General features: G+C 23.5%; 2 protein-coding genes across 2 annotated transcripts; one reads left to right on the top strand and one right to left on the bottom strand.

Annotated features, from left to right (window-relative positions):
* Positions 1-3,275: 3,275 nt before the first annotated feature.
* On the top strand, positions 3,276-7,617 carry LOC105359628 (adult-specific cuticular protein ACP-20-like). Its single transcript, XM_011496257.1, has 2 exons — positions 3,276-3,518; positions 7,400-7,617. The coding sequence occupies exons 1-2, from the start codon at positions 3,299-3,301 to the stop codon at positions 7,546-7,548; spliced, it is 369 nt and encodes a 122-aa protein (XP_011494559.1). The 5' UTR covers positions 3,276-3,298; the 3' UTR covers positions 7,549-7,617.
* Positions 7,618-84,643: 77,026 nt separating this feature from the next.
* LOC105359627 (peroxidasin homolog) lies at positions 84,644-135,909 on the bottom strand. The gene is made up of 5 exons (XM_011496256.1): positions 135,085-135,909; positions 114,292-114,500; positions 95,396-95,624; positions 93,056-93,355; positions 84,644-85,007 (listed from the first exon to the last, which is right to left on the bottom strand). Exons 1-5 carry the CDS (start codon positions 135,143-135,145, stop codon positions 84,907-84,909), a joined length of 900 nt encoding a protein of 299 aa, XP_011494558.1. The 5' UTR covers positions 135,146-135,909; the 3' UTR covers positions 84,644-84,906.
* Positions 135,910-144,179: the final 8,270 nt, after the last annotated feature.

Below are 144,179 nucleotides of genomic sequence, written 5' to 3'. Positions count from 1 at the left end.
GAATAACAGTAGAAGGCTTTGCGTTTTTTTTTTTGTCGATCTATAAAAGAGACACCTAAGCTGGCTGAATTGTTCAGTTTTAAGGTGCCTAGTAGCTGCGGTAGAGTAAAGTATACGATAAGAAGACTACGTGGAGAAATAAGAGACATAGAGACAGAGTAAAACAGAGAAGGAGAGTGACACAGAAAGAGAGAGAGAGAGAGAGAGAGAGAGAAAGAGAGAGAGAGAGAGAGCGAAGGAGAAGGAAGGAGACCTAAGAAAGTAATCGGATGAAATGGCTGTTAAAGTGAGTGGCTCCGTGCAGTGAAAGAAATGAGCGTGCAAAATACACTTTATGAACGATGTGATAATAGATAACGCGAAGCAGTCTGTTGATAGTAATTGGCCGTTTCATTTTATCGTATAGTATTTAATCGATTCTTGGTATTTTTTTCTCTCGGTACTTTATTCGGTTTTTCTCCAAAACAAGGAGAATTTACATCGATATACAGTAGATGAGCATAACTTTCATTCCCAAATTTTATTAGTTTTTTTTTTTTTTATTCTAATACTCTTATTTTCAGATTTCTTTTTCTTATTATAGGAAAAAAATTGCAATAATTGAATAATTGAGTTATGATAGGCTCTACAAAATAATTAATATAATTGCTGATGCTTATTAATGCGTTGCTACAAGTACAATTTATGATTTAGAAACAACTTATTAACAAGCTATTATATCCGAAAATAAAAAACAAATATTTATTAATTTTCAGTAATTATTAAAATTTAAATAATTCTTTATAAATTTTGTAAATATATCGAGCATTAATAGAAAAATATTAATTAATAAATGAATACGTTTATGTGATGTTATTGATAAATTGTAATTACATTATATTAAAATTTTCTACTTTTTCTTAGCTATATAATGCAAAATATTAACGCAAAATATAATTTTTCCCTATATTATTAAGGAAAAGAAAATATTTTTATCATGCATGTAAAGAACAAAAATTTGTTTAGTAATTGATAAAAAATCATTTCTTAAATTTTTAATGAATGTATGCAAAGTAATTTGAAAGATCAAACAAAGCCGCATATTGAAAATCTTATTTGTAATATTTTAATTATTTAAATTCTCCAATGTTAAGTAAATTGCAAATTTCCTATCCATGCGGTAAACTTTTAAAAGCTATATTGCGGTAGAAAATGGTGAAAGTACGAGTTTACATATAGACCATTTCCTGATATTCCATTTCGACCTTTTAAGTACTTTGGAAAACACTAAATACGGATTTCCTCAAAATTAAATAACTTTATATAATACTGTCATTATTATTATTATTATTATTATTATTATTTTATTTTTTATTTTTTAATTAATACGTACTCATAGAAATTATTACGTTATTTCTTGCTACGAAATTTCGAAAACTAGTTAAATAGGTTTATATAATACCTAGTGTGTCAAAAAGCGTCATTATATTTTATTTTAAACATAATTTTCTTAAAGAAAAATTACTCGTGGTTTGAAACATTTAATTGTAATATATAAATACATAAATAAATAAATCAAAACTTTTCGAAAATACGTAAAAATTTAAAATGGTAAAACTTTTAAAAAACCTCATCGTATATTCTTTGATTTAAACATGTGCAGTTTTAGAAGAACTTAAAAAACTTCACTCCGCACGTATACTAAAAAAAAAAATATAAGCCAAGAGGAATGAGCTTCACCTATTTTCAAAATATATACCATCATGAATTTACTTTACAAACAAATAAACAATAAAGTAAAGTAAGTTTATTATATTTTTTTGAAAAACTGAGTAGTATATATTTTGCTGCTTATGAACTATATTGGGAAAGGTCTACAGTGTAACTTTTTTTACTATAAAATTACCTATTTTACAGATCACAGAGTATTCTATTTGTAAGACGATAACTTTTATTTTAAAATTCTTGAGTATATTCTGGAAGTTTTATGTTATTTTCGTATGCATATAATACGTCATAGGACCATATAGTACTATATAGTACTATGATGTATATACTACATGATAACATTATGCAGCTGTGTGATCTATATACTATATTATACGAGAATAGCTCGAGAAGATTTGCTGTAAGAAAATCTAGTTCAGAAGTTATTACTTCAAAAAAAAAAAAAAAAAAAAAAAAAAAAAAAAAAAACATTTAAGATTTAATGTGAAACATTTGTTTTGAAAAAGCATATTTACTCTGCAATAGGTATTTGATAAATAATTTCTTATCTATTGTTTCAATAGGAGTATTGAATTTGATAAATTTTTGCTCTATTATAACGTTATTGTCACTATAACAGTTATAGTTAGAGTCGTTAAAATTAAAAAAGTTTTATCGCGTAGATTTCAATATATATTTGATAGTTCGATTTCGTTTTTTAGTTTTCATAATTTGTATAGATTTATATTAAATGACTAAGTATTTAAATTATTTTACGAGAAAAATTGTTTCTCTACTGTATCGTGATTTCGTAAAAAACTTCATTTTTCCATGTAAATATAAAAAAAAAAATTGCTAAAGTAGAATGTATTGGCACTGTGTACAAAATATAATATAATAATGGAAATATGAAATCAAATCGTCTATAAATAATTCGCATATATTAGAGATTAATTAATTAATAAGTATCAGGACAAGAAACTTACAAGAATATATTCTATCAGTATCATACGCATGAGATAAATTTATGGAAATTTTAATAAATTTTTTATTGTTTCTTCAAAAAAAAAAAAAAAAAAAAAAAAAAATCAATTGAATCGAAATAATTAAATAAAAAATATAATATTTTACAATCATATCATTAATTAATCTGGACTATTTCTCAAAATTGCAATAACTGCATTAATTATATTTTAAACATTTTGAAATTATATATTCAGATACTCAGATACTTCAGATATCGTAGAAAACTTGAAGAAGCACTTTTAAATCATCTTAAAATATCCACTTGGTTACGTAAATGTCTGATAACTAGGTCATATACTATCTACATCATTTATATAATTTATAGGTCTTGCGAGGATAAATAAAGCCATCCTGCTCATATTTCTTATTACGATCAATAGAATTAAGACACCATAGAACTTAAAAATTTTAAAACGTTAACTTTTCATCTAAATTTTATTAATTTTTCCCCAATACAATAATTGTAATAATAATTTGTATCTATCGATTGGGATATCGATAGATTTAAATATACTCTGAATGGATTCTGACTGTAAATGTCCTTGGCAAACCTTCACAGGTCTGTCCACTGCTTGTATTTCTAGCGATGTTGTTCGGTGCGGTGATCGCCGAAGTTAGGGCTGGTCTGGCCCATTCCTTTCAGCATTTTCACGGGCCAGTAGAGGGAGATGACAAGGAGGTAGCTTGGGTAGACAAGCATGGTAAACATCATCAGGACTTTGCAGCCCCAGCTCATTACGAGTTCGCTTACGGCGTAGAGGATCGACGTACCGGCGACTATCACGGCCAGAAGGAACATAGAGATGGTAAGCGTTGCCTGGCGAAGGCTTTCTCAAATTTTCCGCGCTCTTAGGCTTGCGACTTTCGACAATGCTGTTCACTATTCGTCCTGGTACTTTTGATCTTTCGGGTACAAAGGACATTCCCCAATGTAGAAAGAAATTCAGAGCAAATTCTTGAATGCAGGCCTTAATTGCAATTTTTGAACTATCAACTTTTTAATCGTTCGAGAAAGTAGGAAGTATTTGTTGAACACGATAAGGTTAAAACATGTTGAATATGCACTTAAAAGATTGAAATTAGATAATAATTTGGTTAAATTTAATTAAGATTACAAATATTATCAGTTTTTATTATTTTATATGTTTATCTTAACTTTACAGTACAAAAATATATTTATATGGTCATCTTGTTAATATTGTTTAACATAAATAATCGTTGAATAAATATTTCACTTAATTACCATAAAAAAATTTCATAAAGAAATTTTTTTGTTTAATAATTGGCCTTATGAGAAATTCCAAGTAGTAAATTAGAAAATTTAATATTAACGTTTTCATTTAAATAAATTCTTCTAATATTTTCGTCATTAATTATTATATTCTTATGTAATTATTCTTATGAAACACTGTACTGTATTTTTCACCACATTAGTTAATTATTATTACAAATGATTATCCAATATTTATTATTAAAATCGATCAATAGCATAGGAAATTCGTTATTGGTGTAATGTAATGCAAATTATTTTTATAAAAATTTCTACTAAAGAATCATCATTAAAGCAATTATTTTTTTTATTATTTATTGCAATCGATAGAACGATTATTGTTGTAAAAGTCATTGGTATAAAAGTTTAATAAAAATGTAATATATGATAATTGTATCACACATTCTTATGTAAGAATATTTACGTTTATATACATTTTATATTGAAGTTTATTTAAACATTTAAATAATTAATCAAGATTTTCATTATTATGCATTTAAAATATAATTAAAAAAAAAATCTGTGAATTTGTATGCATTTTCCAATCATGGAATATAATTTAAATATTACCTGATTAATTATACCATCCTGTACTTTACTAGTTATTCTGATAAGAAAAATCAATAAAAAAATTTACCTTGAATTTAATGAAATGTATCTTATATTTTACTCTCTTGCTAGAATATTCACCATTCAAATTTATATATGTAAACAAATGAATAAATATTCATTAGATACTTTTCAAAATTACAAATTAGCAAGTATCATTAGCTTCTGTATGGAGTATCGACGCATCTGAAACATTATTAATATAATATTTTCCATCCTATACGTTTTCTTTGTAAATACCGTTGTATTATTACCAAGTACCCATAAAAGTATCACACATATATGTATTTGCGCACTACACGCTCCTTTGGCCCAGTTAAACACATGCATGGCTGGTTAGACTTAATGGTGCTAGACTTAACCATATTGCGCATAGGATAAGCCTTAGTGCTCAGTCAAGCGTCTTTATAATTTTTTAAAGGAATATTTTTATATATACGTAAGTAATAACGGGGACAATTTTACTTTTAAAATTATGAGGAAAAAATGTCTATTTTGCTAACTGGCCAAACATACGTAAACGAAAGTAAAAATTTAAAACTCTATAATTGTAGGAATTTTAATCAGTTTGCATTATCAAGTATATTAATCGTGGGTTTAAAATATGTAATGCTAAAACGTGCCCATTGCGTTTATTAACACTAGCTAACAAATAATTTTCGGTCTCGAGGAGGTAGAGCAGATCGATTTTCAATTATCTTCGACCACAATGCCGCGGTTAATTTTCATTTTCATGAAATTCGAACGATAATAATGAAAGTAATTTCTGCTTTTGTTACAAAGCTTGTCCGATCAAACATTTTATATTAAAATACAAGTAAACAAAGTTAAAAATAAGATTACTGTATATGATCTCTATAAGATATTAGGCTTAATTGAAGTGTTGTCACTGTCAACTCTTGTAATCCCTCAACTTGAATTTTTTCTTTTATTTTATCGGTGCAATTTATTTTGTTTGCAGGCATACTCAGGGATATATATATATATATATATATATATATATACATATATATATATAAATGTTATATTAATAACATTAAGAATTTTAATGATCCTTTTAGGCAATGATTAAAATTATTTTGATATAATTGTATATTCGTTTAGATTATGTGTTTTGTATTAATTAAGCTTCGTCTATAGCTTATTTATTTTAAGGCTATGAAAACTATAACAGTTTATATTGAGTATGTACAGTAAAAAGTTTTATAGGTTAATAAATCGAATGCAGAACAAAGGAGAACAATGGAAAAATTTATTACACACTTTTATTATGATTTTATAAATAATTTTGATTTATTATCTATATTAGTTGCTGAGATATGCAACCTATATTGATTAATATTTGTTTATATAAAATGAATGCTATCATTAGATTAATATTGCTGAATAAATATTGTTATACGTGTAATTCTTAAAATAAATGAAAATAACATGTAATTTGAATTTTATAATTCGAATGAAAACTCTTAAATAATAATTTATCTGATCACACTATAATCAGTCTATATTTAATCAACATTATTACTGTTTTATCGAAGAATTTTCAAAATAATTTAAAACCAACAATAATGATATTTGTTCTTACTAATAAATAATATTAATTATTATAATGTTATATAACAATGGATTTATTAAATATTAAAAACGGATTTATTAAAATATAATAATAACTGCTAAGGATAAATTACTATCCTTAAGTACTAATAAAACATTGATTGTTTTTTTTTTTTTTTTTTAATTTTATCTGCTACACAATTCGATTATTTGCAATTATATTATAACGTATTATTATACAATACTATTTATTTATGAAATGCCGTCTTAGCTTTTCTTTTTTATCTTGCTGCATTCAAAATATTATATATAAACTGCTGAATATACAAAAATTCGTATATTAAAACCAATTAAATTATTTGAGCAGTAAAGAGTATTTGGAAAGTTTCTTTACTACAAGTTTATACAAAAAGTCAATATTTAAAATTAATTTATAGCTTATATAAATATATACATACTTAAAAACTTTAATTCATCCATTTAAATGCATTTTTAATAATGACGATTAAATATTATTTCTCATTCAATAAATTTGTTTCTTACTAAAACTTACTTGGTTGTTTATAATTACTTATAATTAAAAAATTTGTATTATTATTATTAAAAAACGTGTAAGTATTTTATAATACAATAACAATTTTCAAATTTGAAATATTATAAATTATCTACTCATTTACGAAATTATCATTATATTATACAAATAAAAAAATTAAAAAAAAATTAATGTAATACTAAATTCGAAGTTTTATTGATGTTACGTAGAATATCAAGTTTCAAGTTATTGCATAAAGAATAATTTAATTTTACATAAGATTAATTTCTTCGATGTTAACCATTTAATACAAATTTTATGCAGATTTTACGTATATTTGTAGAAGTTTATAATTGTATGATAAATTATATTTTAATTATGTAAAATTGTAATTATCTATTCCAAATAAACTAGATATATGATGTGTTTGGGTCTAATGTTGAACGGGAAATTAGGTAATGGAAATTATAATTATCAATTTTCATTTGCCAATATACATGATAATTCTTAAAATAATATCACAATTTAATTACGGATCCTTAAATTATAATGATAGTTTAAATATTAATCCAGCAACGATGGATGAGTACACATAGTTAATAATATCTCACTGACTCTACATATAATTTTAATCACACAAACAAATAATATCAAAGGATATCCTATCGAGATAATCCAATGAGATCAAATGAGAATCTTATGCAATCCGATTAATATCACAGGTAAAGCAGTCTCGGGCGAATATACAGTTAAGGAGCCCGACGGCAATATCAGAACCGTCAAATATCACGCCGATGAAGATGGTTTCCACGCTACTGTATACAATAGCCACGGAAACAATCATGAAGGTAGTGATGACGATGAACGCTGAACACGCAAGCGAGCCATGGATGGTTCGGGGTGGCTCTCTTGTACCTTGTCACTTCCATAGATAATCGATGCCCGATTGTTATTGCGCATATCGAAGAGGCTGGTGCGTAATGTCGTCTCTTTAACTTTATGTTCGAGTGGAATAACACGTCTCGTGATATCATATAATTCTGTAAAAGAATACAATATATGTCCTGTCTTCCTTTATTTTAGTTACAATAATATATTGCTCGAGGAAACTTTGTATTGTGATAAGATTCGAAAATATTACTTTATATTCTCACATTCGATCATATTTCATTTTTATATTGAAAGGAATAAGCATTGTGCATAATTTATGAAGAAACAACTGTTGATGATCAAACTATGTTTTTAATTGAAAATTGTGATTTCTCTTTTGAAATTTAGAATTTACTTTAACATAATAAGGTATTTTTATAAGGTTTAACACAATAACATTGATATATCATCAATGGATTTGAAAAATAACTTGAAATGTAAAGGGAAATATAATTTCGAATTTGCAATTGTCGCAATTATACACAAGATCAGAATTACAATTATATTTCAACTATCTATATTTATATTAGCACTGCTACTTGTTATCGCTGATTCTGTGAAAGAGCAATTTTTCCATTATAATTAGGTAAAATTTATTGTTATTTCATGTTTCATTATTATTTATTGGCGAACGAACTATACATATTTTATTTAGATCATTGAATGTATGTATATGCTGAATGTTATCATTAAACCACGATTAAATATTTTGATAATTATCTATTATTTTATGAAGTATTTTATTAAAACTTATGCTAATTACTATTTTGTTATTTCTTTTATGAGATTATGAATTTTCTACATTAACCATATAATATTTTATTTAGCTACACACACACACACACACACACACACACACACACACACACATATATATATATTTGGACTGCAGGTAATATTTACGTTAATATAATATAATAAATAGCTTTAATAAATAGTTTGAGTTTTTATAATATTTGAATTAAAATTAAATGTGAAACTAGATTTAATTCTTTTTATTAATGTTTTTTACAATTACATAGGAATTTTTAGCCAGTTGATTTATATATATTTTATATGTATTTTATATAATTTAAATTTATGACTATTTTTAGTAAAGGTATTTATTATCAATTGGAATCATTTTTTTGATATTTTAATTTTTTTTTAATATATATACTAAATAATAAAATGTGGAATGACAATTATTTCCTGAGAGTACTACATTATTAGGAAACTTATTCGAAGTTTCAAATTTTTATATTTTACAAAAAACTATTTCGTTGAAAAAAGTTACTCATACATTATTTCTTTGATTATACAAACATAATACTATAAAATAGAAAAATTAAAAATGAAACGAATAAAATGAAGTAATATATATTTTTTCAATTCAATTTTGGAATAATAGAATAATAAATTATATATTTTTAAAGTACGTTAAATTATAATATATTAATTGAGCTTTATTATCAATCAAAATTATAATTACTTAAAAAAAAAATATATATATATATATATATATATTATGCATATTTTATATTTCAAGCATTCTTCACCTAACTTATCAAACTTTCATTTTAAAAGTTTTTATTAAACTTCTGATAAGATTATTATTACAAATATTAAACCATGAGACAATCTTTTTATGTTATCCAAAAAACATTTTAATTTAAAATTCATAAGTGCTTCTTACGAAAGTTTACCTATATTTTCGAACAAAGTGGAGTAATTATAAAACATAGACAAAAATGAAAATACAGTTATTTTTATTTAAAAAATGGAAGTAAATTATATATCCATTAGACATATTTTTGTAATATATTCGGCATTCAAATGTGAATGATTGTACGTGAATAAAACGATAAATTAAATGAATTTGAGTTGTGTAATAAAATCTTACGAATTTAAAAAGCTATCATTTGTAATAAATTTTTATTTGGTATAATTTTATACGAAAGATAATGTAATTTACTATTTGATATATAAATATAAAATTCTATAATACAAACATTGTTTTTTAATTTATATAAAATTATTAATAATTAATTTTAATTGGTTATAGAAATACAAATTTTAATGTTTTTTTTTTTTTAAATTTTATACAAATCAAATAATGTAAATGAAATTATTCTTTTAATTTAAGTTTCAATAATCTTTTTATATTACTTGGAACTAATCATTTGTAGAAATTGTTTTTATTTTTCATTAAAATTCGTTGAAACGATATTATCGACCGTATAAGTATTTATTCTTTGCTTTTTTTTTTTAAGATGTGACAATATTGTCATGAAATAAAGAAATACGATTGATCCATAAAACTAAGTGCTCATATAATTTTAATCGAACTTCGCTTGGTTACTCTATTCATTTCTACGATTGAATCGGCCACTTACGGAATAAGGAAATGAATTTAGGTAAGTAAACCTTTTAGTTTCAGCATAACCTCAAAATTCGGTGATATATAGCCATACGAAAAAAGAAAAAATTATAATTTTACTTATATTAGAATATTTAATATGAAAATGAAAATATAACAAATTGCTAACAGTTTCAGATGATTTGTAAAATCTCTTTTTATTCTGATCAATAGTGGCACTAGAATAATTTATCACATTTAAACAAAATTATATTTAAACTAAACATATAATTGAAATATATAAAAACGTTACAAAAATTTAAAAAAAGATAGAATAATTTTGTATTACTACTATTCTTACATAGATATACCACACTATTGAGTCAATTGTAATTAAGTAAATGGCATATTATTCAAGATATAATATTATTACAAAAGAATTTCAACAAACTAGTGCTTTTATTCAATTAATGTAATTGGGTAAGGTGTTATTTTATACAAGGACTAAAACACGATTGACCTCTTTGTCTATTTCGGTAATATAAGGTAACGGACCAACAATCTAACTCTCTTCTCATAGGTCAATACCCGCAAGTGCCTATAAGCTTTTATTGAGATACATGCAAACATTGTCATTTCTTGAGTTATGATGTTACGTTCAAATTACTCGATGTTCATGTTCTAAGTCTACTTAAGGAGATATGGAATTTAGCAAGAACATAGGGTATTATTATCTGAAAAAATTGTTGAAGTTACAATTTGTGCTTAAATTAATATATTCATTAACGAAAAATGTAAGAAATTTGAAATATACGTATTTAAATAATAAAAATATATTAACAAATTAATTTTTAATATAATTTAAATTTCCATTACTTACATTTTCCTTTGAAAGCAAATATGTATATGAAACAGAAGTATTGTATTTTCACAATATAATGGCACAATATCTATGCAATATTAAGATCATATATATTTATAATATATTACTATAATACCGTGTAATTGTTGTTATTATTAAAAGTATCTGCCGAATAATGAAATTGAAGAGTCATACGATATTTATTGTTCACCATTGTTGACAATGTTGATTATTGTTTTAAAAGTGATATCAGACATTATATGAGGATCTCGCGACAATATCGATCATTAAAATTGTTTGAGCTGCAGGAATCCCGTTGAAATTGAGACAGAAGTATTTTTCAAGTATATGCTCAACAACAACGTAGATTTTATTCCCTTTAGTTTCCAGGACATTACTTGAACAGCGAGATACGTTTGCAGAGTTGACGAATGCGTTGCCATTTTATTGTTCAACCTACTCAGCCACTCTTAGGCAGTGAACATGTTTCACAAATTGCTCTATTTTTTTCATGTTTGGGTAACAACAGTAAAAGAATCGAGTTTCCGTCGCTCACAGCTGCTTTTTCCCGCTGACCTCAATAAATTCTCGTTTTTCAATTGTTTTTAGTTAAATTTAATATTAACATTACAAGTGTAACCTTTATTTTAATAGATCGTTTCAAGGATTATCTATCTATTTAGAAAATTAAATGAAAAATTTATTTATTAATAACAATGTATAAAGTAACATTGTTCCTCGTAATTCCTTTTGTGAAATCGTCTAATCATATAAATGTCATCAAATTAAATTAGAATCTTTGAGCATTTTTTTTAACAATTACTTTTGAGCTAAGAAACTCAAGAAAAAGGAAAAAAGAAAAAATTGATATGGAAAAACTAATGTAATGGAAATTTATTAATCTTATTTAATTATTTAATTATGATATAGTTGCTAATGATAAGTAATAATAATAATAATAATAATAATAATAATAATAATAATAATAATATTAACGGTAATAATAATAATAATAATGTAAATTATAGTAATCGATTTTTATTTAAAAAAAAATAATTATATCAATACATTATAAGTAGATTTTAGAAGAAAAAAAAAATGTATTTATATATATATATATATATATATATATATAAATATATTTTATTGTATAATTTACCGCATATAAAATCTGAATCAAAAGTAGGTATAATTTCTTTCTATATTTTTGAAATGTATAATGTCATGGCATTGTCGATTGTATCTCTTAAAAGATATTACGCTCTAAAGAAAGGTAAAACTTAAATGAAATTTGTTACAGTATTCCTTTTGACACAAAAAATAAATAGGTAAAGTTTTAAAATATGTTCTCTTATCACGTTTAAGATAAGTAAAGTTATCTATTTATTCTCTGTTTTCAGGAATATAAATTAAGTTGAATAAATATCTCTATACGCATGATTATTAAAATCGGTAATCCATAATATTGATGAAGGATTTCATTTATTCTGTCATGTATTTCCTATTAGCATTACACATCATTGTAGGCTGTTATGTTTTTTTTTCTTTTTTTTCTTTTTTATATTATTACATAGTGTTACATATTACGAATAACTAAAAAAATTATTAATATCATTTAAAAGAGATTATTTATATATTAGTTACTTTATATACTCCGATGAGGATATAAAGATCTGTAGATGTGGAAACTAATTGAACAAAATATATTATTATGTATTGATTCTCAGTATACGTTTTAACTGTAAATTCTGAACAACAAACATTGATTATTACAACCTCAGTTTCTTCTTTTGTTCGAGCCTTTTATCTTCAGAAAGTCTACTAATTCTTCAAGCTATATGATGGATCCAGTTACACATTTTTGTCTGCAAAAATTCCCAATCGGCAAAGGTAATAAATCATAACTGAAACTCCGTACCAGTTTTGAATTTTCTTCTCTGTTTGCAATTGAATTATTTTATCTTTTTATTTAAACATTAATCGAGTCTGCTCATAAAAATCAAAGCAGAAACAATTATACATAAAAATTCAAATTCTATATAATTGTATATAATTATTTTCAGAAAATTTGATGTATACCTAAAATAAGAAAATTTCGAGAAAAAAAATTGATGGAATTACTGATACTAAAAAAGAAATCAATTAGAATAAGGGAAAAGATATCTGAAATGAGATAATGACAGCGGTAATTAATATTTTCCATAATTTGTAATTGGATTTTCATATTAAATTTTTCTTTAAACTTACCAGTATTGAGTTAAAAAATCAGATTTGAGAAAAATAATAAAAACTATTCCTATGGAATCTGCTACTATTGCCGTTAAATAAAATTTACAATTTTAAAATATTTTTATCATTCTGATTAATTCAGTTCTTATTATGTAATGCTTGATTTATAATTATTTTTTGCTTCTTAAATTTTAATTATTAAGCAGTTATTAAAATATTCCAGTAGTAGCAATATTACAGTTATTAAAAAAATGTTTAAATTTTATATATATATATATATATATATATATATATATATCTGAAATACTTGTTAATATTTTGAAAATGAAAGCATTAGTAAAACAAGATTATTAATAAGTAGTGTAAATGATTTAAAATCATATAAAAACCAAAATGAATGTATGCAAGTAAATAAATTTAAAAGTTTCCATGAATAAAGATATGATATGCAAAAAGAAAAAAGAAGGGTAATTATTCAATATGAAATGAAATCAGCAAGTAGAATCAAAGGTGGAAATGAATATTTCAAGAATGCATTTAAGAAATGATGCTTCACTTCGTTTTTCCAAAAGCTTCGAAATTATCTACATTACTTAATTTCATTATCATATTATATTATTATTAAAAATTATTATATAAATGTGTATATATATATATATATATACATATATATATATATATATATATATATTGTGGCTCATTAAAAAAAAAAAAATATATATATAAGTTAAAAAAATTTAATTAATTAAATACCAGTGATAAAAACTTTCTTATTTAAAATATATGAGAATTTTGTAGGTTACTTTATAAGATTGAAAAATATATTATTTTATACAAAATTTTGAAGTATTATTTTATTTTAATCTAATGTATTTGAAATAAATTATTAAATTCTAATAAATTTTCTGCGTATCGTAATTAGACCGTTGAAAGAAAAATACTTTATATGTAAATTTAATGTAAATCATATTTAAATTAAAGTTTGTACGAAAGTAAATGGTCAATCGAAACTTATGTATTACAGTTATACGAGATATGATAATTAGAAATTAATATTGAATAAAGATTTGAGTTTAATACAGTTGACGTATACTGACTTCGATGTATATTATGAGGCCTAGAAGAACTCACTTCAACATAATAACTGTTATTTTTATAGTCGGTTGTGGAAATCATTTATAATACACAGTTGGTCGGGTTGGCTATTTGGTGGATGAATTTCCGTACTGTTTTCTATTTGTTCGCATACAATGACTCTTTCTATATATATATATATATATATATATATGTGTACGCACACACGCACACGCGCGCGAATTCCAACATTTTCGACCTTTCTGATGTTTTTCTCCTCTGATAATACTTTTTTCGTATATTTGGTAGGCGCACTTTCAGTTCTCAAGAACTTCGTACTCCGCTTGAACTTTGATGTCTTTTTCGTATCCTGTTTAAGAAAATTTCGGAAATCCTGACCAGCTTATAGAGATGTGTTGTTTCCCACTTTCAATTCATTTTCCAATGTCATCATTTTTACATGAAATTACGTGCACGCAAATTTTTTCTATCATTAATTAGTAAAGTTCGCTTATTTTATTCTATCGTGAAATTATAATCTGATGGACGAGTTGTTGCACAACTATGCCTTATGTAATCCTTTTTTGTCTATATTCCAACATTTCACAAATTATAATGCGTCAAACATTAAGTATTTCTCATTAAGTTCAATTTAGTATCACGGAATCCTATATACACAAACTTTGGTTTTTAAATTTGGTCTTATATCGAACGAGCATAAATCTTTAAGTTAAAAGTCGTTATTCGTATGCGTTAAATTCGATTAATGTCAAGCATCAGGCGGGGCGAAGAATTTCCGTGAAAGAGATGACAGCAAACACAAAGTTTTCTCAGCCATATATAAACTAATACGTATTAATTTCTTTGTGTCGTTGAAAACTTTCATCCGAAGTTTATATGTTAATATTGAATTTATTTTGTAAGAAAAATAATTAGAAATGTGTTTCCAGAAATATAAATAAATAAAAATTAATGCAAATAGTATCATACTAAATTATAAACTATTACGGTTAATTAGTAGCTAACTCAGTATTATTAAATCAAATCATACAATTTCGGATATTTTGTAACTAAAATGCTTACCTATAATCTGTTGTGTTTTGTGTACACACACATATTAATTCAATAACTCGTGCATTCATCTATAAAACGAAGAGTAGCGCTTATCTAATAAATATTTTATCGTCTTACTTCAATGGTAATTAATTAAATATTAGTATATATTTTAGTTAGGATATAGACAATAAAACTATTAGACATAAAATTTAATTTGGAAATATTAAAAAAAAAGTCAATATTGCGTAATTTATTCATAAATAATACTGTTAAATACTTTAAAAATAAACGTTTTCAATAAACATCAAACATAAAATAAATGAATTTCATGTAAAATATTTTTGAATTAGTTATAATATAACAATTTGCGAATAAATGTAAGTTACAATAGTTTTTGAAATAGTTAATTTATACTTACCAAATACGATAGACTTGCGATATTTGTATTACAAACAATTCTTTGTAATTTAAAACGAAAATGATATTTACAATATATTCAAGCTTATAATCTAATATTTTATTATATTATTTATGGTTTAATATATTTATTATAAATTCTCAGAGTATAATATAAAAGCAATAAATCTTAAGTTTCTTATTCATAATAAAATTTTATATCGGTCAATTGATAAAAATTGTGGGATCAATAACATTTCTTAAATCTCAATTATACGATCAGTTTTTTTCTTCACTTAGCATACTTTCAACTGTTACTTTCATACATTTTTAACGAGGAAAAATGGAAAATTGAAAATTCATCGCTAGGAGGAGATTTATTTCATCAAACAGTTCCTTCAACCGCCAGATTTTCACAAACTCTAGTAAGTATAAAGCGTATTGATTTTTTATAGCTCGCTACACTATGTATCCGGACGTAAATATAGTGAAATCTAGAAAATATAATCGGAAATATAGAAAAATCAGATGACAGAAAAATGCAATTTCCGATATCCTGGCGAAGCTCGTTCAAGAATAAAAAAAATGTAAGAAAGAGAGGGGGTAGTTGGTGGCAGTGGCAAAGGCTATGGTAGACTAAAGAAGGTTGAGACATGAAAAATAGAGAATTTTATAGGGTATTTGGCGATGGCGGGGGGAGTCGCCCTGTAAATTATTCTCGACGAAGCTTCACTTTCGCGCGTCCACGTGGCACGTGATCAGACTTGAAATCGGCATCTGGTTCTCATAAGTACCACAAAGGTATGAGAGTCACAGAATAGCGATAGCAGCTGAATGTAAGGCATTGTACAGTGTCTTATCGTGAAAAACTAGTTCCACATGCTCATCCAAAACGCAATGTATGACATTTACCAAAATACAAAGCTTATCTTTATTTTCAAGTATACACCAGCTTTCATTCAAATTTACTTTCCAGGATTAAATGGCTTTTTAACCATCATTTACTTATGTTTCTCAATTTCTATGGCTTAAAACTTATTGGAAAATATTAACATCATTCAATAGAACATATTTTGGAAAAACATTAAATTTCATTTTTATAAGGTATCATCACATTTTCGCAAATAATGCTTGATGTTATACTTCAGATTATAAATTTAAATCTTATTACTTTACGTAAAATGTATGTTTAAAATTAGAAAACTCTTTTGCAAAAGATTTTAATGTAAATATTTAAATAATATCAAAATCTTTTATAATCTAATAATCTGAATTACTTTTGTAGCAATAATAATATTATTACTCAGTTTTTCGAGAATATGTTTTACTAAAAAAAGGTCAGACTTAATGAATATATAAATATTTATTTAACTCAGATTTTAAATTCCTTAAAAAAAAAAAGGTAACGTTATATATGTATAGTTTATACAAAAAATTATATTTTAATGTTTTCTAAACATTTTCTCTGCTACTTCATTTAATTCTAAAAAAAATATTAAAATACAAGATTAATGTTAAATCAATGACAATTACAAATAAATCTGTCATAAATTTATTTTAAAAATTTTATATGTACAATTTTTATAATATTTGTAATATTTAAATAAATATGTCAACAAATATCCATATATAACAATATATATTTAAAAATAAATATATCAATAAATACTTTTTTCTTTAAAAGCATTATAATTATTCTTTAATTTGACCTGAAAATTCTATACAGAATATAAATTTAATATATTTTAGACTATCATTTAACAATGTAGACAAAAAATGAAATAATTTTAATACAAATTATAAAATAAATTAAATATTACTTTACAAGTTTGTAAATAATATTATTTTTTATTAAAAACGCTAAATGCTTAAGTTTACTATTTAAATATGCAAAATGTAAATTGTAAATAAATAAATTAATATATATATATATATATATATATATATAACGATTGAATTACTGAATAGATAAGTAGAATTATATATTTGTTTAAATTGATTTTTTTATAAGCATATTAATCTTTTTTTTATTTACTCTTCGCCATAGAAAAATAAATTACAATACTTATATTTATTTTCATTCCTCATAAAAAAATTCTATTGATTAAATTGTAAAATTAAAATTTTATTTTTCAATTAATTTTTCAAAAAATAGAATTTTTAAACGGTTACATATCTTTTAGAGTAATTATAATGGTATATAAAGAACGAGTACTTATACGAGTACTATAAAATTAGTTTCATAATTAAATTTCACAAACACATTTCAATTTGCGTAGAGACTATTTATGAAAAAGAAATTCTGTAAAAAAAGTCAATGAAATTTTTCTTTGATAAAACTTTTTTATATTGTAACTTACCATAGATAGGCGAAGGTAAATATTTTAATGTACAAACAATAATAATAGCATAAAAATTTATTAGATTGGTGCGAAGTATTATACGAGAAGTTTTATTAGAAATGACAAATAGTGATTAATAAGATTTGCCATTAAACTGTAATTATTTGTGAAAAATAATTATCAAGATTGTAAAAAAATAGTAATAAATATTTGTGATTTTAATAAGTCTCAATACAATTATTCTTGATTTGAGATAGAGTTACTGTTATTCAAAATTTTTAAATTACAATATAAAATATTAGAATTTATAAAAAGTATTCTAATATGCTTATAAATTGAGGATTATATGTGTATTATTAAACATTTTATTTTCATTTATTATTCTAAAAATATATTTATATGGGTATTCAATAAAATCAAAAGAATGATCTTTTATTATAAAAACTTTTAGACAGATATGCTTTTTCCATTCTTTTCACGATTTCAAAATGAATAAAGCCAATGTATTTCAGATTTACTTAAAAAAATATTGCATCACAAATCATTCGAGGAAAGATCATAGTGATACAAAAATTATTTAAAACATAAAGAATTAACTACTGTGCAATGTTTAGTTATAATAATCTAAGTTAATGTAAGTTTAGGTATAAATTATCTAGTGGGTTCAAATAAATTTTAATTATTAAATTGAATAATTTGTTTCATTTTTTAGCAAATAAATTAATATAATTAAAAAATAATTTATTCTAAATAAAACACTGACAATTGGCAGTTGGTTTTATTTTTTTAATAATAAAGTATTTAATAATATTAAATTAAGTTTCTACTTCATCCATTGTAAATCTATCAATATATGTTTTATAATAGCAGAGGCAAAATCAATAAATATTACGTAAAATTTCAGATATATTTGATTTTTTTTAATTCTTAGGTCTCCATCTATGTATTAAATGGTTTTTGACAATTTTTGAAACTTCTAACGTATTATAAAACGTAATTTTATAACACTTGATATAGAATATTATGAGAGAGAGAGAGAGAGAGAGAGAGAGAGAGAGAGAGAGAGAGAGAGAGTAGGTGAGTGTTAGTCATTAATCGAGGATTAAAGAACATTGCAAATAAATGGATATATAATAACTTACAAGAGAATAATGACATTTATGATAGTATTATCATTTTACTTTTATTTTTTGCGAATATAAATCATATAATCTTGAGGGTTTCTTTGAGATCTGATTTTAAGTATGAGTGAAACGAAGACTAGTATAAAGGGAAGGTGTAATGTAAGAAGAAAAAGGATTGGAAAGCTGACTGTAACAAAAGAAAAATAATAATGGTGACACTATCAAATGCTGAAAAATAATTAATATTCAAAACGACAGACGCATCTGGAGAAGGTAAGTGTGCAATTAATGGACCAAGATGAACTTAATGGAGTGACTTAATACTGTTCGGCTGGATAATGAGATAAAGATTAGGAAGATATTGTAAACTAGTAAAGACGAACGACAAAGCGCCATGTAAAGTTCTCTGTGGTAATGACGAGATAATAAAAGCTTTTATAATCTTTTATGAGTAAAGGTTGCGCGGAATGAGCGAGTAGGAAAAGATAATAATCAAGGCAAAAGAAAATACGTGATAGAGGGAGAATGGCGTCAAAGACAAGTATACATAGTAATTAAAAATTAATATACTCCACGTTTAAAATGTATTTTCATAAATGAAAAATCTGTTGCAAAGATAATAATTGCAATATACAAAAATCTTCATTTTAATATATTTTATTAATATTAATACCTAGAAATTTATTTGTCTCTATATTAATGTTAATAGATTGAAAAATAAGTAATATAAATCTACGTTGAAGAATGATTTTTATTATAGAACTAAATATTTAGTACATCTGTATAAAATCTTGCTTTTAATCGCTTTGTACTACTTATTGTATAGTTTTTATTACTTTAAAATTATTTGTTGATATTGGTATTGTACAGAGAAGTGCCCTAGTATAGACAAATGGTGAGGATTTTTTATTATCGAATGAAGATGTTTCGTGGTTTTTAGTCCGTTCTAATCGATTCGCTAATAAAGTTTTCCCTCATACGTTAACGACAATTAAGTATTCCCTCTTATCTATAAATATTTACATTAACAGACATTTTTCAATATATTAGTTGAAGGTGCAATATATAACGAGGTAGTCAAGTTCCCTAATGGTCATTTCCACTTTACTCCTTTTACAAGATTGTACAACACCTCTTCTCATGTCTACATTTAATTCTGCAATTAAATATCTGCATATAATTTATATAATTTGTAAATAAGACATGTTTTTACAGATTTATTAATGCAATATAAATCAGAATAAATTTAAAAAATTAATTCAGGCTTTCATGACTTGCTTCTATTAATATTCTCTACATGGAAAGAAGAAACATAGTAACAAAAGAGAATTTTAATTTATTAAATTTTGCAATAACATAAAATGCAGAAAATTGCTTTTCTCCCATTATAGATTACTAGAAAATGAAATTTTATGTACAATATTTGTATTATTTGATAAAGAGTGAACGTGAAAATCGAACAAAAAAAAAATTAAGCCGATAGAATTCATAATATGTTGCATATTTTTTGTTTATATTTTTTTATTTTCATAAATAAGTGGTCTTTACTACGTGACTGAATATCTACAGAAAAACCCTTTTATTCACTATACTGCAATTTCCGATTCTTATCGATTGCAACTCGATAAGAGAGGGGGTATCTACCACCACCAAGGAACATTTTACCTATATATTGCGATATATATATCACAATATTTTATATTCTTTATTATTCTTAGAGTCTCTACATCTCCTTGGAATAGATATTATTCTTTTCATTTCTCTTCTTTTCTCATATTTTAGATTCACGAAGATTCGATGCGAATTCAGTACCAATCGAAAGAAATCTTCAAAAGAATAAGATAAGAATATTGTCATAAGTATTTCTCACTTAATCATTAAAAATTAATTATATGAATCTTGGATATAAATGTAAATGATAAATATTAATTATGTTAATTTTCTAATCATTCGTTATGAAAATTCATAGGGATTAGTTGAAATTTTAATAATTATACAGAGTTCATAATTCAATTATTATATACTCGAGTAAAGTAATACGTTTTCGTTAGAAAAAATTGCAATTTAAACATTTCAACAATGACTTTTAATTTCAAAATATTAAAGGATTTTTAATTTTATTTCACTTATATATTATTGAAAACATTATTATATATAATTACATTAATTGTCATATATGAAAAATTGATACTTTTTCATTTATAGGGTTTATTAATAATATTAATAATTATCATATAGCTCATTTCGTTTTAATTTATATTTAGTAAAGTTCAGTCACAATCTTCATGATCATATGTTACAAATTATTCATTCTCAAATGTCATTATTATTATTATCATCATTATTATTATTATTATTATTATTATTATTATTATTATTATTATTATTATTATTGTTATAGTTATTGTTGTTGTTAAATAGATACTAAAACAAAATTCAACCAATCTCAGTCCCTTAGAGTATAAAGTTAAATTGGTCGTATAACATTGTTCAACAGTAACCAGTGAACTTTATTATCCTTTTGTACTTCATCCGTATATTAGTGTATTGTTTTATCTAACATAAATAACTTTTTCTAAATAAGATTGATTTTTTAAAGCAAAATAGACGAATGGAAACGAGTGCTTTTTATATAATAGTATTAATGCAAAAAAAAAAAATCATCAAAATTAAATTGGCATGGTAAAAAAATCTTTTGAAATAATGAGTATTCTAGAGCTATCGTGCAGATTAATTTTTTTTCAACATTTATTTACTCGAATTCTAAGCTTTTAGGACTCGATCAAATAAACAGGACGAAATAGCTCCTACACGATGATATCATCCTCTCCGGATTTTTTAACATTCTAGAGCTCGTAACACTGCATTTTCATTCGTAATTTTTGAACGTCCGAAACATAGGGTAGTAAATACTTTAGAAATAATTAGGCTCTGGAAAAAAAGCCTTTATGAATCATTATTCGCTCTGATGCAACTTTGTTATAGGCATTAAAGGATACTTAATTCTAGCTATGTGGTTAAAGAATCAAGTGCGTTGGTTCGCTCGCTTATTTTCCAATTTTCCATTCTTCCTTTGTAGCTGCATAGTTCTATTTAGCTGATGCAATTATCTTGTACATCTCTCTTTTGTGTCATTTAAAGTTGAGTGGATTCAAGATATTTCTTAAAGTTTTTATATGATATTCGTGTATCTCTCGAATAAGTTTTAAGATCTTCAAAAATTATTGAAGCGTAATATTGCAATGCACAAACTTTTATGAGCATAACAATATAATAATTATCCAAAATAATTACAATGAAATTTAATATCAACAATTTTTAAGACTTTTTATATATTGTTAGGTGTGTAGAATATGAGATTCTAATTAGGTTATATGAAGTATTAATTTTAATACGCAAAAAACGTCACATTAACTATATTTTTTATATATTTTTTATTTCGAAAATATCATATTTATCAATGTAGGTTATATTAATATACTATTACATTAGACTTTTTTGTATCTCTATTAACACAATGAAAAATGTTATACTTTTTTATAGACATGTTGGTAAATGTACGCAGTGGTCGCTAATTTAGATGCCAAAAGGATATGTAAAGGATCGTCTTATAGTGACCATCCTAAAGTCATCTTTTAAAAGAATAATTAATTAGTGACAAGATAGCGAATAACGAGTCTCATATATTATTAAATTTACTTTTGCAATAATGTATAATTTATTATGATCGTACTTCTATTTTCATTAAAGTGATCCTATAATTACATAATACAACGATATTTGTATGCACATATTCGAGCTAAACTTTATGATTAGCTTATAGCTTAAATCATTAAAAATAATAGATTATAAAATACTTTATTTTAATTCATGAATATATGTTTTTAGAGATTATTTGGATTTGAAATTATTATTTCCAACAAAATCATTAACTTCAAGTTACTTTAATATTAAGATTATTATATTGTATATGTAACAATTTAATTTTATCGATCCTTTAATATACATAAATTGATCTAAATAGTGGTAATAATTTTTAGAAATAATTACATTTTATAAGATTTTTCAATTTTACCTATATAATAATAAAATCTTAGCATTAATTTGATAGTATTATAAATTATTTATCTAAACAATTGTTTAAAGAATTTTATTTTATTTATTGAATAGAGAAAGCGTAATAATATTCCTTTATGAAAGTAGTTTTTAAACATAAATAATATTCATACTATCGTTTCGCTTTTCGTAGAATTATTAAAATATAAATGTTCTATTAAACTAAAACAGATGCTCAGCTGTACAAAGTGCAGAACTTTTTTAACATTTTATTTAAATTTGTGTCTAATTGATTTATACTAGTCATTTATGTCAATGTGGTTTCATTTAACTGAAACTTAGAATATTTCACTAATATTTATATTGTGATAAACTAAAATTTTATAAATATAAATTTAATGTTAAAATAATGAATTTGGTGAATGATTTTGTTTAAATTATTGAATTATTTATTAAATAGTAAATTTCAAATTAGAAAAATCGACTTATAATTGAGTAAAAGGCAACCGTTAAATTTATCAATGGTACGTGTCATTCCTTATAATTTATAATATAAATTAATGTTTTCAGTCTATTATTTAGTACTTATATTCTTCTATTTATTATTATTTATAATTACGCTTGTCATTTTCATTATAACAGTAAATATTTTACACATCTTAAATCAGTTTGATATCAATTTGATATTTACATATATAGTATTTATATTTCACAATTAATTTCGCAAATTTAATTGGTCTGAATTTTTCAGTGTAAAAGCTTCGGTTACAAAATTTTTCACTATTTTATTATATTTGCAGAAATTTGTTGAGTAAATTCGATCAAGTAAATTTCTACAAATGCTCATGACACGGTGGTGATAACACACTGATATTTGATGAGCTTTTTTTCACAAATCGAAAGGAGCAAGAAGTTTTTCATCTCTGTTTCGTCAGTTACTTAAACCTCGACTTCTCTATCTAATGTACTCGAAAGGATATTGGATCGAGTTCGATTTGAGATTTTCTGTTCTCCTGCCCGAGTTCACCCACACAGACGTCACGACACTCACATTTACACTTGCACTTACACTTACACATACACACGCGCGCATACACATTCTTGTATGTACATGATTTTAAAGAAAGAGTGCGCTACAGTCAGATCGCATAGCGGAGTGAAAAGTAAAAAGTATAAAGGACGAACTAAAAGCTCCTACAGAACTGCTACACATATACCTTTACTAAACCTGTGTGTAGCTGTGAAAGTCGACAAGAGATAGCTAGAGAAATCTACTTTAGAGGACCGCTCATTTTTCCCTGTAGAGATTACGTCCTTTCTCTTGTGGCGACTGCTTGCGAATCATTCATTAACGTCTGATTTGGTGAAAAATGAGAGAAACTGTAAGTATAAAAGTCTATTTATAAATATGGGAATGCCAATCTTAGGGAAAATTTACGATTCGAAAAAATTATGTGTAACTCATCATTCATCATATAATAATAATTCATCATAATTATAAAAATCTTAACCATTATTATCGACAAATTAAATATTATTATAGATTTTGTCATTTTATTCAACGAAAATTAACGTTTCTAGTAATAATTTATACACATAAATATGTGTACACGTAGATATATATTAGAAAATTTGAATTTGTATAAAGTATTATTATGTAGAATAAATGCATCAAATTTGAAAAAATTATTGTAAAATAATTCAAATACTGTTTTTCAATTTATTAATTCAATAGTGGTTTAGTTGATACATTTTGAACAATTTTATTATTTATTTTAACTTCATTTCATTAGAATAAAAATAAAAATACTAAAAAAATATTGCATTATAAAGTGTTGATCATAGAATATTGTAATTGATTTAATTCAATGTAACTATATTTTAAAAGTTTTATATTTCAAAATATTTATAACTATTTATAATTCAACCATTCAAAATATTTATAAAATATTTCTATATCTATGGATACTGTAAGAAAAAAAAATACATAAAGATGTGCGTGTGCGCGTGTGTGTAGAAATATTTATAAGAACATAAATAACACAATACTTTCATACCAAAAGGTTAATTCAAATAATCAGAGGATAAATTTACTATGAATATATAAATTGTTGTATATAAAGTTTTACTAGATTTTAATCCTATAAGTTCTTTAAGAATTAAAAGGAACAAATTACTTTCTAACTAACACTGACACGGCATTCATTTATCTTTCAGTCTACTAATGGTTCATAAAGAAATTTGTGAGAAACACATGCGAAAGTATTTTGAGCTCTGTGTATTTCAGATTAATTATTCAGGAAAATATATTGTTATAATATATTAAATTATATTCTCTTTAAAATTGTTTAAATTAAATTCTTCTATGCCATAGTAATAATAAAGTTTTTATTTTGGAACAATGCAATAATAACTTTTTTCAAATAATAAAATTTTCTATAATTTATCCTGTATCCTTAAAGAGCATTTGTTTTATCGGTATTTAAAATAAATGAAATTTATTATTTGATAAATACATTGTTATTTGCAATTTATGCAACAATATAAAGGTATATTATCTAGAAATTTATATTAATAACAATATTTATTATACTGAGATTTAAATTAAATAAATGATTTAATATTTTTATAAGGTAAAATATTCTTCTATAAAAAATTTATCCTCAAAAATTAATTTATTATACTATAGATACTTTTAAAGAATTTATTGGATTACTCTACAATTTATTTATAAATCTATGTGAATATTCATTCATATAATATAATATTATTAAAAATTTTTTTTAACTTCATATCATTATGTATATATATATATATATATATATTAATCAATTTTATTATATAATGTATATTTTATTTGTTTAATATAAGAAAAATTAAGTGAATCATATTATCAAAGTAGTAAGTTTTATATATTATTTTTTTTTTATATATATATTATAGATGTTGAAGATGTAATTATGTTTTTACTGCAATACATAATTTAAAAATCAGCTGCATACTTAAGAGTAAGTTATTTTAAATATTATAAATATTATTAATATTAAAATATAAAATGTAATTAGTTTTTAATGCATCGTAGAGTATATTGTTTGAATTTTTATCCAAGACAGTAACAGAAATTTTAGAAAAATTAGTATAATTTACATGAAATATAGGCTTACTATTTATAATATCTATTTAATTTCTTAAGAGAAAAATAAATTCCTTATAAGAAAGTTTGATTTTGTTGAAGAAAATCTATTAAAAAAAAAAAAAAAAAAAAAAAAAAAAAAAAAAAAAAAAAAAATAGAATATTATACCATTACTATCAATACTTTTGCGTAGGAATTGGCACAACTTTAATCGCATATTTTATCGAAATATACATTTTGTTAAAAGGAAGAAAATAAATAACATCTCATTGAAAGTTTAAATACTGAAATGTCTGGAGGTTTTATGGCTATGCGGACCATTGCTTTAAGGTATGAAGTACAATGGAGATTTCATGCTCGTAAGGAAAATTTTTATTTTAGCACCATGAGATGATCAGCCAAGTGCAACTCAATTCTGTCATTTAACGTATCAACGGATTTCCGCGATGATGCGTGAAGAACGTTGAGTTCATCTTTTGACTTCTACTTAAGAATTTCTATATTTAATGTCCACAATGTACTAAACTGTGAAAATAGCAGAAGAATTATAAGAACGCTGAGGTGGAATCAATACTATAAGTATCAGTTATTTTACGAATATTACTAACTTAGTAATAATTTCTCAATAAAATAATACTTTCAAATTATTCGATTATTAATAAATGATGCACTAGTTAAAATTAAGTATAACTTTAAATTCAAAGTTCTTTGTTATATAATATTAATAGAGTCGATGCTGAAATTTAGAAATTTTATTTTCCGTGCTCAACAAGTACTTGTGTATATAATATTTTCTGAATAAATTTATTACCTTATTAAAATTATATAATCATTAATTATATAATCACTAATTTTTCAATTAAAAACTCCAAACATAACTTTGAATTTCATATTTATAGTTAATGTCTTAGAATCTATGAAATTTTATTATATACGTATCGACGGTTTTACATAAGTAAATACGTATTGATTGTGTAATACATTTCATATTCATTAATAAGAAGCAAATTAAATGAAAATGATTAATTTTCTTGTTGAAATTTTGCACTTTAACAATCGATTACAATTTTAAGTATTAATAAAATTTATCGTATTTTCATTTTGTATTCTAAAAAACGAAAGCAAATATTCGTTTTTACATTTTTCATTTTTATCCATTTTTTATTTATAAATTCCACGTAAATACAAAATTATATCAATTTGGTCTATAATCTTTATGACGAGAGTAATATGATAAATAACCAGTTTTGAATACGTGATTTTTCCAATTTCCTCATATTTTACATATTACATTATCTTTTTTTGTTGAAAATCGCAATATTCATATATGGATATTTTTAATTTTTAATTACATTAGGCTAATATATGTATGAATAAATGTTTCAAAATAATAAACATTACATGTTTGAGAAAAAATCAAGGTACATTTATGTTGAATTCACAAAATTAATGATTTTTAATAAAAAATATTCTTAAATTATGTATGTGACTAACAATAAAAATTAAATTGAAAAAAATACAATAATTAAAATTATTAAATAAATGACAAAATGCTTTTTTTTTGTAGAAATTATTATTATTTTATATCTAGAAAATATTTTATTATTTCGTATATCTCGAATGTGCAGAAACTTCATGTAATATCATTACACTTTACACATCAAAATAAAAATAATAAGATTCATATGGAAATCAGTAAAGTATGCGTATTATATTAGAACAAAGTAAAGAAAGATTAAAAGGTAATAAATTTATAATGGCACTTAAGTATTTTTAATTAATCTTATATTTTTGAAAGATTTTGATCATAAATAATAAAATAACGTAGGGAATATCATAACTTTATAAGATTAAATGAGATTATAAAGCAGATTATAAGTATAATGATCAGAATCGTTGTACATAATCTTTTAAAAGAATATTTTATAATAAGAATAAAAATAAACTTTAAATATCCAATAACAATTTTATATATCTTTAGATTTATGTATTTATATTTATATTTATATCTGTATTAATATTTTATTTTTAGATATTTATATAGTGTTAGAAAATCTTATTCTTTTTTTCTTTTAGAGAATGGTACATGTAAAAGCCATTGTATTTACTAACTTCTCTCAGCTAATTACTAATTACAGTATTATAGTATAAAAATTATATAAATATAAACTAGTATCAAATGTCAAACAAATAGCATGAAATTATTGCTGTTTATTCCGGAACACGTGATCGTTTTAATTTTCTACGTGTCTCAAATATATTTGATATTATATTTGATAACAATTAGCTATTGGTTTCGTAATTCCTATGATTTCTTTTTTCTTTAATTGCCTAATCGATAAATTATTTTTATAGATCATATAATTCCGAACTTAATCCTTATCTTAATCCTTTCATTTATCATAGTTTACTATTTTATAGAATTCGTTTATAATATAATTTCCTTAAATATTTGAGTATAAAATTTGGCTATTCTTACGTTTACCCTAACCGACCAATTGCAGATATTTTTAAAGTCTTTATAATTTTTATCAGGAGCCGAAATCAATCAAAGTCAAATAGATAGTTTCAGTGCACAAAATCTCAGACTACTAAATTATCTAGAAGCAGCTATGCTGATGAATATCCGACCAATTGCGACCTCCCCAAAATATCGATATCTATGGCATATATATATATATATATATATATATACATATGTATAAGGTATAGTATGTATACACTGTGAAAATAAATACGAACACGCGAACTTACGAGTCTGTCGGACGCTTGCATAATTTATCCGGATGGTATTGGCTGCATTTTATTAGGTACGCGTTTAATCGTTCCTACATGATGACGGCTTGCACTTGCCAATTGTCACGCGCGTAACATTATCACCTCGGATTGGGGGGCGGGGGAGGGGGGGGGGGGTTAAAACTTGGGAACGAGCGCGTCGGCAGGCTCATTATGCTAATGCAGCGGGTGTGCGAGTGTGTATGTCGGTGCATGCTTACTTTCATGTCGAATAAGCGGGGCTCGTTAACGCAACGATTTTCAAACTGAAATTGCAAAAAAAGAGATAAGATAGGGAGCTAACTTGCACCAAGATTTTCGGTTTAAGACACACATTTTCTCTTAATTGTTGTTTATAGTCTAAAACAGTAACATAGGTTTAATATTAGTAAAATATTGTATAACTATTGAGATAAATTTGCTTTATTAAGCATTAATACTTCTTCAAAAACTCCATTCATTACTTATTACCATATAAGAAATTAAAATTATATGTTTAAAATAAAAATCTGATGTATTATAGAAAATAATTTATATTTTCATCCAATAATAATTAGTGGAAAGTGATAGGGTATATATTACCAGCAAATCAATTGATATTAAAAGGTAAAATAATAAGGGTGGCAAAGTTTTATTTTACTCAAAATTTCAATTATAAGATAGTAAAAAATTTTTTAAATTGTAAAAAAAATTGGAGGTTAGTCTATAATTGTATGGATAAAAAAAATTACATTACCTCGTAATATTAAAATTAATATGTAGAAAATCGAATGATCTACATTCATCGATGTAATTTATTTTTTCATTTTATATAGTACAATGATTAAATTTATATATTATATATTTTACATATTACACATTTTATATATTACAATGATTGTGCGATATATTAAAAAAAAAAAAAAAAATTATATATATAAATGTATAATACCTTTTTCTTATTTTTTGTTACTCGTTGTTAGATCTGTGTTAGTTATAGAATGAGCACATATCATTCCTTTTTATTAATTCTGATATTTTATTTAATGCCTGCGTTGAATAAATATACAACGGTTAATAAATTTTATAGCAATAAATTATAGTCAACTAGAACTTTTGATAAATACGTACCCAATATATTTTTCTTTAATATAAATATTCATCGCATATTAAACATGTGCAATTAAAAATATACTTTTGTATGATGATAAATATGATGATAAAATTAAAATTATCATTGACAAAAAAATAATTGTATAGCTAAGTAATTAGAATAGATATTTAGTTATTCAATTACAAACGAAAAGTAATTTCTAATATGTCTCCATACATCTTAGTTTTTTTCATAAATATATTTATAATTTTCAACATATTACATTTTATTCGAGTATTTAGATATTCATATTTCAGTTTTAAACATTCAAATGAATAATGACAATAAAAAAGTTCATAAATTCAATTTCTTTAATAATGTTTAGTGCACTTTCGACTAAATATTGGTTAAAATGATATAATTTTCTATAGAGACATAAGTAATGTATGAAATTAATTATAATAATTGTAGTAAAAGTATATAAGTACAATAATTACTAATGCGAATATCGTTTATCTTTAGCGATTTCAAGTATTATATTGGTTTTCAAATAAAACTGAAAAATAGCGAATTCTAAGTTTAGTTCTTATCTATAACTTAAAATTTTTTTTCTTCTTTGGATCCATTCCTTAGATTTTTTTTATGACCTTTTGCATAAATTGATTTTAAACTTTGGAAACGTTTTTTATTCCTCTTTGATGAATGCAGTAATAAAATTGAATAGTCATATCGTGACTTATAAAATATTATGTTGCATTTTTATCACTCATTTTTATGGACTTACAAAATATGAAATTATTAAAAATAGAATAGAATGGACATTCTAATCTATTTTAATTCCTCTATAAAAGAGAGTTTAAATACTGAAATAAAATAAAAATCATAAATTATATTTTGCGACTTATATTTTGAAAAATAATTCCACAATTTATCGTTTTATACCGATTGCTTAAAATAATAATGTAGTTTAATGTAAATAAACAATATTTAATTATTAAATTATTGAAAATAAAATAAAATTTCGTGTAACAATTTTTATTTAATGGAAGAATTTAATTTAAATTAATATATAGATATATTAATTAATTATATAATACATTGACGTTATTCAATTTCTAAAAGTTTATACAACATTTTATATACAATTTTAAAGCGTAAATTTTTATTACAAATTCTATATATTGATTCTAAATATTCTTGGAATTCTATTGTGCAATCAATATTGAATTTGAATAAACGGCATTGTAACAATAATTCAAATATAAAAGTAAATAAAGCATTATTGATCTTGAAGGTGTTGAAAAATAAATGTAAATTATTCAATAATTTTTGTTTTAAATTTTATTACTGGCCTCTTTTACCTATTTGCTACGTCATAAAATTTCTACTTGTGTGTCAATCAGACTAAAGTGTGAAAGATCATAATCAATCTTTAATATCCTGCCTTCGTTGAACTTTAAAGTTCAATCACAAATTCAACTCAGAATGGGGATAATAATGCAATTGTAAGAATATTCTGAGACATTACTTAGATTACTCATTCAAGCACGGATATTAGAAACGTAGTTGTTAAAAAAATGTCTAAAGTATAATAAAAATTTATGTCATATTTAAAAAATGATATGAATTTCCTTTGATCCAAACTGAAATCTAGTTCAAATATATTGAACGTAAATAAATAACAACATGCTTGTGTTAAAAACTTTTTGCAGAAATTCATTGCATAACGTTATATCAATAATATCATTTAAAAAATCTTTATTATATAATGTTATTATAATATCATTCGAGCCTATTTTATCACATTTATGGTTATTTATGTCGGATTGACTTAAAGTTACAAACTTGTTTTTTTCTTATAAATAGTTAACTCAATATATATGCATAAATAGAGACAGATATACGTGACAATAGAAAATAGCGTAGACACAGATACTAGATTACTAAAGTTTTCATAAAATATTGCAAGTATTTCCGATAATCTTTGTAAAAATACGGTGATTATTATAAGAAATATTTTTATATGTATCTTTTCATAGTCCACAAGTAGAATATATAATTTTGTTTTTAATATTAAATTATGTATAATAATAGTCTACGCAATGTTTTCACAATTGATATATGAATATAATATTGCTATTAAGAATATTGAAGTCGTAAATATTAATGAATAATTTAAATTATTTCTCATGTATTCAATGTACATTTAATGCAATTAATGTTATTACATACTAGTATATAATATAATACTGTAAAGAATTTGGACGTAAAATGATAAGTTATGAGCCAATTAATAAAACTAGTTATATTATTGTAGTGTGCTATATATTGTTACATACTTTTATAAAAATTATATACCATGCTAATTACCATAATTATGTAGTTTTATTACTATTAATTTCAAAATTCATATAAATTATAAACTATATATATATATATATATATATATATATATATATATATATATATATATTACGACTATGTATTATAATTATATAGAATACCATAATAATATAGAATACGAATATGTTTCATAATTAAATTAATAGTTTAATTAAATAAAACTTAAATCAATTCTATATCAATGAAAATCAAAAATTCATACTGAATTGAAATATTTATTATAAAATAAGTTATAATTTTTTCAAATTAATGTACTGAACAAATTAAGTTCCATAGATTAAAAATCAAATACAATGTTAAAAATAAATTCACAAAACTATTAAAACTTAAAAATTTGACATTTCAATTAATTTCTTTCTATATGCTCAAGAATGGTACCTTCGACAAACTTACAACGTAATAAAAAACAATAGTTGTATAATTATTAAAAACAAGTTCTATGAAAAGGACATTGTGATTAGGAAAAATTTCATTTGGTTATAATACGAGAACTTTCAGGATAATAAGGATAATAATTATCATCACACACAATTAACAGAAACGGTATTTACTTAACTATATCGTATAATAATTATTAATATAATAATCGTAATATATTATATTACAATTATAATAATTGTAATTATTTAATATAATGTTAAATTTTGAAATATAACAAACCCTCATGAAAATGATTATTAAAATTTAACGATGATTTAATAAATAAAATGTATATTATATATTCTTTATGTATATATAAATGAAACTTTCTTGAAATTTGTCTTAAACGAAATGTGCAGCTCATTTATTTTTATTGATTTGTCTTTTAATATATCCATTTAAGCTATTAATTTAATAATAATTATTAATTTTTATAAAGAATTAATAATTTATTAAATGCATGTAATTTAAAAAAAAAATAAAAAAAAATAACGCACAATTATATTTTAAGAGCCATCTATTTCAATGTTTAGTATATTCTTGGTAATATTATATAATGAGCAAAAAAAAAAAAAAGAAATAGAATGGGAATTTAATTTAATAATGGGTAATAATAATGATATAGAAATTTTCAACGTCGAATATTAAATCAGCTAAAATCACAACTGGAGATAAAAATAAAAAATAACGTCATAATCAACATTAAACACGAACTTCATTAATTTTTAATTATTTCACACGTACTATTTATTACTGAAATTTATACTTCGTAAAAATCAATGAAAGCTCAGACGCGTACGCCGTAAAAATTTTGTCGAGTACAAACGTGTCTTCGGGATCTCCGTGCCGTTAACGCAACCAACCCATCCGCTCGAATCGTAATGTCTTTCTATTTTAACCATTACCTCGCGCAAAGTACATACAATATGCGACGGCACCGATATAAAGTACCACGACGCTTATATTGCCGGAACGATGAATGAATAACAAAAGACGCTTTGCGTTGTTCTTACCGTATAAGCTCAGCTACCGATTTGCATTAAAGCAACCGCACTCTATTTATTCTTACGTATCTATGGATATGCGTAAAAAGAAATGCTTCAGCGAATTTCATTTTCCATCCTTTTACTCCGGGAATAAATAAATAAATCTATGTGTGTGTGTATATATATATATATATATATATACACACACATATATCCATATGTTCAATAAATAAAAGCACATTATTTTATAATTTTTCACTTTATTTTTCTACTTTAATAAAAAAAAAATATTACAAATGCCTCAACCTTCTCGATGAACTAAAGTATATAACAAATATACTAACGGAAAAGAATAACAATGAATGTCTCAATTTTTTTTTTATGTCATTTATTATAGCAACGTTGAATTTAACAACGCACAAGAGAGAAAGTCAGATTGAAACTTAATTGGTTGTAATAAGTTTACGCAATTTTTACATAAAGTTATATTATTATTATTGTAAGTTGTAAGTATTTATGAATCGTAAAAATGATATTCGTATTACAGGAGACTCTATATAATCTTTTATTACCTATAGAGTAGAAAAAAACTTATGACAAGAAATTATGTTAAATTATAGACTACATAAAGTTTTTGCAAAAGGTACGTTTAAAATTGTGAAAGTCACTTACTTAATTATTAGAGAGAAAAAAAATAGATCGAATGAAATTATTTGTTTTTAATCAAATTACAGGCTTTTAAAACGGTTCCATTGATTTATTTTATATTTAAGCTTTATAAATTGAAGCGATGAAATTAAATATGCATTACAAATTTTTGTTTATTATTTTCCCTATTGAATACTTGTATGGGCATATATATTAACATACTTATTAAAATCAAAGTTCGCGCCTCTACGTATGAGTATATATATATATATATATGAAATAAAAGATTTCATTAATTAAAGTTTACGTACTGTATTATAATTATAATTTTATTTATTTTAAATAAAAGTAGATTAAAAATATATCCGAGTAGTTATACAAAATAGCCGAATACATCATTTTAATAAAGTATTCAAACATGTTAATTTTATAACTAAATAGGGCTATAGAAGTTCAAAATCAATATTTCAAATTAAATGTAATTCTATAGAGGAACGATAATCTACCTATAAAGAAAAATAACAAAAATATAGAAAGTTAATGGTGCCTGTCGTGACAGTTTTTCAGGCGATCTTAATAATTTGTTTGATTTGTGAATTTAAGCTTATATTATTCATTGTGGAAGAAAAAGTAAAGTTTGAAGTACTATAATAAATAATTTTGTGTATTTTAATCCTGAGTTAGTGAGTAATTGTTCTTACTGTAAGAACAAAAATTTTAATGGAAATCAATTTAAAGGCAAATTTTCTATAAAAGTAGAAAACTCAGATAGAGAACTTTGTTAGCATTTTCATGTTAAAAAAAAAAATTCATCATAAATTCATATAAAAGCTTTGGTGGGTTACATAATTTTTACTTACGGAAGAACGTATTCATAATTCGGCGAGTTGATATAATATTTTTCGAAGTTTCAAGACTGTGGAATTCATTAGAATCGATCATGCGTTTAATATTTCATCTACAAATATTTATCAGTTTTCTCAAGTTTTCAATAGATTTGAAGTTGAAATAATTAGTTTCAAAATTGTACACATTGAATATTAATGAATCTTAGATAGATACTTAGGATATAATTTTATATTGAAAAAAATAATTATTAGAAAAAAATATATTACAAATTAAAATTAACTAATTTTCATTATCATTCATACATTTCATTTAATTTAGAAATATATATTTTATTAAAAACTTTCTTGTAATTAATTTTTCTTTTCTCGTTTCAATAATAAAAAATCTACCGTAATAATAATTTTAATTCTATAATAATATCAAAGATATTTTTTATTATAATATAACAAATACTTCCAAAAAATTAATCAAGATATTGTGTGAAAACAAATATAAGTGATAACTATGATTGCAAACATTATAATAATTTCAGATAATGTATATTTAATCGATTAGGAACTACTTAAATTTTTTATACATTTTCATTAACGTTTCTATCCGAAAATATAGAGATCCCTCATGAAATAACTGCTAATAATAATAAATAAATATTTCATTTAGGAATAACCGACACTTTGTCTTTTATATAATGGATATTTTATTGAGTTCGTAATCATGAGAAAATGTCATAAATTTAATGTCTGCGAGAAGATATAAAAAATTAAATGTATATATTATTACACAAATGCATTTATTCTTAAATAATTGTAATTGAAAAATGCCTTTAGGCTAAAGTAATCAACATTTATTTAGCAGCATCGTGCATATATATTAGTTAGAGTATATATTTCTTTTTATCATGCATATTAATTTATATTCTACAATGTATTACATTAATTTATTACCTTATCGTTTATATTAAATACATATATAATTTTTTATTCAGCTTAATATATATCAAAGTATTACTATTTAAATTTACTATATCAAATAGTAAATTTTTCGATGATAATAAATTGAGATAAATAAATACGATGGAAAACAGACAAAGAGTACACATATTGTTGTGTATACATCTATACACACTTATTGTGTGTTAATAGTATGGAGTGACATATATTTCAGTAATTACTTCATAATTTCGTAAATTGTATTTCTGTATTGCGTTAAAGATTTTTTTTTTTTTCAAAAATCATATTATGTGCTATAAATCGTATTACATGCAGAAATTATACATACAGTACGTGAGATATATTATATAGATAGTTTATTCAATTATTGTTATACTTACTTATAAGTAAGATAATTATCATAATTCTATCTGAAATTTTTATTATGAGATAATATCAATTTTAATGATAAGTCTATTCATGGAAGTTTAGTTTATACTTATTCATTTTTTATTTTGCATGCCCACACATTGGAATAATTATATATATTTTTTATTTTTCTATTTCCGTCAATTTTATTTCGAGCATATTATATATTTTAATCTAATCTTCCTAATTAGAATGGTCAAGTAACGACAGCTTATTCATAATTACAACTTCAGTCTAAATTGAATTACATATAAAATTACGTTTATTGTTTATTATAATTAATAAAATAACTTATGAATAAATCGAAGTAGTAGAATATTTATTTGATTAATAAATTTTATATAAGCTCCTAACATGTGCTTTTTAGTTTTAAATTATGAGGAATATTTAAATATGTGTGTAAATCTACAAATATTATATTTTATTTCTTTACTTCCATTTACATTCATTATGAGACCTTACATTATGACACCTTAAAAGATGATTTAAATATTTTCTCATATATTCTCATAAAAGAGAATTTGAATAAATTCAATTAGCCTATGTGTATTAATATAAGTATTTAATATTTTTAAAAATACTTAATAATATAAAGGTGAATGAAGATAATTGTTTTGTTACATTATTTTGTAATCTTACATTTATTTTACTGATAATATTAAAATAATAAGTAGACAAACAAATAATTCAAACAAATAATGTTAATATTTTCATGATTTAATTTTCTTTCGTAATTTATAATTTAAATATGCTGAATAAAAGTAAATTTAAAACAAAATACGCATGTATTCATTTATTTAAAGGTCAGTTTTATAAACGACTTCTAAGAAATTTCAATAAATCTAGTAAGTAGTAGGTAATGACTGTAAAATTATTTTTTGTAGTTGTGTGAATCAAAAATATACTAAATTTGGAAAATATAGGAGAGGTTAGAATATCAGATTTTCTACAATTTTGAAAAATTAAAATTATATAAAATTCATTACTTTCAATGATTTAATGATATCATTTTATAAAACCGTGAAATCAGAGCTAAATCAGATAAAAATGTAATGAGATACAGTAAGTAATATGATAGTCTGCTAGAAAATCGCAAATTTATGAGAAAATGACAAAAGTAAAATTGATGTGTATATGAGAAGAAGAAGAAAAAGATGAAGAAGAAGAAGAAGAAGAAGAAGAAGAAGAAGAAGAAGAAGAAGAAGAAGAAGAAGAAGAAGAAGAAGAAGAAGAAGAAGAAGAAGAAGAAGAAGAAGAAGAAGAAGAAGAAGAAGAAGAAGAAGAAGAAGAAGAAGAAGAAGAAGAAGAAGAAGAAGAAGAAGAAGAAGAAGAAGAAGAAGAAGAAGAAGAAGAAGAAGAAGAAGAAGAAGAAGAAGAAGAAGAAGAAGAAGAAGAAGAAGAAGAAGAAGAAGAAGAAGAAGAAGAAGAAGAAGAAGAAGAAGAAGAAGAAGAAGAAGAAGAAGAAGAAGAAGAAGAAGAAGAAGAAGAAGAAGAAGAAGAAGAAGAAGAAGAAGAAGAAGAAGAAGAAGAAGAAGAAGAAGAAGAAGAAGAAGAAGAAGAAGAAGAAGAAGAAGAAGAAGAAGAAGAAGAAGAAGAAGAAGAAGAAGAAGAAGAAGAAGAAGAAGAAGAAGAAGAAGAAGAAGAAGAAGAAGAAGAAGAAGAAGAAGAAGAAGAAGAAGAAGAAGAAGAAGATGATGAAGTAGAATGAAAGAGAAGGTGCGAGTGTGAGAGGGAGAAAGAGTGGGTGGTGTGCGAACGAATAAATTTAATTGCAACAGATTACCCGGAAAAATTATTCCGTAAAAATTTCAAACTGATAACATCTCACTACAGTATAGATACTAGAAACGATGGAACATATATTATAAAGATAAAAATCTTTCGTAGAATTTCATTTATAAAAATATAAGTAATATATAATTGTAGAACAAATAATTAAATATATTTGTGTAAGTAAATATTATTATTGCATAACTGTTTTATTTAATATATTAAATAAAGCGATACAGAGGTGTAGTAGGTAATGTTCGGAAATTTCTGATAAAAATCTTTTTAAATATTATATTTTAAACATTATTTTATTTTAAACGTATATATAATTTAATCTCTTTTATTCATGAGATTATTTGTAGTTATCCAATTAGATAGAAAAGAATAGAGAATTAATGGAGATACATATTATTTTCAGTTTCTAATAATGATGGTGTAGTGAAATTATTTTTCATATTGTGTATGCAAGCGCTTTCTTTCAATTGTATTATTATATTAGTTTGTAATAAATATGATTTATATGAAAGAATATGTATTGCAATTTAATTTAATGATTTTTATTAAATAAAATATTGTAGAAAAATTGCAGAAATATACAAATGATTTAGTATAGTATATATATATATATATATATATATATATATATATATATAAATTACTATTTGCAGCTTTGTAAATTCAGGATTATTCGTAAAATATATTATTATTAAGTGATTAATACAACAATAAATCAAAATATAAATTTATTTTGACAAAGATTAAAATTTCTAGATAAATGAATTTTACCTTAGAAATGGTAAAGAAAAAAAATTTTTTCCACTTATTTTTTTATTTGTATTTTGCCAGTTAAATAATTTTTTTTGAATACAAGTAAATCGACTTTAGATTGATAACTTATAAATATAATTAGTATTAATAATGAAACAATTAATTTATTAATAATTAATCCTAAATTTTTCAATTGTTTTACAAATTTTTATCGATGAATTGTAATGTTTACAATAATTATATATAATATTGAAGAATTTAAATTTTAATCAACTATTTTGAAATATCAATAATTTATTCATAATAAAGAAAATGATAAGTTTTTTTCTCATTACTTTACAATATTATAGAAGATAACGTAATTTTACTTTAGAATTTAAATTAATACTATTTTTGCAATCATTTTTATAACTAAGAGCAAATAACTATGGTTTTTCTCTATCTTTCTTTTATTCTCTGAATATCTCTTATTAATTTTCATTTTCTCTAATTACCAATCAATTTACTGTTTGTAAGTCAAAGTATGAGGATTATTGAAGGCTTACTTATACATGAACATGTGTAATTGAAAAATGTACTTTTTAAGTATTTCAAAGATGATTATTTAATAATTATTTGATTATAACTTAAAATGAAGGAAATGTATCGATCATAATATTATGGCAAATATCTTTATGTATATATATATATATATATATATATATATATATATAGAAAATAAAAAATGTACAGTGTTACATGCTCATGGATTTGAGCAATGGGCAAAAGTCGATGTCGAAGATGCGAAATCAACCAGAGGGAAGCCGGTGAATTCCTTCATCGAGTTGCTAAAGGACGAAGTAGAATCAATGAAGTCGAGTTCAAGAAAACTCACTGAATCGGAAAGATAAAAATGGAAGTGTACAGTGAGTTCTTGATTGCGGAAACGTTTCGATATATCATTACTTTGTCCACAAGCAAATGAATATTTCCGTGCGTTGTGACCTACCAGATGCATAAATATACATACTTTTTCCTCCCACCTCATTGTTTTCTTACTTGAGTAAATTTATTAATAAATTTTCTTATATTAAATATTATAATTTCATAATTGCTTATTGATTTCTAGATACTTGTGATACTCAGTATCTTGATTGATATAAGATCACCATACGTAGGCAGGGGCGCTCACGCACACACACAAACGCACACACACACACGCGCACACACACACACACACACACACACACACATATATATATATATATAAACAAACACACACGCAAACACACGTACACAGAGACATAAAATTTTGGGGGTTACAAGGGCTACAGGGATTATACATAATGGGGTTATTGACTTTTTTCTTATTGTTATGTAAATATTGGAATTGTATTGGATTTTTAATGTATTAAAATTATTTTTTAAAGCAAAGAAATTTATTATTTATAAATATTTAAATGAAATAGCGATTGTGAGCACTATAAATTGTTTAAAACTATAATATTTAAATGCTTTATAGGTTCCTTTTATTTATTTGAGAAATTAGTCATATTAAAAACTATATACATTCATTTAATAATAATCATAGTATTTGTCCCACTTTCATCATCATATTATTTGAATTTTCTATATTTTGAAAATTGATCGACTCTTATGGTTATGTATCTATGGAATTGGTAAAAGACTACAGGCATTCCTTTTTCAGTCAAAAAACTCTAAGACATCATATTTTTAAAGCTTTTTGAATAATTAATAACATTAATAGAAAATAATATTGTTTGGTTTTCAGACGAAAATTTTAGGTTCATTAAGCCTTTTTATACTCTTATTTCAAATTTCAAGCTTTTTTCAATTCCTTCTCTTTTTTTACTTGCGTTTCTTCATTTCCATTGGATTTGTCTATCTGTCTTTACAATATCAGATTATTGTCTAATAGAATGAAATGTAGTGAATGATAACAATAGTTTTTGAGAATAATATCTTCTACTATATTAAAATTATCAATTTTAAAATAGAACAAATTCAAATACGAATAAAAATTTTATGCAAACTATAAATTTACATGTTTATAAATGAGATTTATTGAAATTTCAGATTCTATCATGAAATATTTTTATTGGCTATTCTTTTCGTGATAGGCACTTTTTGTTTCTTCAATAATTCTTGAATAAATGTTTGTTTATACTTAGACATTACAATTCATATATTTGTATATTTCTTGATGTCCTACTTCCTTTTACTAATGCATAATAATTATATTATAAGTTTTTATAGATTTATATTAATTCATTAGACTATCAAATAACTCCAAATACAGTTAAATGGATTTGCAGAAGTTTGTTTTATAAAATACTTTAAGCATAAAAATATATATACAATGTATGGAAATAAATAATAGTAAAGTCGAAGCTCTAGTAAAATCCTTAAACTTTAAGTTTTATTTGGTCTTAAAATAAATACAAAAACAACAGGTGTTTTTTTGTATCTAAATTCAATACCTTTGTTAATTATTATATTCTCTGTAATGTTTTCGTGATAAAAATTCTATTTACTAACAATTATTAACAATATTTATTAACGAAAATATATATAATTATATGGTTGTTCATTCCTTTTAAAATAAAATAGATATTTTATTATACATATTTGTTGATATAAATATAGGCTATTGTTAATTATTGTTCAGGTATAATTATCAATTGACAAAAATGTAAGCACTGTTATATAAAACAAGTACGTTTAGAACGAACGTAATTAAATTAAGAATTTATAAGGACATATAGGAAATACATGAAAAGTAGGAGAATGAGGGAAAGAAGAATAAAAAAGCATATCCCTCGTATATGTTACAAGAGCATATAAATATACTATAGATTATATACTATATTATATTATATTATATAATATAGTATATTATATAATATACTATAGATATTAATTCGGAAATAATATAAGTGCGTTATATTTGTTAGCGATTGTGCCAGAAGGAATTCAATTTTGCTTTACTACTAGTCCAAAAATACCTATAAGGTCACACACTTCACGAAAAATGTAATCACAATAATATTAGTGAGTAGTATTATTCAAAATAATTGAGGCCATTTTGTTTTTATTAGTTTTTTTCTTCTGTAGATCCTATAAATTTAAAGTTAAAGTAAAGATATAGTATATAAAATATAATGACTGATAAATATATCATTCGTGTTTTTTATAATCAAATCATTGGATAATAAAATAAATTACATAAATCTATTTTATTCGAGTATTTAAAGACTTTTACTAATCTTTTAATGCATATCTTTTTAATACAGATTTTGAATTTTATGGACTAAGCACGATACACATATATAAACACGTATTCAATACGGAATTTATAAAATATTTATGTATATATATATATATATATATATACGCATTTCAATATATATCTATTATTATTACGTCTATAAGTTTTATAAAATTTTTCGTTCGAAAGTGTATGTTTCAAATTAAATTATGATTACTAAAAAATGATCTACACAAACACAATAAATTATTTATTATACGTATATTATAATCATGAAATTATATTAAATAATCGAATAGTAAATTTTATTTTATATACATCAGTAAAATCAGTGACATAATAAAGAAAGGTTCTAATTAAAAAGCAGATGTTCAATTCGTTTTAAAAGAACACTAGAAAATAAGAAATGCGTAACTGAGTAATGAAAATGTGTAGAAATTATTTAGTTTTTGTACAATATACTTATTGTATTGTAAAAAAATGAAGATAAATAAGTATAGAATTAATACAGTTTCCATTAAAACTCATATAATATACACCATTGTTTAAATAAAGTAGGTTTAGTTGAAACGTTTTGTTAATCCCAAAAAATATACAGAGTAGATGCAAGGAAAAAGTTATAAAATATCGAGTGAATGTATAATAGACAATTATTTATAAATTTTAACTTCCTTTCGAATATAAACGTCGAATTTGTATTCATCTACTTGGTAAACGATTTCTCAAGAATAATATCTTACAATGTAATTCCATTACGAAAAATAATATTCTATATGATAGATTATTGATTTAAAAAAAAAAAAAAAAAAAAAAAAAAAAAACTATTAAAAAATTCGTAATTCTCAATGTATTATTCGTATAAAGATTTCATAGGTATACATTGTTTTTCAAAATATAAAATATAAATTATGATATGTTAAGAGGAAAGCAATTACTTATATATTAAAACATATAATTTCAAAATATAAATTTACATATGTTGTCACTAATTATCGATAAATTTTCAACCATTGTTGTATTAAAATTGGACAGATTACGGGCAAATTATTTTCATGCGAGACATTGCTTATGATTTATTATGCTAATGCATTTAAAAATATGACAAGTATATTATTTATCACTAAATTATTCTTAATCTTATTAGAACAATACTAGTTCTAATAATACCAAGAATTTTTACAAAATATTATTTTCCATCGGAGCAGGGATTCCATGTCTTTACATAAACAATACAATTTTATAAATATTCAAATTAAAATATTCAAGCAATTATTTTTATCTACGGACATCGATTGAAATGCTCAATTGAAATTACATTAGTTTTTTCTTTTTTTCTTTTGATAATAGTTATTAGTAATATTAATAGAAAATTATTAAAATATTAGCTAGATATAGTTATATTATTAATAGAAAAGTGATGAAGAATAAGCAAAGAAAGCCCGGGAGTTTTAAATTACTCTATGATGCACTGAAAAAACAAAAATGAGAAATGTGACATGGAAAAAAAAAAAAAGAATTAATGCAATGGTTCGATCGTTTTCTAGTCCCATTAATCCTCTATTGCATCCAAAACTTACCTTACTCGGAGTTCGGCTGCCATAAATTACGAATTCCAACGATAAAGTTCGGTCGCTTGTGGTGGTCGACTGTAATTGCTTGAGTGCTCGTAAAGTATTCACGTGCTACGCGGTTGTAATGTGTCTTGGCTTTTCTTTTTTCAAAATTTTTTATACTAGCTAATACATTTTCACCAATCATCTGGGGAGGTGAATTTTAAGCCTTTTTCAATTAGAAATTTCTAAAGCTGCTTGTTGAGGGTTTTCAGAAGGCAAATTTTATCAATTATTGTAGTTTCCAAATACATATTTGAACGTTTACCAATGTTCTCGGTTACTTCTCCTTCTTCTCGTATCTTTCCTTTGTGAAATTAGTCAACATTATATAGAGTTTTCCATTAGAAAATCATGTAATATAATGAAGAGTATTTAAAATAAATTTAATGGAAATAGTAAAAGTTTCAAATGTGACGGTTAAGACTAGAAGAATGTAGATAATTTTTTATCAATGATGAATAAATCTGCGATAAAAATGATTCATACGTAGTAATAGTAAATCCGAGATGGTATATGGGGTTTCTTTATGTTTACGAAATAAATAAATTTGAATGAGAAATAAAGTAAATAACAATCTTCATAAATTCTTAAATGGTGTAAATTAGCTTTTAAAGGTGAATGTTATAAATGAATTTTATTAATGCTTATTTAATTATTGTAGAATAATACACTTAATTAATTAATTTCGTTATAATATCTTTTATTTATCAAATATCATTTATTTTATTTTATTCCATTATTATTAATTACAATTTCTTTTATAAAAACTGCATTTAATTCTTCGTAACTCCATAATCTTATAGTAATTAATATTCTACTATTATAATATACTATATTTATATCAAGGTTAATGCTATTTCGAAATTTATATAATAAAATTAAAGTAATCACTATAATATAAATTTTTTAATTAATTATAAAAGGTTGTTTTTAACATCTAATGAAACAACAATTATAAAGTATTTGAAATATTAATTATTCCATGGTAAATTCATAGTAGTTTCAACGAATTATTAATTTTTGGCCATAGATTTGTTTTGTTATTGCATAGAATCCCATATAATATTCTATCATGATGTAGATAGATAAAATTTGGAAAGAAATATACATTAAAATAGAATTTTTCAATTCAGTAGAAAATTTATAGTATTTTAACACAAAATTCAATCGTTAATCTGAAGTAATATCACCTAAGTTTGGAACTTAACTTAATAGTTCATATAATTATTGAAAGAAAATAAATAGTTGATTATTATGAATAAAGAGTAAAAAAAAAAAAAAAAAAAAAAGAATGCTTCTTAATTTAAGTAATATAACTATAAATAAAATTCTTACAATTAAATTTCTACAATTTGGTTAAATTCAATAGAATAGTATGCAGTAGAGAAACAATTGTATATATCTAATGCTATTCACTTATATTTTTCAATTAATTGTAATTTATAACTTTATTCATAAATATTTCATTTATTATTAAGATTCGTTAGAAAAATGTTACTATACTTTTTCGCTGCAATTCCGAACATGGAATTATATTTAAATGATAAATATTAATTGTATTTGTTTTATATATGTAGAACGTTTCCGCAATGATTAAGCCAACCCGTTTCTATTTAATGAATATTAATATATTAAAAATATATTAACATTAATGCTATTATATTTAATTTCATAAACTTTTTTCGTATGAGCTTTTAATTTCATACTAAAACTAATTAATATTTCTATAGTTGAAGATGTACAACTTATGAAAAGATATTTATAAGAAAGTATGTTTGATAAACGTAGAAAGGCAAATTTTTACAATAATATCTCTTGAATTTTCATCTATAAAGGACGAAGTATGTAGATGCTTTAATATGGTAATTGAATAGAATTTTAGCTTGTTTTAGTAAAATTATCTTAATATGCAAAGTATTTTAAAGCACATTATATTTTCAAATAATATAGAATGTCCAAAAATTTTTTATTCTATAAACTCAAGCCGTTTATAAGTTTGAAATTACGTTTCGAGCTTATAATAGTCAACTGTCAACACAATGTCATTTTTCATACCTTTACACACGGCCCATTTAAGATCCACGCGTATCCAGTGGTTCGTTGTTGTTGAAGCTCGTAATCCATTTGTCGCTTTCCATGGTTTTACTCTGTCTCGCTTTTGCTATTTCTCTATCTCTCGACATTTCGCGACTTTCTGCCTGCACTTTGCACTCCCTGCGAATCAAATAAAACAAATCGCATTTTCGACGATATTAACGGACTTTTCCCAAGTATTTTACTTTGCCAGGTTAACTCTTTTATTATTTTACACACTTAAAAAGCACTTTATTTGAAGAGGTGAAGCGTAAGTATACAACGTTAGGTCACCTCTGTAATTTAATTATTTTTTGCTTTGTTCTTGGTATTTGGAAGATAAAGTTTTCTTCTCATTCTATTTTAATTGGGAAAACTTTCTGAATAGTAATTAGAAATTATTGTATGTCTTATTATTTTATGTTTCCTTATTAATTGACCTTTCAAATCAAAGTATTAATTATTTTAATCGATTAACATTGTTGTTAAAATAATTTACATCAGTCAATTGTTAAAATTATATCATATACATTTACAAATAAGCAATTTTCAAATTAGCTGAAAAATATTATTAGATAAATATTATTCACACGTTTTACTGAATTAATTAATTAATTTGTATATTTTTTTGTTTATCTATTAAAACTCAGAAAATTCGAAGCAATTTTAGAATTAAATTGAAGCCGAAATAAATCTACATTTGTAACAAAGGCAATGATCATTCAACACTCATTTTTTTCGTGATTGAATATTATAATTCTAATTCTTATTAGAAAGATGATTAATAGTTTGTATACTTTTATTTGCTATTTTGTCTGTCTAATTACTGTTGCTAATGGAATAATTTGAAAGTGTCAACAAGATAAAAAAAATCAAAAATGCTTCAATATAAGAGAAATTATTTCCACAAAATTTTAATTAAAAAATTGCAAAATACTTGAAGATAATATTCTTTAAATATTATTGTTATAATATTTTCGTTGCTTGGGGTGATTTTATTTCAAAATCGTACAATACATAAGAATTATGAATATATACTTTAAATATATGTACGGGGAAATTTTTTAAATAGAAATATCAGCGGTTTTGTTATATCATAAACATTTTATTTAGCAATTATTATGACATCATACGATAAAATATAATATTTTCAAATTTATCAATTTTATAAGATTTTATGAATCGAATTTCTTTATGTTAATCCCGAATTGTAATTTATATAAGTCGATAAAAAAATTATATAATAAAATCCCTTCGAGTTTTCGTTCATATTAGAAAGATTACGTGTTCCACTTCAATTTTTCGCTGCCAAATCAACAATTTTAAGAATTTTGCCATAAACTGAACTAGCATTATAGTAGAAAATAGTTTTTATTTCTAAAAGTATAATAAAAAAGTCAACTTTATGACACTTTAGTCCCCTTATTTTATAGTAATAGCAATTTTCCTATTTAAGAAACTGTTTCTTATTATTTATTATGCATTAAAACTTTATTTCAATGTTTCCAATCGCCTCTAAATGTGAATAAATTAAATTTAGTTATAAATTTTGTGATCGTTAAAAAATGTATGAATGGAGAAAAATGTTTCTAGTTTAATGAAAATTGTAGAGGTGTATTAAATTATTTTCTGAAATTTGTAATTTACTTTCTATTTAATTGATTCTATCACATTAAATACAATTTTTATTATAAATTGCTTCAAACGAAATTGTATCAATTATATATCAATTTCATTAGACGTTTAATACAGACCTTTTGGTTTTCGAGGGAAAGTAAAAAATATTAATATCAATACAATCATCTCATGTCTATATTATCATATAAATTAGGGTATAAAGATAGTAGATTGCATAAGGATAGGGTAAGTACGATAATGTCATGTTTACATTAATAATAGAAGTAAAAAAATAATTTAGCATATAGAGATTGATATTTACAAATTTGTATTGAAAAAATTTGAATTTCAAAAACCAATGTTGAAATTTAATATATAAAATGTATAAACAGTAATTAATTTTCATTTTCAAAAAATAAATAATTGATCTTCTCGAACTTAATCCCGAAAATATATGTTTATTTATTTTACGATGATATAATTCTGTACGTAAGTACACTTTATACATCTTTCTTATTACCTGAAATAGCTATTGAAACTTTCCACAATTGCGAAATAAGGCGTACTCTTTTAAATATTAAGAAAGTTAAAATGAGACTATGAGTCATAAATAATAAGAGAAACAGAATTATTGATATTATTAAAATTTATTATTATTTATAGCTCAATTTTTTATTATTTTAAAATTAATTAGAAATTATGTTTAAAATTTTTAAATTTTTAAATGAACAATATTACTATATGATAAATAAGTATAAATTGAATTGATCACTCTTGTAGTTTAATCTTCTACTTAAAGAAAACTAATGTATTTTTTTTAATTTTTATTTTTTGTCATAAATTGAAGAGTATGAAATTACTGTCAATAATTATCAAAATTTTATATTTATTATATGAAATTCGTATAGTGATAAATTATCTGTTCATTTTGAATTTGAATAGTCTTATTTCATTTTACAATCATTCTATTTTGCAAAATTTAATAAATATTTTTATTAAAAGTATGAACTTTCTTATTTAGAAATTAATTTACAATTTGAAGAGTATCAACTAGAGAGAAAAGAATTCAGAATATAATGTTGTTAATATGTCATTGTAAAAGCCAATATAATACTTTTAAATATTGAAATTATAAAAATTAACGATTTCATCAAGCAGTATTGAATTTTTTAAATATTAAAAAATTTGAAGTAATAAAAAGTTCGAAATACCAAAAATATTTTTTTAATTATTGTCCTAATAGATTTTTTTATTTAAGTTTATGAATAATTAACAAAAATTATCTGTTTTTAAAGAAAAACTTAAATTCTACTTTGCTAAATTTAATTTGATTATTGCGACAATCGATTTGAGCAAAACTTTAATATAGATTTGTAAATAACTTTCTATGGTTTTTAAAATTAAAATTTTTTTTAACTTTAACCTGATCTTAAATTTCCATAAATTCGCTACATAATTATACTACAGTAATAGTTTTATTTATATATTTATATGGATTTATTGAATTTATTATAATAAGTATTGTGCATAGGTAGGAAGAGAGTAAGGGAAAAAAAATCAGATAGATAGATATGTACATATATGGATAGATAAACAAAAAGTTTAAAGATAAAATTTGCTACACGTAATTAATTTAAATATGTTTTTGTCTGAAAGCGTGTTTACAATTATTTGAGCATCAATTTATTTATGGGCCAGAATAAAATTATTTTCAAACAAACGAAGAAAGGATTTAATTTAATAAATGCACACATAATACAAATCTCGAATTAAATTTTTTTTAGTATCGCTTGAAAGCGCATTTGCTCCAAAAGGTTAAAATTTTAGTATCCATTTTCATTTGTGCAGTAAGAATTTTTTTTCAAAATAGTAAAAATTTTTAGAAAACAGTACAAAGCTTTATTTTGTATTATAAAATCTGTTAATACTATCATGTGAAAATAAAATTACTAAACCATTTTATCAATTTCCTATCGTTATATCTACTTTGGTCAAATTCTATCAATTTTACTACAACTCTGCACGTTGGATTTCATATCGTATTCATTGGCACATGCATGTGCGGATCGACTTTCCGTAATTAAAAATATCTATTAAGTTAAAAGCTTTTACATTTAATGCGATTTGTTGTTCTTCTTTAAATCATAAAAACGTATTATAAAACGTATTATAAAAAGTATAATTAAATGTCATTAGCATTAGTTTAGTTAGTTCATGATTTAATTTGACATATATATTATTAATTTTGCATTTTCTGCTTTATTTACGATCGATTCTGACAAACATTGACATTTAAGTTAGTGATGATTTTCGACAAATGAAAATTGAATATAATTCCAGGTTTTATAGAAATATATAAATGTTTTTAAAATATTATATAATTCGAGGAACGTCAATTTCATTACTAACAGTTATAAAAATATAAGAAAGTCTTACAAATTATTTTTAAATAATATTGTCTTTATGATGTTCAAATTCAAAAAATTGCGTTTGTTTAAATAAACGTTAAATCAATAATTCATAACAATTTATATAATCTATTTTCAATGACCTAAATATGTGAATGTTGATTTAATAAAAAATGTAGTTACATCAATTCAAGTTAATATAATATATTATATTAATTTATTAGTTTTAGATTGCGATGACATTAAAGTAAAAATATTAAAATCTTTAATACCATTATATTGTCTATTTAATAGATATCTTGATAAGCACCTGTCAAGATAGATTTACAATTACAGAATAGCTTATAATATTTACAATATTGTTCAATTATTTTATCATGAAAATGATTAAAATCCGTAGTAAGATCGAAATACAAAATTTTTCAAATTAACATTAAAAGGTAATGATTATTTTTTATTCGTCAATATTTTAGTTATATCGGCTATTTCTATTTATACGGGACAACGGTGAGTTAATGAATTGTAATTAAATAAACTAAAATGTCATTTAATTTTATTTCTACTCTTAATATGCTAATTTATGTGCTTTATTTTCTATATTATCGAGCCATTAATTTATATAATTTCAAATACATTTATTATGCCTTCATTCGCTCAATGTACAAATGAAATCTAATGTTCAGAATTTTCTAACCGGAAATTATATGTATGCTGTAGGTGCCAGGATGACTCGTTGTTTGGTTACCCTTTTCACGGCAGGACTGCGGAAGTGACGTCGTGAATTAGTTTGCAGGTAAATACCGGTCGATCTCTAAAGGGTTGATACAAATCATTAATTAGAAATGCTTATCGACATTTGGCCATGCTAGCTCAACAGCCTATGAGAACATGACCGAATAAATGCAACTATAGCCGATTCGTAGTGTGTGTACGTAATCATAGTATTCTCGATGACATAGAAGCTGCCAGTGCATGTAGTAAATACTTCATCGTTCTAACTCATTAGCACCTCGTTAAATCATGCGAGACATTGAAGATTGAAAAATAGTTGTAGTTAAAAAAATTTTCTTTTGTAATTTTTATGCTTCCGTAAATATATGTTTACACGTATAAATGTATGTTTATTAGTTTTGCATTAAATATGAGAAAAAAATAAAGAAAAAAATAAAAACGTAGTTTTTATAAGTAAGTTTGAGAAATGCTCATCGGCCAATAGATTTCAATATTCTTATTTTTCGTTTCTTTTGTAAAATAAAATAAAATTATAATGAAAAAACACAAACCAAATAAAATTATATTGTTATAATTTGGCTTTATTTAATATAATAGTTTGGCGCTTCATCAGCATTAAGCGATTATTCAGCTTTTAGTTTTGAGAAAATATATATGATACATCATGATATACACATTGTTAGATAACTAAGATGATTTCTTAGCTTTGTGAATGGCAAGAAAATGCGGAAGTCGCTAGATATTCTTCTTGCGAAGGATTGGTTGGGTCTGAATAAACTATTCCTTATCGCTTTAAGAAATGCGGATTTAGGCTTGTTTTCTTATCGCTTTGAAAAGGACTGATGATGCGTGACGAAGTGTCTTTTCTCTCATCTTAAAAGAAGGGCGAATGAACGAACGTTTATTTTCGTTGGTTTTAAAAAGGCAGCTGATTACGACGGTGTTACTTCTACTTTGCCCTGAAAAGAGCGAATTATGGGTAAGCTGTGGGGGAGGACAGCGGACTCTCGCTGACATCTTTATCGTGACTGTTTCTCGATTCAAGAGCCGAGTGGTTTGTGTGCTCGTGTTCTTAGTTCGATGAATATCGGATGGATTATATATTAAAATACTCATTTGGCATATTACTATTATCATTATTATTATTCAATCAGCTTTCACTTGTTACTGACTATAAAACAATTATTTTTCTTTTTTTCCTCTCATCTGTTTACGTATCTATAGCTCGGATTGGAAGGAAGATAAATTATATCAGATTTAAATTCCCCTCGTACAAATTAGCGAGGTGTTGATGAAAAAATAAATAAAAATATATAGAGTTTCGACAAACTTGTAGTAGTTAAATTAAATTCATGAGCTTTGGATGAAAAACAAATATGAATGTTTAGAATTTATGCGAGAAGAATATATATATATATAATTAATTATTATAACATGAAATAAAACTTGAATAACTTAGTTATGGGCATCTTCGTGAAATTAATAACAATATTTAATATATATATATATATATATGTAAATATTTATATAATTGGGACAACGATTGTACGTACTATTAGTAAAGCAGTTGGCTTATTTGCACATAAGAGGAAAAGATCACTTGATACGTATTAATACGTTCAATAATTTTTTTTATAAGCGTTTTATGATACTCAGGATTTGACATAAAAAATTTTATTTCTATGAAAAACTTTTCAATTATTTATATACTTTCAAATTATTTATTATTATTTTAATTATATAATTATTATATATTTTGAACAATGTGTGTTATAAATAAATTAATAGTATATTTCTTTATCACGAATAATTAAATTTGATAAGATTATAAAATTATTTAACAATTTTATCAATTATATTATTGTTTAAGCTAAACTATTCTCCAGTGAGTAATTTAATATTATTTGAATTCATCATGGAATCAAACAAGTGAATATTTTAAACGTGAAAGTAATTTGAGGCATAAGTTATAAACTTCAAATGAAAAATTATAAATACATGTATGGTGAAAGCAAAACTTAAAATTTTACTTTATTATAATTTTTGCAACAATTGTTCAGTAATGAATAATCATTTACTCGCCTTTGATTTTTTTATCAAAAGATTATTAAATATATCATATTTGATAGCTTCGAGGTCGATTTTATATATTATTTAATTTTATTTAGTTTAAAATTAAACATTTTTTAATAACTTAAAAATAACTGCTTTAATCATTACACAATTATAAATGGTAAAAATAGTAATTGTTATATATAATAAACGTATTAGAATTATTAATAAGTGTTATTATTATAGTTCAAATCATATAAACAATCTGGGCGGTAAAATTCGAAAAAAATAATTCAATAAATTGCAAATTCGTATGAATATTATAGGTTAAATTAAATATTTTTATATGAAATAATATTTCATACGTGATCACAACATATGAAAATAATTGAACCATTAACATACTCAATCTTAATGAATAATAAAATTATGTTTCCTTCTGGCAATGCATAATGCTAAAAATATTTCTTTATTTATTTATTAGCCGAGAGTAATGATAGTCTAAACTTTCTCTTTATTATTTTTAAAAATGTATTTAAAAATTGATTTCAGTACACTATTGCACATATATATTATTACTAAGGTAAATTTTAAATTAAGTCCCTTGTGAAGCACAACCAAATCTTCTACTATTGTACGTATTCTTTTACCGACTTATTGAGGGTTCTAATAGCTTTACTTCAATAACCTCGTTATTGTATACTTGAATAACTCATTGAAACAACGAATTTCATGTGGATGAAGTTCAGTAACACTATTCTCTACAACTAGCACCTATAAGCGGTTTAGCAACTTCCTGGCTAATTATAGAACTGTAACCCTGAGGTCAACCACAGACTACAGGGAAACAGGATGTTCACTCACAGACTTGATTGGAAAAAAGCCAAGATTCAAAAGGAAAGCCATAAATGAACAGATATTTAAAATTTTGATAAGAATTATAAGTTTTTTTCTCTTAAGTTTATTAACAACAATCATTGCAGAAATATTCGCCAATAATATTCATTATTAATATTGAATGTTAATTGGAATAAATATATTGACATCTTGTTTATAATATTAATTTTACTTCTTTCAATAAATAAATAGTCCATTATGATTAGACTATAAACTAAAGTCTTTTATAAATCGTATATATTTTTGGAGAAACAAAGGTTAAATAAGTCCAATTACAGTTAAATTGGATTATTTTATACAAATAACATTTCAAAGCATTTATTTGTACCAATGAATTAAAATTATATCCACGTTGTTAAAATGATTGATGATGGTATTGATGATGTTTGTAACGGAAATCGTACAGAAAATAAATGAAATATTAAAATATATAGGTACTTATGAAAAATTAAAAATATTTGGTTAAAGCTTTTATTATATCAAACTTAAAAATGTGTATTCTTACTTTGAATTGGAAAAGATTATACTTGCATTGAAAATTACTTATATATATATATATAAATATTTTTAATAATGGAATATGTTTAATAATGTAAAAAATTTATTATACACATTTATCCAATAGTGGAAATATAATATATCATTTATATATTCAAAACAAATAGCAAGTCAAGTATATTAATGTGAAAAATACTTTTTCTCAATTGTCTTATCAGTTCTTATTAATTAATAATTATCTTATCAGTTTTTTCTAATTTTATCTATTTCTTAAATGTGAAGAACATATATCCTAATAAAAAGACACATAATATTTTTGTAAAATTATGTTAAATTACTTTGGTGTTATATTATGAAAAAAGAATATTTTTTCATTTAATTAAAAATATTAAATTTTTAGTATTTTTTATATATCAAAGTGGCATATTTTTATTTATATGATCTTCTTAGTTCAGTCATACGAATTATGATCATTCAAAAATGCAATAAATATATTTTTTGATGATAATTTCCTATTATATGAATTATTTCGTAAAAAAACTAATTTATTTTAATTATTTATATCTCATGAATAATTCTAGTAAATGGTTAATCAGTGTTAGTGTTATGCGTTTTATTTATTCGCTACGCATCTGTAAGGATTCATACAAATTTCAAAGCAATGTATATTAAAATAAGTAATAACTAAACAAATAATATCGTTTTATAAAGTAAATTTAAAGAATGTAATGTAATTTATCCATAATAAAGTGCTTAGATTTTATTTTACATAACTAATTACATAAAATACATAATTGTTTTACATTAACAATATAATATACTGAATTTAAAAGTTTATTTTAATTTAAAAATTTTTTTCAGAGAATATATTAAAAAATTTTATTTAATTAACACACGTTGAATATGGAGTGCTGATGTGTTTATAAACATAGAGAATTGAGGAGATTAAATTGAACGAATATGAAATAATATGCATTTTTGCCATTTGGAAAAGATTGAATAACAAATAGAAATAAATATCTTTCAGCTTAAAATAATATTCACATGTATTGGTAAACAGCATTGTAAATTTTGATTAAAATGTTTTTGCCATTTATCGGTTCGTTTGAAAAATTAAACACTTATCTGGCAATAAATATTAAAGTTTTCAAAAAATTCAGCAAAAATTTCTTCCAAGAAAAAGTTATTTTTATTATTTTGTACCTACACTTCCTCATTCTCACCCATTCATCTTTACGGTATATTTTTCTACCTAGTTCATCCTTAGCATTCTTCTTCCTTTTCTCTTTATTTTCTTTCGAGCTCCGCAGCTCAAGCCTGCGGCATATCTTTTATATTTCGCTACAAGTACATTCCCGAGCATCCAGCTAAAACTATAAAATGTGGTGCCATGAACCTCGTATGTCCTGGACCATCAAAGAGCACAGTCCATGTACAAACGTGTCACTTTATAATAGCGCTAGGAGCCCCGGAGATGCTCCTTTATCTTCTTACTTTTTACTACTAACCGTCTCGGACGTATCGGTCCGCTCTCTCTCACTCTCTCTTTCACTCTCTCTCTCTCTCTCTCTCTCGCTCTTCATCCCTCAGCATCGATATCTCTCATGCCCGCACTTATACACACATACTTTCTCTCATTTCACTTCTATCATCTCGTCCGTCTTCATTTACTGCATCCTTCGCTTTTCTCCTTTGTTATTGCTCTTCTGCCGTTTCAACCACCCTCCGAGTCTGGTCATCGCACATGGGAGCCATAAAGTCCGAAGCACAAATGGCGAGATATTCGAGGCATGCACGACGTGGCTGCTGTTGCTCCTCGGCACACAGCTGCTGAGCTGAATTTGTAGTTAACCCCAAATCTAGATCACGCCTTCCTTTTTTCCACCTTATTCTTACTTTCTTTTCCCATTTGTATGCTCCTCCTTAGGTAGACATTTTATGTCTTATACATTACGTTTATTTATACAACTTTTTTTTTTCCTACGTAATATTATTATTATGCGATTATAAAAATCACGACGACAAGGGAAATATAGAGATTTGAATAAAAGATCGAGATTTAAAATGAATGCGTATCAAATATGTAGGACTACAATAAGAAAATAAATATTGTATATGTGTGTAAATTAAATAAGTTATATATTTTACCGTAGACTGGAGTCAGTTATTTATAATATCCTAGTCAGAGTTCATGAAGCTAATTTATAAGAAATACTCCATTTTTTTTTTATACATTTTTAATGCGCTCTTCAGATTCTAAGATGCAAAGTGAAACTTTTACGTATTTGTAAAAACGATCTGTACTATACTGTCGATACGTACGAACTGTTGTTACTCTAAGAATTTTTGTCACTTTGTACTTGGGGATTTATTCAATTTAACCGGGGAACTATGAGAATGTAACTCACTAGTTTTATGGGCGAGTGCAGTTGCTTTGTTGAAAATGAAAAAGTTTTTCTAATAGATATAAGACTAAAATATTAAAGCTCCTATTTTTTACAAAGCTATTATAATATTTATCATTTGAAATATATATATATATATATATATATATAGTTTCAAATTATATAATTTTCCTATGTAATAACAGTTCATAATTCATCATTAGCATTGTCGTTTAAAATAGTAATTTATAATAAATATTTATTTTAAATTGATGAGAAATTTTAATCAATGAGTGACACTTTTTAAATAAATTATTTAATATATTAAATAAATTATAATTACAGAATTATAACTAATAATTAGTCATATTTTTTCTTATTTTTAACAACAGTGTTTTTATAATTATTATATATGGATATATAACTTGAGATAAGTAATTTAATATTTTGCGTATCTGTTAAAATGTATGGCATATTGCATCTTGCGGCTTATTACGAAAATATATGATATTCCACCTCTTTAATAATTTCTATATCATTTAAAATAGGTAGAATATAAATTAAAAATTTAATTTTTTTATAACTATTGTGACAATATATGAAGTATTAGAAGTTATATATTAGATTAATGTATAAATAATAGTTTATTTTTTAATTGAAAATTTCAACTGTATTCATTTGTAATTAAATAACTAAATCAACTAGTAATTACAGGAAAAATATAATTTTACACCAGTAGAAATTCCGAATTATTTTTCGTTTTACTAATCCAAGTATTTAGTAAAGAATATTAACAAGATAAATAGTTATTAATACTTTAATGCAAATTATTGCAATAACTATAAAATTGTTTTAATTAGTTATTTTTACAAGACTTTTGTAAGAAAAATGTAGTGCCAGCTTAAATGAATCCTTATTATTATTAATTTAAGGTCTGCATATTGATTTCGATTGTTTATATTTCAATTGTATATTTATAAAAAATCTCTAATATATCGTTTTAAATATTTTTTTACTTTATACAGAAGATCCTGTACCTTTTTTTAAAAATTTTTATAAAAATTTGATAATAGTATTTATGAGTTTTATTAAGTATTTCCGAAAACCAAATACTCTAATCAACTATTAAATATAAATGTGTAAATATATTTATTTATCAAGGTATCAAATTTATTGGAAAAATCTCGAAAGATTTATTTAATTATTTATTATAATATGAATATTCCATATATATATATATATATATATATTACATAGCTTATACTTAAACAATAAGCACCAACTTCTTTTCGCTTTATCTAGAATTATTTCATATTAATTTTCCAAATCATTTCTATTATACACACGTTTTTATGTGCTCATAATTGTTTTTTCCTCTATAAAGATTATAAGGACTAAATAATTGCGTTAGGGATATCAAAAGGAAAAAAACGGAAATTTTGTCGTAAATAAAAGATAGTCTTGTCCATTTTTAAAAATTAAAGTAAATACTGCTCTCTTGAAATACATTTTTATCATCGTTAGTTTTTATCTTTACGTAAAAGAATGATATAAGATTTAAAGTTTTGAAAAATATGCAAACATTGACATTATGTACTTTGACAATATACTTGAAAAGAAAATGTATTTATAAAGAGTCATTACTATTATACATGTTTGATATTTTGTTATACTCTATTAAAAATAATAATATAAGTATAATTGTATGTTTTAATCAAAATAATTAGTAAATTGTATATTTTTATGAAAAAATTGATAAAATACGTTTATATCATTATAAGCTTCTCGTCTAAAAATATTTGAACAATATAAACATTAAAAAATCTAAAATCCTAAAAATCAATTAAAAAATGTCTATAATTTCAAAATAAATCTAAAAATCTAAAAATGTGATAATAATATACATGTCTCGTTTTCATAAATTGATACTATTTTAAAAACTATTATATATTGTATGTATGAAAAAATTCATGCAAAAATAAATTATGACTTTTGAGAATACATTTTTAACATATATTTATGGTGTGCAAATTTAATACAATGAAAATTCTATAATTTAAATATAATTAACGATAAGAAATTGAATAATTTAGTAAATAAGTCAAACAACCTATTCAGATTGTTGTTATTTTACTCTAAAATATTATTCGTTACTATTTTAAAACTTATTAATTTATTATGGCAGTGGTCATTTCATCACGTACACGTTTTATTATAGCTTTTGTAATTTTACTAGCTATCATAGAATAATTAAATATAATATTAAATATAAAAGATAAATAGAAAGATAAATGTCTATGTTTCAAAAATATAATTTAAATTTAAATGCTTGTAAATGTACATTGAATTTTATCAACATTCATAAATTTAATTAAAAACACTATATTATTTAGAGAAATATTATTGTTGAAAAAGTAGTAACAATGTATTATAAAATAAATGTAAAATATTGGCATAATTTTGAAAATAATTCATGATATATGTATCATTATACTAATGAGAACATGTTTGAATAATTAAATTACAGTTGTTTTGTGTAAGAAAAATAAAAACATTAATTTTCTACTTCATAGTGAAATCCATTTGTTTTTTAAATTACTTTAGATTTTTTATATTTTTAAATATAATAGATCATATTGGTATTTCCTTAATTAATTTTACTATTTGGAAAAATATGCCTTACTATGTAATTATTACATAATTTCACATTGTAATTTGATAGAATTTACTAATTTCACTATATATATATATATATATATATATATATATATATTGTAAGTGAGAAATAGCAAATAGTGCATGTATAGGTATTGGATTTTGTATGATAATATATAGTATATATATATATATATATATATATATATATATAATATATAGAGTATTTACATTAGAGAACAAATATTTTAATAACAAATGCCTGTATATATTGAATATTTATTATACGTATTGTGCTCATTATATATAATATTATCGATTATACGCAATTTTTAATTATATGTAATTATTTAAAAAAAATATTAACAGGGCATCTTTCATATTCCATTAAATTTATACAAAATTACATCTATTTGTACTAAAATTTGTTTACTTAAATATTCTTCGTATTTTATTCCATAAGAATACATGGAATAAAGTCTTTATTATTTTTTAATATAATAATATTTCTTAAGATGTTATAAACATGATTAAAATTTTATATATTAGAAGAAAATGCAATATATTAACTACATCTATATGTCTTTATTCAACTTTTTTTGCATTTAAAAGTATTTTTATTCAAAAGTATTTTTTATTTAAATAAGTTATGATAAAATACGTTTCTTATTTTCTTCGTACATCAATTATTGAAGCTGAAATATTTTGTCTAAAGGATACTTATTTTGTTATATATTTTTTTTTTAAAAGAGTACTATATTATTTTTTTTATACCGCTAGTATAAATAAAAGTGTCTTCATTTTTTCTTAAAAAATTATTTTGAAATATAGTCTTCTGATAAATAAATAAATAAATAAATAAATAAATTATTACAATATTTAAATTAAAATATACACAGTCAGTATTATTAATTTAAATATAAAATGTTAAAATATTTTAATTTAAAAATAAAGAAATAATAACTATAAATTTACCTGTAATTCAAGTTAACACATTAATTTTAAAAAGAAGATTTATTGTGTACGTAGTGCCCGAACGAAATTACTTGAAACTAAAATATTAAATAATTTAAATGTTTGCTAAAAGTTTAATTACTTTTGGCTTCTCTTTAGTCTTCTTTTGGATTATCGAAAAATTATTTTAAATGTACACTTGGAGCATCAAATTCGTTTCTTCGGGTATTTACTTCGAAAAGTAAAGCGGCGTTCCACTTAGCTTGAATTCACCCTTCTTTCTTTCCGATTTGTGCAGTCTGCCACTATACATTCACCTCTTAGTGTAATACTCCTTTCCTTTTTGTCTCCTTTCTTTACTATTATCTTTCATGTCATTCTTTTCCCCGTTCCTTTTTACTTGGTAGCTCAAGGAACATCGCCCCATTCTACACGTTGGTTTTATAAAAGTTTTGGGTCTACAGTTTTTTTATGCTTTGCAGACATCTTTGAAAAAGTATTTTATCTTGCATATTAATGTCTTAGTAGACAAGCTTCATAGAAACATAAAATTTTAAATTAAATAATAAATGAAACATTCAGGGAGTACATAATATACAACAGGTAGAAAATGATTTCAAACATAATTTCAGAGATATTTAGAAAATAATATTTTAAAAATAATTATATAGATTTCAATTAAAAGTGAATTTATCAATTATAATAGCAGACAAAACGAGTAATATTTAAAATTATATATATCATATGCATATTTATATACAAATTTAATTTTTGAAAATACAACTCGTGTAATTACAATTCCACTTTAATATAAGCACGTTCATAGTTTTATAACTTTTAGAATTTTTTTTTAATTAAAAATTTTTCAATTGTTATTTAAAACATCATTTTGTTCTTAATAAAAATTGCAAATATCTACTGTTATATTAATAAAAGCATTAGAAAAATATTGAATTCTTAAATTCTATTTTTATAGTAGTATATGAATTTCAGTATATAATGAATTTGGACGTATCTTAATTTATAAAATTCGATTTTTAAATTTAGGTTCTACACATATATTTGATCTGCAATATTATTGTTTATAAGTATAAGTTAATATTAATAAAGTTTTAGTAAAAATATGTATTTACTGATAATATTTGTTCCAAATAATTTTCTAAACAATAAATATAAGTATTTAATAATAAATAGTAGATTTAGTGGTAAGGCAAAAATTATCATAAATTATAATGGAAATCCTGTAAATTATACTTTCTAATGCAAATTACGAAAGCTATAGAGAAGTAAGGAAGGAAAAGAGATATATTCTGAACTTATTTTATATTGCAGTATTAAGACTCCAACACATAAAAATGTTGCCATTGAACGAACGAAATGGGACCATAGAAATCTTCTATAATCTTTTGATGGTCATAAAAAATACTTTGTTGTAACATAATACAAAAAGAAATCGCGCAAGGCGCGTGGACATTTTATAAATTAACTGTTCAATTGGAGTAATATAGGGTGGCGGAGGGGTCGATTGGTAAGAAAGGGAAAATTTGCGTGGGGAAGGGAAAAACTTATGTCAACAATGAAATAGCCAATTGATACACGAAGGAGGATTTTTTGTTTCACGAAATGAGCTGATCGTTCAGTTATTTAAGTTTTTTTTATCTTATTAGGGGAAATTTATTACTTCGTGACCGGAGTGGGGCTGTTTGACTAAGCTTGGTGAAGGTTGATTTATAAAAAGTTGAAAAGATGTTGATTTCGATCCATAAATTTTTAAACGAATTCACGAGCCATTTTTGCCGGATTTGGCTTCACGAGCCATTTGTCAAATATGATTCCATGTTAGAGGAGGGTGCGTGCGTATTATTTCATGCTAGGTATAAAATCTAAAATGTCGATATTATTTAGCGCGTATAAAATGTTTACATTGTAGCTTTATGTATAAAAATTTAGATCTCTTCAAAGTTAAGATGTAATAGATCGCCAAACATTGTGAGCTTCATGATTAACAATCTTACATATTTTAAATATAATTGATTACTAAACTGTTATTCCAATGTTGTATACAAAATATGATTAACTGGATGCTAACATATATATTAACATGATAAAAGTTAATATTAAATAATAATGAATTTTATTTAATAAAATTAAATGCTAATACAATTTACTTGTAGTTAATAAATTTATTATTAGTTAAAGTTTACACTTGATATAATTCGTAAATAATATATAATTAAATATATAGTTTAATTCAAATACTATAATAAGAATTTCAATTCCTATAATTTAATATATTATATTATATTTTAAAAAGCTCATTATATTATAATGATGAGAGCAATTTTGTAATTATATGAATTATTCTACAATATAAGATAATCAGGGATATAAGAAAAGAGCGCAAAATCAAGGTGTAGTTTCTAAAACTTTGAATTTTCGCCTATAAATAATTGAAATATGATAGAAAACCAGGTCAACTGATTTGCTATCCTTTATTTATAAAGGAATTTCTACTATAGTAATTTTCATTAATCTCATTAAGTGTTTATGAATCGTTACATTTGCACTTTCACCATAGCTTTTCGAGAATTATTGAAATTATTTAATCAATAAATTAATACAGACGGCTTAAATGTATGCAAATGTTTAATATATTATTTTCACTTTTATTTTAACATTGTATAAAGATTTTTTTTTTTTTTTTTTTTTTTTTTTTTTAATATATCTATATCAGAATCGTTCAAATGTTAAATATATATTTGTACTTTCTTATTACTGGCGACTAGATAATTTTAAAATAATTCAAATCAGGCATTTATTTCTGTTTTTATATAATATATATACATATATATACATATGTATATATATATATATATATATATATATATATATATATATATATATATATATATATATATGTTATATTTTTCTTTTTTCCTCTTTTTTCTTTTATTTAACTTAACTAAGAGAATGTGAGATAGTAACGGATCTCTAAGAGATAAAACAAATGAGAGGGGGAAAAGACGACAGAAAGAGATGAGTACTATATCCTTTGAATTTACGTGAAACTCGCGGAAAAGTTTTGTGTATAAAGTTAGGACATTTCTAGGACAGACGAGACTTCGAATCGAATTTCAAGTGAAAATCCAATTCTAACTCAGTCCATCCAATGGCAAATGAATGAAATTCAAGTTCGTTAACGTCCTCCTGTCGCGCCTGCTTTCGCACATTCTCCATGCTTTTCTTATTCGAATTTTGAGACAAAAAACGTGTTAATTTAAAAATGTCATTTTTTATTAATTAAACTCATTAATATGCTATATTCCTATTTTTTTAATTTGCTGCTACATCATTTTTGTAGCTATATGATTGCCTCTTAGCTTCGTAGTCCTATTCATTTATTTCATATTTAATTCATTATTGCATAGATGAGATTTAATATAAAGTTGCCAATACAATTTACAAAAGCATTCCACAGTTTAATTCCTGAAGTAAGAGAAATTTCAAAATTTCATTACAGCTATCGTTAACTGTCTCTTCCATGGATACATTTTCAACTATATTTTAAATATTTGTATAGAGTATTAACATTGTTGTTTTTTTTTTAATTTCATTTAATGAATTTCTTATCGTTCAAAATATTATATTCAATAATAAAAATATATATTTATTTTACTACGTGAAAAAAACAATAAATACCATAATTCAGTATCATTGGTTTATCATACTCGTATTACGTAATTAAAGTTTAGCTAAATTAGTTGGAAAATTTTTAAATATTCATTACTTTAATGCAATAGGAATAATTGTAAGATTTTATCTGATAATTTTAATTTGATTTGAAGTGTCTCTTTAATTGTCTCTCTACTACTTTCTTCCAGTATATTGAAAAATCTTAATTATAAAAAATGACTACGTTCTCTTCTCTCTGTTTCTATCTTTTTTTATTCTTTATTACTTAATCCGCTTTAGCTCGCTCGTAACGGAAATTTCTGCCACTTCTTCGATAGATTTCTCGGTTCGCAAATAAAAACGTCCTTGTGGTTAGCTGATAAAAAAGAGCTGAGCCTCGCAAGATGGACAGAAATTGTTCTCTTCGTTTTTTTTTTTCACTTTCTTTTATCAAGACCACTGAACGCTCGCGCACTGATTGAGCTCGACGAAAATGTCGAGTCCCTGCTTTTATGTCGAACCCAGTTTCCTCGCCTTCTGACAAAAGAGTTTGCATACGAAGACAAGAATTTGTCGTTTTGAAGAAAACTATTTTTATTTAACTGAATAGAGTAAAATTTTTATGCAATCTTGCTTTTTATGATATGTTGAGTTTAATTTTGTGAAAATATAATAAATAAATAAGATTTATATAAATAAACGTCTAATTGTCATTACAATATATAATTAGAAAATTATGAAACTTTGAAGTATCATTAATTTTCAACATTATTACGAGCATTATAACAAAAAGTAATAAATGGTATGGTTAATCATTTAATTTCCGAACAGTGTTAAATCAACGAATATTTTACCAATTTTACGAAATATTCATTTAAAATCATAAAACAAAAATATGAAATTATTCTTTATCAAATATAAAAAGCTTTAATACATAAAAATTTCTTTCATGTATAATTAAACATTCATAAATAAATAAATTTGAGTATGTTATATATATATATATATATATATATATATATGAGTTTAATTTAAATTCAAGGTTATCAAAGTATTTTTTCTGATATATAAAATCTAGAATATTTTGCTCTAAAAACAATTTAAATCATCCAAGTATTAATATTTTTGCTGATTAGTTTTATAAATGAATATAAATGAACATTTATAAGCAAGATTTGACATTGAGCAATAGTATAAATTTATTAAATTTCTATCAAATGCTATCAATATTTTATATTATTGAAGCTTTACTTTATTAGAAAGAAATTGAAACCAATTTCACTTAATTATCTACTATAAGATTATTGAAACAACTACAAAAATAAGAAGATTATATAATGAAATTTATAATAAGACTTTCTTCCTCGAGATACAAAATATTAACTTTTTATTAACTTTATATAGCAGGTTTAATTTACTTAAAAACAAAAATATTTGACGAAGTAATAATGCAACGATTAATAAAATCAATTTGATACGTGGGTTTTTTTATCTAAAAAGCATTCGGTTATACCTACGTTATTCTGAATGTATATAGTGAAGCTTCGTGCAGTAATACTTTAGCTAGTTTTTTGTGATAAGTAAAAATGAAAAAATTGTTAAATATAAGTTTACATTACTTACGCCTGTGTTTTTTCCTTTCTTTTTGCACAATTACTTTAGTTAAATGAGCCTATCTTATTTTCATCGCTTTTTACATTCATCTCATATCTCATTTTTACCATTACATAATTGAATAATACCAATACATAATACTTGACTTTACCGAAACAGTTAGTTTTTTGCGTTTAGCAACAATCACAATTTACGACACAAAATAAGAGAGACAATGTGAAGTTTTTATGGATGTTGAATTTCGTCACCCATGTTATATTTGATTTATCCGTAACGGCACCAGTCTGTGCTCATTAAACGTATTTTTCTTATACGACGAAAGGAATTAAATATAAAATACCAAGATTTATTAAGACAATGAATTTAATACTCTAGTTGATAATAGTAAGTAAAAAAAAATATATAAAAAGCCCATGAATCATGTTGATCTGTTCTAAATGTGTTTACTTAATGTATTTATTGGAAAATGTATTGAATAATTAATCTATTCATTAACTATAAATTTGAAACAAGTAAACTTAATTAAATAAATAGATATCTTGAATTTATTGTTTTTCTTTATAATGGAAGTGTATATAATCATTGTGTATAATCAGGAACAATAGGAAATTAGAAATATATAGTTAATGTATAATATAAGCGAAACTGTTTTTATAATTTAATAGAATTTTTTAGACTTTTTGAAATATATTGTACCATTATATGTTAGACTACTACTATCCATATTTTTAATTCAATCAATATGTTTATACAAGACCTTTGAAAATGTATAATTTTATATGAATTTTACATTTATATATATATATATATATATATATATATATATATATATATATATATATATATATATATATAATAATAATAATAATAAGTAAAATAAAAAATAATTTATGTGAAATAATTTAATCTACTAAAAATTTAATAAAAAGTTTCAAAATATATTGCCAAATAAATATGATCGTAATTCAATATGAAATTAATCATTTTTTAAAAATTTTATAATAATTGGTTATGTTTACTAAGTTTATGGCAAATAGAATCAATTGTGTATAGTACAAAGTGTAAAATAAAATGTATAGTTTTCCCTTGATATATATATATATATATATATATATGTAGCTAGATAATTACATTAGATATATATCTATCTCTATCTCTCTATGTAAGTGGAGGATCATAATCTATATCGCAAAAAGTACGAGGCCGGCGACATTACTCAAATGGAAGAAGAGTTGTTAATTATTCTCACGTGACTAGACGTTCTCGTTTGTTTTATCAGTTTCCCATCGATTGGTAGATAGAGAGAGGAATGATTCTATCAAATAGTTAGAAGTGTTAAATTTTAGGAGATTAACAATCAAATAAATTCGTACTTCAACTATTTAAATCTTAATTGAAAATTGTATATTAAAATTTTTATAATAAATTAATTCATTTACAATTTAATATTCACAATTTCCTATTAAAACAAATAATATATTATAAATTTGTCCCGAACTCTTTTAATAAATTTAAACAAAGGAAAATATTAAATATTTTTCCATAAAAAATTTTGTTTAAAAAATTGTAACATAAATGTGTTAAATAATATGTAAAAATATGTAATATGTAAATTATGTAAAATAATTTTACATACAACAATATGTAAAAATGTTATGGTTTTATTATATATAAAATTGTTGTACCTTAGATAATTGAAAATGTCTTCTAACTGGAAAGTTTCTATCAACATGAATTTGAAATTGTATTATTTTGTTCTTCGCGGAGATCTCAACTTATTAAATGATATTGAATATTTGTCTTATTATCTTTCTTTTAATAATATCGCAATAATTTATTAGCTATTAAGATATTTTTAAAAAGAAAATACAAAAAATGAACTATTCGAAGTTATAAAATCGTTTTTCTTTTTTTTTTCAATTAGTATAATAATGCAAAGAAATTATAAACTTGAATCATTAGAGTACAAAAGTTTTATTTTGAAGTAGTACAATCCTTTTAATAATTATTCATAGGAACAATGAAAGTTTGATAATAGAATATAATAAGATTGAAATAAATTTTATAAAATTATATAATTTATTGTATATAAAAGTAATGTAAAATTATTTAATTATATATTCGAATGGAAATATTTATTAGTAGATACAGTGGTAAATTCAAATAATATTCATTAATTGTATTTTCGAAAATGTATTAAAATTAAAAACTAAAATGTTAAAAAAGGTATACCATGTTATATTATCAAAATGTTTAAACTCGTTCGAATCCTTTAACGACGACATATAAATAAACATTAGAACGATCACACGTTTTGCTGAATTGATATTGTTTTCTATTGATTTTCAAAAACACTAACAGTGAATGTTTTGTACTTTAAAAACTTTAAAAACCATTTTTCTATTTCCCAATGGTTGTTGGACAATAAAGAGTTTATCTATTTTAATTCAAATAAAAGCTGTTTTGCAAGAAAGAAACAAACTGTAAGTACTTGTCGGTCAAATAAATGTCGGCAAATTACTCGATAATATATCTATTTTTATATCTATTTTTATATAATAATTATTTTTCCAATTATACAATAATTAATTACAATGAGTTTTAATTATATGTATTAGATATTTTTATGATATAACTTTAGTTCTCAAATTTTATAGCATTTTATTGTAACTTTAGCCCTTAACTTTCATTGCATTGTTTCGTGTGCTACTTCATAAAGTATATAATTACTTGTAGTACTCCTGGTACTTAACAATTTGTACTTGATGAAGTAAAATTTAGTTTAGAAAATATAATAATTCAATCATTAGAGATAATAAAATATTTAATGTAATTTCAGAGATAGATAAATAAAAATAAAAAATCATTATGACTTGTTATTAAAAGAAGCTTAAAATTTTAATATATCGAAACAATATATCCCTCTGCATTCTTAATCTTTTAATTTAAATAAAAACTATAGACATAATACTTAAATTTTGCAAAAACCACTTTTATTCTATTTCCTTTTATTTGCAAATGTATGTATTTTCAAATATTTTTCTATTTGCTATTACATTAATTTTATATTATTTTTTGTATATTGTTTCTTTCCTTTTTTTTTTTTTTTTGTACTTGAGTTAGTAAATAAAAATATTTTTTTATTAAAATTTATCGTCTTTTATTTTATTTCATTTTTTCTACTACAGTAGTGATTTGAAAATCTTTTTCGTAATGTATATTATTTCCAATTTAATTATAAAAATCTTTCATATTAAAAGAAAAAAATATTATATTATAAGTTTCTGATTATTGTGGTTAGAAATTGAACGGAAAGAAAATTTGTCATTAGATTTTTTAATAAGGAGCAACGATGATAAATGTAAAATACAGCTAAATTAGTTTTTATAAACTTTTGTAGTAAAATAATGTCATGTAGTAAAAGAAAAATGTGCAGGAAACACACACGCGTATGATGTTTAAATAATGAGAATGAATGAAGAATAGCGGAAAGTTAATAGCATCCAATGAAGAAATAAGCAAAACATAAAACCTCATTTTATAGAATTTTTTTCTTTAAAATAAAGCGTTAATTCATAATTTTTTAAACAGATTTTTTATATTAAGCATCTATTATTATAATGTATGTTAATTGAATTAATCAAGCATAATTATAATGTGTATAACTAATTTTACCAAGGATAGTGCTTAGTTATCCGAGTTGTTAGCCTCAGACTTTTGGTGCAATTGAGTAACATAGAGTCGCATTTATTTCATGTGAGAATGTATCTTGAGAAGGATGGATTACGTTTTTTACAGTAGAAAGAAAAATTTGAACAAAAGAGGTTTCCAAATAAGTTTCACGATTTTTATTTAGTAGTAACCAATAATGGCCGGGAGTCTTCCGTGAGCGAAGGAAGTTAAAGAGAGAGGAGAAAAATAGGGATGTAATGAGTATCGAGGTTGGCGATAATCTTGACCCTTCCTTTTTCTGACCATGACGGAGTAGGAGTTAGAAAATTTCTTGCAGGTGTCAGCATATCTACCGTTATTGATGATATGATCAACTTTTTCATTACTTTGTAAATGAAAATCACGCCACTTTCGTAGTTTGCTGTCTTGCTTTTGGTTCAAGATATTCGATGACAATTGCTATTTAACTTGATGTATTTTTTTAATTTGGTCGAGTAATGCGGAAATATAGAAATCCAAAATTGAAAAAGTTCAGACATTTTATTGAATAATACCGCCTTTACAATGTTCATGATTACAATATACCAAACATGTATTTACTCTCCATTTTTATAAATATATTTAACAATGGCATATTTAATCATCGTTATGAAAAATACTAAAGCCAAATAGCTTTAATTGTATTAAAATTATTATTATAATTATGACATGATAATTTATAGATAATATCAACAATCGATAAGTAATTATTTTTCAACCGATTAATATAGCAATAAATATGATAAAATTGAAGATTTTATATTCTTGATGATATATAATTGTAATTAATCATTGAAAGAAATGAATACTTTAACACAAGGTCAAATAATTTTTTTATTGTAAAAATTTCGCATAATCAATTTTTAATGACATAAATATATATATTCCCATGAAATAAATATTAGATAATACCAAAAGAGATAAATTAAATATAGAAAGGTATATAAGGATTCAACTTTTTATATGCAAATTAATTTCACCTATATTAGTTTTTTCAAAAAATTTAAATCTATTTGAATAATATGAAATCAGCGTGAAATTATATTTTTACTAGTAAATAATTATTAATTTTTATACTATCGATTATAATGGCTGATTAAAATTCAATTTGAATCGAAAGTACATATTTCAAATAATCAATGTGTTACAAAATATAATACAAAATGTTATAATAAATTACATTATTACATTGAAATTTATATATACAGTTTTTAATTGCTAACGAGACGCTTGTATGTTTTTGTTTTTTTTTTGTTTTTTGAATCTAATAAGAAAAACTTTTGAGAACTTTAAAACTTCATGATTAGACTTTTAGATTAGTATCACGAAAAAATATTATAACGAGTCAAAAGCTACAATTTTCAAATAGAAAATACTTAAATTAATAAGTAAATTAATAGAAAGTTTAGGGTAACGAAAAAATGTTATAATATTTTTATAATTATAAATTTATCGATTTCAGTTCTTCTGTACATTAACATATTTTTTATTCTCAGTAATAAATAGATTTTTCGATTGAATTAAGCTGCTATTGTCTTTTCTACTTAAATAAATACGATTTCACTAAAAGTATATAAAATAAAATTACAGTAACGTAAAGCCGGAATAATTAAATGTTTATTATCATTATTTACAGTAATCCTTTATAAAGCAATTTATTTTTCAATGTAAAATTAAGCTTCACGTCGGATTGAACGCACGGCCTGAAAATTTGGTGACGCGTAATAATGAATTTTTCAGTGAAAAATCACGTGCACATCCGTACGCATTTTGCTTCGAAAGGGAGCTAACGGAAATGCCTGTAAAAATGATAATAAAGTTATTGCTGCATTTCCGTAATGCCGGAGAGCGAGAGCGCGACTCGGAAGTTAGCGAGCGCGTACTCTGCGAATTTCCAAGCTTGCTGCATTGCAGCGTCATTCGTAATTTTGCCTGTGTCGTTGGCCAAAATGCACATTACTACGAATGCAAAGTGTTTGCTCCTGTAATGTTTTAAATTAATACGGTTTGAAGAGAAGGATGCGCCGGTAAAGCCAGACGCAGAAGGAAAAAGTGCCGCATTGCCTGTCTTCCCGCAATTTGCCCTTACGATTGACGATAAAAATTGTGTAATTTGCCCGTAGATAAAGCGAATTAAATATCAAGATTACCTTCCAACGAGTCTTTCTATCATTTGAGAAAGTTTCTGTCTAATAGCTTTGCGAATTAACCTGCTGTTTTTACCGAAATTTATTATGCATATAATAAAACTTTACTTTCTTCGTTAGCATACAAGTATCAGCATTAAGAATATTACGAAAATATACAAAATCTAATAAATTTTCAATTAATTAATTCAATTGATATTCAATTAAAAGAATTCAGACAAAAAAAAAACACAGTAAGTTGTTAATTTTTTTTCTTTTATATACGAATTTATTTATATTCATACAAGTTTTGATATTTTTGCTCTGTAATTATGGTAAATTATCATAGCAATAAATTTTTATATTCAGATTTTATATTCGGAACTAGTTTAAAATAGATATGTTATTGTTTACTTTAAACTATTAAATTCATATCTTTGGGGTTTTATCAAGTCATAATTGTAATATTTTTTAAGTTTTATTAAGTTTTAAAATCTTTTTAAAAAAAGTTTTCTGATAAAACGATGTATAACTCTTAAAAGCTTCATTCTGTTCGTGTTTAGTGCTTGCTTTATGTTCGTGATGTTTGATGCAATAATAAAACGGATTCAAAATTTTATTTAAAAACCAAATTTAAATAAATAGAATATATATTATAATTATGAGAATTGTAATGGAAATAATAATTAAAAAAATCATTGCACTTTATATTGAACTGTAAATTTAGGTTATAAATTTACAAAAAAATGTCTTTGCCTTAACTTTCATATAATAAAACTTTTTATTGACATACAATTATGAAAATTTATACGCATTACTATGTGTAGCTATTCATAAAAACATTATATTTAATTTTTTAATACTTTAAAAATTAATTATTACAATTAAATAATACCAAAGAATTTGTTTATACGAAGTATTTATATAAAATTTTCAGTTACTTCAATCACAATTAAAAATTTAATGGGTACAAATATAAATAATATAAACTATTATAATATTGCAAGTTGAAATATAATTACATAGAATATTAAGTCAGAAGTACTTTCAATGATAAAGTCTACCTAAATATACAAAAAGAATGAAAAATGATCTTTGTTTTTCTCCATAATAATTAATAGGAAAATAGAAATACTTGCTATAGTGAATATTAATGTTATCTACTCTTTTCATAGGATAATTGAATGAAACCTAGGCTGGAGTAATTAAATGTTGTATTTGCCAGAGTATTGAGTGAATCTTTATTAAGAGTACTAAGGGCTCATTTTCGTTTTACACATTTAAAGAGAAATAGACTAAAAACGATTGATTCGTCTCTCAAGAAATTTAGGGACACTCTTACTTCATCACACGCACACTACACTAAACTACACACATATACACACACACGTTTTATGATAAAATGTACATATCCGTATTAAATATGAGTGTGGCAAAAAGGTACACAATCTTGACCCTTTTACGAGTCATGTCACGCGTTAACCCAGATCGTGACTACGCGACGATGAAAGCCCTATTACTCTTTTTTATTTTTATTCCATGATTCGTGAGTGGAGTGAACAATTATACACGAGGACGCGTCTTTTATTCCAATCGATTATACTGTCTTTTGAACACATATACTTGGTATAATTATACACACAGACACACAGACACACAGACACACAGACACACACACACACACAGACACACACACACTCACAGACACACTCACAGACACACACACACACAGAGAGAGAGAGAGAGAGAGATATACATATATATATATATATATATATATATATAATTCTACCAAACAATAAAGCACATGTATATAATGATATTGGAAGTTTAGTACTTAATAATGTATCATTTAAGTAATATGCGGTACAATCACTTATATAAATAGATAAAATAAAATTAAGTACTCAATGTAAAAGAAATGTAATACTGTAAGTAAATAAATTATCTTGTACTTATAAAATTGTTATATTGAATATCTATTACTTCCTACTTTATAAAAATTTTCCATTTTGCTTATTACAGAAGATTTAAACACTAAAGTATAAAAGAATTTTATCTTAACTTTTGGAAATAAAATCTTTGCAATAGAGTTCATAAACTCATTGTATTATTAAGAAGTTGTGCATTTAATCGACTTTAACTTTCTACTTAAATAATGGCATTCTTGTTACATTTCGATGAAAACTATTATAATTAATATAAAATTTTCTTATTATGCTAGGATATTCATTCAAGTATAAAATAACTATGACTAAAATTATTCGATAATTATAGAAAATTCATTCGGCTATTTAAATTTTATTAAAGAATTTCTTCTGTTTATTAATAGATATTAATAAAGTAAGATATATCTTAATACACTATATTATATAATTGACATTTATCTCAAATTTGAGCATTTCAAATTCTTAAGTATTGCATGATTTTAATATCGTCGAAATATTTTTATAAAATTCTATTAAACTAGAATATGGCAGTTTTATTATATAGCTAACGTAAGGGATCTTTTCCTCATCTCTTAGAATAATCACAATAATTAAAACAATTAAATTTGAATAGAAAATTTTCAGAAAAAAATTAATATTAACATATTATAAACATTGATTTTTCAATTGTATATAAATAATATAATACAGTTTTTTTTTTTACGAAATATTAATAAACGTAGAATACTTCTAAAGACGATGCTAATTGAAGGAAAAAAAATTGAAAGAAAATTTAATAGAAAAATAAGCTTTACTTAATGTTTCATTGTAAAAATTTCTTTAGAGAGCGCATTACTAACTGGACTATTGACAAGTTGATTCTTCCTTTTATCGATCTGATTTAGTGATTCCCGAGGGAGTACTTACAGAGCTTTAGAAGCATGTGCTAGAATCAGAAGTTGTTAACTTATTGGCACCTCTGTGAGAAATAAATAGAAAAATTGAGTGACCGAAAGGAGTGGCGTACGGAATGATAACGATAGCGGGATAAGTAAGTGGATAGATAAGTAAATCTATAAATAAATACTTAAGTATACAAATAAAGAAATAGATAAATGGAAACAATGACATGCACAAAGTGATATATGTGTTCAGATGACTGGATAGATCTGTAAAGAAAGAGATAGAGGAACAAAGAAGCTAGGAGGCAAAGTGATAGAATGGGTACGACACACAGAGAGAGAGAGAGAGAGAGAGAGAGTGAGAGAGGGGAATAAGAAAAGACAAGTAAGCAGATAGATAGAGAAAAATTGTGGATATTTATTTTCATTCCAGCATCTATATGGATCTTTCTAATTTTTGAAATTAATATTGTTTTTATTTTTTAATCTAAATATAAAATTCTTGAATAATGTATTGTTGTACATAAATTCAATACAATTATTAATACTTTCATAGTTTAATTCAAGTTAAAGATAATTGTCTAAAATTATTAAACGATTTAAATTGAGGGAAAAGTCGTATAAGCTCGTAAATAATATAAAGTTTCCTAAAATTATTGGAACGATGTAGTTATCATAAAATTATATAAACGGTATAGTTATATAAAGTTCTATAAATAACAATATATTGATACATACATTTAAAACAAAAACAAAAAACAAAAAAAACAAAAATATGTATATATATATATATATATATATATGTTTGTGTAAAATTGTATGCTTATGTAAATATGTATGTGCCTGAATACATAGTTATTGAATATTAAAGTGAATAAAGTTATAAAATTAGTAGTAGTAATGGAGAATATTTGGGAGGGTGGAAGGTACAAGGGCATATTCCACGCTCAAACGAGTTTTATTACTTATAATCCTCCTTTCATATTAACTTGTAATTGTAGTTTCATATTCTGTATTATAGTTTACCAATCTTAGATTCTGGGTACTTGACTGATGGAGCTTAATATAGAGTTAGACAGTATCGACTTAAACATGTTAGGCTTGAAAAGGGATCTTAACCTAATGTCCTCTACTTCGTCTCCCCAAATAACTTACTCTATCCCCATCAATTAATTTTTTTCTTTCTTATCTCTTTTATCGGTATTTCGTTCTTATATCGGTTTAAATTACTTACATTATTTAAATAATATATTATTATTTAGCATTCAGTTAGTTAACGTACTATTTTTTTTTTTTAATTAATTTCGTTCAATTTGCCTATATATTTCTGCTATTTTAATGATGATCGGGACCCTATCAGTGTTTTAGATTATAGTAGCTTTTATTCCTTCTGATTATTTCTTCAGATGTTTATTCGAGCGGCACTTCGTAATAGAAGTCGCAAGATGAATGGATGAAGACTAATAGAATGATTTGCATATTTTGTCTCAACTATTATTTGATATAGTTAGATAATCATGCTCAATTGGATTGACCAAATTTATCAGGCTTAACGTGAAGAATAGATTAATATTATTAAATAATATATTTTTTTTTTTTTTGGTATTAAGATAAATTTAGTAGATATAAATATTAATAAAATTCAATAGAATATTATGAAATTTTATATTTTATTTTACCGGCAATCTTTAATTTATTTTAAAATGTTAGCTTCTAATAATTATTAATCAATCGCTAATTCATTATAATTATGTAAATCCTTAACCCTAATAAAATCTTAATAAAATAGTTTAATCTAAAATAAAAGCTAATCATACAAATTTTTTACAATTATGATACGTATTTAAATGTTCGATAGATTATCTATTAATCGACAAATGTATTATTTATTTTTTTTTTTTTTGAATATCATCTTAATGTACAAATTTAATTATTAATTATCTGCAAATTTAAGCATTGCTATATGTTTTAAATGTTAAAGTTTTTTTTTATTAACTCTAACTAATGTTATTTATTTGATAATGTGAAATTGATAATTTCAATTCTCAGATATAAAAATTTTAATTTCTATACCTCTTTTTATAATCAGACGGCATTATATTAGTGATATAAGAACGAACGTGAATGAGTTGAGTTGGGAATGAAACACGCGAGATTTTCTGTTGATAAATTCATTGTTATATAATCTTATTATTGATTTTTTTTGTTTTGCAATTTTTATCGATGTAATGAATTTCCTTATTTAGGCATTATTTCAATACTTTTGATACTTATGCAAACATGAGCTTTTTAGCTTAATTCTACTTACCAGTAACTATATATCTTATTACTAATAATCTGAAAAATTTCAAGATTTTCAAAGAAGCTACTGAAATGCTCCCGAAATATTTTATCTTTTCTATTTTTGTTTCAATGAATTGTAATAATTCTAGCTTTTACATGGTTTCAATTTGAAATGAAAATCATTTTAAATTAGATATAAATTTTTTAATAATATTTGAAATTTCTTCTTCTATAAATTGAGAATTTCAATTTGATCGTATTACAGGTGATCATTAAAATTTTAAAATTATAATGTCAATATTATATCACTAATAGGAGTAAGTTACTCTAATTAATAAGGTAGTTAAAAAATACTTCAAAATGTAAACACGATTAATATTATTATATAATTAGAGTGAGTATCGGAACAGATTAGCAGAGACCGCATATCTATAGACTGTAAAAGTGTAATTCGTTTACGAAATCGTACAATCGTTGAATTCATAATTGCAAGAAGAGTGAAGTAGGAAACCGAAGATACTACAACGATGAATAATAATAGAGCGTTAAGTAGAAGTTAATATATCAGAAGTTAATAAATATTCAAATATTAATAAAAATATCTTGACTATTCATCCAGTATTTTTTTTTAATATTTTCCACTCTTAAAAATAACAATGATAAATTTAATTAGCAGACTTTATCGTAGTAGTAATTTATTATCAAACTATTTCTAATTAATATTAAATATATAAGAAATGAATTAGCTAAATGTAATTAGGTACTAATAATAAATTCACATTTTGTAACTTCGAAATTTTTATAGGATTCGAGAGTAAAATTCATTTATAAATGAATAACGTCAGTGAGGATAAAGTATTTATATTCGTGGTGTTAACATGTAGAATAGGCCAAGTATTTTTTAGTAATTTGTTTGAAAAAGCTCATTTGAAACTATTCTGTATTAGAATTATATTTCTTATGATATATTTTTAGTTAATTCCGACATATTTTATTTAATAGAAAAAATAAATACAGAATATAAATTTACAGAAGAAAAATACAGAAGAAAAATTAAATAACCAGAAATTTTATTAAACGTGTACCATAAGATCAAATAATAAGTTTAACTAAAAATTAATAAAGATTTTGAAGTAGTTTTACATTTTATTAATTAATAAAAACAAATAAGTACATTGAATGTAAATAATTTATCATACATATTGTTATCTTAAACAAATTTTGTAGAAAATTGTTTACTTTTAGATTAATTATAAAAATAAAATATATCTAGCGATTTACTGATATTGAATCTTGTATAATATGTTTCTTTATTCTCATTTTATTATTTTTAATTAATAAAATAACATGAAATATTCTCAGTAGAGACGTAATACTTTATCATTTGTTCCTCTGCGTAATGTACGCTTTTATTTGGATGAAAAAGTAATTAATTAATAAAACATAACGTTTCATCGAGTTTCTCAAATTTTGACAAACTATTTATTGAAATATTTCAGTTTTTATTTGCAAATTAAATTATATTTATAATTTAAAAAGATCCAATCATTATTTACACAATTAAATTTATTACTTAAAATGTATTAGTAGGTGTGAAAGTTATAAATAAATTTTTAATTGTAATCACGAGAATATATTATCAAGTATGTAATATTTATAGAAAAATCAGTTACGTTTGTTTCTCAAAAATAAATTTTTATAATTACCAATAGTACGATACAATAAATATTCAATTGTTTTATTCAATATCTTAACAGTTTAATTTTTGACAGGAAGACAAAAGGATTTTATAGTTCCTTTAATATTTTGTATGATATTTTTTTCTTTTAAATCAATTGTAATAACAATTTTCCAAAGTATTAATCTATCAATTTCAACATTAAATATTTGTTCATTAAGTCAACGAATTTTTCTTCGTGTATTGATTAATAATTGATCATTCCAATTGTTATGCATAATGCTTATCTTTAAAAGTATATGTTTCTGTAATGGTGTTACAGGCATTAAAAAGAAATTCAAATTACTATATAACGGCGTATAATGAGAACCTGTAATTTTAATCTTTTTTTTTATATTTTTCTATCATATCCAATTATCTATATCATATCCTACTAATTATAAAATATTTCAAATAGTCATTTAAAGAATTTTAATATTATATATCAACCTTAACATGACGTAAAATGTAAAATAATTTGTAATACTCAATAATAGGCAAATCGAGTGTCAGTTATGAATTTAAAATTACAATAAATCCATTAAGTCCGAATGCAGTGGAATAAGATTAAAACAATAATGCATACTAATACAGAAATAGAACATTCTTATGTAAATTCGTTTAAGCATCATTAAAAATGAAATAATATATTATTAACAAATTCTCTTATTTTAATCCATAAGATATAATGATTATTTTGTTATTTAATAAATGAAGGGAATAAATATTTTCAATATCTTTACTGTTTTATATTTTTTATAATTGAGGAAAATGTTAATGTGTCTTGATGCTAAGGAATTTATCAATGACATCAATATTTATCGCAGACCGGAAACATCAATAAGATATGCGATTTCGTATGATTTCGCTAATATTTCAAAGATTAACTGGCCATTTCACAAATAGTGTTACAGCTAACCCTCGTTAAGAATAATAAAAAAAAAAAAAAAAAAATGCACGAAATTCTAGGCTAAAAGGCAATTTTTATGTATATAGGATACATTTTCAATAAACAATGCCAAAAGTGGTGAATCCAAGTATGTTTAAATTGTCTTCGTAATGAGCCTGCGCTATCTGATGCGTAAACTCGATGCCGATAGTCAATTACCCGAAGGGTGAGCTTTCGGTGTTGCAATCAAAAACAGTCACTCAGCCAATTTCAATAATTGTGGTATCAAGCGAATCTTTGATCGTGATACGGAGGCTGCAGGAAAACGACTAAATTTAAAAATCGATTTCCGTATGGTTCTGGATCATTAGTATTTTAAGCCAACATTAAGCCTATTGGCTAGTTGATCGAGCAAGATGTTTCGGGACATTATTTGCGATGTGTATAATCTGAATATTTATTGAGATGATATTAATGAGATTTATATAGAGCTTTATTTAGATGTGTTGTATGTATAAAAAATTCATTAACGAGAGATTTGCATCTTTAAAAAATATGTACAATTCTATCATATTTTTTATTCAAATTTTATATTTATTTTACATTAAAATTTATTCGCAAGTTGTATTTAATAAGATTTCGAAGAAAATAAAGAATGTTTTTTTCGCCTAAAAATTTTTTCGCCTAAAAATTCTATAGAATACTCGTAAAAATGTTGATAAGAAAAGATAAATTGGAGACAATATTTATTAATAAATAGCATAATGCAGCATAATTGGTCATGAATATTGATTCATTTGGACAAAGCCCAGTGCTAACTGGAAATATTTGACGATCAATTTTGAGCCGTGGCCACGAGAGTAAAGCATCGCCAACCTTTTACCACAAAACGAGAAAGAGCGGAGAAGAAACAAAACAAATTTAATTGACCTAGATTCGCTTATCCTTTTTCCTCTTAAATTTTTTAGCATTTTTTTTTTCTCGTTTTAGTTTTGCTTGGACAGGCCCAATTTATTATGAAACCGAGTTGTATGTATGTATGTAGACACGAATGATATGAGAAAGAGACGGTGAGAGAAAATAAAGGACGGAGAGAAGGTAAAACGGAAAAAAAGATGAGAATAGAGAGAAGGGTGAGAGCGAGAGCGAGATGACGGATATATCGATCGATTTTTCAGCAAATAGTCACTCGGTACACCAACGTTGCTTGTTTGCCTTTACTATTTGCTCAACATTCTGTGAATTGAAAAGATTCGGTACAAATATATATTGTTAATTGCAAAGAGAGACGGATAAACTGAGAGAAAGATAGATAGATAGATAGATAGATAGATAGATAGAAAGAGAAACAGATAGATAGATGGATAGATAGATAGATAGATGGATAGATAGATAGATAGATAGATAGATAGATATATAGATAAATAGATAGATGGGTAGAGAGAGTGAGAGAGACAGAAAGAAAAGGAATGGTATTATTTTCTTTTCTTTGTTCATGTTTTGTTGTCACTCCCTTTTTTTCTTCATATATGTTCATAAAAGTCTTTAGTAACAAAGTGATTTAAATCATTAACAAAAGCCATTTTCCTTTAAAAAGGAAAAGACATAAAAGAATACGACTAATTTTTGTAAATATCGGTTTATGATTTTTTTCATATTTTTGCTTGTTATTATTTTTGTTATTATTTTTAAAAATTATTTATTGTCTTTTATAATAATTTTTATTTTCAATTCTTTTTTGATTATTCATAATCTTAAGACTCGTAATAATATAATAATATTAATGATTTTCTTTTATAAATATTATCTTTAGTCAAAATGATGTTTTATCAATTTATGCTTTTTATGCAGAACACTTCTATATTACAACAGATTTGAGTGAGTTGGCGTATAAGGACATATTAAATATTCAAGGAAAAAACAAAATTCTATTTATACCATTTTTATAAAGTCAATCCTTAACAAACATATATATGCCGATTTTTAACATTTTACAAAGCAAAATGAAATTGACTATAAAAATATAAAATGTTAATATTTACCTGTACAGAAGAATATATAATTCTACTTATCTCAATGCAAAATATTTAAAGGATAATATATTTATTTACGATAATCTTGTAAAATCTCGTACGTTAGAGTATAATATTAAATCTAGAATTACATTTAAAGTTTTTAATTTTTTTATTAACATTTTTATTCAGGTATATGAATGACAATGTGTATGTATATGACAATAAAAATTGAATAAAATTCACAATATCATTTTTATTAAACCATTTTATATCAAAACAATATTATAAATATTATAATTTATTATTAATGATACAGAGTAAGTTTATTTTTGTAATGAAATAAGATTTTAAAAATAACTAATTATAATTGACTTTTATGTTCAAATCATATATATCGTAATCTATATTTTACAATAAATATTTAAAGATCAAAAAACGGTATTTAATCAATTATTTAATCAATTTTTAATTAATTAATCGTTAATTCATCAAAACACTGGTACTAAAAATGTAATCCACTATATCACATGTATAAGACATATTTTTAATCATAATTCCAATGATAGCCATTTTGAATATTTCTTTTCAGACAAAACTATTTTAAACACATATGGAACAGCTTTCTCATTTGTTTATACAATGCATTTGCCATTCGAATATCATTTATAAAAAAAATTAGTTTTATTACATATTTGAAATCTGACATTTATATCATTCAAATGAGTCGATTATGTATTTAGCAATTTTCACATAATTTTAAAAATCGATTTTACAAATTTTATATTACTTTATGAAAATTTTCTCCATGAAGTATAAAAAAATGTAGCTCGTAGCCATTGATTAAAATTTCGAAATAATATTTTCAAATAAAATTTGGAATTTTTAATCAATTATATCGAATAAAATCACAAATTAATATTTTATTCTATCAATTAATATAATTTATTATTAATATCAATTTTTCTTATTAAATATAGTTTTTAAAAAGGTATATTTGAAATATCTGGAAGTGGAATTACTAAGAACTAACCAACCAAAAATAGATTTTAAATATAGTGTAATAATCTGATTAAAACATAAGAAAATTAAAATAAATAATTAGTAATAATATTTTTGTTATAATGGACAAACTTATTTGTACATATGAATGTTAAGTTTTCAATTTATTTGGAAGTGCATCAATAAAATTGTATTTTATAAGATAAAGTATTCGTTTTATCAAAGAAACTATCATATACGTATGATAGTTTATTTGAGGCACATTCATACGCAATTATTTATATATTTTTGTTAAAATTAATGTAATAAGTCAATTGTATTTGAAACTTTTTTTTTTAAATTTATTTATTTTTCACGCAAACAGTATATTAAAGACTATTATTTCATTTTAATGTTATTACAACGTATTTACAATGCGAATAATTTGATATAATTCTGAAGTTCTGAATAGACTTAACGAAAGAAAACGTAACTTTTATGTTTAATTTTATTCATAGTAAAAACATGAATAGACAACAGAAACTTATTCTTATAATATTAAAAAAAAATAATAATTGAATTCATCGCAAAAGTTATCATTCAACATTAATTTAGATGACAAAGCTTTAATTTTAATAAATAGTACTTTAGAATAATAAGCTACATTATTATTTATAGCAAACGTATCAAATTTGATATAAAATTATACATGTTTTCATTGTGAAATGTCAATTTTAGTTAAAATACCTTTAACGAAACTTATACAGTAATTTGTAAATTGTATATCATAATAACAAAATTTTTTCTTATTTTTTCAACAAAAATTTACAATTTACGAAAAATTTATGGTACTTGTGTTCACCAACATACTTTATCACTATGAATAAACTTTATTTACATATATTAACAATTTATTTATTTACGTCTAAAGGATCGTGATGGAGTAATATAAATTAAATCTATTTAACGTGAATTACTCAATAAATAATTAATAATTTTCTGTCTAAAATATTCTCCCTTTAATACAGTAACAAAGTCTTTCTATAACAAAATATTTACATTATATAAAATTATATTAAAGTGTATAAATTAATATTCTGTCTCAACATTATATAAAATAAATATCGAAATTTAAGAAGAATGTATAATATTATGCATTCATAAAATCTCTTCAAATTTTCAGTTTTTACATGAGTGTTACAAATACTAACGACGATGACACTATTTTGTAAGACTTACGAAACTCATCTGTGTAACTCTCATTTTATCAGAAATTATACTTTATGTGAAAATTACCTAAAAAATAATTACTCTTATATGAATTAATAATTTTTTTTTTTTTTTTTTTTTTTTTGATCGATAGATCTAATAAATATAAATTAAACATAGCTATTAGATAAAATATTATGATTATTATTAATTTAAATTTTATTCATATCATAAATTTAAAGTAGATAATTTTATTAAATCTATCTCCACTGAAATGATTAATTTTGAATGTTGGAGATGTATTTTAAAATAATTTTCTATATTGTATTACTAATTAAAAATGTTCACGCAATTTAATACAAAATTTTATTTTAAGCGATATTTTTAACAGCATTTATATAATGATTTGTTGGAATATTATCTTAAAAGTATCAAATCAATGATAAAATACAATGTAAGTAGGATAGTAGGTAAGCTATGGCATAAAAAAAATGTGAAGTCTGACTGACAATTATACGCAGCATAATTTTTCATGTAATTTTCACAAAAGATATTTTTCATGAATTCGATTGTAATGAAAAGAATTACAAAATTTAAAGAAAGATCATTACATATTTGTAAACAAAATTATCCATCACAATACAAATCCATACCACATAAAGGCCCCGAGCACATTATACATTCATACTTTAATTTCCAGTGTTCAATTCACGCTCGCGTGTAAACCCATACACATACGTACACATACCATAAACATACTCATGCACATATGTGCAGAAACATACCTACACACATATTTGTATACGATGAAGTGGACTTTGCATTATATATGGGGCGTGGGGATTTTTTATATACAGTGACATATCAGGACTGCCACTACAGTAATTTTAGAACGAGATTTTTATAAACCACTCATGATGGTCAAGTCAGTTACACTTCGTCACTTTATTTCACAGATTACTTCATTTTATTAATTTTCATATGGCGCAATAGTATTACTAACCTTCATTGGAATCTTTCCTGAAAAGAGAGTTTCAAATTTTTAATATCTATTAAAGTCTCGGTAAAGAATACATATTCGGGCGCTTATGCACAAGAATTCCTTCATTAACATTTCCCGATCTTTTTACTCATAATTGTTAATGTTATTCAGATTTGTATTTTGCTATCCCATGTTGGAAGCTTCGTTATAAACATTCGTACTAGCTAGCAGTTACGAATAACGTGGATGTGAAAAGTGTCACGTTTCCCGTCTTATTCATTTTTGCTTCAGGTTTGCTTTCATATTTTTATAGCTTTGAGAATAAAACAAGAAAACCCTCTATAGGTAACGATGAATAGTCTATGATATTCCATTCTCTTGATCAGGGATTTGGTTTCATATTTTAAATTCACATAGGCATTATTTTGTTTAATGCAATTAGCTTCATATAGTGTATATGAATTATACCGAGGATATGTACAAAATAATGAGAGACACTAAAAGACAGCTCGAGGATAAAATAGGTCCTGCCGTGCCCGTCTGCATCGCTTCTGGACGTTCACCTATAAAGATAAAGGCTTTTATGTGTTTTCATTCATATAAAAAAGTTGATGACATATGTAACGAAATACGAGGTCTTATATGCTCTTTCTAACGCTCTGTTTTTTATTATAATTACTTTTTATATTATTATAAGAAAGCTATATACAATTGGTGTCGATATGAATAAATTTGAGAATAAGTAATATTTTAATATTTCTAATTTATTGAAAATGTATCTGACAGGATTATTAAATGAACTAAAAATTAATATACATATTAATTAATCTTAATTTTCAAAATTGAAATACAATTTAAAAAGGATGTATTATTATTATTAACGTTTATAATATTTAGCATTAACAATTATTTTTATTAATAAGCAATATTTTTTCATAGAAAATATTGATTAATATTTATGATTTGATATTTAAATATTTTTAATTAAATGATATACACTATTTTTCATGAATTTATTAGACTTGAAATATTAAGATTTTAGTATAGTAAATTTTAATGGAACGAATAAAGTTTTATATTAAATAAACATTCTTATACTATATATAAATTAAGTATACTTGAATATTTGTATGTTATGTATTATTTATAAAATCAATTAAAGAATCATAAACGACTGTCTTCTTTAAAAGAGCTAATGTTTAATAAATAGAAAAATTTTGGGATATTGATGTTATAATTTCTTTTTAGATTTTATCGAAATCTCTAATTATATTAAATAACTATTAGTAACTATAATTCCTCTAGTAATATATGTGGATTTTTAACGAATTCATTAAACGGGCACTAATAGTCGTGAAATTGTTATAAATAACATGGTTGGTTACTATAATTTCTTTTGAATTACTATAATTTCAATATATAATATGTTTAATTATAAGTAATATCCAACATAAGTTGTCGCATAAATGTAACATATACCAAAAATACCTAGTTTGTAACATATTTTTTGTAATGATGAAATATTTGTTATTTTGTTTACAAAAAAATCTTTAAATAGACGGCATGTTAAAGTCGGCGGACATATGTAACGATGTTGTAACAGCATGTTTTATAGCAACTAAAAATCGATTTGAATTTACATATTAATATTTTGTATTTAAAGGTTTTTTCCTATTATTTAGTATTATATTTTAGAACTACATATTTATTAAAATTGTTATCATTTGTATTAAAATATTAATTATTGATTTGCATTGTATGGAATCCGATTTTACTATTCAATATTCTAATACAAATATGTTTTAATTTTTTATTCATGAAAACAAGTCATTTATCATTGAACATTTAATTAAAATAAAAAATAGAACAATAAAATAATTAAGGATAAGAAATTTAATTACAATACATTTAATAAGTATATTGGTTAGATTTTTTTGTTAATAATTTTAGTAAAATATTATTTTATATGGGAAAAATAATATACAATGATTGGAATAACAAAATTCATTTATATTATTATAAATAACTTTATACATGTGTTTCAATATAATCTATTACTTTCGATTTTCATTATAGATTGTATAATTGTATAATACATTCTTATTGTGTACAAAATAACATTATGTATAGCCTCTATTATGCTTGCAATTAATAATATTGAAAGATTATTTATTTAATTGCTCGAGTTTCTGTATTTACTATCATGAATTTCATAAAATTGAGATTAGCAATAATATTTACAAAAATAAAAACAATAATAAAATAATAAATTATATTACTAATAAATTATTTCTTATAGTGATTAAATATATTATTACCATGAACTTGCTTTTAGGTGAAATTGTTAGCATAAATTGTACCATAAAAGGTTCAATTCAGTTGAATGTGGAGAAACTCTAGTATTTTTATTACATAATTTAAGAATATATTATAAAATAATAAATTATTAAGCAAAGAAATAAATTCATATAACAGATTATAAATTATGAAGTTTATAAATTCTTATTTTAAATATAAATCATTTAATTTTTGAAGATTTACTGAATAAGATTAAAAATTAACATACAAGAGTTATAATGCGAAAAAGCTTTTTCTAAAATATTCTTGTTTCACGCTATTTACGGATATATATATGTATTACGCTAATATTTAAGGCAAACGTGAAGAAAGTTTACTTTTCCTGTAGTTTATTTAGGCAAATCTCGCGTCTCTGCGAATGAAGATCAAATTCACTCCTGCTTCTTTTCCTTTCAATGAGGGAATTATTCATATTATTATAAAATAGAACTACAGGCAATCTTAGTAGTAAGTAAATGTGAAAGAGAAATATCGAGAATTTTGTAAATATAAAAGACAATTAAAAGGTTTGAATTTATGTTATGAAAAGTTAGAATGTGAAATAAAAGAATGAAAATAAATAAAGGATATTGGAGAAAAAATTATAATAAAAATATGATAAATATTAATTGTTAATTTAACAGACTTATTATAATGAGAAAAATGTATAATTATAAGCATTTTTACAGATAATTTAATCATTTTATAGAACTGTTACTAATCCTACTATCAGTACTGTTGTAGTACAAATGTAACTTCTACCTTGATCAAATACATGAATAAATGGAAATAATTATTTGAGAATGAATGTGAATTTCATATTAATTAAATAAATTTCTTATTTAATTAAGAAAATAATATTACAGGTTCTTAATGCCTTTAATTTTGTAAGTTTGTATAATCAATTTTTCCCGACATTACAGCATAAACAAGCAGTTATCAGATTAGTAAAATCAATAAAATAAAAGAAGTAAAAATAAACAACAGTGAATGCTATAAATAATTATTAAATCCTTTGAAATGACGAAGCACGAAGGCATACATTATAATTTAGTAAAGCCTTTTTTAAAAATATTTGCGATAGATTTAGGAAAGGCTAAAAACACGGGATAAATTTTTAGGAAACTGCAATGATTCAGAGTTTTTGATATGGTCCAGGCCAGCTGTTGTGAACTAGCAGGAATTGGCTCAAAGCCAGTTCGATGGCTCGATTGCACTGTAGTCATAAAATGTGTTATTTAAATTCTTTGGAGCCCTCAAATTTGAATTTATTTTGGAATTATTATATTCGGAATATTAACATAAAAATATTTTGTATCGATAAATACGAAATGCTTTCATTCAAATTGAACATTTTATTATTCGGTATAGTTTTATTTTCTTAGGTTTCAGCAATATAATTACTTTATCTGAGTATATCTATACATATATATATATATATAGATAGATAGATAGATAGATAGATAGTAATGTAATTTTGAAAGATTTTTAACGCATGTAATAATCAAAGAATTTAGTTTCTGTTACATGTAAGTTATGATTAAAATCATATCGATTCGTTTCAATAGTTATTATTATTTTTTTCTGTAAATAATAACACTTGTTAATCAGTGTATTTATAAAGTAGATCATTTTAAATCAAATATTATATATATTTTATAACTTATATATTCAAATTATCTTCCGTATTTAAATTACAAATGTTCTTTTATGAATATTTTTTCATATCGACGTTTTATTTATGTTAGTTTTTTGGAAACGAAATTTCTAATAAAACATTTTATATTTTATGTCAACATAGCAATGGAAGTCATTTAATACTAAACATTACTTAAAAATGGAAGTATTGATTAATCTATTATTTGTATAAATACAATATTCATTTAATATATTTGTCGATTGCTTTCTGAATAACCAAATATTTTATTCAATAAACTGCATAATTTAATATCTGAAATACTATATTATTTAGAATTAGTAATAAATAATGAGTGACAATATCTCTATAGTAATTCATAAATTCATATAATAATTTATAATATAAATATAAATATGTCGATAATTTAATTTCGTAAATACTATATTATTTACAATTAGCAATACATAATGAGTCACAATGTTTCTATAATAATTAATTAATTCATACTCATAATCATTTTTAACTTGAATATAAGTATGTCAATAGTAAATAAGCCATTTTCGTTAATTTATTTGTCTTTGTTTATTTAATAAATATTTTTATGTCTATATTGTCCTATAAATTTTCATTAAACATGGAAATTTAAACATTCAAGCGTTTCTTTTTTTTCATTAGTTGTTTAATATTAGTACAATTTTCGTGGAATTATTACCTCATTCATAATATATGATATTATTCTCTAAATATCTTGATAATGAAATATGTAGATTCGGAATATTACAAAAAGTTTTGAAGGAATATTGAGAGATCTTACGTTGTGCTTACGACAAAAACTAAAAGAACCTAACAGAAAAGCAATGTGGTTGGTAGAAAATGTGGGTCAACTGTTAATGTTTATCCACAGATAATCCATGCTGCTAAAAGTATCGAACCAAAGAAGAATTTTTTCATCCCGCATCTGTTCTGATTACGCTGCCTATAAAGAACGTTTTCATTTTTGTAAGATTTTTTCAAATATAAAAGCACCTGTGGCAAAAAGGGCTAATATCAAGAGGGGCTCAAACTTTTGTATTGCGATAAATCAGAAATATTATTAATGTTAATTGGTCATGCGTATTACTAATTTATAAGTTATGAGTGATTAATTATTTTATTTTAAATGAATATAAATACAAAAGGTTTTTTTTTTATAGAAAGTTGTATTTTTCTCTAATGTAGATGAAAGTAAGGAAGACATTAATGCTTGTATTAAATGTTCAAACATATGGAAAGAGATGATAATTTTAGTCTTATCATTATCAATATTTTAAGATTATAGTCGCTTAGAAGATGATTGTGCATATAGACTAGTAGAAAAAGTAATTATTTGAATCAAATTCATTATCGATATTGTAAGATTATAATCGCTTAAAAGATGGTCTATCATGTTGACTATTTATGTACATATTGTTAAGTTAGGATCTGGGTTATTGCGTCATAGCATGAAAAGTACAGTGGTCAAGCACAACTTCTTTCATTCATCCAATATTATCAGTATTTAAGCCTCACTTGATGGCTATTATAGATGTCGTATCTATTTATGTCTTTGCTTAAGAAAGATGATTTATTTATAAAAAGGAATTTTTTCTTTAAGAAGATAAGGTTTATAAGACCTTCGAGGCTTAAGTTGTATAGATCTGACAAATTTATTAGAGGCCAAATATACGGAAATAATGGAGGTCTGGAATCATTAATCTACTGAAATTTCATTCACATTTCCACTACAGTAATTTAGAGAATCATATCACACACACACACACACACACACACACACACACACACATATATATATATATATATATATATATACATACACAATTTTTAATAAATAATGCAATAATTAATTTGCAATAAAAAAAATCCATGTATTTTAGGGGATAAAGCGAAATCAATATATGCTATTAGAGGTGTACTTTCTAGATGAAATATTAGATATTTTCAATACAAGAAAAACATGAATATGTGTTTTGAGCAATTTAAATAAGGGTAATTAAAAAACATTGTTGTTCAAATGTGGAGACCTATTCGTCAAAGAAAATTGGGGCAATAATGTAAAAGTCATATCAAATATAATCGAGATATTTGTAGAGCTTTTTAGAGAATACGAAGCTTTAATTTCATAAGCACCATTGTTAACTATTATACTTTAATAAGTACATATACAGCTCAATGTAATAGTATATAATATTTCTTTTACAATGTCGATTTGATAATTCTATTTTTAACTTTTGAATTATGTTTTTTATATATTATATTTATCACTATGGATATTGGCAACTGTGAATAAGTAAAGTTTATTGATAGATTTCTGTTTGCTATATAGTGTTGTATAATGATTAATTTTTATTAAAAATTAATTAAAATAATAAAATAATAAAATAATTCAAAATTAAATATTAAAATGAAGAATTGCAATACTCTAATTTCTGTTAATCCTTAACACGAATACAATAACATTTTATTTTAAATTAAAAAGTTATAAACATATATTAGATAACCTATTATAAAATATATCTTGAAAATTGAAATAAATTTTTAAAAATTGAACTGATAGCTCGAATAAAAAACATTTGTCATAATATTAAAAAAAAAAAAAATATATATATATATATAGTTTATATATAATATTAGTCACAAGTCAAAAACATAGATGAATTTATGTATTTATGATTCAATATAAGCTATAATTTATATTTCAATTTCTACATGTTAAAACACATTAAATATATAAAGCATAATACCAAGGAAAAATGCCAGCAAACATAGTAAAAACTAGAAACTTGAATCTTCTTTATTGGTAGCTAAAATGAAGGAAAAGAAAGAAAATAAAGAGAGAAACCGAGGCTGTGTGTATAAGCTACAGAGATTCCTTATCGTGCAATCGTTTTGAAAACAAATCAAAATATAATTTCCGGCATTCGGCTACAGATTGTTTTTATTGTATATACATCGACAATTGGTAGCATTCATTTTAACAAAGCATTGTAAATCTAATACCAAAATTCCGATTCATGAGAGATTCATGAAAGTGTTTTTCATATCTGTCCACGTATCAGTTTTACATCACTGCTTCTAAAAATTAAAATTAAATCATCGATAGTTTTCAAAATTTACCAAATAAATTTACACATATTTTTAAAATAATTATTTGAAAAATTCACTAGATTAATACCAATATAATATTCATATTTAATTCAATAAAATGAAAATGCGATAAAAAATTTCTTATTTATTCTCAATAGTATAGAATTAAAATTTAATCTATTAAATCATATTTTTGCAAATGATTAATAAATAATTTTAGAATTCTAATAAATAAAATATATATATATATATATATATATATTTTTTTTTTATTTATTAGAATTCTAAAATTATTATATAATTTATACCATAAAAATAGAATACATTTTTAGAATAATAACAAATAGTATAAAAATATTAAACATATATATATATATATATATATATATATATCATTTCAGATTTTTTTGGATTTTAAAATAAATTTTGAAAATACTATAATAGCATTTTTGAGATTTTGTAAGTTTGTATTCTTTTTCTTGAAAAATAAGGAAAATCAAGTTATATACTTTTTTGTTCGGAAGCATGAAAGTAATATCAAGTTTCTTGTTCTATAATATAAATGACTGGTTTAAGAGCTCTACGAAATACATTCAAGCTTAGGTTAAAGTATATAGTATCCGAATGGATTATGAGTTGTAGAAAATAACGTAATATTGTTAATTACAATAACAAATATTTCTTATTAGATCACATTATACAAGATAGGTTTCGGTCTCCTTATGAATTGTAATGGTTTGCAATCATTAAACAAAAAATTTATTTTAAATTGTATTCTGTTAAAATGAAATAAATGTTAACAGCTGATGCTTAATATCTTATTATATTATATAATCTACGTAGTTTATCTATGCATTTTGTTAAATGCATTTTTTTCTGCTATTACATATTGTTTTAGATAATAATAGAGAATAACTGAACATCTCGGATTAGTTGATTCATATAGGAAATGTCATAATAATAGCAATATTTGACCTTATGTAATTATAAATAAATATAAAATATTACAATTTGCTTTTGTAATTGAAATAGAATGTCATTTATTAGCTATACATTTTCCCAAGTCATTTCATCTAATATAATTAGAACGTGAACCTAAAGAGTAACATTATAAATTTTACAAGATATAACCTCTAAATTCTCATTATTTTCCGCCCTTGTACAAATACATTATTTCCCTAATTTAAATGATTACACATTAATAATAGTATGATCGAATCAATTATATATGCATAATTTGGGAAAAAGCCGTTATGTTGGACTTTTTAAGGAAGCCTATCAATCATGCACAATGTTTAAAAATTCCCGCGCTTATGAGTGTGCTCAATGATGTAACGAATATACCGTATTAGTGTATGAGCTAAGGAGAAGTAAATTACCGAAAGTATATTGAAAAGTTAGATCAACGGCCTGGATCAGAATGCATCTCTGCCTAGCTTAACCGGAGATTACGCGAGGACGCAACCCACGGGAGCGAAAACAAAGGATAAAATTTATGGCGTCGGAACTCACCGTTGAGAACATGGACCCTGATGGACGACATATTCGCGTTGCTCGGCTTGCATTTGTACTCCCCGGAGTCCGAGGGTTGGGCCGCCTGTATGAGGAGCCAGGAGGTCGTCACGTCGCTGCCCTTCTCGGTTATCACGGACACGCCACCCCTGGGACTATCGTAGCTCATCACAGCATCGTTGTAATACCAGAAGATAAAAGCCGGCGGTTCCCAACTGAAGTGGATCGCACACGTCAGGTTTATCGTGCTGCCAGCTCCGACATACAACTCCGGTCCACCTAATATCGTTGCTGTCGGTACTGGAACAAATATAAATATACTAATTAATGCAAGGATTTATTTTTAATCATTACCCGCTTTATCATAGCAAGCAAACTATTTTCCATTTTCCGTTAATTCCGTTAATTAAGCATTTCATGAGCTGTTACTTGTTAATTGGAAGAAAAAGTTTATTAATAATCGCCTCTGCGAATCAATAATGTTACAATTAGAATTTGAAATTGTTAAGAGACGGTTTTTGATAAAATTAAAATTCTTATATTCAGCTGTAAAGTATTTTCATTTTACATTATGTTAAAGATAATATTTATTTTATAATAACGACTATTATTACGTTTACTATACTTTATATCATTATACGTATTATTATAAACTTGCAAAATATAATAATACTAGTAACTATTGTATCGGTATTGACAACAAATTTAAAATAAATTCTAATTAATATACTGCATACTATAACAATAATTAAAAATGCGTTAAAATACAGTTAAACTAAAAATTCATTAGAAAAAATTGTTTACAAACTTTTTAATATTTCATGCAACACATGAATCGTTTCTATTCAGTTAGGCCGGATTGTAATAAATGATGTTTCAATTTCAACTATAAAAATACTAATATTCTACATTCTATATACTATTTTTAATAATAATTAAATAAGTTTTACAACTAAATTAAAAAGAACCTTATATAATAAGGTTATATATTATATATTATTATATATTTATAATAATAATAGCATTAATTTTTAAAATCTTGATTTGTTTTAGAAAATTTAATTCCATTATATTTTCTATCACAATTTTCACTATAAATAATACATTTTTATTTTTATCAAATAATATTTACATATTTCTTTCACTAGTTTTCACGTTCATTTATAAATTAACATTTATTACTCGTTGTAAAATTTAATTGAAAATATCATATAGATCTTGATTATGGTAAAGTTTGTTATTAGTTCATAATGCTATATCGTACTATATATACTAAGAAGAGATTATGTAAGATTTTATTATCAAGATAAAAATATTTTCTGTATAATCTAGTATATAAGCTCTTCATTAATGATATACGTATTAATTAACCTAGTAGTCATTTGACAGTCATTAAAATATTTCAATCTAATTATTTCTAATTTATAATGCTTCCTCGAAATTAAATATTCAAACAAAACGAAATATTCATTTATTAATTCTGAATTTAAATATATATATTGTTATGTATGTAAGTGTAGGAACTTTATACTAAAATTATATAAGGAATGTTTATAGAAATGTAAATATTGAACTAATAAATTTTCGTTATAAATTTAGTTCGAATTCACTAATATAATTAAAATATTTTGATGGATTTTGTATTAATTAATATAGAATAGAATATATATTATTTTATTAGTATTTTATTTTAATATTGAAATTAAAACGAAAATTACTTTGATGATGAATTCTCAATTCTATAAAGTTTATATTTTATAAGGAATAGTTCAAAATCCAAATTACTAAATTGTATTACTGCTTGCAAAATTAAATTAGATTTTCATGAAATATTCATATTCAAGCTTAAAGGACTACTATGCTGCACATAAAATTATTTAATAAATGTAATAATACATATTTATTATTTATAACATTTTTATATATTATTTATATATATATATATATATATATATATATATATATATATATATATTTTTATAATGTATGGACTTATTATTAATTATGCAATTAAATGTAGTAAATAATGAATATTACGAAAGTAAAGGGCAATTTAATAATACTTCTGGAATATTATAGTGAAATTGATTTGTGTACTACTTAATTTAAAGAAACTTGGCATTATTTTTACTTTTAACACTGTTTCAATTATTAAACAAATTATTAACAAAATATGGGTATTGTTATCTGTACTATTATACATAGTACATGTGTATGTATAAATCAATGTATCATGGAAATATAAAAAAATTTCAATTATATTTTGTATTAATTTTGTATAATACGAATGATATAGAATAATTTTGAACTTATTTTTAATCAAAATACAGTTTATCTCACCAACAACGTTTAGATGATATTGATGAGCTCTGAGTGGAATAGTCGAAATCTGACATTCGTAAATACCCTCATCTCTTTCTTGGGCCCACTTGATACAAAGAGTCCACTCGGACCACTCATTATTTGATCCTGTATTAGGTTTGTGTAAAGCTTGAAATCGCTGGTCACTTGTGTAAGTGTAAGCTCCTGCGGTTAGGATATGAATGTCTCGATGTCTAACCCAAGATACCTGCATATAAAAGACAATAATAGGAAAGAAATTTTAATTTAATTCTATTTATACTATATCATATTATTATTATTATTATTTACAGTAAGTATATATTAACAATAAATGAAACGTTGGATAGATAAAATTAATAATCTTAAAAGAAGCAATTAAAATTTGCAATATTGAAAAGAGCTATTTTAATTCTGGAGAATTGATTACAAAATTTATTAAAAGCATATTGAATATATATTCAGATTGTTTTTAAGTAATTTTTTTCTTTTTAAATTATATTACTTTAATTAAAAGAACTATAATTCTTAATTATTATATTTTAATTTTTATTTTATTTTTTTTTTTTTTTTTTTATGTAATTTTGACAATAATTACTTAATGCAAGAAATGTAGTGAACAAAAATAAAATCATTACAGTAATAAATTAATACAGTAATACATGAACATTGCTTTATGTTAGTATAAACATACTCTGTATTTAAAAGCATGTAAATTCAAATATACAATAAATCTAATTAATTATAAATAAAGTCAATTATATTAAATATAATTAATAGTATTTATACATATTAATTATAATATGAATGTTAAAATATTAGAATCTACTAAATATTTTTTTTCCATCGAATTTAATAATAATATCACATATTTTTCGATAAGATAGTAGTTACAAATATTTACTTTTTTCTCTAATTAATATAGAATAAATTTTAATATCCGATAAGAGAGGTATATTGTACGATTTTATTTTATTTATAATTACGAATATTATAAATATTCTGTACGACTACTTACTTACTTATGCAAATATATAATGAGACTTAAATTCAAGTTTAAACCCTTTTACTTAACATTAATATTTGTAATTCGACATATAAGAATATCACACACAAATTATGTTAATAATATAGATGGAGATTTTTATATTTTCATTATTACTAAAATAATTTAAAAATCACTATTATTTCGACTTTTTATTGAATTTTAATAAAAATAATTTAAACCCTTATATAATTTAGTTATATATAGCTTTGTTCTTCCACATTATAATGCAGACATATATATATATACATGTTTATGGACTGACCAAGTTGGGATCATTGAAGAGTGAACGAGAAAACTTTTGTGTAATCGGTAATTTGGAAATATATGAATAAAATTCTTAATATCATGATATCATAATATTTAAATAAATCAATGATTGATTAATTTCCTTAAAAAGTATATCATTTTTAAGAATATAATATTAACAATATTAACTGTATATAATTTAATAATTTTCATTTCAAAATGTAGATCTAATTTGACAAATGGAAAGTTATAATAAATTGTTACATTAATTTTTGTTTGCCATATAATTAAATTTATGAAAACAATGTACACATTTTTTTTTTTGGACAAGTAATAAAAGGAGTTAATTATAATAAAATCTAAATAATTAAAAAAGAAGTATTATTGCAGTTAGAATTTTGTGTATACTATAATTTTTCTAAAGTTATAGAACTTATTGCATTAAATTTATTAGTAAATAGACTAAATATGAAATTATATATTAAACAAGGACTAATATCAATTAAATACTAAATATTAGTCTTCGAATATGAGAAATTGTAAAACAATTCTACACAAGTTTGTGTATTGTATACCATTAAGAAAAGTAGTAGTAAATACATTTATAGAAAAATAGTTCAGAATATTTAAATAGTATTATATTATTGAATTAAAATTTTTTAAATATATATAGATTTTGTAAACTTGAAGTGAATTATTGTTGACAAAGCATATACTAAATAAGTAAATCTTTAATAATAGTGTCAAAATTTAAAATATATCCAAATTTACACAGACAATAATAAGTATTATAATATACAAATAATTTTAACGAATATAAACGCTTAAAATATCATTGTCGATCATCGTTAAGAGTACAACCAAATGTTTAATATTATGTCGTTGTATCAACTAATAACATACAAACTTTTTATATTTCCGCAATTTATAATTTAAAACTTATTCAAAATTGTATCACCAATTTTTGCATATATTTATATATATAAAACATGAGTTCCGAATTTTTAAATTCTTGAGAATGTTTTTAATCTTTTCAATAATATAATTTTTTTCGTATAGACAAAATTATTTCATACTTAGTATAATTTTGAATATATTTTGTATGACTCAAGCATCCATAAAAATATTTTTCTATTAATTGATTTCCTTAGTTTCTTATGTACATTCATTTAAGCAGAACATTTTCTTTTATACTTTTACATTTGGATAATTAAGGTTATTTTTAACTGCTTCTATTTACAATAAGAATAATATCGATTATTCATATGGATTTTTATTGTTAAAACATTATATATTTTTTATGTATAAGATTTTATTGTAACGATGGACTTACGATATAAATTTGCTTTTTTATAAATTTTTTTTATAAACTTTTTTTTATAAACTTTTTATATAAATGAGACTGAAAATTTCAATATCGATTGATTTAGCTAGATTTATTTTAAAAAATTTTAACATCTTAGATTAGATAGATAGATTTCTATGAGAATTCAGTTAATGGAAATGCGAAGAAATTAAAATAATTATTTTTCAAGTATACTGTAAAATAGTTTTTAACAGCTTTTAGAAAATCTTGAAAATATTCTGAACATTTTTTTTTTAAATCTGTTATTCTATAACAATTATTTTATTATATGGCAGCTATTTTATTCAATTTTAATATATTGTCTAACGTTTGTTTAATTATCTAATATGTATTTATATAACATGCAACGTGTTATTATTTGAAATTTATATTACTTTGCGAATAAAATGAATCTTTTCAATTTTATGGATTGGTTTATTATATATTAAAAAAAAAAATTATTAAGTATTCACCAAAATGAATATAGATTTTAAATAAAAATTATATCTTTGTGTACCTATGATGGATTTATTGTTGTTGTATTAAATACATTAAAACTTATCGAAAATAGAATTTTCAGAGATTGTAATGAAGCGATTGATGTAAAAGATTTATATTTTAAAATATATATTATTAAAATTGAACAATTAAAAGTTATAAATTAAAATGAAAAAAAAAAACTATTTTTTATGTTAACGAATGAAATAATTTCTTTTCACCTTAATATTTTATTTACAATTTTATATATAACATTTCAGAATAAAAATTGCGTTTATTACTACTGTATATTAAAAAAATTAAGTATGTCTTTGTATCTTACATATGAAATAGTAGAGTTTCATATTATTCCTGCCAAGATAATAGTAATCTGTGGTATAATCGTAAGTTTATGGAACAAAGTTAACGAGAAATTTAAGTAACATTCAAATTTATAGATAACACAAGTAAAGTAGAGTATAAAATAATTTTGACATATATTTAAGAAGAAAAAATAAGGATTGGTACATTATGAGAAATAGGGAGGACGTGTAGATAGATAGATGAAGTGAAAGAGAAAGAGAAATGCAGAGTCAGTCTCATTTTTGACTTGTGATATGTAAATTTACGAAATGAAATTTAGAATTTATAAGTATTTAGAAAATCACCATCAAAGGGAATCACTAAAAAATTTAGCGAAATATTTCTAAATGTCTGTTAAATACAATAAAAAAGTTGAAACTTTTATAGTTTATTATATATATATATATATATATATATATATATATATATATATATATTTATATCATTACTGCATTATTTTAAAATTATTATTGATGATAAATAAATTATTTGGAATTTTTATATTTGTCGAGTGTCTGATTTTCATTTATATCACTAATTAATAATTCATAATTTTCAACTTTATTCACTGAATATTGACTGTCAAACAATTGATTTTGATGCAATTTATATTTTATTTCTTGTTGTTTGTCACAAATATTAAACTTCGTACTATGACAACCCCTTTATTTCTCTACTTTTTTCATTATTGATTTTTTATATAAATGTGTGTACACTCTTCTTTCAGTGTCTTAAATTCTTATTGAAATTACAAGAATAATATTGAATAATGAAACACGATAATAAAAAGCTTTGAAGTATTAAGTAAACATTTCTCTTACACATTATATAATACTTATAACGTATTATTCATTCTGACTTAAACACTGTCATTAAGAATTGGATTTAATCACATCATAATTCGATTTTATAGGTAATAAAAACTAATTTGATAATCTTGTACTGATTTTTGCAATAATTAAAATTCTTTTCGTAATACATGATTACTGTTTAATTAAATCTATTAAAATTATAAAATTACGACAGTTCATATTCTTATAGATATATTTTTTTAGAAATCATATAATATAAAGAAATAGAATTAACGTACTAGCAAATATTACCATAATAATATATCTACTTTAAGTTGTAAGATAATCTTGTAACTCAATGTATAAATCTAGGATATAAATGAAGGACAATTACTACGACTAATAATGCCATACACTATTTAGTTTTTAATGTAAAATTTTGATATGTTTATATTTATTTTTTTTTTTTAATAGAATGCTTCTGTATCGTAGTAATGTGATATAGATGAAGGAGACTGCATGCATTAATCCGTTGTATAGTGGCGTCCTTACATCGTGTTTGTGGTTAGGTTTATCACAATATAGAGACCGTGTAAATAAATCCTATTTTTCTTATGTTTAACAGAAGGATAACGAAATCTACTTTTGGTGCATATGTGTAGTACGCGCGTGTGCATGCGCAGATGTACTTATGGTCCGAGTGAATGTAGATAGGTTTATGAACTTCGAGTTATATGAGAAATTTATTCCTATAAATAAATTCATTACTCGATTATTGCACGTGAAAATAAAATACAGTTTAAAAACATGCATGGTATGGACAATAATTTAAAAATAAATTAATAAATACTAGCTCGAAATGATATTCCCAGCTATTTTACATCTACCATTCATCATAAATAGTGTTATTTATTTCTAGTTTTATTTATCCTTGCCTCACTTATTTAACAATATCGTTCCATTTTCTCACAATCACATGCAAATTTCATAAATGAGTTTCAACTTATAACATAAAATAGCATATCCTTAACACATTCGAAAATGGGTTTCAATTCTTCTTCGTATCGATTATGCAGTCAAGTGTGTGTCGAGTAAGTTATTTCTTTGTCCGTTTGTCGTGGCTGTTCCGTTAAAATCTACAGCTTTTAGTTAGTTTTATATTCATGCAATTGATCTATAGAATAATTTTTATTGATTTCCTAATATTAAAAGAATCAGAATTATTATGAATAGATATTTACGAAATTCGAGGCTCCGTATTTCCTACTTACTCCATCTCTTTCCAATATCTACGTTCAATAATACAATCTCCAATAATAAGTAAGCACGCTCGCTTTTTTGTCCCGCTAGCTCCGCTATTAATTAAAATAAATATGTACGATTTTTATATAAGTTTGATTTTTATTTATATTGCATTGATTTCGACATAAAATTACAATTAAAAATCCAATACAAATGAACTGTCTGATATTTAAAAGCTTATAAATAAATATTCGTACGTAACTTTGTATTCATCGATTTTTTCATATATACATAAGTATATATTAGCAAGAAGAATTAACTTTTACATTCACCGCCAGTCTAATACGATCGTTCAACATCTAAGGAAGTCATTTATGGGTTGAAAGGAATAAATTGCAGATCACTAATTTTCGGGCGTCAGAGAGACGAGTGTCGCTCAAATAAATTGATTTAGTTACGGGAGCGAGAACAGCATTACGCTGATGGAAGACGTCGTGTGCGAGAAGCCGTAAAATCTGTCTGCTTTTTTTTGTTTTTTTTTTCCACTAAAAAGGTTGTCGACGATGGTTATACTAAAGATCAATAAAAATATCCGTGGGGTATCACCTTCTCATCGCGCTAGTAGAATCATCGGGTCAATGAGGAATTGATAACATCGATCGTTGTAACACACGAATAAAGATATAGGAATAAGGAACGTAGAAAATTGAACGGAAGATAAGGGGCAAGAAATATTAAATTGAAAATATAAGAAAGCTGAGTATTTCAAATAGAATGGAAGAAATATGCATTATCCATAATTCAAATTGATCACACTTATGAATCACTTGCTTATTTTTGCTCGTTTCAATTGATATTGTCGTTTAATATTAATAGCCATAATCGAATAATTGTATGGCTAAAAATTTTAAAACAAAAATTTCTTTTGTCAATCTTTTCTGTTCACGTGCCTTGATGATGTTTATACTTTGATGTTTATACTGAACTGCTGGAGCAAGAAAAGAGCCGAAAGATTTACGATCGGTTAAATCAAGCGTAAAAGCGGTATATAGATGCACTTGCGTGTTAACCAAACATAGAGGAGAAAAGAGAAAGGTTTCGCGACTTGACTATGGCCGTCAAGGGACAGCTATTGTATTACAATTGGTGTTCAACGCTCCTGTACTTGAAAAAGGTGTAGCGATAAGCTTTTCTCTTTCTTTTCAATTTGCAATTTTCAATTTTCTCTATCGCTAAAAATACTCGAATACTTAATATAATACATCAGATTCAATTATACTCAATAAGGCATTTTGGTATAAGGTAAGTCCTTGCGTTCCTTAATAGATTAAAAAAAAAAAAAATTAAATATTAATTCATTTGGAATACATATATCATTATAGAAATTCTTCAACGAGTAGACTTAAAAATGCTCCGTTTCATTACATCAAAATTTTATATATTTAATTTATGCGTATGATTAAAACAAAAAAACAACAAAAAAAAAAACAAAAAAAAACAAAATAAAATAATCAGTATTTAATAAATTTGCTATTTTCATCAATCAAGCTTCATTGTTATTTTGTTGGTGTTAATTGAAAAATTTCTAAGAGTAAATTATTATTACTGATTATTATTTATCGATGTGATCTTTGAATATATTTTAAATAAAATTTTGCATTGATACCGACGTAACTATATGCATTATATTACCGTAATCCACAGGGACCATTCATCACGATCGCATCGTTGTACCGTCTAAATTGTAGACTCTTGAAACTTTCCAATTGCTTTATTGCATGTATATTTATTTCTTATACTTGCAGTGAATGAATAATTTTTATAGAAATAATTGTCAGATACAAAAAGATCACAAATCATAGAAGCCAATATAATTTATACTTTTACATTATGATGTGAAAGACTATGTGATATTCGATTCATATCGATCCGAACCAGCACAACCAAAGTGTTCATAATAATAATACTTTCTCATATATTCTATTCGTAGATTATTATTGCTATATATAAGCACGTGGTGATATTTAAGTATATAAAATAAATTATATTTTACATTATTACAGATTCACAAAACAGTAACAAAAGGATTCATGGGCAATGTTAACAAAAAAAAAAATATATATATATATATATATATATATATATTATACTGTTAGTAAGTTTATTGGATAAAGAGATTTATAGCTTCTTAGGGTAAATGTAAATATGATAAAGTCGAAAAATAAATATTCTTCACAATTATTCAATAGATAGATTAAAATTTCTCTATAAATGACGTATTATCAAGCTCAAATTTAACGCTCATAATTTTATAACGCTCATTTAATATTTCTTTTCACCGAGTATTTTGAATCGTATTATGATTGTATTAAAAAAATTATGTAGAATATTATGGCTAGAACAGCGAAATATCAGAGAATCGATAAAACATTTTCCTCATAAATTCCGGATAAATATAAAGTTGCCATTCGATATTTATATAAAAATGAAATTTTCTTTTATAAGCCTTCTGTTTGAGTAAAAAGTATAAATATACAATAATATATTAGAAGTAACACCTCACTGCTGAAATTCAGCTAAAAACGTCTATTGCAGTATATGACAGTTCACGAGCCCTCCTTTTCCTATGTTATGAGCGTCACTGTCGGGGCGGGTCAGGCCACTCGTTGCAAGGAACAACGCCCTTAGGCAGTGGTAGCCAATGGCATTGGGAGGAAAAGTGGAAATCTACCGGTCAACAGATTTTCATATTTGTGCGTGCGAATTTATCACGATCGATTAAATCATCCTATAAACGCGGAATTGTTCTTAGCAACTGTCTAAATTTAAGCGAATCAGAACAAGATTTCTTCGACGACATAATATAAGAACAGGATAAAGTACGATAAAGTTATCCTATCTACTTATAAGCGCATGAGTCCTTTGTTAATCCACGAGGGTATTATACTTCTTTTAATCAATCATCTCTCAAATGCGTGAAAAAATGTTGAGGGAGCTGTATCCTCTATTTGTTTTTTGTTTTTTTTTTTAAGTGTCCTCTTTCTCTAGAAATATGTATGGAAGAACGAAAACTACACATTGTATATCCACTCCTCTACAATACATTTTTCTATCTGTCGGCAAACTGCATTCCTCTTGGTTTTCAATTTTGCGTTCGTGATACTTGGAATATTAAGCTGCCCTCTACGAAAGACAGTTTTAACAGAATCGCATTATTTCGCATTGGCAACAATTTCATGTTTTTTTTTTTTTTTTTTTTTTCACAGACCCAGTTCCACTCCACTCTCTGGCTACCCATGAATTATGACGATCGAATGACTACTCGAATCCGTGCCATGTAAACACACAGCTCCTTGTTCACTAGTCCCATCTCCCTTGCAGCATCACAACACTTTTCTGTATCTAAATTTGGAAGAAATGGCAATCTAACATAAAACGAACAAAATATTCACCCATTTGTGCTCCTTCTTACACAAACCCACACACCCACATACGTGTGTATATCGAAGTACAAAATTATGCTGCATTTATATATCATTAAGGTTATAAATACAATTCTAGTAGTTCTTGTTTTTATATTATGTAAAGAAAGCTTACTGACGGATATAAAAATGTAATCCCTTACTGTTGATAACAAATAAAATAGTGAATTTGTGCAATACGTATTATTAATAAAATATACTTCATGTAAATAAAATGTCCGAGATTTACATTTTATTAAATTAAACTTTACATAAACAGATTTTTACAGCAAATAACATGAAATTTCTTTTCGTATAATAATTAGTTTCGTATAATAATATTTTTTTTATTATTATTCGAATGATATGAGGTTGTACTGTTCAAATTCATTAAAATATGAAAGAGAAACAATTAAATTATGTATAATGTAATACTTATTTAACTTTATGTTTAATTTACAAAAAAATTTCATTTAAAATTTATTCATAAAAACTGTGATATCTCATATAATTTTTACGAATAAAGTAATTGTATAAATGTAAGGTAAATGAGGTTTTACAAGAATACTGCAGAAATATAATTGCAAATGTATGTACTTTGAGGGTTGGTTAGAAATATAAATCTTTATCAGACTTACATTATTTTTCAAGGAATTAATATATAAACTCCAAACTGAAATCTATGAGTATATTAGTAAATATAATACAGAAAACTGCTTGTGTTATATTATTTTTATTTAAATGATGTATAAAAACTACAAGATTATAACGCGAACAAAAGTTTGTTTTTATTTAAAAAAACTTATTTCTCGTATTAATATATAATCATATATTTATGATTCCATTAAAAATATTTCTCATTTTATATATTTATTATTGATGACTATTTGAATTTATGTAAATTTTTGTTTGTTTTTTTTTTCTGTTTTGAATAGAATTTTCATTGTAATAGCAAAATACAATTTTACTATTGATTTTATAATTTTGAACAACTGCACCACAGACGATTACACTTAAAGTGATTGTGAAAAAATTTAATTTATAATAAAAATCAATATTAAACAAAGTTAAATCATTAATAATTTGAAATTTTAAACAAATCTTTTAACCAACTATCTTATCATAATTAATGTTAAGTTCGCTGCAATTCAACTGCAATGAAGTAGTCATCTATCGCAAAGAACTACATTAGAATTTTATTTGTAAGACATATGATACGTAAATGCACGATAAGTAAATGATTGAATTTTTCTTACTTATCAGTGTTACCGATTATTCCCTCGATTTATTTTACATACATAACTACGCCCTGAAGCCATAAAATTTGCGCTTAAGTTAAGCTTCTTCTCGCATTTTTCTCTTCATTTTCAGTCTTGCCGAAAACACAACTACCTCGGAACCCCTGTTTATGACAATATTTAGGGATCATGACAAAATCCTCGACTCGACGGTTGACCTACATGAACAGTGCTACTATTGCGAGATTGTCGGGTCCAGCTCACGGCACAAATCATATCCAAGTGTAACAGAGAAATAGAGGAGGAGGAGGAGAGAGTAAGAGAGTAAGTTTCTTTTTTTGCTTCATTTCCTAAATGGCGTGTAAATACATATTTTCGCTGAAATGTTAGAGATTTACGATTGACTCTGGAAAATAGTCCGCGGAATATAACAAATCGGCCTTTTGTTTCTTTTGTTCAGAGTTTATTATTCAATGAAAAAGTTTGACTCGTTGAATGATAATAAATGAGCGCTTGTAGCTAAAATATTTAAGCTTTACTATATTCGTGCACTGCGAATTCGTGCTTAAGTTCTAACTCTTTTAAAATTCTTAGTAGCAAACGCAGACGTACATTAAGATTTATGGTCACCCAAGCGAATTTGTTGAGAACAAATAAACTAAAATTAATCATAATAAAATTAAAAAAAAATAAATACAATGATAAAATAAAAATTTTCATTAAGATGTAAAATCTTTGATATTTGTTAGTGTCATTTTATTAAATGCCTATAAACAGAGATGATATGTAACATTGTATTTGACGATAAAAGGATGATTAATAGATAACAAATATAAAAATAAAATTCGCTTCTACCGTACATACAACCTAATACTAATAAGATAAAAAATTACATTATTTATTAAAATATATTTTCATATATATATATATATATATATATATATATACATATAGATATAAATAAGTCTCGTTTGAATGCTTATTTTAAATAAAAATTATCTTAAGGTATGTATAATATTTTTATGAATTTTAAAATTTTTTCTGTCAAATAAAATTAATTTTTCAATGTGAATTAATCATATATAAAACAGTTACTTTAAAAAATAACAATATAGAAAATTTCTTATTTTTTTTACTATACTTAGTATAGCAATTAATATATTATTGATTTTTCACTTTAATGATTACATTTTTATAGTATTCCTAAAGGTGTATTAAACGTTGTAACTTTTAATCTTTTCCAGAAATTTTAATAAAATATTTGAATATATCATTTTCCAAACTTATTAAATATTATAACAAATATTTTTAATATATATATAATGTTACTTAATATAAAACATATAAAAAATATATATGATTTATGATTTTCTTCCGACAAAATTTTATTTTGGTTCAGATGATACCCATAAGATTTATTCTTATGTAACCGATGTTCTATAAAATCATTTTTGGGTCGTTATAATTAAATATTTTAATAACGAATTTAAAAGAAATGTATCTTTATTTTATATATATATATCTATTTTTTATATATGTATATATAACTTATTTAATTCATAGTCAGTTTTATAAATATTCAATTTTAAATTAGTCTACCGAAAGTGATATTTTCACTTCATTTATCATATAGAATTATGTATCCTCACTTTTTCTGAGTTTACTTATAATCAATCTTATTTTATGATATACTCTTTACAGAAATTGTTACACATTTTTCATTTTGATATCGACTGAAAAAATACTTTTTAAAATAATAATAAAAGTAATTGTAGTTTGATGAAATATAATTTTGAATTTGATCGATTTTGAATTCTCGAAGCTTTGATTTTCTCATTAATTTCAGCTTAATTCCTTTATTTGATACAAACACACACGCGCACGCACGTACGCATGCACACACAGCGCACACAACGCACACGACGCACACGACGCACACGGCTCACACGACTCACACGACGCACACGACGCACACGACGCACACGACGCACACATATACTAAAAATAATTATGTGTTGCAAGCCATTTTTATATGGCTGTATGCTTGTTTTATGCAGGTTGGTAGAATGACGGTAATAATCCAGAGAGCCTTATAAGGCTTATGCACAGCTTATCTATATAGGACTGAACTTCCGTCAGATTTAATAAAATAATAGGCCTTGAAATTATCCATGTCGTGATTTTTCGATCGACTTAGCTTAAATAACACTCTATATGTTATATGTAATGGCAACCGAAGTATGATATGTAAAAGGGAAAAAACATTATTTAACAGCAGAATAGTAAGCAGCATCCCATCCATATTTAGAAAATAAAAAACCCGAGGAATTCGTTAAAGTTCGTATTCGAAGACTGAATTTGTCGAAATTCCTTTCTTTTTTTTTTTTTTTTTAATTTTCTTCACAATTATCAGATTGTCACGATTTTAATTATTATAGTAATTACAACGGTAATACGTATCACTTATTCATAACACTTTTATTAGTATTTATTAATTATAATTATTTTCAATGATAAGTATTTTATTCTTTAGAAATATTTAAGATCATTATAAATTATTTGATAATCGATGATTAACATATAACAAATATAGTGTTTGACGTTAAGCTGACTGAAAGAGAAATGAATTAATATAACATTTTTTCTTTTATATTGGGCGTACATAATATCGATTAAATATAGAATAAAAATATATGGTTTTAATGTTTAAAACATTTTTATTAATCACTGAATGTATAATAAATTTGAATTCTAAAATTATCCCACTACATTATAAAATAACTAATTATACATTCTGTTAAGATAAATTTGCATAATTTTTCACAAAACAAAATAATTCAATAACTGATATCAACTTTACATTACAAAATACTTTATCATTTGTATAGCAAATGTAAATGTAAGGCTACTAATAATATATTCACGAATACAAATCGTTTGAAATTTTAGTTATTATTGTCTGTAATTTAAAATTCAAGAGCCTAAAACGAAACTTCTGAAAATATAAAAAAAGATTTAATTACTTATAGAATAATAAATCTTAAATAAATTTTATTTCTTTACTAAATGTCCTCTGCTTTACGAATATTATGTATTGATTCATAGAAAATTAATTAGAATATAAAAAATTATTATAATTATTAAATATGCGTACTTAATATTATTAAAAATAATTTTTTCATTTTATTTTATACCTATTTTTGTAAATACGTAAGTATATAAGGTTCATTATTGTCTTCAAATAGATTTAATCGTAATATTATTCTTATTCAGATTTTTAATATAAAAATTTACAAAGTTGTTAAAGTTCGATTACGAAGTAATTTGCGAACTTTCCTGTACAAATTACTTGATTCGGCATTGATTTTAAATGTGCTCCCGAATCTTTAATACAGTAAAATAGCAGTCTATAGTAATTTAAAATTCTGCTATCTCTCACAACTTTGTGTATCTTGATAAAGATTTCTTTATTTTTAGTTTGAAAACAAGAGATTTTTTTCAATGTTATCGAACATCTTTATACAAGGATTATTGTATTAAAGTAATTTATTAAAAGAATTTTTCATGAAGAGATATTCTGTGTAATACCAAGTATTCATGCAATTTTATGTATTAGCATTTGATGTATTAATAATACTTCAAATCAACATTATCTTCGTAAAAGCTGAATGTTATATTTTATTGTTACTAAAATGCTCGAAACTTTACAATTAAGATTATTAAATGAAATTTTAAGCATCCTAAATTTATTAAAAATTTAATTATGTAGGAAATAAAATAGTTATATTTCACGTCCATCAACGCAATTTAAGCTTAAGAAAAATACTTTATTTATTAAAATAGACGAAAAGTTTATTGATTCATTATAATAAAATATTTCAGTTACTTAAAATTATATTATTGTATTTTATACAATATTTACTAAACCTATCAGTCTCATCTAATTTGCTTGCTTTAATACTTCTTCAATCGTACATAATATTTTTCAACAACCATTTTCTATTACACAAGATCGATTCATATTTTTTATTTGTTTTATAGATCAATTAGAATAAACAGTAAAGTCCATATCACGTTCTCTTAAAAATAAGAATATGAATGTAGTGAAAGTTCTAAACATTTTATTTTCAATCTATATTCTGGATCAGACTCATTTCTACTTTTTAAATTGATATACATTTTTTCAAAAAAATTCCATCCTAATAAATTCAAAGAAAATAATAAAAAATTTTATAAATTTAATATATGAAATATTTCCCCTTGAAATTCATGTATTAATATTCTCTGCACTTTTTGTGTATAGAGAGCAAATCACATAAATTATTAAAAAATAATCAGATATTAATATTAAAATTTTTAAATTCCTTTTATTTAGTAAATTCCTTTTATCTATTCATTAAATAAAAGTTAAATAATAAAAAGATCTAAATTTTAATATAAATTATAATTTTTTAATATGATTATTCAAAAACATTCCCAATATGAAAATGAATAAAATTTTCTTAAATAAAATATCTTTTAAAGAATGAAAATTTTGAAATGGTAAAAATGGAAAATATAATTAGCAAATAATTACTTTGTGTGCTAATTATTTATAATACATTTAGCACAAAAATATATACATGTTCAATATTATTTTAATTAATATAATGTAATTATATAATAAATTCATTATTTAATATTAATTATATTTAAATTTGAATTAAATGTATGTATTTATAATTAAAATAATTATTTCAAAAGTGTATATAAATGTCTGCAAAGTCTGGGCACAATGTTTTAGAAATTTTCCAGTTAATAAACTTAATTTTTAAATATATTCCAGTAATATATATATATAGTAGTCATCGTATAATTTATTTTTTTAGTATCTCATTAGTAAATTTTAAAATTATTTTACTATAAGTTTTTTAATATTATAATTTTATTACATTTATACATTTTATCCATTCTGAGAAATGAAACTATTTTCAATTTTAAGGAAGTTCATTAGTAAATTCATGCTGCAGCTTAATATATTGATACTTGCTTTTTTGTTTAATATTTTGAAAATGAATTAACTTTACATAAACCACGGAGATGTAATAGTTAATTATTTGAAGAAATATCTTTAAATAAGAGTAAATTGAAAGTGTAACTATAAATATTGTCATTTTTCAAATTGTATTCTATTATAATGTAAAATTTTTAATGTTATAATTTTTTAGGAATTTACTTTAAATGCATTTATTCTCGAGTGAAACACAGTTCACTCATACAAGAAGTGCACATACTATAATATATTAAAAATGGAAAATTCCAATTTCTCGATCTTTATCTAAACTATTAAGGCTCATATTTCAAATACGCTATCCAGTTCATAAATAAATGTATATACACATTTAGATCTCGACTACAAATTCTTGTATTCCAGCTGGCATTTTTCATCGATCTCCTGACCCACACAGGATGATAGTCCCTTAGGAATATGCGCAGGTATGATGACTAGTGATATAAAGAAAAAAAAACGTAGATATGATGATATATTTAGGAAAAAAGAGAAAATGATAGGGAGAATCGAACCATATTCTTTTCAGGTAAAGCTACTGGGAATATGATTACTGAATGGACGCAGGCAGGGATAAAATTGAGTTTTGCTACACTTTATATCCTGCCAGATGCGACAGTTGCTTAATGTCCCAATTGACCCCGAGTAACTCATTTAGTTTTGAGTAAATCATTATGTTCATGCTAATGGAAGTAATCTCTGTAAAGGATTTGAATAATTTTAGGCATCTGTACTGAATAAGTGTTAAATAATAGAATATGATATAGTAAGTATTGCAAATTAAAATTACAAGTGAATGGATGGGAAAACTCGATGAATGGTAAGTAAAATTACATATTTTTCCTAAAAATCTATAATAAAAAAATTCTTATGTTTGCGCGTAAATATTTAATTTCGTAAAACTGAATTCAAACATAAATTTATTGGATTCATTTTTAATATTTTTCCATTATATTAATAAAATTCTTTATTTCTCTTTATTTAAGCGCAGTATTTTAAATTAATTAAAAATAAAAATCTGTACGTAGTTTATAACAAACACGCGAACTTTTTTTTCTATATTTTGTTAATTTAGAAATTATTATTTGAATTCGTAATTTTTAATTTTTTTTTTTTTTAAGTTAAACTTTTTTTTTATTTGCAGTAAAAATAATACGTTATTTCAATTAAATATATATGTAATGAAAATATATTGAAATATTGAATCTGAATATTACATAATAATACTTGTAAATGCTGACAAACGTACTATGAACATAGAGAATCAAATTTTAAAAAAAATTATATTAATTAATTACCTCATGATATAAAATGTCTTATATCTTTCTCTCGTACTCTCCCTCTCTTTCACGCACACTCATTAGAACTGACTTTGCATATACATTTTCATGAACAATTTATTGTATGGTAGTCCATTGACTGCATGGGTATTTAGTAGTGAAATTGCAAGTTTAATGTAATATATCAATGTTTTAGTTGGATTAATTCAAAATTCTGTTGTTGAAAATTTATTTTAGGTGCAAATTCTCCTTAATTTAAAATATTTAAATATTTTTTGTATAAATATGTATAAAAAAGTATTTTATCTATCTAGAATAAATTAAATATAAGTTCATTTACAAGTTCGGATGCACGATAGCGAGTTTTCGCTTCGAATACAAACTGAAATTGTGTTAGTCTGGTAACATGATTTGAAGGAAAGCAAGGAATAATTTCATGAACAATGATACTAATGAAGTAGCTTACTTAATAAAAAAAAAAAAAAATGCAAGTTACAGAATATAAGCTTTTTAAGGCACTATTTTTTAATGTAATGATTTAGTTTTTATTTTTTAAATCTGCAAAATTTTCGCAATTTGATAGTTTTATATCTAGAAAAGCATTATTATATTATATTTTCTAAAAACATTATAAAAGCAATTGGATTCTAATGAACAGGAATACTTTAAAGTTACACATAATCTATATTTATCTATTGTGAAGTAGGATTAATTAATTAATTTTAGGATTTGAATAAACCAAAATATAAGGTATAATGAATTTTTAAAGATAAATTTTAAAAAATATTGCAAAATGTTTAATTTTTTTATTATTCAATATAATTAATAATATTTATAATTAATTTTAATCATTTCACACAATTTTCTTTTTACGAAAATATTTAGAAATACGTTGGACAGTAAGATTTTCAGTTTTATAACATTTAAAATAAATATACTTGTATTCCAATAGGCAGAATAAAAGAATATTGGCCTATTGAAAAATTTATAAACATAATTTAGATTATTACTACAGGTATTCATTATTTTATACATTTATAATATAAAAATTTACGTGTTAACATGTTTTGTGAAATTACATAGAGAAGAATTTATGAATATATAATTCTGGTGTAGTATATTTAATTCTACATTATTGAAAATATTAGTATTAGTGATAAAGACTTAAATTCCTGTTTGTAACTTAAAGTTAAAGTTATAATTGAAATGTAATTATAAATAATATTATTAGCATATATATGCATACAGAAAAAAATGTGTGTGCGTGTGCGTGCGTGCGCGTGTGTGTGTGTGTTTGTTTGTGTGTGTGCGCGCGAGCGCGCGTGTGCTTAATTAATCATAACAATAATAATATTGCAATATCTTGAACTAGAGTACAGTTATCTGCTATTAATATGAAAAAGTGTATAGAGTTCATACCAGATGGCAAACTTTCTGTAAAAATATGACCTAAATTCCTATTATGCCAATTTCTGATTTCTCAGAATGATATAGAAACTGTAAAAAACAGTTGAAATTTAAATCAAATATATAATATCTTATTTGTCAATAGTATTTTTCATAATATTCTACAAAAATTTTTGATTATATGATAAGTTTATTATAAAAAATTTTTGTAATATTTATGAAGTTGCCATATATTAATTTCATTATTAATAACAACTAGTTAAAAATTTGTATTTGAATGTAATGATTTTTATTAGTTGTAAATGTTTTTTTATACCCAATACATTAATTATCGCTTAATAAATTCAATTACTCAAAAACTAATACTAAACTAATTATAAGCGATATATATAAAAAACGGATATTTCAATTTTAAATATATATATATATATATATATATATATATATATATATATATATTTCATATATATGTCACGGATTTTAAAATTTATTTAACAAATCATCTAATTAAATTTAATTATGTAATCGAAAATTTTAATTATTTTTATATAATCCGTGAACATTGTCAACCATTAGTCAGGCAATGGAATAAGCTGGTACATTAAATCTCAAAGGTACAAAGAGAAGTTTTATACTAATTTATTAAAAAAATATATATATACTTGCATATATTATAATAAATGATGAAAAACATAGTTAACAATTGTAGCGATATTAAATTTTCATGAATTGATTAAAAAGAAAAATTCGTTACAATTTGTAATGCTATCAATGAACGATGATCGACGATACTAAGAATATGCACATATAAATCTTATACCGTTAAGGAAAACTAATCCATAACAATTCGGCGAGAAGTAGATGTAAAATAACGAATAGATGAATGCAATTGATCTTAAATCACAGTATCTGTATAAATACATGTGAAATGTTGATAGAGCTTGTACTCACCGTCTTATCACCTAAATTGCGTACGCGACAAGTAAGGTAGGCCGTTTTGCCAACCAATGCCGTGACATTTGTTGACTGCATGAGGTCGAAGCCCGGCTCGGGTTTCAACTTATGGCCGACCGTAGCGTCGAGCAGCTGCTGTCGCGGTCTACTAACACTTGAGTGCCTCTCCACGTTATCCATCGTTCGATCATCCAGGCTCAAGGTGTCTGTAGATAATCATAAGAAGGAGAAGGCGTTACATTGTCTGCACGTTGTATGGGAATTTGTGATTGTCAAAGGATCTAGGTTGATGAATTTCCGATAGAAGTTTAATTTGCCGACTAAGGTCAAACGACTTTTTCTATTATGCTATTTACGTAATCTGATGATTTTTTTTAAATAACTTAGGAAAAATTAATACGAATGACGTGTCAAAATTTTTTTACATGTATAGATAATTTTTTTTATATACGTATCAAATTATAAGCATATGGCAGTATATCAGTGTATACGGACATTTTATTAAATCATATATAGAATGTGATTTGTTAAATTAATGATTTAAGGGAGAACATAAAATTATTGATAAAACTACTACAATTCTATTGTATTTTATGTACCATATTTAACAAACACGTAAAGTTCGACAAAATTATTTAATTACTATTTAATATGTACGAATAATCATCGAATATAATCGTGAAATATATATTAATAATGAAACATTAATAATAAATAAAAATGAAATGTATATGTATTTTTTAAATATATTTATTATTCTATTATTCTATTATATTATTATTATTAATTTAATCTTTTGTATTTATATATATTCAATGTTATTGAATAGATTGGAATTCTAATGATAATTAAGAGCTCTTTTAGGAATTCATAGAGGACTTCTATGTTTAGAAAATATAAATAGTCGCCATTATAATGAATGTAGTACAAAGAATCTGATGAGTGTTTATAAGAATATTAGTTTGAACGGTTGAAATATTTATCAATTTAAATATTGCATAGATTAATCTATATTGAGACAGTGATTTCAAAAGTTGAGATGTATGAATAAACTTAATGTAAATATTGAATATAAAAATTTATCTATTAATGCCATTATCTCTAATAGAAAAAAAAGTTATTCTTTCAAAAAAGCTTTTAAAAATATTAGGCTCTATAAATTATAAATTTTTATTTACGAAGCATCATTTATTGGTATAAAAGTTATTTAATTTCAATAATAAAATTTTTATTAAATTTAACTACACAACTTTTAACGGCATATCAAACATACCGATTATAAAATATTTATCTATATGAGAGAACAAAAATTGAAAGCTGGAATTTTTTTATAATCCAATTAAATATAATAAATCATTCTTATTTTCTTATTTAGTTAAAAAATATAAAAAAGAAAAAAATAATGCTTACGAGATGTCATTGGAGACAATTTTATATAGTATGGTGAAAGCTGTAATGTCAACGATTTATCTTTGTAAAATTTTAAAATGTTATAAATTGGTTTTGAAAAACTATAGCGAAAGCAATCATAGCGCGATGCTTTTAAATTTTGATATATTAATAATCATGTACATCAAATAAAAATAAATAAAAACACTGTATATTATTAAAACATAAACAACATAAAATCTTTTACAAACTTCAAAATTTAACGCTATAAACTGACCTCGAACGTTATAATGAAAAGGACATATAGTTTCAAATGAGTGTATATGTGTTAAGTGCGCGCTTCCTTCTGTACTAACAATGACTCAAGATAAGAGTATTAGGTAATTCAAGCTGTATATTTATAGTTATAATATTAGTGTCAAATTGTGCATAATGTACTGGCTTTTTGGGGTTGTGTGCATGAAGTTCAGTCTGTGGTGTCATGAAACACATTAAAATTACATAATTTATTTAAATATTAATATAAAAAATTGTTTTCACGTATATTAATTCCAAACTTCTTTCCTACAAATAAACTGATTTATAAATTATTTTTCTTAATAATAAAGGTATTTGTTTTTTTTTTAATTCCAAACACAAAATACTAAAATATTTTAGTTTTAGTTTAATAAATACGAATAAATGACTAAATTTATAAATATATAAATATGTAAAGAAATATATATATATATATATATATATATATGCACACGCAGATTTAATCTTATATATATATATATATATATGCACTATTCATTAAAAAATTTTTATCACTATTTAAATAAATAATCGTATTTAAAGAATTGATGATAATATAGAAGAATATAATTTAATGATATACGCAGATTTAATCTTATCTATATTTATATATATATATATATATATATATATAATACCTTATAACGGGAATCTTTAATACTCTTGATTAATTTTTCAATGGTATAACGAACTAGTGAATGTTAATTTGGCTCAAATGGTTAAGAACTTATATTGAAATAATTCAAAACTATTATTAGAGAAAAAATATATAAATTACATATATTATATAAATAACGATTTACATAATTTTATTTTTAAAAGTGTAGTATAATGGACTAAATGATTGATACTTCTTATTATCAGTCATGGCAGGAATAAGAATAACTTTTCTTCACTAAAACTCTAGAGTAAGAAATAAAAACACAAGAAAGAATTTAAAAGAATTCGTTATTGAAAATGATATTACAAGCTTATGAATTTTACAAAAAAATTTTATTTATACTATATATTATTATTATCTGCACTATAAATATGTCTTTACTAAATATTGTTAAAGTATTACCGAATATTGAAGAAAGATTAAATAATATATAGAAATGTAACCTTTATCGTGACTTATGATAATAGTGGTCGATGCATGCAATAACTACGAATGTAGTAGTTTCATTCGGAAATTAGGAAACACAGATTTGTTATAGATTGTAGATAATTGAATATAATATAGGAATAGAACGGATTTATTTAAAATATAATATTCATTAAAAAATTTTTATCACTATTTAAATAAATAATCGTATTTAAAGAATTGATGATAATATAGAAGAATATAATTTAATGATATAGAGTTTATTACTTTAATTTTTTATTATATATATATATATATATATATATATATATATATATATATATATATATATATATATATATAAATAATGTCATTTACAAATAGATTTTTGTAAACATTAATTGAAAATAGTTTAAAATTTAAATAGTTTAATAAAATTACCATTTTGACGGATAATCATTAATGTTACAGTTTTTTAATATAGTCAAATCTTTTATTTTCAATTTGAATAATCGTAAAAATTAAATATTTTATGATTTTGTGCATAATCAATAAAAATATAGCTTATGTATTATATTCATGAATATTTGAAAATTAGAATTTTTACATTTATTTCTATAATTTACATGGCAAGTGAAAATATTTTAACAAATTATAAAGAAATGTTATTTATATATTTTGTTACGAAACAGTTGACGTTTTATTTAAAAACAAATAACACGATTGTATTATTTATTAACATTTAAAAATACTTTTGCAATGTTCCAGTATTAAAAATAGAATAGTAAAACTTAATCTAATGAATTGCCATGAGTCTTTTGCTCTTTATGTTATTCAATTGAGACACAAAAGAAAACAGCTTTTTATTCTGCTAATTTAATATCTTTTGAAATTTTCAATTTTCGTAAAATATTTAATTTAAAACAAATTTCAGAATTCGAAGAAAATATAACAATGAATAAATAGGATAAATAACTACGTAAATAGTTTTAGTTATATTTTGCACATTTTGAGCATAAAAAAACTTTACAAAAATAAGTTATTTTTTGAAAGATGACTATTTGTTTATACAAATTGACACTACTTTGCTTGATAAGCATAATTAATATATGTTTGAAATAATTTGTAGCTTCTTTTAATATTTCAATATAATACTTATAGAAATATTTTCTTTCGAGATAAATTATATTTATAAATTTGTCCGTTTTTATTTATTTAATAGTAGTAGTGATGTAATTAATATATAATTATCACTTTCAGTATTCGAATATAAGTTCCATGCGTACAGAATTTAATATTATTTATATAAAACTAACTTAAAACATAGTCCAATTTTTTTTGTTAATTCTAGCAATATTTTAAAAATATTATCCCTTTAGTTACTTTCGTATATTTATTAAAATAATAAATTAATATAATATATGGTAATTATATAGTAGATAATTAACTTCGCAGTTAACTTATATAATTTATATAAGTTTCATATTTTTGCTTTTAACTAATTATAGAATAAAAAACTTCAATGAATGAGTTATAAATTGGACCTTAGCTAAAATCTTAGAGCATAAAAAATTCCATGAAAACCTATTGGCTTATAAAGATATATAAAACATTATTATAAATAATTAAGATGATGAAAAACTTATAAGAATGGTTTTGGTATTTTCATTGAATTATAGCTTGTGTAGTTGTTGGCAATCAAAGTAATATTGTAGTTAGTATCGTCACGTGCTCACGGCAAATAAAGTCTATAATTTACAAGTAAATACATGGGTTAGCTACGCCTTATAAGATAATCTAAATTAATTTTCTTAACCTACAAAAGAATTTATGTTTTTGATTTTACAAGCCCTTAATATGCGTGACAAACTTTAGATCAGAACGTACTACTTTTGAAAATATGCAGTTTTTTTCATTGTTAACTTATTTATATCTGATATACGCATATAATTACATAAACTGCATTTATATTCACTGCGAGATTATAATAGATACATGGTACAACTTATTTATAAATCAAATGTTGCGTGATAAATTTAATTATCATGTATTTCTTGTTGATTGTAACAAACGCTTTATTATCCCTAATATAACTATAATCACCCAAATTTAATGTTTACTAAAAGTAATTTAATATATATTTATTCATTCATGACAATTAATAAGCATTATGAAAATTTCCCTAGTAATATCATTTACACGAAGTATAAGCTGAATTGTTTAAATTAAATATAACTAGATAAATAATGTACGATGAAATAATTGTTTATAAAATAATTTAAATATATTATATATAGGTGTATTAAAATCGGCAAACCGTTAAATATTCGAAATTTATCATATAATCACTTGGATGAGAATGAGAATTTAGCATCAGAATTTCAATTTTATTGAATAAAACCAAAGCATTACCAATGCACAATTTCTTTCATAAAACAATCATATGCTTTATACACATTTATACAATCAATATTAAATATACTTACACGACAAATGTGCATTTAATGTTTTTGTCACATGTTGATAAAGATATCTCAATTGTATAAAGAAAGTGTAATGAATTTTTATAATATATTTAATTAAAATGTTTACAGTATGCGCTCATCGTAATTATTATCGGGCTGAATAGCTACGAGTGGTTGTGCGTTGAATTATGTATACACTTATGTGTAATTTAATATCTGAGCATTTATTGCCTATCACAATATATCACATACAATTCATTGTTCTAAGGCCAGTTGGTGTATGTTTCAAGAGGTACCTCCGCTAACTATATATGTTGTTTATTATTCTAATCCTCATTTTATAAGCCTTGCTTTTGAAATTTCGTAAGCGCGTGTTTCATGAACTTTTGAGAGTTGTATTTCATTGATTATATCGGTAATTGTAGGATTACATTATATTTTTATGATTTTGTGACAAATGTCGCATAAGTTATATGATTCTTTTAATATAGAATCTATTAAAAGAATAATAATAATATTGAATTCGTAATTAAAAAGTATTATAAATATTTTATGTATAATTTATATAAATTATATATAAAAAATTAACCGTTGATATTATTTCAATGATATCTTTTTAATTTAGAATAATACATACAGTGTTATTATTATTATATTATAAAATTATTTTCAAATATTATGAAACATACTTCACGGTGATTTAATAAGTAGTTGCGAGTGCTTGTATTGAATTGAAATTTAAAATTTAAAAGAAAAAAAATTTACGTTTCATTATGTTTCGAATGAATAAAGCAATAATATCATCGTAATCATTTAACAAAACTATTATAATCTTAAAAATAATACATTTAAAATTCATAAAGTGCAAAATCATGAAGTGATTTCTATGTAATTAATAAAAAAAACGAATCCTTTATTTTTTGATACAGTATATAATCGATACTATAAGTAAAAACATTAATTATTTATTCTCGTAATTATAAATGATAGATATTAGATTTGGATTAATTTTTTTTTTTTTTTTTTCATTTCTTACCTATATAAATACCGAGTCAATAATATAGATTCAATAACAATCTGTATTTTATTAAACTCTTTCTCATAATTAAAAAAAAAATCTATTATAACTTAGAAATGCGGAGATTACTTTGTGTTTGTCGAATACTTGGAATGTCAATAATAAAATTATCTCTAAATATTCAATTAAATCAAAGCTGAAAATTACATTTTTACCTGTAATTTATATTTTCTGCGTATAGTATATAACCCCAGTAATGTCGTAAAGATTTATCACGAAACCTTATTACCAAGTGTAATTTCCTAGCGTTTTGTTATCAGACGATATGGTACAACGACACTACAAGGCGTTACGACTATGATCCCTTCGTGAATGCAATAACATAGACAACCCTTTAAACGAAGGCGAATAATTAGTATTATTCCTTGGAGAAAAAAGTACACATATAGATAGATAGATTGAAAGAGAGAGAGAGAGAGAGAGAGAGAGAGAGAGATTTTAGTGTAATTTGGTACAGCACAGAGTTACTGTAGGGTGGTTACTACATAAAAGCAAAGTCGTAGTTGCTTCTACTCTCTCAACTCTACTTGAGAATACATTCACAATCAAGAACTTCAAAGATAAATATGAAAACTGCTACGAGCTTTTCACCTTATCTTTTTAACAAAATAGTGTTTTCTGTTGTCCTATTAATTAATTGATAGGAAAACTCAAATAGTTAGGTAACGTTGAGAAGAAGAAAAAAAGAATGAACAAGATGGATGCATCGCGTAAGAGAGATGAATATCACGAGATTAGTAGGTGAGAAAATATGTATTTGCTGAAGGGAAATTTACAGTATGATGTATGCACAAGTTATATATGACAACGTATAGGCGCGCTAGGAATAGTTGCTTATCGAATTAGAGAGCAAATCCTTAATCAAGAAACTGGCTAATGTTCTCACTTAGAATACAATATGTCTTACAGTTAGAATAATAATCAGTGAAAAAGTGATATTTATAAAAAATATTTCTTATCTATGGTGACCAGCACAATAAAAACATTTTTATTTTGTAGCAGACTATGATAGATAATTAAATAAGATCATTTTTTTATGGACATCACTTTTTATATGGAAAAACAATTTTTCAGTTTTTTTTTTTTTTTTTTTTTAAATATCAATATATAATGAGAATAATTCTTTAATCGAACTTCTTAATATCATATTTAACCAAAAAATTTCAGTTCCAATTAAGTCATTAGTACTCTTAATAATTTTTATGTTAAGATATTTTTAAATATTCAATTTATATAATTGTCTATATATCACACACTCAATTATGTAAAAATTTAATCAATCATTAAGAATATAATTTAGAATTTCAAATAGAACTGTATATTTTTTATTGTATTATTTTATGCTTACGAGATAAAATGAAATTGCTGATAATAATCGATTATAACAAAAGGAGTAATCATAAAAAAGTTATAGCTATGTACAAACATTGATAAGTGCGGTAGTGAAAGCGTTTTTATAATTATATCATTTCCTGATAGCGATAAACTATTGTTTTTATTTAATAGTAAATTCCAGTTCATTAAATAATTATTTCAATTTTTTAATTGTATCGGAAACTATTGCCTTTATAAGCCTATAATTTATTTTTAATATTAATAAAAAATATTATAGCGTAAAAAATCGAACATATAATTATACATAAATTTGCTATAAAACTTATAAAAATAAATTTATTGATCACTATTTTATTGAGTATTTATAAGATACAATTTATAAATTACTATTGCACATTTAGCGTTTATAAGTAAATGACGAACAATTCGTTCAGAAAACGGAGTACGAAATCATTTTTTAGATCCACGAAAATGTAAGTTTACATAATATTATCTCACCTATAGACAATTTTGACACAATTGTAATTGAAATTTGCATGTATGTATATAATTGTTGAAGATTTATTATCTTTAAGGGACATGAAAATGAAATATAATGTATGGAAAATGGAAATCATCAATAATCATCGATAATGTTTCTTAAAATGTATTGAAATATATTCAATTTGACATGAACTATTTAAAATATTAATATTAATAATTTTTAGCACATTATTAATATTGGCCTTTATAAAATAATTATTAAGAAACTTGATTATTTAATAAGTATCATTTTACGATTTATTCGCATCTTAATCAATGATAATTGTAATTGAAATTCTTATGGCATAATGTTTTTTTAACTGGAACAATTGAAACTGTGAAGATTCCAATCGTAGTGAACAATGAGGACTTAAAGTCCACGGCAGCCCATTAATATTTCTTAAAGACTCTCTATACTGGATATGAAAAGACAAATAATTGAAACAAATACAAACACAAAATAATACTTAATAAACAATTATTATTCTAATGATGATTTCATGCCAAAGTTGTTAATATTTATTGATAAAAAAAAACAATAAAAAAAAAAAAAAAAAAAAAAAAAAAAAAAAAAAACAAAAAACACAACAATTAAATGTTAGTATTAATAATGTCCATTTCTATAATAAATAGTTAAGTTCATAGAAAAGTATTGACATATAACCGACGATTTCAGTGCAGAATATATTTTGCAAAATATGTCAAACTTGCAAGAAAAAATATTCAGTTAAAATCTTGGCAAGTACTTATATATTTTTATAAAAGTAATTGGCCTGTGGATAATCACGTTCGTGTAATTGGACGCGCGTGAGCACACCTTATTCGGAATCACATATTTCTATTAGGAATCTAGGCGGAACTTCAAATGAGCACTCTGGAAGCAGCAACTGTGTCGGATAAATATTCAAATGCAAATTCATCGCATTGGCGCTTGTACCAACGGCTTTCTACTCGCCTCACCATGCCCTTTATCGTCGCCACACCCTCCCCCCCCGCCCTCCCTCTCAGCATCAACGACGGTAAGCCGCTATTCGGTGATGTATGATGAAATAAACGCTGTTTGCATTCGAGCGTACTCAAATGAAGAACTTGTTAGGTTCGTGTCCACCTCTCCATCCTCGCCTCCTATGCCTCGCCTCGTAATGTTCTTGTCAGAATTCTTTTGTTTGTTATTAAACTATCTGTATTATTTAATTATTCTACGTGTGCTTATATTTGAAAAACTAAAAAGGAAAATGGATAAGAGGGAGGACTGTTGGCACGAATCTAAAACAAATTCTCTTGAGTTTGCAATTAAAACGTGAAATTTAATACGGCTCTGCGGAAGAACCAGAGAGATAAATAAAATATAGAAAGGATGAGGACAGAGACGCGCGACGACAGAGAGAGAGAGAGAGAGAGAGAGAGAGAGAGAGAGAGAGAGAGAGAGACAAATGAATATAATCTACAAGTAATGCGATGGATTTGAACATAACAAAGTATCTTCATGTTATAGCGTACAGTAGTTTTAAAATAATTAAAATACTAGGGACGCTTATTAACTTTTGTAGCAGAAAACGTATTTTAATCACTCTAGTCTTGAATTTTATTTTTTGTGTGACAGTTACTAAATGAAAGTATTTACTTGATATCTCATTTGAACTTGTTCTAGGTCTTCGGATAAAAAAAGATAAAAAGGAAAATAAAAAAAAGCAATTGTCAAAAATGTTTTTAAAGTTTATAAAGTTTATAAATTTTATCATATTCAAGGACTCGATAATTTAAATGCAATAATGTTGTATCACGACAATTACAACAAAATGTTAAATTCGTTAGTGAATTGATCTAGATTTAAGATCTGTAAGTACGTATAAAAAATATATAGTAATAGTTAAATTAAAATTTAGTATACTCTGCAAATATATCTTTATTGATGATGTTGAATAAATGAAGTTGATAATGTAATAATAATATATTCAAAATCTTCGATATTTGAACTTTATTATAATAACCGAAGCTTTAACATTGAGTGAATGTTATTAATAAGAGAAATTTATCTTTAAAAATTTTTTAGAATATTTCTATATGTAAGTTAATTGTTTAAAACAAACAGTTTATTCTAGTTCTAACGGCAGAATACATCAATTTATGAAATATCATATTAAATATCATACCGTACATGAAAATCGAAAAAAATTCGTTCTGTAAAAAAATATGTTATAGTGAAATGAATATAAAATATACTAATTCGAAAAATTATGAGAAACGTATTTTTTAACTGTAGAAATAATGAAATTCTGTATATACATCTATTACCATACAGAAATGCAATAAACTTAATAAATAATTGACATAGAACGTAACTTATACGTTTATTTAATATAAAAATACTAATGATTAATAAATGTATTATTACGAAGTTTATTATAATGATTACATTTATGATTTGTTAAATTATTTTATTAAATTACAGTGTTCAAAAGGTCTATTTAACTAATTTGATTAATTTAATTTAGGAATTCAGATAGATTGTCCCTATGTTATCGGGACAGTCATCTTTTATTAAGTACAATAATGAAACTCATTCTCTGAATGAGAAATTGTCTTTCGTAAATTTTCTAAAATCTAGCTAAAATATAATTTTCAAATTTTTCGGCTTGTGAGATCCATGATTCATTAATTTTATTATAATATAATTGTAGTTTTAATTTTCGAAATCATTAACTCTCTGCATTTATTCAACTATGCATTTTTTTAAAGCTTATTATTATAATTATAAAAATTATTATTACTATTATTTGTTCAACAACTACAAAGCTGTATTGATTTATACTTGATATATTAATTTTTCTTTTTATCTCATACACTTATATCGTCTCTCCACATCTATATTGTTTGAACGGGCTTTATCATAGTCTACGCTACCAGTTCTGATAGAAATAGGTGAAGAAGTGTAGCTGGGGAAAGGAGTGGCGGAATCGAATATCTCCGTTTCAAGGATGTATAAAATATTGCTGAATAAGTGTGAAAAATAGAGACTGCTCTCTATTGTCATGACTACTGCTCTAGCAAAAGTACTGGTTGACGGAATTATATCAATACCCCCGCCATATATCTATCAGCTTCACTGCGTGTCTATCTGTCGTCTGCCACTCTCTTTTTCTCCCTGCCGCTGTCTACTAAAGTTTTTTTTTTATCTTCAGTTATATAAAAAAATATCCAGTAACATATTTTGAAGAGATATTTGAAATACATTTATAATTTATAATATTTATAATTTTATTTTATTTCAAATTTGTAATTATTTCAAAATTGTAATTCATTTAGCCTAAAAAACTTTTAGAAATTACTCGATAGAAATACTTTTAAGTAGAAAACATAAAGTATTATAATAATTTTACAATATATTTTACAATATAATTTTACAATTATACAATAACTAATTACATTCCGTAATGATGAGCAGAAGAATAATTATATAATTAATCTATAGAAAATTAATTTTTTCCACTTGTAATTACTATATCCAAGGTTTTGCGAATTTAATTAGCTTTCGCATAAGAACATCCATGCATTAATTTGATCATATAAATAAATTTATTAATAATATTCAATTTTTAAGATTTTCAAGATTTTTCTCTCTACGCTACCTTTCTATTTACAAAAAAATAGTCTCTCTATATACAAAAAAATAGTAAATATATATATATATATATATATATATATATATATATATATATATATGTATATATGTGAATACAATAATATATTTTTTTAATTACATTAATTGTATAGTGAGGTACGTTTTTGATAATAATATGTAAATCCTATTCTATCGTATACTATCATTTATAATATATATATATATATATATATATATATATATATATATATATATATATGTATATATATATATTGTTCATAGCATTTATTTTTTCAAAATATTTAGTCCATCCCTGTTACGAAATCGACACGAAGCTGAGAAATACACTGACAAATGCTTATACTAGACAAGCATATATCATATTTGCAAGTGTAAGTAAGATGTTAAAAATATTACATAAATGAATCGTTATGAAGTACTTTCTCAGTGTCTTTCAATAATATATATATATACATATATATATTAAAAAATATACATTAACATTCATAAAAATTTAACCAAATGAAGCATACAGGGTATTTAATTTTTGTTTTGGCAAATTTAAAATTTTATTTTGAACAAAATTAGTTTTAAATAATAATATCAAACTTTTTTCTAATATGAAGTATTGGAGACATGCCTTCCGGTTTATTTTTAAATATTATTTGTATTAATAATAATAAAACATTCACTAATATGCATTAATATATATATAATAAAATAAGGAATTTCCGTTATATTAAAAAATTGTATCTTCCTTTCATAAAGTATAATTTCTAAAATGTATTTTAATCATATTTCATATTTGCTCAAGCACATAATATTTAAAAATAACTTGTAATACAATATAATTATAATCTAATATATGTTATTATTGTCATTTTTAATGAATGTTTAAATAATAATAATATTGTATTTATTTAATTCATAAATTATAAATATATAATACATTTAAATCTGGTCGATAAATAAAAAATGTTAATAATTAATAAATATAAGTTTTTTGTATTCAAAATTATTTAAGAAAGAGTAGAAGAATATTGAAATTACTTATTTTAGTAGATGAATATTTCTGAATAAAAGTTCCAATAATTTTTTCATGATATAAAAATATCAGGATCGACGCATATTATAATATTTTTATTTATAAAAAATGAAATTATTTCAGATTATATTTTATTGAATTACCATATTCTATATTTTATGATTATTAAAAATAGTATTTAAATAGAATAATAAGTTTTAAAAATATTAGTTAAAATAGAATTTGCAAACATTTCCTAATTATTTGAAAACTCCACCGTATCAACTATTACAATCATAATTTTACAGCTTTTTTAAATCTCTTCAATGTTTGGAAACCTTCTTTTACATATTTATATCTATATTTTAAATTTACATAACTCCATCATTACTAGAATCATAAAAATTACTTTGAATTACTAATTACACCAGAGTTGATAAGGATAAAAATTCCACAAACTTTTGTTCTAAATTTACTTATTCATATTTAAAAATACATTATAATAGCTTAACAAAAGATTTTAAAAAGCATTATTTGTTTGGTATTAAAACCTTTTTTTATTAAACATAAACCAAAGTTATTTTATAACAAATTAGATTTTATTCAAATATTCAAAACTTTCATGAATTTTATAATTCAGAACAAAGTATTTATGAAATCTATAAATTGCACGTTACATATTTCATTCAAAATATACTATATCTTTAGAAAAAAGATTCTAATATTTGAGAACAAATCACCAATTTCATACACATTCAGCACATATAAGCATTATTATATATTACAATTATTTTTATCTACAGGCAGAATTTTTATTTGCAATGAAGGGAAACAGAGTGAAAGAAATGTATACTAATTTCAAGTATACGTAAATAATTTATTCATTGATATTAATTGATATTAGAATTTATTTATATTTGACAGACAAGTTTTTGATGAAATTAGTTTCTTTTTGTTTCGAAATTATTTAATGAAAAGTAAAAAGTGAGCGGATCATAAAATTTTTGTCTTTTTATGAAATTATACGAGTAAAATTAATCATTGATAACAAAAAATAGAAAATCAAGAAACTTTTTTTAAAAATCAGATTAGAAATAAATTTCTTTTAATTAAATAATGTAAAATATATCTTTTATTAATGATATTGTAACTTAAATAATTAGTCCTGATTATGTGATTGACAAGAATTATATTTGAAGTATTGCAATTTAATTAAATTTTGTATAATTATTAAAGTCTCTCTGTAAATTAGATTAAAATCTGTTTAAAGTTAGTAGTACAGAATGACAGATTGATAATATATTACTTATTTGGCTATTATTGATATGAAATATTAAAAATGATAAAATTCATTTATTTATCTAAATGTGCATTGTATGTAATAATAATAATAATAATAATAATAATAATAATAATAATAATAATAATCATAAAATTTTATTATTTTTTATGATAATGAGGAAAATGAAATTATCTGAGCGATTATCTCAATAGTTTTTTCATCTGAATTAAAGAAACGTGTAATGTAATAGAAAAGTAACAAAATTACTTCCACTGTTAAAATTATTAATCTTTATTAAATAATATAGGCTTGTTACATTTTCTTTGCATAATTTCTTCCGTGGCTGATTTCAGTTGTTTACCAAAATCAGATGCTAGGGACGCATTTTCATTTGATAATAAAATTATGCGTCTATCGTGTGATTTGATACTGCTTATGTTTATACAATTTTTCTTCATATTGGAAATCACACGTATGATCCGTAAAATTTTGTACGAAAAATACCGACAACGAAATTAAATCTATGAAAATATATCGATAAAAATGTTCTGTAGTGATAAAGAATAATTTATATGCAGAATAAAGTAGATTTAAAATTTCATTTTCTAAATAGTACAAATTCATGCATTATATTTTAATCTATTTTTAATAATAATATGTTATTGAAATATTGTTGTTCAAATATTTCGAATTTAATATATACACGCCAAATGTAGTTTTAATTGCCTAAAATTAATTTTTTAATTGTAAATTACTATTATAATACACTGACATTATTATACATAAAAAATTCACTATTTTTTCATATTAGTATGCTATTAAAAATTAATTTATACTGTAATAATGATAAGTATCCGAATATAAGGAATATATCTTTTTTTTTTAAATGCATAAAATTTGATTATTTATTTTTATAATGTAATTTATTTTTAAAATGAATTTTATAAATGAATAGATATTTATAATAACAAAAATTATAAGTTACAAAAATTATAGTTTTGCATTTATTTATTTTCATTATCCTAAATCATCTTTATATCTCAATATATTATATATAATATTAAATAAAAGATTATGGGTAATTATACGTAATTTAGAATAAAATCAATTTAATATCTAAATAGATTAAAATTAGTGACTCTGATTATTCAATTATATGTTTACGCTATTAACTAAAACAAATAGATATTCTGTGTTCAAAAAATATTGGGAATATTTTTTATAATAAATTAATGTTAATATTATAAATCTAAATTTAAATATTCTATTCAGACATTATTTTTCCCATCTGTATATATGTATATACAATTTCATCTTTCTTGTAAATATATAAATTTTTTATAATAACCCAAAATTTCTGATATTTATGGCGCAAGTATTGCAGCAATTCCATTAAGAAACTTTATACGTTAAGCAATAAATAAAATAAAAATGAAAGTGAATTAATTTATATGTGATATTAATTCTAGTTTATCTTTATTTTTTTTTAAATCTCCTCTATAAAGCGACAGTCTTTTTCATTCGAGAAAATATATTTCTATGCACGTTGATATATACACGCAACACAAGAACGAGGCGTTCGAGCGGCACAAGCGCTGCAACCTCTGAAATCCCCGACCTGGAAATGCAGAAAAAGCTTTACTGGAAAGAAGTTCTGAGGTAGAGCGTCGCTGCGCGATTTTATACGCGACGGTGAGAGCGACGGAAATCTAGCGGAAACGCGAACGAAGCCTGGCTCGAATGGGATATTGAGACGAAATTCGTGGTTGCCGCATTCTTAAGGAATACTATGTGCCAACCTCAGTAGCACGAAAAGCATGGATTGGTAAAGAAGGAGAGTAAAGGAGATCGATAACGAGATGGATAATATAATGATTCCTTTTCCAGACAACGAGAAAAATACTTGGACGGAACACAATGACTGGAAAGAAAAGTCAAGAAATGGATATAATAAGAAGGAATAAGAAGGAATTTAAAGGGAGGTAGTAGTGATGACACTGAGTAAAAGGGTTAGGATTAGTGTACCAAGGATTTTAAAAAATTTTAATGAAACTTCCTCGTTATTCTTAGAGAATTCGACTTGAAAATTGAAAATTTGACTTGTAGTTTATGAAAATTTCGATTATCGTTACGAAAATCTAGGTTATTTAAGTATGATCAAAAGAAATTATAAAACTACGTTAAAAAAAAAAGAAAATACATGTATTTAAAAAAAATATTTTCGTTACAAGTGAATTAAAATTGATTTTGGTACAATACAGTTTATTTTACTGTTACACATTATTTACTACATCTTATTTTATATTATGAAATTGTATATTTATATTATCAAAATAAAATTTTTATTACCTCCATAACATAATTTTTATATAATTATAATATTAATAAATTAAGAATTTCTTAAAATTATTATTTTTACTTATTTTTTTAACGCGATAATATAAGAATCCTGATTATTTCCTTAAATCACAAAATATTATATAAATTATACATTTTCTAAATTTTAATATTATTTTATATTTACTGCATATAAATACAAATCAGCATTTGTTATTATATGTCAAATTTGAAAAAAAAAAATTAATTATTATAATTCTCATATTGATCTTCACTGTTTCTTATGCCTGTTAAATAATAATTAAAGGTGTTGTTGACATAGCAATTACATTTCTTGGTTTACTAGAAATTTTTTCATATGGAAATTAAAGGCGTGCAAGTAAAATTAATAAATTGGATTAATAAACAAATGATATTGACTGAACGTTCACAAGGGTATTAATTTAATTACTTAACCTAAACTATTAAAGAGTTGATTGAGCAATTAATAAATGAATGATAAACTTTTAATTATTTCTACAGTCATTGAACAAAATTTCATTAATGCAGTATCTAATTATTAATGATTTAACTATATGCAATGATTGATTTTCAATTTATTATAGTATACTCTATAACATTATTGAATTCAAATTTTCAAATTTAATTTTACCTACAAACTGTATTTCAAACAAAGTTTCAAGTTTGGCAAATTTAAAGATATTTGTTTATTAAACTATTGAATAGTACATTATATTTAAAAAATGTTTGATGTATGCTTCGTAAAGAGTTAAGAAATACTTTTAATTCATATTATAATTATATAATATCAAATTTAAACAATTTTATTTATTTGCATAGAGTTCATTTTATTACAAAATACAAAAATATACACATTTTGCATTCAACATATTCACATTTTCTTGAATCTATTTATTTCATTCTATGATGTAAATTATATTTAGCAATGACTTTGATTGTATGCCATACGTATAATAATTATATTCTTCAATAATTATGCAAGAGGGTCGAAAGAATAAACGAATAATTGTTGGAATGATAGGATAAATTGATTAAAGACGCATATAATGAATTAACATTCATCTACCAAAGATTCTTATTTAAAGAAAAAAATCTCTTTGATAAATATATTATATATCTATAATATAAATATATTATGTATTCATGTAAATTTTATTATTTATATTTATATATTATGTTTGTATTTAATTTATGACATATAAATTATATATTTAAACAATAACATTATTGAAGAAAAATAATTTTTTAATGCAATAATTTAATTCTTACTTATTGTAGAATCGAGAGTTTAATAGTTTTGAGAGACATACTTAATTATATAAATTTATTTTAAAAAATATATCTATTATATCCATCATATTGTTTTCAAAAAAAAAAAAGTTAAAAGTTAAAACTTTAAAAGTTTGTTAAAAAACTGTCAAAAGTTTTTCCAAAGAAAATTCTTTTCTGTAATATTCAATTTGTTTTATTTATATTTAGTTATAGTTGTTACATTAATTTTAATGTTAATTATAGTTTTAATATCCTAAATTTTAATAATATGAATAATAAGTGGAATATAATTGTTAAATTTTAAAAGAATTACAGAATATAATTTTTATGCATCATTAATTAGCTCAATAGATAAGCAAGTTTGAATAAAATGTAATTCATCTGAAACTAATAGTATCGTAATGGAGGTAATGAATTTCATAATATTTATGTTTCCAATTAAATCTTAAGATTAGAATGCAATATGTTAATTTATAGTATGAATGGATATGTCTATTAACAGTCAATTAAAGAACGGAAAAATGAATAAAAATAAAATAAGTCAACTATATCATTATTAAAACAAGTAGTCATTTCAATAAAAATACTGTGAATCTGATAACTGGATTCCCAAATACTTTAATTTTTTATAAATAATTTCTTGTCGCAAACATAAATAACTTAAAAATATAAAATTTAATTAAATACTATAGAAATATCAATTGCAATAATACATAATATCGATTATGTTTATGACAAGTAATATTTTCATTCTTAAGTTATGTTATTTTTTAATTAACTTAGTATATTATTGAATTATATTGGAAATTTGCTTCTTATTTTGTAAATTATAAACATATATATTTAAATTAAAACAAAGTATAATTAAAAATTTCGAAAATTAATTTGCTATTTAATATATAATATTATATTTTTAAACCACTATATCGTATATACTTTAATATAAAGTGTTGCATATATATTTTGATATTGGCATATCAATAATATACAAATATTTTAATCGATTTCATTGCTCGAAAAATGTATACAATAAAAAATATAGGCATAAGTGTACATTTAATTCATTGTGCTTGACTTATTTGATAAAGCAAACATTGTATTTATTATAAAAGAATTTCAAATCTTTAATAAAAATAATTAATAAATTAATTTTTTATAATACATTTGAATTAAATCGAAGGATTGCAATTCATATTATTGGCAAGATTGTATATACTATTAGTAAACATTATTATGTATGCGTATATTGTTCTTTATTTTTAATGAATAGTATTATTAATTTCTATTCATAAATGAAATTTGCTAATATTTATATTTTTTAGTACCAACGCAATTACTTATGATACTAGAAATACGAAAACTACCGTAAGCACTATTATCACTTATATTAACAATAGAGAAAATAATATATTGTAATAAATATATATAATTTTGTTATGCATTGAATGCTTGGTATTCCCAATATTCCTGCTTTGTATATTTTGTTTAAAATAATCAGAAACCAAGTGTACGGTTTGCAATAAAATAAAGTACTGTTTAGTATTAACAAGTGCTTTTCTTCAGCTAACCATTCTCTCTTTCATTAATTTCTATTTGTTTTTATCTACTAAGTCTTGAATGCTATGGTCATATGTAAGATTGAAAATAAAATTCTAATTTTGTGTATTCAAAGTAATGAGAAAACAAAAAAAGTATCGTGTATGTAATATTGACATGAAATATGATTATTGTAAGGAGTAATAATATGCTTTTATTTTTTGTTTCTTCAATATTTTTACCCCATTTTATTATACACGAAGCATTACATAGTGAAATGTTTATGATTTCATCCAATAATAGTGTGGATTAATTTTTATAAAGAAACATATTGAAAGTAACATATTTATATGAAAATAGGAGAGCAATAAATGTTAGTATAATCTAAGATCTGACAACACTTCAAATATAAAATTTCATTTTTACCCATATGATAAAATTAATTATATAAGGTAGAATAATACAAGTGAATACAATTGTTCATATATAGCATATTTTGTTTATTGTATAAATATTTTTTGACTTTATGAAATATTAAATATAATAATATAAAAAATAAAATTTTCTATTATTTTTAAAACTGCACATGTATAATAATAGTAACTATGCTACTCGTTAAAGTTTGAGTTTTAATTTGACACAAATAAACATTACTGCATAAACTAATTAAAACATAAAAACAATCATTAAACTGGTTTTAATAGAATATGAATATATAATATACAGATCCAATGAAATGTTAACGACTATAATTATTTAAACATTGATTTAGATCTGCATATAGTTATTATTCTATAATTTGATATTATATGTCAATAGTAATAATACATTTTTTTCATATTTACTATATGTATTGGAAATATTTCATAAGTATACGTATAAATAAATTTCTGAAAAAGTGAAAAATAAGATTTAATAAATGAAAGAGAAATTTTACGTGATGTATGAAGCAAAATTAATATTTATGTCTTTAATATAAGTGGAAAGAGCTCTAAAGTCATATATTTTCAATTTTTATAAGCATGCGATATTTCATATATTAATTGATATATATTATCATTGTAGCTAATGGATTATATTGTTTAAAATAATTATATATTAAACAATATACACGTAAACTACTTAATTATTCTATAAAGTGCGCTAATAATTTAATTATTAATTAATAATTTTAATATTGTTTGTTTTGTTATTATATATAAACGTAATATACGTTTTTGTTTATGTTCTCTGAGTAATAAAAGTCAATATTCTCTGTATAAATTTTCGCACATAATTTGCACTATAATGTTATATATATTAAATAGTTTAATCATTTCAATTTTCGTTATTTTCTTTTCTGATCATTATACAAGAGAATACGAATGAAGCATATAAATTAATTCTAAAGGAAAAAGGTTAATTGCATCAACCTCATTAATATTATCGAATAAGCATACTTATTATATATATATATATATATACAGTAATACATAGTACTTAATGAATGAATTTATTACGTATGTATAAACGTGATTCTGGCATCAATGACTTAAATCATTTACCTTCTGTGCAGATGAAGAGTATGGCAGCAATAGAGAGTTTCGTCTGCCATCTCAGAGCCATTTCCGATGCCTATATTCACGACCACTTTTTAAATGAAATTATCAGCATATTTCACTGTTTGAAAGCACCATTACTTGAATCCCAATGCACGTAATATACAATTATACAACTCTGTACAAGCTCACAGTAAACTGAAATGATTATCACAGAAAATATTATGAGATGATTCGTATATTGTGTAATAAGGACTATGCATTTGTGGTATCATAAAGTCTGAAGAATGTTACATTAAATTGATAAGTAATTATTCGACTGGATAATTATAAAGATAAGTTTGCTTTTGAAATTACACCAATAATAGCCGTTGTACTAAACATGCTTTTACGCGAAATTTTTGACGAACATGCCTATACATTGATATTAATCACAATAATTATAATAACCATCGATTCAGACGTTTCTTCGAATTCAATTTCAATGAATTATTTCCAAGCTTTCTTTTAAACTGGGATGCATTTATAAAAAGCCGTGATTGATGCCGGTCTTATAATAATAATTGAAGTCTCATATATGTTCAAAGCAATGAAACTGTGGTTTATTCCACGCAAACTTATAATTATGCACAGTAGTATTATGCATTAATAAGATAATTAGACCACTAAATCCTTCGAAAAGTATTGTTTCAAATGAATCTCGTATAAGGTACCATTTATTTCATTCATTTTCTTTATCACTTAAAGTTTATCGCGCTAATAGCGTTCTTTCTTCTGCAGAAAGTAAATAATAGAAAACTCATGCACATATACGCATATGCATGTATATAAATATTAATACGTATTTATATTTAGATTCTATGCCTTTATGTATTGTGTATCTATGCACGTACACGCATGCATAAGTACTCGTAGGTGGAAATAAATAATCTAGTGTACTAATTTGCTAGTTCCATAAGTTTGGAATTATGCTCTTTCTTATTCTTTCACTTTCTACTTTCTTATTAATACTTTCATCACAGATGAAGTTACTTTTAATCCAATATATTACGTGTAGTTTTTCAAGACTCCTCACATCATAATAATCAAATAATTTGCTTGAGCTTTATCCACGAGCTTATAAGCCAAGTATTTATCATATTATTATGCAGCATATTCGTCCACTTTAACAATTTGTATAATTTTGGTCTAATAGATTATTTTGTCTCATATTTCACCAATAATTTCACAACTTTGAAACAAACTTTCACTTCTCTTGCTCACGTTTAAACCGCAGGAAAGCAAAAAAAAAAAATAATGTTCAATCTTCATTTACCGATGAATCACTCAAGTACAAATCATAAAAAAAAACTAACAAGAACAATGTATCGATAACCATAATAATGAGCTTTCAACGCAGCTAATATCATAAAAAGTTGCGATTGGATTATTAATATATTATCCACAAAAAAAAAGTCAAATACACGATTTGCCGGATACACGAAAGGATAAACGGCACGAGTCCAACTGAGTCGCGGCTCGACACAATCCGTATATATTAACTCCGGCGCGCAGCCACGTCTTGATTCTCTGGCAGATTTTCCCTGACTGGGCTGATTCTTAACCGTGGGAGCATGCGCGTCTCGCAAAACGATCTCCACCACTACTGCTACAATTGGCCACCCCCACTGTTATCGCCACCACCGACACTTGAAGTGTGTGGTGACTCGTAGCGAGAGTACCGATGACGCAGGCAGGTATGGACTTATACAAAGGAAGAAGAGAAAGGCACGCACGAAAAATACATAGAAGGGAGAAAGGAAAGCATTCTTGTATATGCATGTGGATAGCTACAATGACCTACCCTCACCATCTCTTAACTTTTTTTTTTTTTTTTTTTTTTTTTTTTTTTTATGAAATTTTATATTTCCTCGCGCCTTTATCTCGGCTATTCCTATCACCTCTATTCTCTCTTCATCCACCATCTCGTATCTTCTTTTTATTTCTCTCCTTTCGTATCTTACTATTATCCGCTCCTGTTTCTAAACTCAAAATAAATGGGGAATGAATAAAAGAAAAAGTTATTTCAAATATTATCCGAGGATTAGCGACGTGTAATTGATTAGGCTTGCTTATTGCATTATTAATTGTCATTGGTGTAATTACTAAATATATAATAAATATAAATCTATCGTTTCTCTTCCAAAATTCCAGCAAATATTTCGAACTAATCTGAATTGTAAAATAATTAATATTATTATACATAAATTAGAATACAATGTTTTTACAATCTGACTTATCTGAAATAATTTTTATGATTCTATACACTCTCGATTAAAACTAAACATATAATTTTATTTTAAAAAGCCATAGTGAATTCTATTTATTAATAATTTAAAAATTAACAGTTTGCATAATACAGAGCAAAAGTAGAAAAAAACAAATAAACAAATTTATATATAAAATTGAATACACACATTCAATAATTAAATGTAAGATTTACTTCAATAATGACGATGATAAGTATTTTGTTCTGAAATTATTGCATTATTTATGTCTGTAAGCTTACGGAAAATATATAATATTAGTATTTACCTTGTATTTATAATGAAATATTTGGAAATTTTTATGTTTTGTATCTAAGATCATAGTATAAGATTATAAGAATAAGAATTCAAATCTACTCAACTTACATTCATGATTATACTCGTAAATAAATATGTGTCTGCGCGTTGTTGGTGCACAAAGTGAGAGAGTATTGACACAACTATACAATAAATCCTAGTAAATTAAGATGGCGCATGAAGTTTGTATATCAACGTTCTCATAGTCACATATCTTCACAAACCATATTCGCATATCACAAAACGAAACCCACGTATGCTACCCATAAACGCTTGTTGTCACGACCGCATGATTACGGATGACCTAGTAGTCGACTTCCTATCCTTCTCCAATGGAGATCTATCGTCGCGCAAACATGTATCACAATGCGAAAAACAACGGCTGAGACAGATTTACTTACAATTGATTCGTAAAGGCCAACGCGTTTGTTAAACAAAAAAAAAAAAAATGTGTCCATAAACATCATTGTGCTCGGAATCACGAAATATTAAGGGTTATAATTAATCAAATAAGTACGATTCATTTCTTCATAAAAATGATTTATCATAAATAATAATCTTAATTTCTGCATTATTATATTCAATTTATAAACTGCAATATTATTTATGACAATATTTATTTCAATAAAAAAAAAAAAAAAATGAAACTTTTATTTTTAATATTAAATATTTTTACAAGACTATATTGGAATTCTTTTAACAGTACATTTTCTACATTTTACTCCCAATAATTTATTAAAACTGACGATAAAATTCAAAATTCGTTCTTTTAAAATTTTTGTATATAAGAAAATCATCATAAAATTACATTTAAATTGTAGTTTTCAAACAGTCGATGCAAATTTATCAGATGCGAAATTGATTTAAAAATGTGTAAAAATCTGACAGTTTTCCAAAGTTTGTGACTTACAATAATTTTCTTTAATGTTTTTATGTGCTAAACATTGTATAAAAGTATATAAAGATTTATGAACTGCAGCTAAATATTTATTTACCAATTTCTCTACACAAAATATTGCAACTTTTTATCATTTATTTTTATGTTATTACGTTCATGCCATTTGAAAACATAACAAACTATCATTAATTTTCATTAAACTTATGACATACCTACTAATACATATCTTAATATACATAAAAGTTTATAGAAATACAATTTACATATAAGGATACGTAAAAATATCTAAATTATTAATACGATTAATTACTAAGTGATTTTTATACGATTCATGATAATAATAATAATTTTATTATAAATAATATTTTATTTAAAAATATCGCAACATTTATACAAGCATATTATATTATAGATTCAAATTACCAAAATTAAATGAAGATTTGTTTTACTTGGATATTTAAAATGTAATTAGGTCTTCATTTGGATAGTGTAAGATCATAAAAGACACTTGCTACTGATATATTAATAAATATTATTTTCTATTTCAAAGTTTATTCTACAAAAGTTTTGATAAAGTCTAAACTTAAAATGATAATATAGATAGATAGAAGAGAAAAGGTTTGAAAAATTGTTCATTACTCAAGTCAAAGTTATAACAAAAAATTGTTCAAATATGCTGCTATTGTCAAATATTTTCTATTTAATTTTTATAATAATCACGTACACATATTGGCAGAAAATATATTCTACAAAAGATAGCGATGTTTATCTAATCAAGATTGTTCTTTTTATAATTTATGTCACTACGTCCTTTAGTAGTTTACAAACAGACACTAAATCTTATGAAATTTATGTGTAAAATATATGTACTTAATGTTGGCAAGGATGTACATAACACTTCGTATATGATTAAATTAGAATGGTTACTTACTAAGTCATGCATATTTCATTTTGTGGTTGTGTTTACATAAAAAAATTCCACACTTAGATTTCTTAAAGTGTATTATCAAAATCTATTACAAAGATTTATTTTTGAATATATAGTTTGATTTAAACTAGAATGACAAAATTTACAAATTACTTGTAGATATAGGAGTTTTTATTTTGTATATACTTTATCTTCTTATAGGATTTAAAAAATTTATTCTTTATTTAGACAGAAATACATATATATATATATATATAATGTATGAAGTATACCTATTTTCTTCTTAAAAATTGTTATTACAATTATATAGAGCTGGTAAAAAATTTATAACATTCTCATGATTTCTGATTACGTATTCAAGTGCAGTTAAAAGTTTAAATAAATTTTAGATTGTCCAAATCCAAGCCATTACAACTTAATATTTAAAATCTATATGAATATTTTAATTAATTCTCTGTAATTATAATTGTGTATAACATTGTTCTAAAATGTGGTTATATTATATCTAGCGAATATACATTATATGTATGAAAAATGTTTTTAAAAATTTTTATTGAATTCTATGATAACTATGATAACGATTAATTTCTAATTTCTCATTTGTCAAATTATAACATTATTTGAGAAAATATTAATCAATGTAATGAATTGATGATAAACAGTTAAATTACTTGACCTCTGCTTTTACAAATGTGAATAAGTCTTTGATGAAAAGGATTTCGGCATCTTAAGTTGTTGACCTGATGACTCGAAAAGGAATGGAAATGAACTTTGTTCGTTTCCCTCTTAAAAAGGGTAGATCGAAACTTCAAAGACGTGAATGAAAACTTAGAAGTTCTGCTTTAAATAGTGTCGTCGCGTCGGCAAGTGGTAGATGGCCCTTTTAAAAGTCATTTCTTGTCCAATGGATTAGGTTTAACGACTAAATTGAGTTTAAGGAATAAAGAAAGGAAGTGTGACTGATTGTGAGAAATATCGAGACATGAATGAAGAAGAATTTTCCGTTCCTCTTTTAATCTTTTATTCGATTATATGTCTGATTTGCTAATAATAATGATGCTGCTTCGTGCCCCGTTTGCAAATTAAGTTCAACCTATTTTTATAACTTTGAATTACACAAAGATGTTTCATAAATTGTAAAATACTTTCTTATTGAATAACCCGAGTGTATGTTAAATTACAATAATATTTTCAAATATAAACGTCAAATATTATAAATATATTAAAACTGCTTATTTTATAATAATAAAATTTCTTAAATTTTTTGAAAGAATTGATTAAAATTTTTCGTAATAAATGCAAGCTCTCAAGATTATGTATTGGAATGTGAAAAATATATACTATAGTATAGGACCTTTGGAAATCAAAATAAAATATGAATAAGAAAATTTTTTTAAATATTTGATCAATAAGTTTCAGAATTTTATTTTTCAATATCATCGAATATTATAATTTTGATTTTCCATATAAGAAAAATTTATATATAATGTTCCTAGAAATGCAATATTCGACGATATATTATTTAAGAATACAAGTTTATACATACACACACGCACACACGCACACACGCACGCACGCACGCACGCACGCACGCACAAAAGCATAACTTTAAAAATTGAGAATATATTTCGTACACATTGTATTATATAATAACTATATTTTTAACAATAATTGTTGATCTAGTAATATATTGAAAAAATTTTGGCACAATGGTTATTTAGATTTTAATATTAATGTTTAAAATGAAAAATTTCCATTAAGTCGACAAATTAATAAAATTTATGTATTAAAATATTAATATCAAGTCGAATATTTAAATTTAATTTCTGTAATATTTATATTAATTATTTTTTCACATATTATCCAGTATTATTAGCTATTAATAGTTAGAAATTTCTTTTGATTATTTATGTTTACTGGAAATACATGTATTAATTTAAAAATGAAATTATTAAATTCTAAAAGCGCAAATAAAAATAAAAAAAATATTACATAAAAAGCAGAACAATTTAAATATTTAGACAAGCGACCCTATGTATATAAAGTATTAACAAGTGACGTGAATTTAAAATATATCGTTACAACTAAAGGTTTCGAAAACCTTTTAGTCTTTCTTATATTTTTTCTTAATCCATCAACTTTACTTTCACGTCAATGAATTTAACAAATATACCGTAGTCTGCTTCTATATGAAAATCAATTTTTCGTACATTCTCTTGTTAAAGAACGGACTAGATTAATTTTTCCTATGAATATTATGTTATCCTTTATTTGATATATTGTTACATTTCACTCTACCTTAGTTATTCAATTCCTTATTTAATTTATATAGGTTTATGTTATTGTAATTGAACGTTATCTAACACACGCATCCACGCTCATTCATATACTTAAATAATAAAAATATTGCGTGACTTGTATAATATCGCATGAAGTTTTATGTATTCAAATATATGTAAAATAGTTTCTCATATAGTAATACAATTATCGAATTTAGAAAATAAATAGTGTATTCATAAAGAAACATTATTTATACGACATGAAATTGATAGGTGATAAGTGACTAAAGAAACAAAGTATGACAATTATAGATAAAGTATCGATAATGTATTCAAAACTACTATTAGTTGTCCCTGTTTAATAAAAAACTATTAGTTAATTTATATTAATAATTATTATGTAATAGTATATTTATTATTACATGAATTTATGTAATAATTTTTATTGTATTAATAACATAAACATAATTATTGTTTTGCCTAAGACACAAGAACATAATTACACAAGAATATAATTTTACTACATTTATATTTTTATGAATGTATTTATTAGTACATGAATTATAGTTTAAAAATGCAAATTGTCTATTGTATAAATAAAAGGTGGCAAAGAATCTTTGTTTGAAAATGTGGAAACAGGTTTCCCTTTAAAAAATATGAAATCAACTTTTGCAGAAAATTTAGGAAAATCCTCGATTCTTTGAAAATATGTTGAAACTCTATTTACTGTAATATTTCATGTATCCAAAATTAAGAAGAAATATTTGAAAAATATTAAGCGATTTATTTATAATTTTGAGTGATATTTATATAATATTAAACAATTACAATAAAATATAATAATATAATAACAATAAAATATATTAAATATTTTTATATATTTACACTAGCATTCTTATGATGCCGAGTAAATCCCAATAAATAAAAATAATAATAGATATTTGAATATTTAAAAATGTATATTATTATTTACATACTAGTATATTGCATGGTAATAGTTATCGAACAATTATGTTTTAGGTTGAATTGTAGATTTTAAGTATGTAACAAAAAGTAAATAATTACACCTTATTGTATAAAATGAAAGAAAGAGCTAAAAGAAATCGAAAGCTCATTATCTAACCACTTTGTCGTCTTTTGTCACACTTCTAAGAAAAAGCATTTCCGTGAAACTGTGCCGACGTCCTTTGACAACGAGCATCGGTTTTCTACTCTCTAAACAGTTATAATACAACTGACGATAGTTGCATTTTCGCTACGTCATGAACAAATCTCGAAACGTACGTTAATATTCAAACATATCGGAGTAAATTAAAATTAATAAAAAAAATTATAAATAGAATAAATAAGTAGTACTATACTAATTGGTCTGTAGAAAAAAAAAAAAAAAAAGAAAAAAAAATTATATATATATAAATATAAGAAAACTAACAAATAGCTTATATTGATTATTATTGATATAATAAAAATTTTTAATGTACAATAATTTATGTGATAATTTATTTGAAATACATCACATTTGAAATATAACTTACTAAAGTTATGATTAATTATCTTATGAATAACTTAATAAATATATAAAGTATAACAGACAAAAAGAAATAATATATAAAAATACATATGATTAATTTGATTTGATTGATTTTTCATTTATTTTTTATACTAATATTTATCATTACATTTATTTAAATTTTAATCTTTACATTAATTAATTATGTTATTTTTTCAAATATAATGAAATATTTTTGTAATTTGATCTATAATTAATTAAAGGACTATCTAGCAGAATATTTTGTTCCATGTAATAAGAAATATTTTTTTTGAAAGTGATATTATTTCACCAATTATTATATATTACATGAAATTGCAATATAAATTTTACAATTACATTAAAATCCAGTACATCTTGTTGATTGAACCTCATAGGATTACGAGTACAGTCATTTATATAAGGCTTTTCAGGTAAACTTTTGTTTGATTATTACAATCTTACAGTATTATATTCTTATCAATGTAAATAATTAACTTTAAGACATAACAGTCGTCTACTTTGATACTATAAGTATATACTTTGATGAATGTACTTTGATAAAACTTTCATATTATAAGTTTGGTCCATATTAATGAAATTTCATCTATATACTGTCTTCGACTAAAAAACTAAAAAACTTATATAATTTTTCCATATATTTATTTCAATTTATAGTTATAATTTTGCTTAAACTTTATTCAGTTATTTTGTATTTTATTAATAAATTTGCTAATTACGTGTTTTCGGAATTAAAAATTATAAATAATAAAAGTGCAAAATAAACGAACATAATCAAAATTTAGACAACTTTGTTGTATAAAATGTATGAAATGTAAAATATATGAAGAAGATTATTGATGAA

Source organism: Ceratosolen solmsi, unplaced genomic scaffold (assembly GCF_000503995.2).
Source record: "Ceratosolen solmsi marchali unplaced genomic scaffold, CerSol_1.0 scaffold29, whole genome shotgun sequence".
NCBI classification, from domain to species: Eukaryota; Metazoa; Arthropoda; class Insecta; order Hymenoptera; family Agaonidae; genus Ceratosolen; species Ceratosolen solmsi.
The sequence above is the reverse complement of the archived record's forward strand: the minus strand, read 5'-3'. Positions and strand labels throughout refer to the sequence as shown.

Bases quoted from the DNA above. Each gene is read 5' to 3' on its own strand.
- LOC105359628 (XM_011496257.1), top strand. From the start codon at position 3,299: ATGTTGTTCGGTGCGGTGATCGCCGAAGTTAGGGCTGGTCTGGCCCAT. The intron at 3,519-7,399 runs GTAAGCGTTGCC...TTAATATCACAG, and splicing joins CCAGAAGGAACATAGAGATG to GTAAAGCAGTCTCGGGCGAA.
- LOC105359627 (XM_011496256.1), bottom strand. From the start codon at position 135,145: ATGGCTCTGAGATGGCAGACGAAACTCTCTATTGCTGCCATACTCTTC. The intron at 114,501-135,084 runs GTAAATGATTTA...GATTATCTACAG, and splicing joins ACTCTTCATCTGCACAGAAG to ACACCTTGAGCCTGGATGAT. The intron at 85,008-93,055 runs GTGAGTTCCGAC...TTATCTTTATAG, and splicing joins CAGGGTCCATGTTCTCAACG to GTGAACGTCCAGAAGCGATG.